The sequence below is a fragment of the Opisthocomus hoazin genome, chromosome 8, assembly GCF_030867145.1.
Source record: "Opisthocomus hoazin isolate bOpiHoa1 chromosome 8, bOpiHoa1.hap1, whole genome shotgun sequence".
NCBI classification, from domain to species: Eukaryota; Metazoa; Chordata; class Aves; order Opisthocomiformes; family Opisthocomidae; genus Opisthocomus; species Opisthocomus hoazin.
In genome coordinates this window covers 33,615,911-33,731,935 of record NC_134421.1, presented here as the reverse complement: position 1 = coordinate 33,731,935, position 116,025 = coordinate 33,615,911, and the positions used below count along the sequence as shown (strand labels likewise).

The window sequence follows — 116,025 nt, the reverse complement described above, 5'->3', positions numbered from 1 at the left end:
TCCCTGAGAGAAGCAGTCTTGATGGGTGTAGAGCCGTTGCTAACAGAGGCTGCTGTGTGTCTTTACCGCACCGTCTGACTTGGCTGGGCACATCCTTTCCCAGGTAATGGTCCTCTCATTTCAAGCTGTCCAGCCCCCACAGGTTGCCTTGGTCCACCTGAATGTGGGAGGAAGCGGGGGAAAAAAGTGATAGCTTGTAACTGCTACTGCTACATCCCCCGTTAATGAACTTACTGACTTTTCTAGCTGATGCCAATATCTGTGTTAGCATGAGTGAGTGGAGGACTTTACTGTAAATTTTAACACAGTCTTACATTTTGATTCAGCTCTTCAATTTAGCTTTATATTGACATTGTGGACTCACAACTTTAACACCACATTAGTGGTCGGCTCCAAAAGCTCATTTATTACAGAAGGGCCGTGAAAGCCGTCACAGTACTGTCTTTGGCTCAGCAAGCACTAATTAGAGAGGTCTGCAAAAAATCCTTTTTTTCAAGAAGTTAGAAGCTTCCTTCTGCTTTCAGGGCAGAGGATAAAGCAGGGGACTTGGTAGGAAGAAAACAGCAGCAAATGCTTTTCCCAGTCTTTGACAAAAGTGTCAGCTAAGGCTGAGGACTGAGAAAACATTGGTTAATGACAGTCACACTCCTTTGCTTCTGGGTGACGTTGACACAGCTGTGACAGTGCTGCTGTGCAAGAAATGCCTGCCAGAGCTTTGGGAGGGACTGCTGATCTCCTGGCCTCCTCCCGGGGAGCAGCAGCGACCAGTGGAGGTTGGGTGGGGTTGCTTCCTCATGGCAAATCACCCTCCAGCACAGGGCTCTTTCATGCAGCCTCCCTCCAACTTGCCTAGCAATAAATCCCCATTGCTGCATGCTGCTCAGAGCTGCTGAGCTTTCAACAAGGTTGGGACAGATATGCTGTCTTGGGCCAGTAGGCATTAGCTGGGCAAGGCAGCCTTGGGCAATGTGACAGGAACAGGGACACAGGTTTCCTGGAGCATTATCTGCCTGGAGTAATCAAAGAACGAGCCTGGACTAGTTCCCAGAGATTCAACAGAAAGTTTTTTTAAAAAATAATTCCAACGATTTCTTCCAAGCCAGTACAGTGAAGACTACTCCATCAAACACTGAGCTTGGGAACAGACTGAGAAGAACAGAGACCTGCAGTCTGTGACCTATTAGGACCCGGAACTCATCTCTCATATTTTCTCATAACCCTCTCTTTCTGTCGAATTTGTTGAATGAGCAAATCTATGCTACGAAGAGCCACTTGGGCAATCTGAGTGATCTCCTAGCACTTTAATATATTATTTAGCGAAGAAGTATGTTGAGACAGAATGCCAACAGATTAACTGGCTAATAGGCAGCTGATGCATACAACATAATAGAGGAAATAAATAGATATTTTTGAAGGAAAAAAAAATCTGTAAGAATTTGTCTTTGTATTGCCTCCCCTCTGCTATGTGACTGCATCTACCATAAGATGTATGGATAATTATAACCATTTATTAGATTTTTAAACATAATTGAGTCCACTGCAGCAAACGAAGTTTTATAGCAAATTCTTAAAATCTTGTAGTAATGAGCGAAGACCTGCAAATTGTTGCTAGAATTCCAATGCTCTTTGCACTATCAACCACTAACTTTTTCACCTTTGTATTTTAGAAATGATTTTGCAGATCTTGGAGACCATTTAAAATCTACCTGGAGTCATTATGGACTGTTAATCCAAATGAGGATCTTTTCAAGACATGATAAGTAAGTAATACTTTGTTAAGGTATTCACACCTTTGCTATAACCTGCAATTATCTTTAAGAGGTGTCATTTTGCAGCTAGCACGCAGAAATTCTGTTTGTATACACTGTGTTCCTGAAAGGTTACCAAACAAGGACGGATTTGCAAAGTAGGTAAAATGGAATTTCACATTTGCAGGGAAGAGTTTAATTTCATAGCTTCTTGTAGTTTTTCTGACTTTCCTGGTGGACATCCTTAGCAAATGTTGTTGCATCATCATGAAACAGGAGCAAAAGAGGTTCTTTGGTTTTACAGGTCTATATGGTAGACAAGAATTTGAGAGGTCTCATCTACAAAATAAGTTTTCAGAAGTTACTCTGTATATGCAGCTCTACTAATGACCACTGCTACTGGTGTATTTTGCATTCATGTTCTCTTGATGTGCTTTGGACACATACAAATCACACAGAGACAAAAACATTTTAGCGCTGTGTAAGTAGACAGTTTCCGCTAATATCATCCACGGGTGTTTAACAAGAGAGTGCAGTGCAACAGATGGTAGACATCCATCAAATACAAGTTACTTCATTTATTTGTGCTTCCTGCTGATGTTTCCTCTTGATTTTTGTACCCATTTACACTGAAAGAATTCTGGAGGAGACACTAATTCATATTGTGTGCTAGTGAAGCTTCAAGCAAACATTTCAATATCTGTAATAACAACACATAATGACGATATCCAAAGAAATGCCATAATAACTAGGCTAAAATGTGGTCTGAACAACATGAAACAATTTTCTTATTAAAAAGAAGTGAATAATTAAAGTGTTTGGAAGAGGGCAGTATTAAAGAAGCTGCTGTCAGATTTTCTCAGATGAGAATATATTGAGTTTCATTTTGTTTTTCTACTTACTGTCACTTGCTGCTGGAATTTGTGTCTTCAACAAATGAGTAAATTAACATAAAATGTCCTCTGCCCATAGAACGAACATGTAGAGAGCTGCTGTGATATCTTACAGTCTCTTTCATGAGAGAAATTGCAATAATTAAAAGTTAATCTAGTGGGCGAGATACCACTGCACTTAGCATCACTCAGTGTGGTTTGTGAAAATATACTTTAAAGGAGGCTCTTTTATCTCTGGAAGTCACATGGTAGAATACTTCAGAGGATTAAAAATGAATTTGTCTGCGGGATAAAGCCTGCTGCCCTGATAGATTAATTCTCTAAGTACTGTAAAACCGTACTCAGAAACTCTTTGTTTTGCAACTTCCTTGTAATGAAATAAACAACATTTTTTATGCTGCAGTGCTGAGCTTGGTATTAGAGATATTGTTATTACCATGACTGTTATCAGCCTCAACAAAGCAACCAGGAATAAAGTTCTCAGGAACTGGGCTCAAAAGCCAACACCTGGATTGACTGGGACAGCCTTCTCTTGACTCAAGACACATCTCTCAAAAGTACTACTTATATTGTTCATCTGAAACAGGCTGGGTGGATTAGTTAGTATATGCTAACGTAGCTCCAGCTTAAGTGAAAGCTAAATGGTCCAAAGGGCAATTACAGAAGGAGAGGTGCTTGATTTTGCTCTGAGAATTGGCTCTTCTGAAGTCAGTGTCATCCTACTTCACAAGATGACCAGGGTTTCAAAGCTTCTTGCACAATGTCAAGCATTCGATACTAGATAATTTCCTTGCTTGCCTAAAAATGCAGCTGATGGCACAGCCATTTGTACATGCAGGATGCTGCAAAAATGTAATTTATTTTACTTTTTAATGAAGAAGTTATGTATCATCATGAAGAATTTTGTATCATTGTGGACTTTGAAGAATATTGATGGTTGATAAGTGGGCTGTGCTTTATAACATATATTAATGTCTCCTGCACTTCTTGGAGAGTTAGATTTGAGAAAGAGGGATCTTTTCCCACACTGGAATATTTCTTTATAGGAATACCAACAGTGTTTATTTGTATTAGAGTTAATAATGCATCTTTGTATGACATGTGTTTGCGCTCTCCATCAAGATTTTTGAGGTTATCACTGGAAGTCTCACAAACTCATATTCTTTATGCCTTAAGGGGCTGGGTTTTCAGTGGGCATTGGTACATCTTTGAGAGTAGCAAATGGTAACTATTGTTCCCTGCATGGAAATATAATAATAATAACCATGCTACATAACAATGGACAATACACATAACATTACAACTGAACCATTCTGTTTCTCCCATTTAATAATTATGCAGACAGCATTGCTTATTCTTTGAAGAAATTCTCTGCATGAATGTAATTTGATTAGTGTATATTAAAAATCACCTGTAAGAATGAAGATCCAGATTAGTTCATGATTTGAAGGGAATAACACTGTGCAGTAGTGACTGATGGGAAGCTGTGATCCAGTTGACCACATACGACACTGTCAGAGGCATCATTAAACCAGGCTGCAACCAACTGATGGGCAAAACTATACCCTTCATTATTTGTATTCAAATTAAAGGGGGCCTCAAACCAAGATGCATAGACATGTTACCACCAAATGCAACTGGGACTGTAAGGATGGAGGATTTTCTTGAGTTATGTCCTGAGCAGAGAGATTTGTGGGAGTATCTGCTCGCACGAGAGAGAAAGGGAAACATGAGACAGCAGAGATTCAAAGCACAAGCTGGAGACTAAGAACAGACAGAAAAGCATTTGCAGGGAAAACTGTTTAGAAAAGGCAAGTTCTTTTGAGTTAGGTATTGTCTGGAAGGGACTTGGAAGTGTTGCTGGTGCATTTGTGAGAACGGGTTTATTGGCATTTGTGCATAAAAAAAGATTACATCAGGATAGCTGATCACCATCAATTTCTTTTGCAAAGGGAACAACTCACAGGAGTTCCTTTTCTTATTTGGCTGGCTTTACTTCAAAAAAAAGTAGTAATACTTACTGCTATTAAAAGTGGTATTTGATAAACACATGAAAAGGATGAAACTGAGGACTTTATGCCGTGACCCACGTGTTCCTGCCAGTCCTGTATTAAGCTAGCTCTGGCTTTCCTCCCTTGCATACTTGAATGCTAAATGTTTCCCTCAGAGCTTTATTTGTTTGCGCTGCAGATATTGATTAAGAAGTGGAACAAAAAGAGCATAAAAAGAGAAAGTAGCATACAGTAAGAAGAATAGTGAGTTTGCTGAACCAGCAGAGAAAAAAACCCCAACCTTTCCTTTTTCTGTGGATAACAAGCCCAACCCTTTCCACCTGAACGCAACAAACCCTCTCATTCTCTGCTTCCTGCAACTTTTCACTTAAAAAATGCCTTAGCAGCCTGGGTAGCTGATGCAAAACATGCACTATGCTGTGTTTGTTTACCTTGGCTCTAAATCGAGAGTCTCGCTGCTCCCCCAGACACGAGATCTAGCCTGTGAGCCGAGAGTGGCTGAAACAAACCCTGCGCTTGTTGTGTGGCTGCTGAGCCAGCACACGGCCCAGAACACACATGGGCATCGACAGGTGCGAGTCACGGAATTCATCCTTCATGCTCCTCCAGGTAAATCCATGCTTTGGCTATTTCAGTGCGGCGAGGGAAAACTTTTCCTGCCATGATGAGTGCGGGCACATTTCCCATCAAGGTAACACAGATTTAAATGCTAATGGAGACAAGACTGCTGGCAGGCCTGGCACTTCTGAGGTCGCTTTGTGAGATGTAACTGAGTAATCCCTCTCTTTCGTGGAACTGCTCTGGTTTCAATACTACTTCAGCACTTTTTAGCATCTGCGCAACTGAGTAAAAGATTCAGATTACTGTTCAGAAATGCCTCTCTGCTGCGCTGAACTTGCAGAGCGTTGCCACCATAAGTGTGCCAGCTCAGGAGACAAGGAGAAGAAAAGGCCACTCTAAACTGGGAGGCATTAATGTTGGACAGAAGATGAATAAAACAGTATTTCTATTACAAGGGAAATGGTTGGTACTTGCAAAAATTTTTCCATAGGACCCATTTCACCTCACAGAGCAGAATGTAGCAATAACTGGCAGCCTTGATTGAAGTATGGCTTTGAATCTATGTGTCATTGAGGAAAAATAAAGAAAAATCAGTCCATTAAAGCCACATCTTCCATTTTTATAGCAACTTCAGTCTGAAAGAATGAAAACCTTAGAAAAACTCATTATTTAGGCTTTATCACCTCACTACATGTTACGGGAAAGGAGGAAGTCTCATTAATTTCAGTTTAGATATGGATAAATTAAGGCACAGGGAAGCGGAATTGCTAATTAAGGTCCAAAAGCAGAATGGTGAACAAAACATAGGATTCCTGAATCCTCACCCTTTGCCTTTCATTGTTTTCATTCAGAGTATTTGGTGGAGTTATTTTTGGAGTCTCATCAGGTAAAAGGATTCTTGAGCTTTACCTATAGATTTGGCAGGGCTACAAAGTTTGTTTGGATTTTGGGGGGTTAATTTTCAGGTGAAAATGTATTTTGTATTTTTATTTTCTGATTTCTGAGTTCAGGTTTGGCATTTCTGCTGTCTTCCAACTAGGGATGAACATGTTGTACTATTTTTAATCGCACTCTGGATCCGTCCCTGGCTTGCTTCTAAAGATAAACAAAACCACATGTCAGTCCTTACGTAAGTTGGTAAGGCTATTTCAGTTTTTTTGTTTCTTCCACTTAGTGTTAAGTTGCATTTATAAGCACCTTCAAAAAACCTAAAAGCATTATTTATTTTACACACAATAGCAGAATCTGCCTGGTTTGGCAGCTTGTCTGCAGAATCAGTCTTATGGTCAAAGTGGACAATTGTGCACTTACCTGTCATTTAATAGTTGCTTTGTACCCTTAAAAATGAGAACTGATATTCATTTGTGCCTTTCCTAGTTAGGCTGGGTTTTGTGTAGTAATAGAAAGTTATAACAGGGTTTTTTTTTAATGCAGCTAAGAATTTGCGTTCTTGTTACATTATGTCAATGAGCTCTGCAGGTTGTGTATAGATACATGCTATGTATAACAGGAATTTATTCTCCAAATTTGTATTTTTCGGTATTCAAGCCTTGACTTTTAATTAAGGAATACAGGGCTTCAATGAGCATTCACCTTTTGGATGTAATTTTAAGCTCTTCTTTCTCACGCTGATTTACGCACTGACAAGTCTAACAAAAGAGAGGACTGGGAAGTGGTTTGAGGTTTTGATGCTGCAACAGATTTGTTGCGTGATTTGAGCACACCATTTGAGTCATTCCAAGACAAACTGGAAAGAAGCAATATATGTGATATAGATAGACTTTGGCAAGACTTTTGAAATTCCCTCCTATGACATCTCATAAAAAAAGGGAGGGATGCACTGTCTAGCATAAACTACTGCAAAGACAACACAAGACTGATATGAAAATCATGCTCAAATCATGGTTTTGGACGGTTAATTGTTAAAGTAAAGCATCTGTCTCAGAGGATAGTTCTGGTTCTGATAATGTGCAACACTTCAGTTAATGACTTGGCTGATGGAATAGGGAGTGCACTTACCAAATTTGAGAGATATGAAGGGCCATAAACATTTTTCAATAAGAATCAATGGACATCGAAGAAAGTTCACAAGTGAAGTCATACACAAGTCGGAGTAAGACTGGTTAAGCAGCATTCTGCTGCCATAAGAAAAAAAAGCAAGGGATTTTTGCTGCGATTTATAAGCAGGTGTGTGATATGCTGTTCAGACCTCAGCTGGAGTGCTGTATTTAGACTTGAGCATTGTTCTTTTACAATGATGAGGACCCACAGGAAGAAGCCCAGAGACAATAATAAAAACAACTGTAGGTCTGAAAACCGTCACATGTGATGAAAGATTAAAATAACAGTGTTTAGTCTTTGAGAAAAGTGAGGGGATGGATGATGCCGTCAAATACCCTGAAGATTGTTGCTTCCTGCATCCACTGAGATAAGCTCATTACCTCTTGTCCTACACTGCAGCAAAAGAGATTAGGTGAGACTCTGGAAAACATTTCTAACTCCAAGGATAGTTCAGCACCGGAATGCACTGCCTAGGGAGGCTGTCCTGTCTTCCACCACTGGAAGTTCTGAGAAAGAGCTTCAGGAGTCGTTAACATCAGTGCTGCCTATTTGCTATTCTGTTGGGTTTTTTAATGGGTAGATTTGAAGAAAAAACATTTACCTCACTGGTTTTAATGTTATATCAGTCAAATTAGGGAAAGCAGCAAAAAAATAAGAGCTGTAGTTTTAGGACTCCCACAAGCTGGATGCTTATTTATGCCAATGTACCAATTAGATTTGCTTTCCAAATGCTTAGCTAAACGTTGAAGAAATACGCCAGACTGGGGAATTCTTGTCTATACTACGATTCCAAAAACCGCTAGCACTGGTTCAGCTGAGCAAGTAGTAGCCTTTTTGTACACAGGGGAACACTTTCTTTCTTTTCACTGTGCTATGGGGTTGCAATGCATGTGTGACTTCCATTAATAGATTCATCCTTTGGTTTGCTTGAGTTTATTGTTTCATAACATCTTCACTGAAAGGGAGGTAGTAATTACAGTTTATTCAAAATTAAAAAAAAACACAATAAAACAGAAAGTAAAAAGTACTAGAGGCAAGTAGAAATAAGATTTCAAAGTTTATCTGCTTTATTTATCTGTGAAATTGTTGAGACATCCTCCCCCCACATACACTCAAACATCTTCCATTAAGAGAACAACCACCTCATTCTTTTATTCCTCCCAATCTGTAGGAGGAAAAATTTGATTACCTGGCATATGTGTTTGTATGCATAGATGAGAAACTTTAATTAAAGTCAGATCAAAGAAAATTATTGCACTTGGTTTCTTTAAACTCCTGCAGCCATTCTTGCCTTCAACAGAGAAGCCTGCCATGGTCTGGGGCTACCTTCTGCAAAACACCCTTGCCTCTCGTGCTTCTTTATTCCTGGAACAGATTTCTTAGGTCCAGTGGATTGTACAATTAGTGAAGGAAACAGCCGCCTTTGAAGACACAGTCTCTCAGACGGGTGGTTCAAATGCAATAGAAGACCTGGACAGACAGAGCTGTAGTTCAGGGGCACTCTGTGCAGTGAGGGAACTGTTTGCAGTGAGGTTTACCACATTTTGCACCAGTATGACTGGAGAGAAGCTACGCAAGTGAGACTGTCAGTTGTTAGTACATAGACTGCTGTGGCCAAGTCTGTGCCAAGATACCTATCCAGCTTTCTATCTAGCTGGAGAACAGGAATTTCTGATTTGGGGCATTTAACCACACCAAGGAGTTCAAAAGGAACAGATGAACTGATTTAACAAGCCGAGTGAATAGACCTGATGGGAGCTGCAAATACTAGTGTTCATTACAAACAACGCAGTTTCAGCAAAGTCACTTCTCCAGATTTTGTGCATTGTGCAGTTTTGTTGAATGGTCCTGTCAGATTACATCTATGTAATCAGAGACGGCACCCATGGCAAATGTTATTCCACCAAAGCCGCAAACTGTACATCACTTTCCACTGGCAACAGTGACTTTGCTCATTTAGAACACTAGCGATGCATGGTTTTGTTTCTACAAGGACTTCTAGTTTTCCTGATTGTCGGGGACCTAAGGGCACTAAACTAAAACTGATGAATTATTCTGATCAGCCTCATCTGGGGCTCCTGCTCAGCCATCTTCTTCCCATAGTGGGCAGGGACTCCAGGACTCCATTTAAGCTCAGGCCTAGGCCACCAGGATTTGCCTGTGCTTTGTCTCAGGTGAGCCTGTCTTGGTTGCTCCCTCCTTTGATGAGCTTCAGACCTATGTTATAGGTGTAGGTCTACATATAGGTCTCCAGCTCTGCCTATTGCACTTCCTGACAAGACTTCCTGGGTGGATCCTGGACTTGATTTGATGTCTCACCTTGTGTGATGGTCACTAGGTATATGACAAAGCCTGTTGCTATTACCATCCCACCCCTGCTCTTGACTGTGCCCTCATTGGTGGGGTTACCCTTGGCTCCCAGCACATGATGCCTGGAGGATTAGTCCTGCTCTGACACTGATGTGCAGCTCAGGAAGGAACAAGGGGTTGGATAAAAGTACTCTCTTAAAATAGATTTTTTTTTTTTTTAAAAAAAGCTTATTTCTCTTATTTATGTCCTTGGATTTAATCCACATTGTTCCAACTTTTAATTTTTACCATGGTAAATCATATTTTCTGCGGTTTGTTGCTGCCTGACTTTTTAAAGTGTTACATACAGCAAAATACAGGAGTACTTTGACAAAATAAATCTGTTGGTGATTAATTTTAGCACAGTCAAATGTCTTTGGAACTGTATTGCTTTTATTTCTTGAAATGCAAGATGTCTAATCTGGTTAAGAGAGCAGATTGTCATGCCAAGTACAATCACTGTGCAGGATTAAGAACTATAGGATTACAGATCCTAATTATAGACTCTTGTCAGTTTACTACATCTTAATATGTTGTTTTCAACTTCTGATTCCACTTGTCGCGTCTCTTTTGCAATCAGGATTTTAATGAACTTTCTGATGCGTCTTCTAATTTAGCAAACCTGTATTCTGATAGCACTGACTAGGTTCTATTACATGTCAATATCAGCAAATTATATCGTTTTAAAAGTTGGAGCTCTTCAAGCTGAAGAGCTCAACTGCTCTGAAGCCTTTCACAACAAACTTCCAGTTTTACTGCTATTTGAATATTCTACTTTTTGCACTGCTTTGTTTCTTGGTTTTCAGATTGCTTCCATAAAAGCTGTAGACGATGATTTTCTGTAGTCGTTTCGCTGCTTGAGCTCCCTTGTAGTCAGTGTAGAATTACATATGGAAAAGGAATTTAGCAGATATTACTATTTATAGGTAATGTATTTCCATTATGATGAATGGCATTGATACCTTTGTCTTGTGACATCCTTTTTGTCATATTATTTTTGCCCTCAGTGAACTTCTTGCTTGGTGGATGCTGCTGTGAATGTGCCACAGAGAACATTATTTGTCTATGGCTATGTCCTGCAGGGCTGGCCAAGCAGGATTCTTTCACATTCAGTGGAAAGCTGTCAAGATAATTAACGTTTCAATTATTGACTGGAATGTGTCCTAGATCCCTTAACTGACAAATGGGATAAGATCTTGTTTACATCAGTTTTTTGCTAAAGTTCTTCACCATTGCAGCACATGGTTCAGTTCAGCTGCACTAACAGCAAGGAAAGTACATTGTCCAGCCAATACTGCTGTCATTTGGAGCACTTTTTTTTTTTGCACTGTAATCAGACTAGTGGTAAAATGGAGTCTTGTTTATAGCAGCGTTCCAACATTTTACCTACTGCTTTTAAAGACAAAACAGTACAGACCAAGACTTCAAAGGAAAAAAAAGTGAAGGCTGCCTGTTCACCTCTGAAAAGCTGGAAAATTGCCCCAGCTCCTGTGCTTGTGTCAGGGTAGCAGTAATGACAGCTTAAGGACATAGGCAAGCCAAGATGAGAGGCAGTGGCAGTATCTCTTTATCGGACAAACTAGCAGAGCTGGAACAACGCATCTTTTTAGCAGATGAGCCCTATTTTAGCTCTGTATGTGGCCTTATTTCACAAGTCTCGCGCATATAAATTACAGTTCAGTCTTTAATTATTACATATGTCAGGCAGGCCTGACACCTGATTCGGGGCAGTACATGCCCTGTGAGTGAAAATCACTGCATAATCATCTGGTGTAAGCCTAATTTTCTCATTTTTAACGGTGTACCCCCGTGCCTTTGTTACTGTACACCATTAAATATAGAATTATTAACTTCCTCGTATTTTTCACGGTAACTAAACAGTCAGACTTTAACACCCCTGTCCTCAGGTGCTCTTGAACAGGAGCAACGTTTTAACCCTCTCTTCCAGGCGATGAGCAGAGGTGCAGCAACGTTGGCTGACCTCTCCTGATGCCATGAGCGTTCACAGCCTCCCTCCTCGTGGCAAGGTGGAGCCTGCCAGCACTCCTGCGTCGGCCGTGAGCCTCCGGCACCTTCCCAGGCCCTCGGGAAAGGATCTGACAGTGTCCCGTGGTCAGCGGGCTCACCATAGGCCACCCTGGCCCTGTGCATGGTGGAGGGATGGAGGTTGCCCCTGACCCCCGTGTCCTGGCCTTGCAATGTGTCCGCCTCCTCTCGCCAGACCTTCTGGCCCCTGAAACCCGCCTGTCCGTCGACGGCGTGGCTGACTACCAGGAGCGTGAGGGAACAGCCCCCCCGATTCCCTCCCTCAGAAGTATTCTGGGTCACTGCCGGGTGCTTCGAGGGCAGCGGTGCAGCCCAGGCAGCACCGCTGACGGGGTGGCTCCGGCTGGCCTGGTGCGCTGTCTCCAGGCGGGGGACCCGGGCCCCTGCCCCGGGGAAGCTGCGGTGCGCGGCGGGGCCCTCCCGGCGCCCCTCGCCCACCCCGCACCCTCCGCCTCAGGGCGGTTACCCCCACCCCCGCTAGGGGGCGGCGGGGGTCGCGCACACCTGCCCCCCGCCCCCCACCCCGCGGGCGGTGCGTCCGCGCGGCGCATGCGCGGCGGCTGCCCCAGCGCCCCGCCCCCCCAGGTTGGCTGAGGGGACGCGGCGCACGGACGTTCTCGCTGGGCTCGGCAGGTGCGTGGCGGCGGGCGGGAGCGGGGCGGGCGGGCCGCGGCTCCTCGGTAGCGTCGCCGCTCCCGGGGAGCCTGTGCCCAGGCGGGCGGAGCCGGCGCCGTCTGGGAGGGCTGCCCCGCGCCGGACCCGCCGCCTCGGCTGCGGGGGCTGGGTTGGGGGTCCGTGTGTGTCGCGTCCCCCCCGCCCCTCGGAAGAGCGCGGGGGCAGGTGGCGGCGCGGGCTGTGCCGTCCGCGGTGGGAAGGCGCCGCTGGCCCGGGCGCCCCCGGCTCTGTCGGGGCTTGCGTGGGTGCGGAGGGAGCAGCCGGCGGCGGGGATGCGCTTGGCCCCGAATCTGGCCGCCGTCCGAGCCAGAACTGGGCGAAAGTAGTTCTCGGGGGTCACCCCGGAGAGCCGGCGGCGGACAAAGAGCCGCCCTCGCCTTCCCGGAGCCGGCGGCTTGGGGCGGCCGTCCGCTCCTCCGGGCTGCCTGCGCGGGGCGGCCCTTGCGAGGCGCCGTGGGGCCGGCGGGGAAGGGCGTCTGGGCAGGGGTGGCTGAGGCGAGGAGAGGCTGAGCTGGTGCTGAAGCTGTCTCCTCTGCTCGCAGACCTCTCGGCCGGCGGGGCGGGGCAGGGCCGGGCCGGGCCGGGCCGCTCGGTGGGTTCGCAGGCTTCGCCCCCTTGCTCGTAGGCCCGGGGCTGGGGTGCCGAGGGGCGCTCGGAGCGGCGCGGCTGGAGGCCGGAGGGGAGTGCTGCCTTGTGGGGCTGTGGAGCTGCGCTCGCCCGAGGCATTTCTGGTTGCCTGAAGGTCTTGGTGCGATATTCGGGTTAATACCCGGTCGCCCATAAGTAGTCCTGTAAGCTGTAGTAGTTCAGTAGCAGGGATTTCGGTTAACCTTCGTTTCGTAGCGCAGTTGCGTTAGAGAGTAAGGCGCAGAAAGGAAATTCTGGTTAGAAGTTGATTGCGGGTGTTGAGCTGTGCAGAAATTTGTGCTGCCGAAGCGCTGATGGCCCGCTGGTTGCCTGAGAGAGTCTCTGGGCGCGGGGAGCAGGGGAATACCGGGTGGGCAAAGCCTGGGTGGTACCCTCGGTGCTCATCTCGCAGGCAAAAAGCGACAGTGTTTTCATCGGTTTGAGAGTGGTGTCTGTTTTGCTTGCAGATGTCATTCTGAGCTCTATATTGCTTGATTTGTTTGCCGTGTTCGTTTGTAAGCGTGTTCTTAGGAAGTCTCAAAAACAGTGATCTGGATAGCTGAAATAATTAATCTTCCACAGACTTGCTGTAACTGTGGAATTATCACCTACTCTGCTGAAGCAGATGTAAGGTTATTCAGTCTAGAAGCATGTATTGGCAGCTACCATCTGTTCAAATATTTGTATTCCTCAGTAAAATATAGAGCAGAACCTGAGGTCTTGTTGCTTTAATATTTTTATTGTTGTTTTCATTATAGTTCTGTTTAATGAGTTCTGGGGTGGGCTAAAGTCAGGCCTTCTGTATTTGTGTCTTGGCAGTCGTTCTTCTAGTGTGCTTGGTTAACGTTACCTCGTGAGCAAAGAAGGATAAATAATTTACCATTCTCATTATGCTTTTAATAAATAACAAATGCAGTGCACCTCACAGCTGTGACTGAAATATCCATCTTGTTACACTATATGTAAAAGGAATTTTTTTCTGTAGGAAAACAGTCACAATAAGCCTTTTGATTATAGACTGCAGCTATCTTCATAGCTTTTATTGACTTGGTTTCAAATTCACGTAAAATGCCAAATGAACTGGTCTCTTCCACTTACGTTTATGGATTTTCCCAGAAAAGAAATGTGTACTTTGTATTTTTATTTTTAAGACCCTTTTTAATATGGCATTTTAAATCTCCTCTTACTGTACCTTGACTAAGACTTGTATTAGACATTTTAATTATGCTGACTAATACTGTAATGATTTTTTTCAGAAATTAAGAAAATATTTCCTTAAATGAATTTGCAAGTACATTTAGAAAGCTTTACATATGAAAATTGTGATCATTTTTACATAAGTTTACTAGTGGTATATTTTCACTGTTAACTGAAAATGAGAGATTCTTTAGGTCCAAGTCTTTGCAAGAATGACACTGTAGTCACAGTCACTGTGATCAGGCTTAAACCTGAGATGGGGTTGTGAAGTTGTTTGCAAGATAAGGTAGAACAGTGCTCTGTCTTAAAAAGAACAGCGTCTGCAAAGAGAATCGTATTTTCAGTTAAATTAACTTGGTTTAGAGAGTCTTTGTGAACCAAACACGGCTCTCTGAATGTTTGTTTACAATAAAAGTTTGCGGTATTCTACCTTGCAATGCACTGCTTTTTCTCTCTAGTAAGAGGTGTACTATCTAACAGACTCTAAACTGTGTTTATTTATAGGTTTCACAAGCATTCATGCATATAGGTCATTAAATCTTGTGTGCCGTTGGTTTCTGTAAGAGAGACACTTACTGTCTGCACCGATATTATTCTAGTTGAAGATATCCCTATAATAAAGTTTTGAAAAGATTTTTTTTTTTTTTTAATCATTGGTTCGGCAGAACAAAAATTCTTTTAACTTTATAAAATCTTGCTATCTAATAGACTACAAGTTTCTTTTAAAACAGTGTGAGGTAATGTTTTGGATGCCTAACACGAGGCTAAAGAATAGAAAAAGACCCATATCATGGCATTGTATGACCACACTGGTGCGAATGTAGTAGAAAAATAGGTGCATGTTGGACCAGGTGTGGTTTTGCTAGCTCTTAAATTCTGTAGACTTGCATAACTTAGAATTTACCTTCTGTTTACCATCTTGCCTAATTTACCATCAGTTGGTAAATACGTAGTGCAAGGTCACTCAAATAAAAGTAGAATAAAGCGTGGAGTAGTTCAATGCTTTCTTTTCTCTTGTATCTTACTGCCTAATGAAAAATATATTGTTGCATATTTGGGCTTCTGAAGTAGAAATTTCTGTCATAATTGCAAAATTGTAAAGGGAGTTGTTTTTTTGCAAACCGTAAGGGAATTCCTGTGCCAAAGCTTGAATTGTTTGTGCAATGAACTGGCATCGATAACAGTGTTTAAACTTGCTTGAATTCTGTGGCTAACCTTAAATATGAAACTGTTTAGGGAAAAAAAAAATCCGCCAAACTTCTTTCTCCAGTGCCAATATCTGATGAATATCTCATGCTGGATAGATGTAATTGAATTAGTTTTGAACTTTAAATTAATGTCCACATACATCTTACAACAATTTTACTTCTTAAACCGCCTGCTTGCATCTGATAGGTATAGGTATGGAGTAGCAGTACTTAATTGAACTGCTTCTTTAAAAGGTATTTATTAGCTCTCTACTCTAATTCCCTACTGAGTTCTTTAGAGCTTAAAACATATTACATTCCAGACTGTATAATGCTAAAGATTTCAAAACTTTTTTTAAATATACTGAGAAGAGTGCAAGCACAGTGGTGGGCTAATGTCAGTCCTTTTGAGGAACTGCTACAAAAAATCCACTTTCCTATCCCTTCCTAAATTAACTGAAGCAGATGTTGGAGTCTAATAATGTCCTTGAGACTCTATTATATTTTGAAAGGCCTACTGCATGAAGAATAAAACAATATAGCTGATAGGTACCTTTTTTGGTAAATGCTAACTAGAATTTAATTTTCATCAAAATGTACAGAAAGAGTAACAACTTTTTCCATATGTCATTTTTTTTTCTTACTTGAGCAGGTAACCATTCTGTTGTGATAGTCCTCTTTATTAGTAAAGCTAAAAATGAGATTTTTGCTGCTTTAAATGTTTAGTGCTGGCGTTGCTTTTAAATGGGCTATAACAACTCAGAGATTGTTCAAAGTTGTCATCTTCAACCTGTCGTGTATTTAAAAGCAGTCTGTGAAAGACAAACTCCAGGGTTTGTAGTAGGCAGTTTTCAATAATACTTTTTTTTTCCCCAAAAAAAAGAAAACAAGCCACAATAAATTAATGCTTTTCAGGGAGCTTTTTAGTATTTAGTTATTGACTGCTTTGATTCAGACAAGTAGCTGAACCCCACTTAGAGTAATAACAGGAATGTTAGAGTAAGTATTTGGATTTGACTGCTATTGAAAACGTTCATGGTTCCTGGTTCCTGTTAGAAGCTATAGAAACGTGTTAAACTAGCTGTTGTTAAACTGATTTCTCTGTAGTACGTTTTCACTGAATATTAGATTAAATAACAGATTTGAGCATAGTTTCATTGTGAAATTTTGTGGGTAGTCAGCAATGCAAGTGTGGCAGTGGAGAGGTAATAAAAAGCTGCACTATTTTGACAGCTTCAACCAAATTTGCTTTATTTCCAGATGAAAGCAAATTATTTTGTTTTTTCATCCTGATTTATTACAATAGTTGAATTTTGTGCATCATCCAAATTACATACTATCAACTAAGACAAAAATAATAATGTATTTGGTGGGCTCTAATGCTATTCCAAGCTTTCACCATGTATTAATGTGGTAGAAGAAGTATTAAGAAAATTCATGATTTTGTTTAGTAAGTGTGCTGCTCTGAAATGTCAGAATATCAGCTTTTGTTCACAGTAGCAGAATTACTACTAAAGAGTGCTGCGTCAACACTGTGGTTTTTTACACACTGTCAGCTTGGCTCGTAGTAAAGCTCTCCGCTTACCGTGCGCTTCACGTTCCTTCACAGCAAAGCTGTTCATTGATGCCTCAGTCAATAACATGAAACATACTGCCCCCCCCCAAGCCTTAACCAGGCCTGTAATCTTTAATGACACTGAAATTTAGTGTGGGGTTTTTCCCTCCCTTTGTTTACCATTACTTTGAAGAGCTCTTTCCCAAAAGAGAGCTTTTATTTTTAGGACCGCCTAGATTTTTGTATGTACGTTTGGTTTCATGAATGCATAGTGTGTGTTCAGCTGACGTCTTGGTAATAACATGATGGCGTTGGTGAGTCTTGAAATAGAGATACTTGATATGGGCTTCTTTGTCTTGTATGGGGGGTGTACCCAGCTTCTGCCTGCTCAGTACTAAGTGAGAAGTAATGCTAGGAAGGAAAAAAGTTGTGAATGGAAAGTTTTCTGCACAGATGGTGTGCTTACGAGTGCCCATTTGACAGGCTGTGGGAAAAGTTTGGCTGAGGTACTTTAATTTCAGCTCTTCCAGGAATAATTTGTGTAACTTTTTTACTTGCTCTATCAGAAAGAGCTCGTTTTTTGATAACTAAGAAGTTACGCGTGGATTAATTTACTCGTAAATCTCTCCTGTCTGTTTAGGCTGAGATTGATACTTAATGTATAAGCAGAGTGATAGTCTTGTAAATAGAATTCCATCATCTTTTTGTTTTTGTTTTTTTTTAAACTACTAAAAACACTGCAGAATATAGGCAGATTAGGTGGAAAAGTTGTGGGAAATGAGTTAAGTAGAACATTACTCATAGGAGTAGGAGCATGTAGGTAGGATACATTTATTTATTCCCCCCCCCCAACATACTAATTTGCTTATCGTAGTTTGATGTGATGGTCTGGAGGAGGAGCTAGAAATGCATTTGAACTTTTGGAATGTAATAAGCAAGCTTCTAATAATTTTTCTCTGTGTGAGCCAGATGACTTTCTGCACTTTGTAACATAGCTGAATTTGCATGAATTATCATAGAGATAGGGAATGGTGCGTCTTTGAGCCTGTCATTTATGTACTTAAAGTATTTGCTCTTTGGGCTTAGATAGACCTAAGGTTTCTACAAAAATAGTAAAATGCATTAACAGCTGACAAAGATGTTTTTCCTGAGCCTTTTTTCTTAGAAATGGCTAAATAGTATTTTTTAAAATTCAGTTTTGGGGGAAAAAAACTTTTGTAGGAAGCTTCAGCCCAATGGGGTGTGTAACTGAAAACAACCAGTGGTACTGGTGATGTGAAATACTGTTGAACATCAAGTCAGATTGTGAGTTTTCAGTGGAACTAGGAACATGTCTTTCAAACTTGAAATGGAACTTAATCAGCAGAGGGGAAGATGTGGCGGAAGAGTTGTTCCCATTTTACTCCAAGTTATGTTCTCAGTCTTTGCTTCCGTTGGGTGGCTTTTGGTGCACTTCTAGGTGCTGCAGACATAGAACAGGCAAGGCATCTAGGCGGCCTTTGTACATTCGTGTTCAGAAACCTGCATCTTCTGTTAATTGTGAAGTCTTGAGTCTAAAGAGTCAGGAATATGAAGAGACATCTTGGTGGTGTTGCCAGTATAGTAGTATTTGGTACGGCTTACTTGATGGTCAAGAAAGAGGGGGGTGGTGGGAACAATGAGAGCGAATGTGTTTATGTAGATGTGAGCCTGACTTTGAGACTGATGAACTGGTTATTTTTCAACTGGGCTGATGAACTTTAAAGTAGTGTTTCTGCAATTTAATTTTTTCAATATGGCAGTATTTTAGCTTATTAACTGTGATACAGTGACATGTAATAGTTGCAGTGTAGAGTTGAAAACATTTTTTAAATTTAATCTTGAAGAAATGTCCTGTAGCTCTGGCAGTCCCTCCATTTTAATGTGTTGACTCAACAGGCTTTATCGTTACGTAGAGCATGTAATTAGAATGCTTATAATAGTTAATAGGGAAAAAAGAATATTTTTCAAACTTACTTAAACTATCTCTGTGTTACGGTAGAAAAGCTCCAAAACACAAAACTGTGGCAGCATTTTTCTGTGTAAATCGTATTTGTGCAACTGCTGCTGCTAGTTCAAATGAAAGCAAATTTCTGCACAAAGCAGGAAGAAACCCAAAACATCCCTTTTTATCCATGTAAGGTCATTTTTGTCCCTTAGGTCTGGGTGGTTTCTTAGAAGGGGGTGATTTTTTTGTGTGAACAATTAACAGTAACAGAGAAAAATTAGGAATGTAGTTTTGCTGTCTGAACAAATGAATTTCTTCCACATGTACCAGATGATGTGCTAAAGCAACTTGTTTAACACGGATGTATACACACTCAGTACAATACCTGAGATGCAAATCAGTTTTGAACAGTGTTCTTTAAGATGACCAAAAAGTGTTGATATAACTAAAACATTACTGCCTGTGCTGTTTTGGGGATTCCATTCTTCGTATTTTCCATGTGTTTTGTGAAGTAGCCAATGAGCTGGTGGGGTAGCTTTGTATGTTAGGGAGTGTTTCGATTGTATAGAGCTCAGTGATTGTGATGTGCTTATGGGTGAAGATGAAGGGGAAGGCCAACAAGGCTGATACCGTGCTGGGAGTCTGTTATAGACCACCCAACCAGGATGAAGAGGTAGATAAGACATTCTGCAAGCGGCTGGCAGAAGTCTCACAATTGCTAGTTGTTGTTCTCGTATGGGACTTCAACTTACCAGATGTCTTCTGGAAATACAACACAGCAGAGAGGAAACAGTCTAGGAGGTTCCTGGAGTGCATGGAAGGTAACTTGCTGACACAGCTGGTAAGTGAGCATACCAGGGGAGGTGCCTCGTTTGACTGTTTACTAACAGAAGGACTGGTGGGAAATCTGGTGGTCGGAGGCAGTCTTGGGCTTAGCGACTGTGAAATGATAGAGTTCTTGATTCTTGGTGAAGTAAGGAGGTGAGTCAGCAAAACGACTGCCACTGATGGATGGACTTGATGTTCTTAGAGGTCTTTTCCAACCTTAATGATTGTATGATTCTATGACTTCTGGAGGGCAGACTTTGGCCTGTTTGGGACACTGGTTGGGAGAGAGTCCTGAAGGACAGAGGGGTCCAGGAAGGCTGGACATTCTTCAAGAAGGAAGTCTGAAAGGCACAGGAGCAGGCTGTCCCCATGTGCTGCAAGACAAACCGGCGGGGAGGACAGCCGGCCTGGCTGAATAGGGAGCTTTTGCTGTGAGTTGGGGGAAAAAAAGGGAGAGTTTAGCATTTTTGGAAGAAGGGGCAGGCAACTCAGGAAGAATACAGCGATGTTGTTAGGTCATGCAGAGAGAAAATGAGAAAGGCAAAAGCCCAGCTAGAACTCAATCTGGCCGCGGTTGTAAGGGATAAACAAAAATTTTACAAAATAAATTTGGAATTTACAAGTACATTAACAACAGAGAGAGCCAAGGAGAATCTCCATCCTTTATTCTTTATTGGATGTGGGTGGTAACATTGCCACCAAGGATGAGGCAAAGGCTGAGATACTTAATTAATGCCTTGTTTGCCTCAGTCTTTAATAGTCAGACCAGTTATTCCCAGGATATTCAGCCCTCTGAGCTGGAAGACAGGGATAGAGAGCAGAATAAACCCCCCATAATCCAGGAGGAAGCAGTTAACAACCTGCCATGCCACCTGGACACTCACAGGTCTATGGGGCCAGATGGGGTCCACCTGAGAGTACTGAGGGAGCTGGCCAAGCCATTCCCTATCATTTATCAGCAGTCCTGGTTAACAGAGGAGGTCCCAGATGGATGGAGGCTTGCCAACATGCGCCCATCTACAGGAAGGGCTGGAAGGAGGATCCTGGAAACTACAGGCCTGGAAACTGTCAGCCTGGCCTTGGTACCGGGGAAGATTATGGAGCGGTTCATCTTAAGTGTGCTCACCAGGCATGTGCAGGACAACCAGGGGATCAGGCCCAGCCAGCATGGGTTCGTGAAAGGTGGGTTGTGCTTAACCAATCTGATCTCTTTCTATGACCAGGTAACCCACCTAGTGGACGAGGGAAAGGCTGTGGATGTTGTCTGCTTGGGCTTTGGTAAGGCCTTTGACACTGTTTCCCACAGCATCCTTCTGGAGAAACTAGCTGCTCATGGTTTGGCTGGGTGTCTGCTTCACTGGCTAAAAAGCTGGCTGAATGGCCAAGCCCAGAGAGTGGTGGTGAATGGAGTTAAATCCAGCTGGTGGCCGGTCATGAGTGGTGTCCCCCAGGGCTCAGTTTTGGGTCCGGTCTTGTTTAACGTCTTTATCAGTGATCTGGATGAGGGGATTGAGTGCTCCTGCAGTAAGTTTGCAGATGACACCAAGCTGGGTGGGAGTGTCGATCTGCTGGAGGGTAGGAAGGCTCTGCAGAGGGATCTGGACAGACTGGATCGATGGGCTGAGGCCAGTTGTATGAGGTTCAACAAGGCCAAATGCTGGGTCCTGCACTTTGGTCACAACAACCCCACGCAACGCTACAGGCTTGAGGAGGAGTGGCTGGAAAGCTGCCTGCGGAAAAGGACTTTGGGGTGCTGGTCGACAGCCAGCTGAACATGAGCCAGCAGTGCGCCCAGGTGGCCAAGAAGGCCAGTGGCATCCTGGCTTCTATCAGGAATAGTGTGGCCAGCAGGAGTAGGGAGGCAATCATGCCCCTGTACTCGGCACTGGTGAGGCCACACCTCAAATTATATGTTCAGTTTTGGGCCTCTCACTACAAGAAGGACATTGAGTTGCTGGAGCGTGTCCGGAGAAGGGCAATGAGGCTGGTGAAGGATCTAGAGAACAAGTCTTACGAGGAGTGGCTGAGGGAGCTGGGCCTGTTTAGTCTGGAGAAGAGGAGGCTGAGGGGAGACCTTATTGCTGTCTACAGCTATGTGAAAGGAGGTTGTGGTGAGGTGGGCGTTTGTCTCCTCTCCCAAGTAACTACCAATAGGACAAGAGGCAGTGGCTTCAAGTTGCATCAGGGGAGGTTTAGATTGGATATTAGGAAAAAATTCTTTACTGAAAGAGTTCTAAAGCATTGGAACAGGCTGCCCAGGGAAGTGGTGGAGTCATCATCCCTGGAGGTGTTAAAAAAACGTGTAGATGTGGCACTTCAGGACATGGTTTAGCAGGCATGGTGGTGTTGGGTTGAAGGTTGGACTTGATGATGTTAGGGGTCTTTTCCAACCTAATGATTCTATGATTCTAACAGGACGTACATGTAAGTAGATGGCATCATCTCTTCATGGTTATGACCGTCATCTTTCTAGATCTTTCTCTGCCTTGTCTTTTCTGTTGTAAGATCCAAGCAGATTTCTCTGTAAAATGCAATGTATTATTTCATTTAGATGCTACAGTTCTTTTTTTGCACATTAAGTACCTTTGTGAAGCCTTAATCTTCTGTCTTCTTTATTTGTATAACATGGAAAATGTTTTTTGCAGTGAATAATCTCTGCTGAGCAATTCCTTCACAAATTTCTCCATACTGCTTCCAATTTGGAGTTTTGAATAATGCAAAAATTTTTGTGATCTCTGATCATAAACTGCTGGAAAATAGGAGCTTTCTACTGGGGCTTGTAAAATTTGTGTGTTGTACTTGGTTTCTGTTGATCTTATGAAAAACATGGAATTAAAAAAAACCCAAAATATTTCAATTAAATGTCAATTCATAGTACACTTTTATCTGTAATACCTTTTTTGTATGGTACTTATTCACAATTGTCATCATCACTTAATCATGTGATGTATTAAATACACAGGATACTTCATGAGAAGTCTTATGGGCTGGTTCTATCATTTGGTGAACTGTTGCAAGATAAGATGTATAATTTAACCAAAACTGCTGTGGGCTGTAATTTATTTAAAGGTTCACTGATTTGACTGTCTAGGTTATTTGCTTCGTTGAGATTAAAAGTGGAAGCTTTAAGTTTTAAAAAACTTTTTTTTTTTTCTCTTACTGCTTTCCAGGTTGTGCCTGCTTTCATGAATGTAAAATATTTGTGTTTTGATACAAAACAGCTCTAGGCTATATTCAAGATGACTTTGTTTTATGATATAGAGCATGTTCTTGATTTCATCACCCCATTTAGGTGTGGAATCTACTATTAGGTCTTCTGGACTTAGCAGTCCAGTATGTGCAAAATCCATTTTTGGTGGTTGATGTTGATACTTTTGCAAGATTAGTCAACAGTTTCCGTTATATCATGAAGTATTCTGAACGTATTTTTCTGGGCGGTTTTGTAATTCTGGTAGTTGTCAGATATAATTAAATATTTCCTGTTTCCATTCTGATAATGTGATTATTTAATTCAGGGTTTCATATGATGAGGCTTTTATTATGGCCAGTGACCCCTTGGAAGGCTTTCATGAAGTGAATCTCGCTTCGCCTACTACACCAGATCTTCTCGGAGTAAATGAGCCCGGGACTCAGGAACAAACTACCTCGCCCAGTGTCATCTACCGGCCACATCCTTCTGTTGTGTCCTCCGCACCAGTCCAACCCAATGCATTAAATGTTTCTGACCTTCCCACGCAACCTGTTTATTCGTCTCCCAGACAACTGAATTGTGGAGAAGTATCAGGTGTCAGGTAAGTTCTGTGTGTCCTTTTATTTAAATTGCTGATGTTTGTTGCGTATGAACTGCTTGTTTTGCTAAAGATATAATTTTAATATTACTTTCAATGTTGTAATATTGAATTGTGTCCATAATGGTACATTCAGCATCACTACTGCCATTTCTAAAATATGTCTTCTTCATGTATTGCATAAATAAAAATATATCACTCTCTTTACAGCATCAATGTTACCGACGCAGTACTTTGTTCTACCTCCGGACCCCAGAGTGGGTCATTCAATCACAATAATTCCAGAAAGGAGAGCAATAACGCAGAGAGAGAGTTTTTGCAGGGTGCCACAGTAGCAGATGTTGCCGAAGGAAATGAAGATATTTTTGGGTTGAGTACAGACAGTTTATCTCACTTACGGAGCCCATCTGTACTGGAAGTAAGAGAAAAGGGCTATGAAAGATTGAAAGAAGAACTTGCAAAAGCTCAGAGGGTAAGGCTTTTTGTTTTGTCTCCTCCCTCTTTTTCTCTCTTCAGAGTGGTTCTAGTATTGCAGAATGATAGATGGGCTAGAAGGTGCAGTCTGAGTCTGCGCATTTCTTACAGAATTATTAAGATGTAATTATTTTGTGTAAAGTTATTCTGAATGTGTGCAGTGCTAATGTCTTAGAATTATTCCTTGATAGTGTTTTTTTCTAGTGCTGCCACTACTTAACCATGGAAAGCTTTTGCTGCAATATCTGGTTAAATGTGCTTTTTCTTTGAAATGTAGACCATTCCTTCATTCTGATATTTGAGAATAAGAGTGATTTTCTGTCATTCCATTGTTACTGTAGAAGTATTTATAGATGCTGATTATATACCTCTTGAGTCTTCTTTCTCCTAGAGTATAAAAGTATAGCATGTGTCATGGAATTCAGAAATGCTTTGGAAGAGGATACTTGTGATGTTTCATAGGGGAATGCCTGCATAGGAAAGAAGTAATAAAGATGTCAGTGGTGTTCTTTAAAATACTGTTACACCACACTTCAAATTGAATATGGATACATTTGAGGACACTGTGGCTCAATTCATTAATATTTGTAAAGCGCTTTGTCTTGTTTGGATGGACGGTGCTATATAAATGCAAAGCCATTAGTTACCATTCTAACATCGCTCTGTGCCTAAACTTTCGAGTAGATCTTGTGCTATTTGTATCTGTGCCCTTTCATCTTCTCTACATGATTCCATTCTTGTTTAGGTTTAAGCTCATCTTATCTGTGTTTGAACTTGTTTTCCTCTGTTTGTTACCTCATCTTGTGGAATGTAGACCTCATTTCTGTCGTAGTTGCATTTGCCCTTGTTAATGTGAATCTTAAATATGGATTCTGACATCACTTCTGTTGATTGTTTTATTGCCAAATAGTTGTTTCCTTTGCTAATGTGTGTGCTTGCTTAGCATTTGACCACTGAAAGGAAATGTTAACCTGAGCTAAGCTTGAGGACGTTGCATGTGAATATATAATCCTAGCAGTTAAACTTGGAACCTTAGAAAGTAAGAACAAATCAAAGTTTAAATTTTAGAAAAGCTCTTGCAGTTCCTGACAGTATACAGTAAAGGTAATGTACTTGAAAACCACAACTCAGATCTGCTACTGTTACCTTGGAATTATCTGAAAAATCTTACTCCACTGTACCACTTTATCTCTTAAAGATTGAAATGTTTCCGGTTTCACTCTGAAATTTGTTAAGGTTTTTGAGGAAATGACATTAAGGCTGCTAGGATGCACTAACTGCATGTTACGTATTTTCAAACCCTTGCATCTTCTTAAGAAAAGCGATTCAGCACTAGTTTGAGACTGTCGATGTCAAAGTTCTTGCTAATTTTCAACCCATCAGGTTGATTCTTACCAGTGTTACGCTGGATGGATAGCTTTCTTTGCTTGTCTTGATCTTACACTGTTTCAGAGTTGCTCAGTAACGCAGGAGTCTTTACAGACTGTACAACGATAAACCCTGTTCCTTCCGTAATACCTAGTTTCTCCCACTTCTTGTATGAGGACTAAGATTTTTCTGTCCCTAATTCATCTCTGATTGCTTTCATTCAGCAATCATGGCTGTTCACATAGGGCTGCGCCCGCTCTGCGATATTCAGTATGTCATGCAGTCTCTAAACTTTTATTTCCAAGTATATTCACACTTGTCAATGAGTACTCGGTTTAAAAATCTGTAGGGATACAGTTAATAGGTAGTGCCTGTGTATAGCTACTTGTTTTTTGCATGATGGTTTTAAATTCTCTGTAAGTCTCTGTGTTGTTCAATAGGGGCAGTGAGAAAAATGAGAATTACAATTTGTACTTGAATTTTGAGAGCTCTTTGAGCCTGGAAACCTTAAACTACAGACTTTCCAGGAGCGAACTACAGACTTTCCAGGAGCAAAATACAAATTTGCTATCTTGCTTTTTTCATTTGTTCCAAATTTCTTATGCAAACTGTATGCTGTTGTAATATGCCTTAAAGATTGATTTGAATTTGTTGCAGTTGTGATCAGAAAGGGAAATAGGAATTTTAAAGCTTAGGGATCCACTAAGTTTTTCTCACATTTCTGTGTGGACTGCAACGTTTTTCTTGATATGCTGTCATTTTTTTATATTAGAGAATATATGTATGGCATGTAATTGTTAGAAATGTAAGTATGGTTCTTGAAAAAATTATTCAGGAGTAGAATTTTTTTTTTCCCCCCTCTTTGTGTATGCCTTGTATTTCTTAAGACTGAAACCAGGACGACTACAGACTTCTCAAAATGAACAGCACTGCTGGCAAAATTAAAAAAAAAAAAAAAAAACAACCCACACCAAAAAAACAAACAAACTTTCAAAAGTTTTTTTTTTCTTGACAAGAGGAAATATACTTTCTACTTCAGTCTGATTGCAGTACCAAATCACATCATAAGATTGGGAGAAGGGTTGGGTCAGAGGTAACAGCAGGCCAGCAATCTGTACAAATGGAGCATATAAGATTGAACGCACTTTTGCCTTAAAATGCCCCCTTAATTGAAATGACATAGATTTTTCACTCTTTGAGACTGTGCAGGTAATTTTTGCTTATATTTTCACTGAAGACTTAATTTCTGGCTATATTGTGTAAAGTGGAGCTGAAGGGCCCTTGCTTTTGATGATCTGAACCTTGCTCCTTGTTTTGCTACCCTTTTAAACCAGCATCAAGAAAACTGAGCAGATGTTAGAAGGCTTGGTCATTCAATGCCTGGGGCCTTATCTCCTCGTGTCTCTCTGCATTTGCATTTTTTCTGCCATGTTTGGATTGAGCTGTGTCACTGAGGTTACTGAAGATAGATCAACCACATGTAGACAGCGTCTGAGAGAACAGTGGTTGTTTTTTGATGTATGGTATTTCTTGATGTGCACGTTTAGTGGGGTCCTTGCAAAGGAATACCTTTTGATTGCTTTTCATCTTAAGTGACTAGCATGTTGCATGTATTTTGGGTAGCTCACTTGTAGTTTCTGAGCTGTGGCAGTTCATGGTCATGTTTTGCTTGAATTTTTGTGTGATTTGGCCCTGAAGTTATTTCCTCATCAAGTCAGACTGTCAATATAATGATGTCATCTATGACTGCAAAGGGAAGCTTAGGTTTCTGTGTTGATATGTTTTCTCTTGGAGTCTTGAAATTCTCAGCTGGCACTGATGGTTAGCCCCCTCCTCTGATGACGAAAGAACAGTCTGCTGGAGATGTTGGTTGCACATACAATACTTGGTTTGAGAATGAATGCCATGCTTCCCATGGTCTTTAGAGGAAGATCTGTAGGCTTCTTGGTAACAAATAAAACGATGTTTATCTTTTTGAAATAGAAATCTGTATTGCTGGTATTTCCCTAGTAGAATGGAATTAAGAGGTTTTTTCCACACTGATACAGTGATTCTTGTGAAAGAGGTGACAGTATAGAATATGGTATTGTAAATTTCAACGTAGTTTAACAACCTGATCCTCAAATATGCATTTTTCTCTCAAAGGCTTCAATTTCTATATGCATTCTTTATCTCGGAAACAAACTATTACAATTTGACCTCATGTCTTCAGATCTTGTGTGTTGATACAGGATTTGAAGTAGATTCTTCCTCTTCCCCCCAATTCTGCCTGTATTGTCGAAGAATCCAATGTAACAGAGGCTGTTGCCATTATTATAGTGTTTCTGCACAGGCTAACACTGATGGTTAAATCTCTTTATTTTTCCACAGTAAAACATGACATTTTAAAACTCTGCATGGATTAATGAATAAATAGATTTGCAATAACTATCCAGGAATTCCGTTAGTACTATACAGTACATGGAGCATTTTTAAATTTGTGTTGTCATTTGCTTAGAAGTTAACAAACTGAGTTAAAAAATGAGGATGCTCCAGAATAATATACTATCCCAGAACTCCACTGAAGAGTATGCCTTCAAAACAAAATTGCAGTTGAACTGTAAGGCCACTGGCTAGTGTTTGTTAAAGATGAGTTGGTTCTCTGGAGGTGTTTTAGCAGTTCATTGGTGTCTTTGAGTGATGAAAGTTTTCAATTTCCACACTTCTGACTGATGCTGTTGTAGTGTATCGTAGGCGCAGAAATTTTCTCAGGCAAGTAGAAAACTACATGCAAGCAAAACAGAAGCATCTTCACCCACACCAGAAGATAATTCAATAGTCTGTGAAATGCTCTTATCTCTGACAAGATAGTCTGGACCTTCTCTTACATTAAATACCTTTGTAAAATGTGTTTGCAATGGACTAATTTTTATGTAGCTTGCTTAACTCAGGCGTTAAGTGAAGATCAGTCAAATAGAAATGCATTCTAATACAAATACAGACTTTCTTGGCAACTTCAGAATTCAGCAGTATCCCACAGTTCTGATTTTAGGCGCAATCTGTAGAAAGCCTTTGTTCTTTCCTTGATCTTCCGCATCTAGTTTGACTTGGTTAAATTGCTGAACTAGATGCAGGATAATTTTTCTTTCTAGAATTTAAAGTATGAGTGGTTTTGAAGCAGTAATTTGCATTCGTTATCTCACTGGTTCTTTATAAAGACCCACCTTGTAGTCTATTTGTGAAGATTAAAGTGAAATAAGCAATAAATTACAGTTTGATATAGGATTCTTTTTTTCTTTTAACTTCAGGGCTTTTTTCCATGCAAGTTAAATTTTTTTTTTATTACCTACTTCGGTAACTATGTGTGGTGTGCTTTATAATAGCGTATCTTCTTGATGTAGTTACTTTTTCAGGACAGTAATATGGGAAGGACTGCAGCATGGATGGTTAGTCTAGCACATGCAATTGTCTTTTCTGCCTCTCTGTGGTGTATTCCTGGGAAGTCTCCAGTGATGCCTTTAAGACACGGGCATTAGTAATGTTTCTAATAACTGCTAAGCTTTTTGCTTTGGGCACTCTTTATTTTTGCCCTGCTTGAAAGACGTGAGCTATTAAACTTGCCTGGCAAAATAATGTGTTACATTATGCTCCTTCTGAATCATGCCATGGAGCCTTGCCACAGTGTTTGACAAATCTAGCTAAGCAGCCATGCGTAGTAGACTGCCTGGTGCTGTCTCCTTTTTGTTTTCATTAAGTAGCTTTACTTATCTGCCTAAATTTTAATGTAACCCCCCCATATCTTTCCAGTTGCAGGCAAAACTGTAACCGTCAGAATAGTGTATTCATAGTAGTAGCCCAAAAGTGAACTTGGGGTTGTTCTGCTGTCATTGTCAGTTTGATAACTCTTGACCTGAATATTAGTATAATCTCCTTTTAAGATGTATTGATGTACATAAGGCATTTTCTTTACAAAGCAGTGAAGTAACCAAAGGGTGTGTATTGATGTATTCTTTGCATTTATAGGAACACATGAAACTTGAGCTTTAAGCATTATTCATCAGATTCTTTCATTTCCATATTAAGAACCATACTCTATATGGGAAATACTTTAAACCAACACAAAACTAAGTAATTCAATTTTGTTTCACGTTTCTTTTTTCAACCTCTTCTTTTTTCCAGTTTTTTTTTATTCTTTGGCTTTTTGTATTCCTTTTTCATTCTTTTCCCTTCATCTGTAGCTATTTTTCTGCTCCCCCCCCAGAGAGAAGTAACTGTGTGCAGCATAGTAGTTAGTAAGTAAGAGTTAAGTACTATTTAAGAAATACCATGTTTGGAAAAAACCCTTACATTTAAGTGTTACCTTTCAGAATAGTTAAAAGATTGCATATGGAAAGCAAAAAATTAAAATACCAAACAAACCAGACCAAAAATCAATGAAAATGTCCGAAGTTAAAACCAAATAAAAGAAGGGAGAAATAATGCCTTTGATACGAAATGATCTAATCTAGAACACGCCTTAAATGCTTGCTGAATTCAGGAGCTGAAGTCAAACAGGACCCTTCATCTTAGAGGAAAATCTATTGCCAATTTCACTGCAGAAATTGAAAGCAAGACCTAATAACAGCATGCTACAAGGCAAGACGTAGTTTCCCACATCATTGTGTGCAGTGTTACTCAGTCATGAAGACTTTGGGAGAAACACTAACCGCCTCCCAGAGACACAAGGGAAGAGGCCCACACGTTTGGGCCTATTTATGACTCTAGTGACTGGCCTCCCAGAGTTTCTGAAGGCAGCTGTTTTCTGTACTGATTTCTGGAGGTTTTGAAAGCAAGTAATTGCTAGATTGTATTTGGAGTCTTTAGCATGTCAGTGACAGGCTTGGGTCACACATTTCAGGAGCAATGGTAGCATAATAGCTTGCTTGGCAGGTGGAAAAGGAGGAAGAACTAGATGGGGATAGGAGGGGAGTTATGGCCAAAAGAAACGTTTGAAAGGTCAGAATGGGCTGTCTGCTGTGTTTCTTTCCATCCTTCTGTTTCTTGCAAGAGATTCCAGGGTTTAGTGGTTGGGGAAGGGGATAGGAACTCTTCTTTCAAATTTGTGCTTTCCTGCATATTACCCCTCTTTTTCCTCATTCTTGGGACCGTACAGATGAGGTTAGGCATGTGTAACCCTTATACTGCCAAATCTGTGTTAAAATCTTACTGTGAAAGTGGCGTGGTCAGGACTTCTTCACTCAAATTTTAGTGGTGTAGACAAACAACATTTTGAATTTCATTAAGTTGCTTTAATTTGGTTTGCATATTTGCATAAACAAAAGCAAGGATATAATTACAGTATGATTTTGGAATTGTTTGAGTTGTAAGGAGACATGGAGGAGACAATATTTATAGTAAAATATGTTTTAATATTCTTTTAGAATTGAGGATTATCTTGTGACAAAGCTGCTTTTTTTTTTTTTTGTTTAAAAATGATTACTTTCTTTAAGTGTCTGTTAAGGAATGGGTAAACAGAACTGGTATTCTGTCTGTCCCAGTAATTAATTTGATCTGTATTTTAAGTGACTATAGTCTTCTGTACTTCCAGGAAAAAAACTTTTTTTACTTCAGAGTATTTTGGAAATGCTGAAGTCTAGCTTAGAGATACTTCAGATTGGCGTGGTGTATTTCTGTATAGCAGGATCAAATAGCTATGTATGTACAGCATTAATTTTAATTGCTTCTAGTGTTAAGATTAATATTTTGAAAGGCTTTATTTAGCAAAGGTTTTATGTTCCTCTGATTTTTATTTTTTTTCCTTTTCTCCCTCCTCTCTGTGGTATTAGCTTTAAAAGGCCAAATTACTACTCTTAAGTCAGAATAAATAACTTTCAATTTTCCATAGGAGCTGAAGTTAAAAGATGAAGAATGTGAAAGGCTTTCTAAAGTGCGAGATCAACTTGGACAGGAATTGGAAGAACTTACAGCTAGTCTGTTTGAGGTTTGTTGGAGTCTTCGATGTGATATACTTAAAGGAAGCTGAGCCAGATGTTTAATGTAGAATCAGTATATCGTATGCTGAATTTTTCTGCAATAAGCTTATAAATGGATTTGTGTCCTGAAGACCGGGGTATGTTGAAGTAGAGGCTTAAGAGCAAGCAGTAGTCTTTTTGCTTAGATGAAAGAGACCTTGTAGAGCTTGTCAGTCTTCCTAGACACAAAATGGAGAAAATAAGAAAAATATGTCAGAAAGCTTAAAACTATTTAGGCTTATTTTTTGGCTTAACTATTTTAAGACAGCTTCTCTGTCTGACGACAAGGCTATCTAGATAAGAGCTAAATTCGGAGTTGCCATGGTGACTAAATAAAAAGATAACATAGTTCCAGATCAATGGAGATAACAAGTACATAACTTAACCATGCTTTCAGCTTTTGAATTTTGGGTCTGGCAGCATACTGCTCCCACAAACCTGAAAAGAAACATTAATACTGAGTGATGCACTGGGGTGGAACCTGGTTAACCAAGTGAGAAGCCTGAACTTTTAAGTGGGACCTTTTCATTCAAGAAAAAGGCAGTAGTGCCAGCAAAGACTGTGTGCTTGTATTACATAGAAAAAAATCGTAAATCCATACTTGAAGCAGGATCGGTTCTCATTTTTTCATACGAATGCCTAGAGGTTACATTGTGATACGCATAACTTTCAGAATAAATTTCATAATCCAGAGATGACTTATATGTTTACCATGTCGTAAGTGTTGGTGTTCAGCATATGTGAAAAGATACAACATCGGTATGTTTTTAGAAGCAGCATTTGAACCTGTGATGTTGTATTGGTATAAAAGTGCTATTAAGAGCTTGAAAATACCAACATTCAAAAATCAAATTACAAACTACTGTGTAGGTTGGTTGGCAGCATGTTTTATTTCATCATCCTGGTAGGGCAAAGTTACTTAATATTTTTCAGTTCCTGTGTGTAGAGAATAAATGGGAAAGGTGCTGCTTAGCGTAAATACTTGGGTATGTTGGGGGGAGGAAAATGCGGGACAGGTATTTTAACTGTAGAGCAATAAAAATTTTCAGTGAAATTTTATATTAATGACACTTTATAACATAGAACAATGTTGTCAGTATGTTAAAGCTATGTTTGAAATATAGCATATTAGTAGTAATTGTTTGAGTTTTAGTTATTGTGAACGCCGAACTGTTGTGGGCATGTCACTTGAATTTTCTTTTGTGATGTGATTTCACTAAGAGGCCCTAGTAAAACACAGTGCTGAGGTTTCTTGTGCTGGGATCTACAGCCCTTGAATTCACGTTCTATTCTGTATCCACTGATTTCGGTGACCTTATAAGGGGATATGCTGGAGCTTATATTAATGCATCCCAGTGGAGGATCGAGACTTGTTTTGCACAGCTGGGTGTATATATTACATTATTGCAGTGTAATAGCACTGTAACATGCTTTGCTTTCAAAGGTGCATCACTAAGCAGAAACTGCATGGTCAGTGTTAAATGTATTGTACACATTGTATAAATGTGTATGTTCCCATTCCTGCATGTGTCTGTTATTCCTTAAGAGAATTTTACAAACCCATGTTATACAGCTGTGTTGTATGCCAGTGGGAGCCAGACCTTTTGGTTTTATGATGTATGAACTTTTTTTGTTTAATTTATATAGCGTCCAGATACGTGCTAGGCGCTTTACAGATATGAGAAGGATCTTCTTCCAAGTAATTTAGTTGGTGGCCCTGATCTTTCAGTCTTTGTTGCCTTCAGTAAGTACCAAGTAAGAAAGTAATTTGATCACAGATACAAATTGTTGGATCAGAGCCTAAACAAATACATTATGCAGACAAAAGGCTTAGAGGTATGAGGTAAAAGGATGTTTAAAAGTTCCCTGTCCTTTTACACTTTCTTCTTTATTGGCTCAGACTTGTTTTTTTACTTGAATTGGTTTTTAGTGCATGTTCTATTCTACTTAAGCAGTGTTTATTAATCCACAAACTTCTAAGCTGTTGCTTTGTCTGTTTTATTGATGGTAAGAATTTAGACTTCATAGTTGTTTGACCGGTTCCTTCATGCAGAAATTTACAGTTGACTATAACTGGTTATTCTGGCTAGAAGAAGGGAGAAGTTCTTTTGAATGTCCTACTGTGCTCACATTGCTTTTGTTGCTGCTGGTTGAGTCATTCTCTTGGGGGTCAAGGAGCTTGACTTGTCAGCCACCGAAGTGTGACGAGCCTGGCGTCCATGGCAGGTATTGTTGCTGCTGGTGGGGAGTGAGTGGAGTTGCTGAATTCCTGAATCTGGGCTCAGGACCAAGAAGAAACTTGGTGGGCCAGTGATGAATCCAAATGATAGATTTGTAGGTATTTTTTGGTATGTAACCATTTAAATTTCAGATTGTTGCTCAACTTACTATTCACAAGTAGTTTCCGTGAAGCAAAAGTATGTCTTTAGTTGTTTATGTTTTGTTTTTTTAACTGGATCTTGTAAATTTGTGTGAAGTATTTACACTAGCTAAACACTTTTTTCTAGGAAGCACACAAAATGGTTAAAGAAGCTAATGTCAAACAAGCCGCAGCAGAAAAACAGTTAAAAGAAGCACAGGGAAAGGTGAGTTTTTTCCAACTTGCTTGCTTTGTCTTTCCACCTGATTATAAATCTAAAATGTGAATCATAAACATGTAAATAGAGCATTACCTGTATGCATTGTTAAAATATATACTAAGTTTTGTGTTGCCTTGACATATTCTTAGCTAACACCTGTGGGCACAGAGCTGGTGTTTCAGCATCGTATCAGATAGCATAGGAAGCCAGTGTTGCTACAGTGTGCAGTTGCATAGGCATCTGTATGTTAGTACTGTTGGAAGATGAAGTCTTGATTTGAACCAAGATAACTGGAAATTTTGCTAATTAATGTAACATCTTTGTATGCTAACATGATATTTTTTTTGTTCATTACTTTATCCCTCCCCAGATTGATGTCCTCCAGGCTGAAGTAGCAGCATTGAAAACATTAGTACTGTCTACTTCACCAACATCTCCAACTAAGGAGTTTCAGTCTACTGGAAAAGCTCCTTTTAAGAAAGGCCATGCAAGAAACAAGAGTACAAGCAGTGCTATGGGCGGCAGTCATCAGGACCTTACCATGATGCAGCCAATTGTAAAAGACTGTAAAGAGGTAACAGTACAAGGATTGTGCTCTCTGCTGATAAGCTGGCTTTATTGTTTTGTTTACTCACAGTAGATCTAGTATATATTAAATATTCATGTAATACTGACTATTTTAGAGATATTTTTCATTACTGAAAGAAAATTTTTCTTACGCACTGATAGGTGGTGATTTTTTGTTTACCTTGAAGTCATTAAGGGAAGATGAGATGAAATTTGAAATATTGGAATTAATACTTTAAAGATGGGAATTATAAGAAAAAAAAAGAAGAAAAATACAGTATAGCTGAATGATAAGTCCTGGGAGAAATCTAGTTTGCCTCAGTTTCTTGCGGGCAGAAAATGGTGAATGTGGAGGACACTGGAGAAGGTCCAGTCTGCCTGACATTTTTCGTTAGTTCAGTCTCCATTCTGTTGGCTGCATAAGGAGACACTTTGAGGCTGATCGAGGCTGCTCAAAACGGGTGACTGTTTCTTGCAGTGACAGCCAAGGGAATCGGTACAAAACATACAGGTTTTCCACCCAGTAGGACTTGAGTCTTTCTGTTTATTATTGGTCTAAGGTAAATGTTTTTGCATTTCTGGGAGCTGGGTCTGAAACCCTAGTTCTCCCCTCTTCTTGCTGAATGGTCTTACCACTGAGTTAGGTTACCCTTTGCATGTCGTTCTTCTGATTTTGAGTGACTTGGCTTCAGAAGAGGAGCTGAGAGTACCCTTGCTCAGGCGTGGTATGTAGTGGCCTTATGGTGTGGCAAATGTAGCTTTGCATGCTTATGGAGAGTCTACCACTCAGAGATGTGTGTTTCAAGACATTGGATGGAGCTGGGCGTAAATACACATCAGCTCTCGGGTTTCTTTGTGGAATGTAGACAGAGTTACAGTGGCTGCCTGTCTGCCTACCCTAAATGGCAGTGGAGCTGGAAAGCTGCCAACATCCCAGAGAAATCCTTCCTAGCATGTGGGAGTAACCTCTAGGGTAAGTAGACGTGTCTAATTAATTTAGGTATTAAAAGGATTTAGGCAAGCTGAATAGCTGCCTGGATCTTAGGCAGTCAGGTAGCATCCTCTCGGCGTACATGCTGATAAACGCATCAGTGTTGTTCAAAGAGCTGAAATGTTTCTCTGATGTTGTATTTTACTGTAAAATGAAAGCATTAAAAATTTAACTAGAATTATTATTATAACTGGCTGTATACTTAATTGCAGGTAATCGAAAATTTGGTCTAATGAAAGTGCAAGTAAGGGCAGGGAGGAGATACGCATGTAGCACAGTGTAGATTGGAGAGGAAGAGCATCAAGCTATATTCACTGATCAGTTTTGTCAAGACAGCTTCTTTATAAGTTGCAGGTTTGAATGAAATTGAGTTAAATCTAGAAAATAACCAAATTAATATGAAATGCATCGTAATTTTTAGAATAATACAGTACAAATCTAGAATGACTTTTTTCTGCTGATATCTCTTAATTGTATTCATTTTGAAGGCAGACCTGATATAGGTTTTAAGGTGTGGGAAATGTTCCTTTAGGGAGCAAGTTACACCTATTGAATTTTGTTTGTACAGTGAGATTGGTGGCTTAGCAACCAGAACATTTATGGACTAGCTTAATTTAGATGGTGGTTCCTGATTGTACCTGACCGTAAGGCAAGTAGCTCTAATGGAAAATAAATTTGTCAGTCTAATTCTTGTAGGTTTTTTTTCAAGAAAACAAAGGTCCTTTTAATCAATGATTTAAAAAAGTATTTTAATCATGGATTAAAAGTCAGTTATTTTAATTTTTAGCATACATTATTTTCCCTCTTTCACTATCTCATCTATATTATTTGGTTTTGATATTACAAAATTTAAAAATCACATCTTTGTTTATCTTTTGGCATATATCCCTTTCTATAGCTTTAACTTTGGGTTTAAGAAGTGTATGTCTGCTGTAGTATAAGAATGGGATTCAGCAGCCAGTTGGAGGGGAAGGGTGCCGAATTCTGTGTCAGCAGAATGTCAGACACGGTCTGAGGATGGTGTTGCAGCTCAGGAGCAAGATGGTGTTTCATATCCCATTGGGGACTGGCATTAGTCTTTGATGTTGGATTAAGAGTATGTGTCGGAAGCACTCATCCCCGCTCTGCTTGGTTCATGTCTTGGAGCAGAATTGGTGCCTGTGAACATGATCTGTCTCAAATAACCCTAAACCAGATGTCCTCTGGAAATACATCAGTGTGCTCCAGCTGTTGGTGGGTAGCCAGCCCATGGGACAGGCTGTCGCATCACGCAAGTGTGGATTTTAACAGCAGCCTAGTACCAGTCTCCTCAATGCCAGACTGGGTGTGTGCCTGCCTGCTGCTGAACTGATCTCAACATGGAGATGACAAACCAAGGTGTTTTCAAAGCAGAGAAGACCGTATCATCCTAACACAGAGTGCTTACTGCTAGCATGATGTAGTGGGTTGTTTTAGTATTTCTCCATTGACGAGAGGAGCTGTGGGAGAGCAGATTCATAAATCACACCCCATGAATGTCCTTGCCTCCCTGTTGTAGCATGGTGTAGGAGAGAGTTTGCGCATAAAGATGAAAAATGAAGAATAGAAGTACAGTTTTAATTGGCTTGTGTATTGAATTCCTGTTTTCCTGTGTTAGTATAAGATGTCTAGGATGGCAGTTGTTTTCGTTAGTTTTCTCAGCTTTTCTGTAACTTGAAGAAATGGAGATAGACTAAAATACTGTAATGAAGATGCGCCAAGAAGATAATTATTTTTTCGCTTTTTTCCTGTTGAACAGTCATTTAAGTTTTTCAAAGATATCGTGGAAACTTAGGAAATGGGAGAGGGATAATTAGCTTGTTCCTGGTGTTGTGGTGACCAGTGAATGCATCACTTCTGTGTCTTGAAAATGATACGTCTTGATTTGCTTGTATTTACAGTCTTAGGAAAGTGGATTTAAGAAGGTGTTCGTAGCTGGGGCATGGTAGTTTTCTTTCACAGTGCAATGGAAAGCATTTAGTTTTAATGCTTATTATTTATGTGTGGCTATTTGCAAATGATAGACACTAGTGTCGTAACTGCAGCACTAAAACATGTGAATCTTTATATGTGTTCTAGGCTGACCTATCTTTGTACAATGAATTCAGATCTTGGAAGGATGAGCCTACTATGGACAGAACATGTCCTTTCTTGGACAAAATTTATCGGGAAGATATTTTTCCATGTTTAACCTTCTCAAAAAGTGAGGTAATGGAAATAGTCTAAATGTGGTCACTGATGCTTTCCCCTTAAATATGTTACATGAAGCGAATAGACTGTATTAAAAATGTTTTCATATGAAGTTTAACAATTTTTGTTTCATTCTAGTGTGACAGTTTATAGTGAAGTGCTGAAGTTTAGTCTGGAGTTTTGAAATGATGATTTTTTTTTTTCACTTTCATTTATGCTGTTCTAGATAGGGCCTTTTTAGGTCTACTCCTTCAGATGTCACTCGTCTGGCAGAGTCTGATATTAGTAAGAATGGGTGGTGGGTTTTCTCCTGATAGTTCAAAGATCTGGTTTTGTAGAAGTAGTGTGCTGTCACTGTCTCTTGTTGATACAGGGGGCAGTAGAGACCAATATATTTAATTTTATGGGCCAGTTTTCTCTCATATCAATCGGAGCAGGCTGCAAGCACATCCAGGTGTTTTCTTGAAGAGAGGGCTGACTTACAAGAATTAGACTTTGGGATTTGATATGATTTAACAGAGGCAGTTTGGGAATGTGGTTTTAGGTTAAATGAGTTATGAGACTTGTTTTTCCTTGCTTTATTCCCACGCACTCTTCCATACAAAGGAAAGACTGGAGTTTTACCCATCCTGGGAATAATGTGGAACCAAGTCCAGCTGCAGCTACTTCACTCTAGTTTTTGTTCTTAAGCAGCATTTACAGGCTACAGTTGTGGTATCCGTCTATAGGGAAAAAAGAATTGTATTGTTAGGTCTTTATTAAAATAAGAATAACAAATTTTAAAGCCCTCAGGCTTGACCCCTCCCCCCCAATTAAACACCTCACATGGAAAATTATGTATTTTCTTCATAATATTTATCTGTTGTTTTCATGTGATGTTATGTTTGTTTTCCCATGCTTTTCATCTGCTGTTACTTGCTGGCCATAAGCATGCATGATCTTTTAGTTAATTGTATACCGGTTCATTATGGTTGGGGTACAGCGTCATATGAACCTCTCCCACTAAAAAGTTTATGTGGTTACTGTGGCAATTAAATTGCTTCTGCAGTATGTGCAAGTAGGCCATCCTATTGTCTTTCCCAGTAACTCCGTTATGTGTTTTTCTGCTTCGGTGAGGATGTAATTACTGTAGATCTGTATTTCCTCTGAAGGAAAGAATGAGGTTTCTAGCACTTGTCAGTTTTATCAGTTATGGTTTCCAGAGGCTGTGCATAGTGGCCAACTTCTGTTTTCATTTGAATATTGATAAATGAATGTGCAGTTAAGCCAAACAATAAATTACACATGCATTCTGTTTTTGAATAATTGAAAATGCAGTTATCTGGTTGAAATACTACATTAACTGTCAGTAGCCTCCTGTGTATATGTGTAGTGTTTTGCTTTGGGGAGATGGCAGAGAAAGGGTATTTCGTATAAGCTTCTTTAATAGTAACATTCTGGTTTTAAAATACTCAAAGTACAATAGAAAAATATCTTTATTACTCAGTAGGAAGGCACCTTGGCACAGAATTATTTCGCTAATAACATAAATTGCACCTTTTGTTAAATCAGGTAATGGCTATTACTTGTCAGTACTTAAACAGTAGTCTTGGACAAGTGTTGAGTCCAGTCAAGCAAAATGAGTATATTCCAAGTGTCTTATGACTGTGTGTTTATAAAGACTTAACATTAAAAGCCTTAGCAGAGTTGCACTTTATTTCGTGAAGATGATACAACTTTCAAAACACTAGTCTAGTTAAAGTAACTGGCTTTTCTATATATTATGTTGGCTTTTCTATATATCGTTCAGTCTTACTTGTTTGAACACCTTTTTTAAAGCTATCTTTGGCTGAAAAAACAGTGACGTTAATATTTACTTGTTTTTTTCAAGATAAGGAGGCATGCTGCATCATTTTGTGTTTGCATAGAACACAAGAAAATTGGAGCAATTTTTTTGAATAAATGAAGTTTGTGTTGTATCCAGTCTCTGACGAGCACTGCATGTACAAATGCACATGCTGTTTGGGCTTTTGAGGAATGACTGAAAATACAGTTAGCATTTTAAACGTGCTTGACTACATTCCTGGCTGTAAAGGCAGTTATCTTTCCTTAGGGAGGGCAGGGTTATTTGGGGGGCAGAATTTAAACAGGAGTGTGGAAATTGGACCTCTTGCTCACAGTGAAAGCAAAAACTCATTTGTAATAGAATGTCTGAGTTGATTTTTTTTTTTTTTTCGGTGTTCGTAACTTTACAGAAGAGGAAATATGTCACTGCTTTGAAGGAATGGATAATGCAGAGCTGTTTTTAACCGCTTTCTAAATTTCTCTTGCAGTTGGCCTCAGCTGTTCTGGAAGCTGTTGAAAACAACACTCTGAGCATTGAACCTGTTGGCTTGCAACCTGTTCGATTTGTGAAAGCTTCTGCAGTTGAATGTGGGGGACCAAAGTATGTTAAGCTAACACACAGAGGGGGAATCTTGACTCATTTGAGATAACTCTTGGATTGAGAAAGCTGCTATCAACTGATCACCTCAGTCAAAACTGTGTATCTTAAACTTTACTTCCTAAAATCTAAGACTTCAAGATTGCTGTTACAAATTTTTATGGGGAAAGTAAGCAACTAATAACTTAAACTTTAAAAAACAAATAACATAGAACAAATCTTTCAGACAAATTCCCTTTTGTGAGAGCTGTTTACTTCACTTACAATAGGTTGACTGCAAAAGTAACATTCATTCTTTGGAGAAGATAATCCTGATACTTAGAACAGATACTTTTGAACTAGGGGCTGTCACCTGGAAAGTAGCATGGAAGAAATAGGTATTGAAGTAGTACAGGCTTAATGTCGGACACCTGGAGTATATGTAGCATAAGGTAGCTGAAGGATCTGAGAAGAGATATATAGAGTAAATCCTCTGAATTTGAGCAGGAGAAATGTAATGAAGCAGGAATGAAGGTGAAGGTGAGTTTGAACCTAAAGCGGGAAGTATACTTGAATGACAGGAAGGTTATTTTAGAAATTTTTGAATGGTCCTGGAGGAATCTGAAGGAAGACTTGTTGTCAGGTACTGATATAGACATTAAAGTTAGGTGGGAGGAACTTGCCTGAGGCACTGGGGCTTTGATGGCTGTGGAGGAGAAGGGAGGGATTTGTAGTGTGCTTTAGTGTATGTTAGGGTTAAGCAAGCAAGGTCGGTGTTAATCTGGAGCCTTCCAAATCTTGAGAGCGCCTTTTCTGTTGGAGATCTTTTGGACGAGTTGACAGTTCTCTCTGTAGTACTTGTTTTGACAGAGCTCAATTTTCTGATAGAAAACTTGCATCAAAATGTTTTCATCTGGCTCGTAAGATTTTTTTTTTTCTTTCTCATCACTGTTGATTTTTTAGTTCTTGTTTTTCCTCTGTTTCTGAGTGAAAGAGAAAATTCATTTAACATATTTCAGAGTTTTTTCCTTTCTCTTTAAAGAATCTACATAAAATGAAAATTGTGGTTTATGATTTAGTATTTGATCCTTTGTAGCCTACAAAATTCAGACATTCGTATATTCTTCAGCTTACTCCTGTCACCAGAAAACACGCTCTTTGAGCTGTAACAGCCCTGTATCAGAAGGGCCCACCGCCAATAATGGAGCTATTCAAGGGGTGAGGATTCCAAGTCCAAGATACACCATTGTGAGCTGCATTCCACGAATGCAACAGAGAATCTGGACAGCTAGAAGCTACTGAAACAAGTCACGTGTTATTAAAGAGCAATTGGCAAATTGATTTAAAGTTATTGTGGTTTAAGCAACTTCCCTGTGTCTTGACATGATGAAATATTTACTCAAAAATGGGAGACTCAGTTACATCATTCAGAAGTTTCATGAGATTTTTAACCTGTTCACTCCAGTGCAAGATAAATTTTTATTTAGAACCTATGTAGTCCTTAAATAGTTGGCTAGGTATAGATTAATGTTCGGAGATGACTATGCGCAAATTGTAATTTAGTTACTTTAGATGTATCAGAGGGCCAGGCCTACTCCTTTTTCCTTTCTCCCGCTGTCATATAGCAACAAGAACTTTTGTGCTATTGCTTGTAGATAAGTAATAGGTAAGGAATATGCAGTATTGAAGTGTAACTTTACAGCAAATGTGCTTTGCCTTATATACAGTTACTGGCACTGAATAGGAACAGGTGTTCCAGTTTTCACTGAATCAGAGCAGCAGTTTCCCATTTTTTACTTTTATATAGTGCAAAGCATTTTTTATTGAAACCATGTTCTTAAATAGGTAACAAAATATAGACAAAATGTAAATAATAACAAAAACTAGAATAATGTTCTTAAAGGAATTATGTTATTGTACGGTTGCCTGGGGGATGGGGGAACAGATGCATAAAATAGGAGGTAATAGCTAACAGCAAAGTAAGGAGCAGAGGGCGGAGAGCTGTGATAATAATGAAGAAAGGTTCTTTATATACAGAAGTTACTGAATGGTGCCTGTGATGGTGTGTAGTAAGTGCTGCCTTAACAAAAGCCAGCTGGGTTTCCCCACAGGATTTGGGTAATTGTCCCCACAGGGAACAAAGTGCTAAGCTGCATGTGTGCCGTACAGCGCAGAAGGAGTCGTTAGTAGTAACTGTCATGCCAGCATTTAACCTGGTGTGATGGAAGATAACATATAGAAGGTAATTCTATAGCCAGAAGAAAAAAGGGCTTTATTTTCCTAGCATTGAAAGTCTGTCTTCTCACAGAAGCTTGACTGAAATTGCAATCAGCTTGCTTCAGCTACTGTAGGATTTCTTGGATCAATGGCCTGCTCTCAGTCCTCATAAATTGCTATGGAAAATCATATACACTCTTCAGTTTTCTCCTGTCTTACGTGGTTCTGTGGACCAGCTGCAGGCTATTTAAAAGGGCCTCTGAGCCACTGTTTAGATCCACAGAAGCTTAGTAATTTTTGTTTCACTTTTGAAAGGCTGCTTGTTGTTAGACTTCCTAATTTGGTGAGGTAGAAATGGAAGAGAGAAGAGCCAGCAGCTTTTAAAATCAATGAAACAGTGGATGCCATGACAACCCAGTTCATCTGAGATGCTGCAATGTAGAAGTTCCAAATAAATTCCCATTTTATTTACATTTCTGAAGATTGTGTTAATAGCAGTTTCTGCAAGACATTCAAACCTTCTAAAGAACATTGGAGGAAATTTTTTTAAATTATTTGCCTTTTCTTGATATGTTTTTCAGGAAGAATTTGTGGTGACTACTGACTTTTCCTTGTTCCTGAATACGACATAACTTAGAATAATCCAGAAGTAGTAAATTCGATTATTTTACCATCACTTTTTATAATGGTAATGGAAAGAATTATTGCCAGACAGCCTATTTTCCTTTGCCTGAAATTATTTTATATTCTGAATATAAAATATTATTTCAGTTTGGGCACAAAAGATGGTCTTGGAACACATCTGAGAGAGGCTTCGGAGAATTAACTGCTACTCTGTAAGGCTGAGGTTTTTTATAATGAAATGCAACATCAAGCAGAGTTTTTTAAAAATCTGTTTAATTGTTGGAATGAAGTGATAATTTAAACATTGTTTATTTCACATATGAAGAATTAATTAAAGAAATCTCACTGTTCCAGAGTTGGCAAGCCAGCTTGAATTAGTGAATATAGAAGTACGTGACTAGATCTGAAGAAGGTTTTAAAAATTGGAAATGCATCACAGTGCACTGGTATTGAAACAAAATGAGTCCACGTGGAACTAAAATGATTGACAACATAATGCAATAATTACAACTTGTAAAATGAAGGCAAAGACTTCGGTATAGGTGCCAATATGAAGCAATTAAATTAACACTTTAGGCACACGCAGATGTTTAGACATCAATGTCAGATTTGTTTATTAAATCATCCAAACTTTGTATTTTGTAGGAAATGTGCTCTCAGTGGACAAAGTAAGTCATGCAAGCATAGAATCAAATTAGGAGATTCAAGCAGTTACTACTACATTTCTCCTTTCTGTCGTTACAGGGTAAGTAGATGTCCTGTGACTTTATTGTGAGTAGTAGTTACTTAGTTATTTTTCCATACCATTATACAAAATGATATTAACCAGCGTTATTTTTATATGGGTTTAGATCACTTCTGTGTGTAACTTCTTTACATATATTCGATACATCCAGCAAGGACTGTTGAAGCAGCAAGATGGTGAGTAGGAAATAGTATTTGGCATACATTAAAAGAAGTTTACATAGTGCATGTGCCTAAAACTTGCTATCTGTGCACAATAGCAGTGACCTGACATTACAGGAAAGCTATCTGTTGGTAGTCATTGTTGTAATTACAAGAATTTGGCTGTATCCCACCCACCAATAAAAGTTTTTTTGAAGACAACAGATTAAAAAGCAGTGATTTTTTTTTTTTAGTCCATCTGAAAACGCCTTATGTTACGAAAAATTCTGTAATGAGAGGAGTTAGTCACTGTTTTTCTACACACTTCTTTTGCAGAATATGGAGATATTTTAGACCAAAAATCTTCAGTTTGGTTTGATCTGGGCCTTTTTGTCTTCCTTCACTTGATATTCGGTGCATCTTCTCATTTTGTGCATTGGGAATTCGGACAGCCCTTCTTGTCAGACTACCTTTTTTCTTGTGAGATTATCTTTGAGGGAGAATTGGCAAGGATGACAGTATTTTGGGTTAAATTGTAAAAAATAAACAGGAAACCATACTGTAATTGGTCATCTGAGTTTAGATGAGAAATGAGGTCTTGGTTGTTGCTGTGGCATGGCAATCTCTTGATTAGGCGACAGGTTATAAAAGTATCTGACATTGTAAGGCTTGGTTACCCCCCGCCCCCCACCCCAAAAGGGAAATGTGTTTTTTACTGCCACTGCTTCAGGCTGGGGTCGTGTCCATCCCTGTCCCCCCCCCCTCAGTTACCCAGTCGCTTTCTTCCTGTTAGAATAATAGCATAATAGCATATCCAACAACTGCCTGTTTAAACTCTGTTTGTGCAGTAATTCGGCAATTTGCTGAACTGCGCTATTCAGTTTCAATATGTCCGTGTAAAAGATGATGGTTATGCAAATGTGTGCACTGTACACCTAGTTACTTAATTCTGGAATTTAAAAATGAACTGCATATTGTAGTTATTTGTCTTCATTTGTAAGACTGTTTCACCTGTTTGTTACTATAAGAGAAAAGTATGATGATTTGATGGTGTTTAAACTGTACACATTTAATGTAATTGTATCTCCTGTCCAGGTTAAAGAATACTGCCCAACAGCATTCAGTCCAAGGGTTTTTTTGAAACAGACCATAGCACTTAGGCTCCTGGATTTGCTAAGCACAGATAGTGGACAAAGTGCCATTGGCCTGGTGTCAGTAGTTAACTTAAAATTGCTTTCACTTTTAGATTTTTGTTTTCTTTTAGCTCAGTTACGTTTTTGAAAGTAGAGTAAAACATCATTGTAATGTTTATGGATGTCTGTGCTTTTCATTCTTTGAGTCTGTGTGGATTGGCTTCATCCAGAATTTGGCTAGAATTAGCCCCGCTTTGATCTACCTCACCTATGGTCATTTCCTTTGATATTTCCCGATTTCAAAGGCTCAGTGTTTTAGCTGCACCCAAATCTTCTGTTTCTAACCTGAAGTATTCCTGAGGTGATAGAGCAACTGTTCCTTACAAAAAAAAAAAAAAAAAGCTGTTAACTGTCCTTGTCAAATGGAATTGTTTTCGTGGAATTCACCAGAAATTCACCTGTTTCATACACTAAATTATGTTTAATAAAATGTTCAGATGGTGGTAAGTTTTACAGATGGACTAGGGTTGCAGAAGACCTTGAAAATGTGTTAAGTTTTAATTTGGTTTGTAGTTAAAAGGCTTTTATTTGACCAAAAGTACCTCTATAGTTTCAAATAATAATTGTTTACTTTGCTATTGAGATAAAGAAATTAAGTTAATATTTTAGTCTATCAAATAATAAAATGTTTTCAGCATTATCAGAATTACTGATTCTTCACAAGAAGTTTGGAAAAAACTGGAGTTTGGTGTTTCAGCTGAGTTGTCATCTTTACTATTAAAAACATAAAATTTACATTTGTAGCTTTATGTAAATATTTCAGCAATACCTTTAGAAGTACATAGGCAATCATGATAATTGTCTGCATAATGTGTTGAATGTATTTCTGCTCAGGCACCGTATAATTTTTCAGACAGAGGTCACTTTTACAAGAGTGTTTTTTCAAATACGCTTGGGGAGACCTTGTACTTGTTGCTCAGGTTAATAATCTTTGTAGTCATTCTACATCATGATCTTGACTGCATGGAAATTATTTTTGTCTTGGATAATTATACACTCAAATTTGATTTGTATTGCTGTGGTGTCTAGAAGCTTGAAGGTATGCACTATGCTCATCAAGTTTAGCAAAATACAGATAAAATGAAAAAATGTCTTTTTTCCTCCCCAATTTATTGCTGTTGGCAGATTACTGATAGAAAAAAAGAGGAAAGAAGAAAGATTACAAACGGAAACATTACAACAAAATTACGGATTCTGTGATAAAACAATTCTTACCTAACAAGCTCTGCAATTCTCACAGATAGTCCTTATGCACATAAATTCTGGTTTTACTAGATGTTTGTTACTTCTGAAGTTCCCCTAGACAGTGAGACAGCCTGTATACATCAGTTGAAATAAAATATCAATTCAGTATGTTTAATGATATGTCTGTCTTTTTTAGTGGATCAGATGTTCTGGGAAGTTATGCAGCTGAGGAGAGAGATGTCACTAGCAAAACTTGGCTATTACAAGGAAGAGCTCTAAATCTTTTTACTCTTGCGCATGCATGAACTTCATTGAATATACATAACTAAAATTGCTGAATCTTTTTTTTGTCACTTGATATTTCCACAAGGTGGGTCCAAGATCTTTCTCCTTTTGCAGATTGCACTAAGAAGTACTGTGATTGTTTTAAACTGACTTACGTTGTATATGCGTCCATATAATACTTAGTTGAACAAATGTGATAAGCACTTGCAGGTGTATTAGTTATTGTAATTTACATTTAAAAACAAAACTTCTGATTAAAGTGTTAGTCTGAAGCAGTGTCTGTCTTCTGTTCTTTTTGATACAAAACAGTGTGAACATCCCTGATAAGTCATTCCAAAATGTAAAACTGAGATGATTTGTTGACGAGGGAATACAATGCCTGACCCTTTCTTCATTGTAGTGTTTAGATATGTGCATGTATGCCAATACAGTTAACAGACGACTGGGAGAAACTAGGATTCTTTGAAGTGCTGCTTTCCTATATTTTTTTATTTTTAAAACAGTGTAAGAAGAGAAACGTGTATAGTGAGGAGTCAACAGCATAATGAATCTGGGTATCTTCTCTTTAAAGTAGGGTGCTGTTCACACATCAAGGAACAATAAAATTACCTTGATCACTCTGGTTCGAAATCTGTCCTGACCCCTGTCTGACTGCTAAAAACTTTGTCTTCACCTCTAATTCTCTTTCATTAGATTTTTTTCATTCCTTTAAGTAATTTTTTTTCCTCCTGCTATTTTGTGGATTTCCAGCTTCCAGTGTTCTATACATCAATCTCCCACAGCTGTCCTTGAAACTGAAAAATACCCATTATATGATTTCTTTAACATGCTGCTGATAATTTCCATATAATGTTATCAGTTTATTCACACACATAATTTGTGACAAAGAGAACCCAAAGAAGGATCATGGCTTCTTAAGGAAGATGCTTTTTCTGTTGTAGTGCTGCTTTGGCACTTCAGGTGGCCATTTTTCCCTGGGCCTAGTCGAAGCTGAAAGCAGACAGTTGATGAGGTTACGGTGACTGTAGCTGTGGGTATGCACTAGACGTGTTATGTAAAAGCCCTTTTGGAAAAACACTAGGTCTGGATCATGACATTTATCCATCACAGGTAAGATTAAAGCCTGGGCAGGTAAACCAACAACCATTAGAACTAAAGGCAAGTTTATATAGTTGGTTCTTTAGCAAGAAGCATCTCGGCGGATACGGATTTCTTTTCTCTGATGTCAAACGCAACCAACACTATTCATCACTGTCCTACTGGAATGTTCTTTGTTTTTACAAAAGTAAATAGAACGAGCAGTGACATTTAATACCATATTTGTGTTGCTTGCACATGTATGTGCCTGAAAATACTTTACAAGTGTTGGCTTTGAGCAGATATTTGTGTTATGATTAAAAAAATTAATTGAACCAAAATATTTTATTAGTAATGGAGTATGTCCAGCCTGGCCTAGGTACTCTTTAAATAATTTTATCAATCTCCTATCACTGGATACTACTTCCTGTTGTAGAAACCTGGGAGAATTCTATCTTAAATTGTTAAAGGGTTGTTTATTCTTTCAGTAATACTAAGGAAGTCTGGTTTTACTCACTCTGAGAAAACAAACTGTATCTGTTGGTATTATGTTTTATGTTAGGCTCATAAATGCTTCCTAAATGATTGTTAATCCATAGTTTACATAATGAGATCAGACTGTTCCAAGGATTAGCTAACAGTAGGTAAACGATAGCTGGTGGCTGCTGCTATTCCGACTTAATAATCCTTTACGAGTGTTGCTCATTCAAGCAGAGATAAGGGTCCTTGCTATACATAGTAATGTCAAGACATAAATGGTATCCGAAGTTTATTTTTCTGAGGTTATTTTTGTTGTACGAGGGACTACAAAGATGTACCCAGTGTGTCTCAGTGGTAATGACTTTGGCTTGATTACGTCAATATCTTGTAAATATTGATCAGCTTGCTTCTGTCTTCAAGTCCCTTCCCCAAAATTCTTTTCTGTATTTTTTGTATTGGCTGCCTATCATGAGAAACCTCTCACTGTGAGTGCCTAGGGCTTGTGAAAACTGCACAACGGTTACTTGTCTGGTGACTATAACTACTTCAGAAAGTGGCCTTATTCCAGGCTCCTTGACTTCATTGAAGCTTTTCTTCATAACCACGTGCCTCTTACAGATGCCTCCCCAGAACAGCTGAATATTTTTCTCCTGTTCGCTTAGGGGTGATGGAACAGGGGCAATTTGCAGTGTACAAAGATCAGTTTAAAGAAATTGAAACAGGGTTTGCTAGTAGCCTTAAAAGACCTTTGTTCAATGTTCAGCTTTCTCGTATGTTTTTTAATGTTACCATAGACAAGCAGGTTAATCTGTAATTAATTTTTGTTAATAATAATAATGTAGAATTTCTGCTTCCTTACAATCAAACTGCTGTGAGATACAATTTTTTTTTTTTGTAGAGCAGTTGGGTAGCCTGACGCTCAGCTGCTTAAATAGGACAGTACAAGCAGTGAAACTGGTGATGGCTTTACTCTTGCATTTTTGATTACTGTTGCTTTCACCAGTAGTGTTAATTACATCACCTGTGGGAAAGTACAGAGACAAGAGAAGTAGTTTTTATTGCTGCATTTTTTGCGCATGTGTAATTATGGTTAGTACTGGGACCAAAGGTCCTTGAAAGAAGAACATTAGACATACTGAACGGAAGAACGCACATCACCTTTATCTTGCCTCAAAGAAGTATAGCCCTGGCTCTAAGTTACGGAGGAATGAAATCAGCTGGGACAAAGTCACTGAGATTTCTGACAAAAACATGATGTGTTCCTTGGCACATTCGTAATCATCTGAAAGAGACGTGGTGCGTTTTTCTCAGTGGTGCTCTTCAAGCAACAGGAAAGCAAAACACTTCTACTGGCTTTTCATGGATGTCGTGGGAGAAAATGAAGCCTTGCAGCAGTTCTTCGAAGGTAAGAGTCTAGTTTTAAGAGAGAATCGTAACAATTTTTGGTGGCAACAAAAAATACGGTAATTGTGTGGGGTTAATTGGAGAAGAAAGGAGGAAGAAAACAAGCCCAGAAATCCAAAGCTCTGTTTGCACAAAGCTGTTGTGTAAGGTGATAGCAGAATGAAAGAGCACAGTGGTACAGATGCCCTGCCGTGCCTTTCTCTTTGTACTTCGTCCAGAAGGCTGACGGGAAGGGGGCCAGCAGGGCCTGCGGCGCTGCTGGGGTGACTGCCAGGAAGAAAAACCGGGAAGTGGCTGGAGGGCTCCCGGCGATTTATCGCTTCTGAAAGCTTAGCGATTTTCATGAGGTTATAGAGCTCCCTCCGTGCTCTGTCGTGTCATGTCAGAGTTTTCTTTCCCCTAACGCCGTTTTTCTGAAACGGCCTGATTACAGTTGGTAAAATGGTAATTGTGGCATTATCCTCGGAATCCTTCCGAGAAGTTAAGCTCAGATTTGGTTTTATGTCTTTTGGCTGGGATCTGTTCTGCCCTTTTTCCAAAGACGTTTTACATTCAAGCAGGTCCAGTTACTCTTCTGCCTTTCTCTTATCACACAATATACTTTCTAATAGATTCCATAATAAAACTGCATTTCTTAGGCCCTGCCAATAGTGTGATTGAAAATGACTGTTCAAAGGCTTCCGCATTTTTTTACTAAATATTCTCTTTCCCTTCCCCCAGTTTACAGTTTGGTTTTTTTTTTTTTATATTAACCTTTGTATTCCAAGTTGCTCTTTCTGTATTTGTTTTCCTGCTATTACCTGTGCAGGTATTCATGTGATACTGATCTCAGAGTGACTTGCAATACTACCTTTTCTGTTTTGGATAAAGTGGACAATTTAATTTCCTATGTGCTAAATAAGTGGTGGTGTGGGGTTCCACCCCCCTCGCCCCTGCCCCTGGCACTCTGTTGGCTTTGGTGAGAGGTGGCAACTCTTGAGTTTTAATTTCAAACTAGGAAATTAAAGATTCTCCAGCATTGATCAAGAGAATGTATTTAAGCCAAGAAATTTAAATTGGTGAACCACAATCTAAGGCTAAACTTTTTGTTTGTAGATGTTAGGGAATTGATACCATGTTTCTTAAGTTCATTTTAAGTCATGGAGATCAAAAGCTAACAAACTTTCTTGGCTTTGCTTTCAGTGACATAATATTTGTTTTTATCAAGCTGTCCAAGTACTGCATTGCATCGCTGTTAAATACTTAAAATAGTGTTGTACATGAATTACATAAAAAAAAGCCTCAATCAGAATATTTTTTAGGAACTGACTTGGAAAACAGGACTTCCTAGGGAGTCGCTTTTGTGACAACGATACTTTGATGGTAGAAGGTATCTCAGAGATTTTACCTGTATGAGCTCTTTAACTAGAATTGCTAATTATTGTTAGGAAAAGCAGGAAAGCGGAAGGCAAGCTTCCAGCTCTTCAGGGAGTTAGTCAACAGGAACCCCTGGGAAACTGCCCTCGGGGACAAGGGCTCTTGAACCATAGCTGTAAGAAATCAGAAAAGGAGGGAAGAGACCGGCATGGCCGAGTCGAGACCTGCTGGTCAAACTACAGGGCAAGAAAGAACTGCACAGGCAGCAGAAGCAGGGACAGGTATCCTGGGAAGAGTGTGGGGGCAGGTGGGGGTCAGAAAGGCCAAGGCATGGCTGGAGCTGAATTTGGCAAGGGATGCTAATAAGAAGGGCTTCTACAGGTGTGTCAGCCAGAAAAGGAAGGTCAAAGAAAGCATACCCCCCCCTCCCGTGAGCAAGACTGGCAAACTGGTAGCAACAGACAAGGAGAAGGCTGAGGTACTCAGCAACCTTTTTGCGTCAGTCTTTACTGGCAGCCTGTCTTCTCACACCTCTTGAGTTGATGGACTGCAAGATGGGGACCAGAGGGGTAAAGCTCCTCCTGCTGTAAGGGAAGATGAGGTTCGTGACCACCTGAGGAACCTGAACATACAGAAGTCTGTGGGACCTGATGAGATGCATTCCAGCATCCTGAGGGAATTGGCTGATGTCATTGCCAAGCCACTCTCCATGATGTTTGAAAGGTCATGGCAGTCAGGCGAAGTCCCCGGTGACTGGAAGAAGGGAAGCATCACAATTGTTGTTAAAAAGGGTAGAAAGGAGGACCCTGGGAACTACTGACCTGTCTGCCTCACCTCTGTGCCTGGGAAGACAGTGGAACAGATCCTCCTAGAAGCTGTGCTAAGGCACATGGAGGACAGGGAGCTGATTCGAGACAGCCAGCATGGCTTCACCCAGGGTGAGTCCTGCCTCACCAACCTATTGGCCTTCTATGGTGGTGTGACTGCATCAGTGGACAAGGAAAGAGCTACGGATGGAATTCTGTAAGGCCTTTGACAGAGTTCCCCATAGCATCCTTCTCTCTAGATCGGAAAGATACGGATTTGATGGTGGACTGTTCAGTGCATGAAGAATTGGTGGGATGGTTGCATCCAGAGGGTTATGGTCAACGGCTTGATGTCCAGATGGAGACTGGTGACAAGTGGTATCCCTCAGAGGTCCAGTACTGTTTAATATCTTTGTCAATGACACATACAGTGGTATCAGGTGCACCCTCAGCAAGTTTGCAGATGACACCAAGGTGAGTGATGCAGTTGACACACCAGAAGGACAGGATGCTGTCCAGAGGGACCTGGACAAGCTCGAGAAGTGGGCCTGTGTGAACCTCATGAGGTTCAACAAGCCAAGTGCAGGGTCCTGCAGCTGGTTTGGGACAGCCCCTGCTACCAATACAAGCTGGAGGATGAAGGGACTGAGAGCAGCCCTGCTGAGAAGGACTTGGGGGATGGATGAAAAGCTGGACATGAGCCACCAGTGTGCACTCGCAGCCCAAAATGCCAGCCGTATCCTGGGCTGCATCAAGAGAAGCGTGGCCAGCAGGTCAAGGGAGGCGATTCTGCCCCTCTACTCTGCTCTGGTGAGACCCCACCTGGAGTGCTGCATCCAGCTCTGGGGCCCTCAGCACGAGAGAGACATGGAACTGTTGGAGCGGGTCCAGAGGGCTGGAGCATCTCTCCTATGAGGAAAGGCTGAGAGAGTTGGGCTTGTTCAGCCTGGAGGGGAGAAGGCTGCGGGGAGGCCTTATTGCAGCCTTTCAGTACTTAAAGGGGGCTTATAGGAAAGATGGGGACAAACTTTTTAGCAGGGCCTGTTGTGATAGGGCAAGGGGTGATGGCTTTAAACTAAAAGACAGTAGACTTAGACTAGATGCAAGGAAGAAATTTTTTATGATGACGGTGGTGAAACACTGGAATAGGTTGCCCAGAGAGGTGGTAGATGTCCCACCCCTGGAAACATTCAAGGTCAGGCTGGATGGGGCTCTGAGAAACCTGATCCAGTTGAAGATGTCCCTGCTCACTGCGGGGGGGTTGGACTAGATGACAGACCTCTAAAGGTCCCTTCCAAACCAAACTATTCTATGATTCTGGAATTATTAGTTCTTCGGAACATAGTTTGGTGGAATATCTGTCTGGGCCAGTGTGAGGGGGAGAAGCTCTGTCGATTCCATTAAATTACAGGAAAAATTAAACGTCTTCAGAGGTCACATTCCTTCGTTAATGCTGTGTAGTGCTAGAATGCGACAAAGCTCTGCTAACGCCATGCAGCATGGGGGGATGCTGTCAGATGGCTGAGTTTCATTATCTGGAGACTGAGATATGTGTCAAGGCTGCAAGAGGTAATCATTAGGTCATTCAGCATGCAGTAGCTAGGATCCTCTTGCTGTTAAGCCATAGGTGAATCTGAAAAGGGAGCAAGCTGATTTAAAGCAGGGTTTGCACTCTTTTGAAGCAGGGGTTAGCTCCAGAGTGTAAGGCCAGCTTTAACTAATGGCCTCTCTCTGGCTTAGCACTACAGCTTGTGGGCTGGCTTTATAATGCCACCTCATGAGGCAAGAGCAATGAACTGCTTGTGCAAACTTGGTGGCCTCCGAGATTAGTCATATCAGTGCTAGAACATTGTCTTTCAAGGCTACAAAAAAAGCTGAGTCCTGCAGTATCAAGAATGCTGCCACCGAGGAAGTCTCTCTGCTTCGTCAGTGGTTCATTTTCTCTTCCAAATGCATCAGCTGGCAGCAAAGAACATTTATAGATCAGTTTTGTAAGATTATTTGAAATTCATGAGCAAAACTGATCTCATTTTCCCCGTTGCGTTAGGTCATTGAAGTGCGTATTTGTTCTGAATTTGTAATATTGGGAGGGGACAGTCTGAAAAAGGATTTTTTTCAGGAAAATGGGATGATGTTTGTTTTCCTGCTGATCACTTCTTTCAATAGTTAATAGACCTCTTAGATTAGCTATGACTGACTGGGATTTGACCTTAGCTTTTCCTCATTCGAGTAAATGACTTTTCTCGTGTGGCTGTTCTGGCAAGTTCTTGTCTTTTTTTTCTGCCTCGTTTCTCTCCCACACTAGAGATTTCATCTTTGATGCAAGTTTTTCCTATGATTTCTGTTGAAATTAGTATTTTTCAATTAAAACATTTATGTTTTAGAATCAAGAACTTCCTATTTGTCAAGGGAAGGTCAGAGCTCCAGATTAGGTCTTGTGCCTGCCTGCATGTAGTAGAGCAGTCCGCTCTTGCTGACATTACCAATAGGTTGAGGAACGGAATGAAGGCTGATGTAGTTACACTGTTAAATTCAGTTTTCTCTCTCTCTCTTTTTTTTTTTTTTTTAAATTGTTGTTGGAAGGTACATTGAGGTATCTGAAATGTGTGTGTTTGGTCTCAGTGCTCCCTGTGATCTAAAGAAGTCTCTCAGTGGAGTAACCACCTCTCTGTATACTCATGGTCCTGCATCGGTAACACTGAATATAGTTTTGGGCTCTTAGTAAATAAATTAAGCCACATAATAAACATGCCATTAAACACAAAACGCTTAAAACCCAAAGGTGTGTCATACCATTTTAAGGATGAGAGAATGAAACAAGAATAAAAGATGAAATGAAGGATTTAAAATATTAACGATAAGATTCGTTTCTCTGGAAAATGTTACTTTGCGGAAAAAAAATTCTATCCTGACATAAGCTCTCACTGCTGACTCATGGTCAACTTGTCGCCCACCAGCCCTCCCAGGTCCCTCTCCACTGAGCTGCTCTCCAGCAGGTCTGCCCCGAGCCTGTACTAGTGCATGGGGTTGTTTCTCCCTCAGTATTAAGGAGCACTGACCGTGTTCTGTGTGCCATTTTCACATGTCCAACTGTTATTCAAGGATTGTTCCCTGTATAGAGTAGCTGATGTTTTAACACAGATTTTAGTACAAATAGGTTTACTTGGCTGTGAACCTCTTGGCATCCTCTTTACATGTCAGGAAATGATCAGTTTAATACTGATTTTTAGTCAATACAAAAAGTTAGAGTATTTTATTGGTTGTGGACTGAATTTGTATTTGCAGAAAGAACATGCTAATAGCCTGGTGATTTGGGTACTCCTTTGGAAAGTGATGGCTATGGTCCAAGCCGAATTCACAGCTGTGTGTGACTTTCTCTGAAATAGCTACTCTGTTAAAAACAAAAAACTTACTGCGAGGAGTCTCTGGTTCTCTGTCCCTCATCCTTCACTCAGCATTTAGATACTACTGAAAAGGAGGCAGCTGATTGAAATGGTCGTACGTAAGGCACTACATGGAAGTGCTGGGAGAATTGAGACAGATAATTCAGGGATTGAGACTGGTGACTGCAGAAGTGTGAAGTGAAGCTCAGGAGCCAGGTGACTAGAGCCACGTGACTGGAGCAAAGGAGGGGATGTCTGCCAAAGAGAGAGAGATGAAGCAAGCAACGGCCAGATGAGGAGGCTGGAGTTCGGACTACTCCTCGGGGGCCTGGGGCTGGGAATAGTGACAGGCTAGGTGAGGATGGACAGGGAAGCAGGAGACAGTGGTAGAACTGACAGGTTTTAGACTTCAGATTGAAGGAGACAACAACAGTATATCGAGTTTGTGGAGAAATGGGGAAAAATATAGTTGTATGCTGCCTGTGACTGCAGTCTCTGTTCTGAGAGCAGCTGTGTATGAAACTGCAGTCCCTGTCTTGGCCTTTCGTCTTCATCAGATCCTTGGGTAGCTGGCAGTCCTCTGTGCGGTGACAAGTCAAATGTGTCACCTGGCGCAGGCTCTTCCCAGAGATGTCCGGGCTCACTGCAGCATGGAGTGTGGACAGGGAGCAGAGATCCCTGAGCGCAAGCTGATAAAGGCTGCTGACTCCGCATGTCCCCCGGCAGCTCTCAGCCTGGCACATGGTTCTGTGCAGGAAGCTGAGTGTTCATAGGGGCCTCTCAGCAGGCCTTGCCCACCTACGTACACTCTTCCGTGCTCCTGCAGCTGCCAAACCTCCAGGTGAGCGAGGGGCTTGTGTACTGCCAGGGAGCAACAAGAACAGTGAGCAAATACCAATGTGATTTGTCATCCCAAAGCCCGTATCTCCTAAGTACTTACTGTGATCAAATGCCTGTGAAATGGAGGCCGCTATTTTAAAGAAATTTGCATATGATCCAGCAGCTCCTCCTCTGCTGAAACAGACGCCAGTACAAGCACATGATGCCACAAACTAGGAAAGTACATTCAGAAAGGAAGAAATTGGTTACTGAAGTTCTACAGGGCGGCCAAATGGCTGGCCAAATGCTTGTGCGCCTGTATTGTGAGGCTTTCGTCCGTGGTGGCCTATCTCCTTCCTGGTCTGCTTCCTTCCTCTTCCAGCACAGAAGTACTTACTCCTTCTTTCTCCTCCTACCCACTTAACTGTTCATGCAAAGTGGAGAGATGAAGAGGGGATGATAACACATTGCTGTTGTCATCACTTAGCAGCAGAGCCAATCTCTGGACTGTGGGATGCCTGTGTGAAAGGCCCTGACCTTGTTTGACTCATAGCTGTACTTCAGAAGAGCTTGTTTCTTGGTGAAAATAAGGCATTCTGGGTTTTGAGGTACAGGAAAAACACTTCAGCCTCTAGCTTCACGTCAATAACAAGATATCGTTCTGCTTGAGGGCCAGGCAATGTGAACAGGAGGAAGATGTTGGTACAAGAAGAAGGTGATCGAATCATTTTCCTGTGGACTACATTAGCAAAAAGAGAAGTGTTTGAGATTTGCGGGGGGGATACCCTAATTTGAGACATGAAGAACGGTAAGATGAGAATCCAACAAGTTTGAGGAAGGCTGCTGAAGAAAGCCAGGCTCTTTTGTACTGTCAAGCTGGTTTTGCAAAGTGCCATGCTGCCACTTCAAGACTTTCTGTGTTACAGTTTTGCTGAGGCAAGTAACTATGCTGCACCTACTGAATCTGTTCTCCTCGGATGTGCGGAGGACGGGTTTGTATGCAGCGCCAGTATGTTGGGATACAAGGGTCTACCAGTAGCACACCTGCGTGTTGCTGTGTCACAGTGAAAGGCAGCCAAAATGAAGTCTGCAGCAGTGATAAGCAAATGATGCCCAGATTAATCTGTGAACCCAAAGTAATTTAGGAGATGTTTATTAGCAATAAATTGGCTTGTTCAGCCTGAAAAAGAGAAGGCTGCGAGGGGACCTAATATATACTTACAAATACCTGAAGGGTGGGCGTCAGGAGGATGGGGCCAGACTCTTTTCAGTAGTGCCCAGTGACAGGACAAGGGGCAATGGGCACAAACTGAAGCACAGGAAGTTCCGTCTGAACATGAGGAAGAACTTCTCACTCTGAGGGTGACGGAGCCCTGGAACAGGCTGCCCAGGGAGGTTGTGGAGTCTCCTTCTCTGGAGATATTCAAGACCCGTCTGGACAAGGTCCTCTACAGCCTACTGTAGGTGACCCTGCTTTGGCAGGGGAGTTGGACTAGATGACCCACAGAGGTCCCTTCCACCCCCTACCATTCTGTGATTCTGTAATGTGAATTGACGTATTAGGACAGAGGGAATTCCTGTGCAAGGTGGTTGATGTGGGTTTTTAGATGCTGCTTGCATTTAAGTAATGTCTAAACACTGGATCAAGAAGCAACCATTTCAGACAGACATCAGGAAAAAAACTGGAAGAAATCTGACGATACGACTTCTAACTACGTGCACGTCTGATGCTAGCACAGTACGCAGGCAGTACAAGCACCGAAGGCAGTTACTGCTCCTGCGCTCGATGACAGCGATTAACCTTTTGCGTTCTCCCACCCTGCTGCAGAGCCGAGGGGCAATGGCCAGTGTCGGCCCCTCGGGGCTGAGCCATGCAGTGCCAGCTCTGTCGGACTTTGTGAGGCTGTGGGACAGAGCCACGCGCTGCAGAGCGCAGTAACTTCAATGTCCTTATCTCATTTGCTTTCTGACTGGCCACTCCTGTGTTTATGGGAGGCTGGCTGGAGAGGCTGGGAGCCTATAAAGCAGTTCTGTCTGTTATTTTTTAGAGAGTTCCGGCTGACTTTCTGCAGAAGTTGTCATGAATTCCGGAGACTTTATAATCATAAAATCTGTTTATAGCCTTCAGTTACCAAGCAACAAAGGACAAAGTACTGAACCTTTCTATTCATTAATATATTTTACATGTTAGTGGGCTGGTTTTTCAGGGGAGACAAAATGAGGCCACCAATCAAACATTTCTAAAGCTTTATTTTTGCTTTCTTTAAGCTCAGGATGGTGGATTTTTAAACTGTTTCAGAAAGCACTTGCAGTACTAATGCAGAAGGTGGATTCGTGTGTGACAATGTCTGAGCTTTGACCCAATCACGTGTTTTGAACCCAGTATAAAAGAGTATGAAGTTACCTTCAAAAACCCCCTTTTCCAGTTGCAGGCTGGGGCCCTTCATCTTCTCGCTGTGATAATCCAGTGAAGCCTTAACGCCATGCATGAACTGGTGTTTGCCTGGCGCTGCTGTGCCCGTTTCATCTCCCCCTGCACGTCCGCTTTGACTCTGCATTTCCCATCGTCCTGTCCCCCGGAGTGACCAAAGCCAGACGCGTAACCCACCCGTTACACAGGAGACAGGACGGGTTTGGTTTTCCTTTGTGCAGGAGAGCGGGCAGTGTTACTCAGTCTGAAGCAATGATGAGCCCCTCGGAATTCCACTCTCTTAATTTCTTTTTGATATTTTTAATATTAGGGCAAGATGTCCATGGAGCCCTGGAGAACCCCATGGTGGATACAAGCATGCTGGAAGAATTCATCAGCAGTGATGCAGAGTTTGGAACTTTGTAAGTATCACAGCACCATGCAGTTCCTCTCCTTAGCAACATCTCTTAAATTGTTTGCATTAGTGCCATGATAAAACCTGAATGCGACAGTCAGACCTGGATCTGAGCTTCAAGAGGAGTGCGGCTCTCTTGATATTGTTACTTACTTGAAGCTGTATAAGACGACTTGGAAAAATGGATTATAGACAGTAATGGAAATATGTTGTTCAACAGGATGAATGATAATGAAGTCTGGGATAGTTCACAACTGCTATGCTAATTGTGGCATTAAATGTAAAGCTGTTATTTTAACATTCCTGTAAGTGCTAGTTTAGTGTTTATGTACAGAATAATTGATATAAATGAGACTACAATAAATTGAGAGAATAATGTAAGCCTCCCAGTTTGAGGGAAGCAGGGCTACTTTTTTCATCCTAATGCTTCATTCAGAACAGAGAAACCATCCGTTCATCTCTTCTGAGACTAACTTTACGAGATGCAAAGGAGACATAATGCAAAGGGCCGTGGTCAAGGGTGGAAAGTTATGCAGCACAGATCTGTCACAGACTTCAAACCTAAATTTTTCATCAGATGACTGTTGTTCAATGCACAATATTATTAAAGGGCTGACGCACTTGCCAAGAAGCAGAGCAAGAGGGGATGTTTTAAAAATAATCAAACACGGGATTTTTCATTCTGGACACACTCAGCAGCACATATATTTACTTACAGTGGGCTAAACAGGCTTCTACCTGCTCTAAATCATGAATAATGAAATGATTATCTCTCTGCCTGTGCTATGAAAGTAAAGAAGAATAAAGAGGTTGTTGTATGTAAATACACATAACCGTTTATAGTGACTAAACATGTATTAGGTTAAACAGATTATTGAACTCCTGTATGACATCTTTAAAATGTTGTTCTTTTGCTTTTGTACAGAAACGATAGCAGAAATACAAGTGTGTGTGTGTGTATATATATATGCTACTATGTAGCTTATGTACGTTGGCTATTATAGTTGCGGTGCTACTAACTATTTACATGCAAGAAAATAATCTGTAAAGCTACTATGGGTTTGGAGGCTCAACAGGATTTTACACTAATATTAGTCAGACTTCATTAATTATGGCATTAAAAAGAACATTTATCAAATCATTAGATCTCAAAAAGTTAAATTGTGAAGTATTCGTCTGTATTGCTGACTATTTGTACATAAACAGAATAGAATCTTACAGAGGAACTTGCCAAAACGTGTTGAAGGAGAAAAATGTTAAAAGTCTCCATATATACATAAAATGCAGATCAGCATAATGTCATGTGCAGTACTGAGTGCAGACTGCAATGAAAAGGGTGCTGTTACCACCCAGGTCTTGGGTGCGTCTGGAAGTGTCAGTTAAAGATTGCTGTGCATCAGACAGGCCATCGACGTTGCATTTATTCTCCTCTTGCACCACATTTGAAGCATGATGTGATGGGCCTGGAGAGCGAGGGGCTGCTGAGGCAGGACAGAGCTGGCTGGGACCGACTGCGGGTAGGTCATGGCTGCTGCCCTGCAGCACAGCATGTCAGCACCGTCGCCCAGACCCTGCCCGGCGCACCCTGACCAGTTATTCTTTAGTCAGGCTTTAGCAATATGTCGAGATTCTCCCCGGTGGTACACTCACGTGCTGTCAATAATCGGTCAGCAATGGTGTTTGGGTTAACATATGACTGAATGGCTTGTCTTCTGTGATGAATGAGGGGATTGTTTTGTTTGTTTGTTTTGTTTTTGAAGCTTTTTTTTGAGGAGCCTGCTGGGATGAACCTGTTAGTACTCTTTATTCTCAATTCTTTTGTGATTTATGCACAGAAGATATGAATTGGTGGTCCCCCACTATGTTCTTCCAAATGGAACTGGAAGATTGTGTAGGACTTTAAAGAAGGAAGGTAGCTTGTCACCTGTGGAAACCACATGTGAAGTTTCTGAATGTTTTTGGTGGGCTCATAAAAGCTTTTGTTTCAAACTGGGCAAATACACTTCCCACCTGCGCGGCAGCTCCCGTGTCCCTCCACACTTGGGCTGCCTGTCGTGGTGAGCAAGGTGCCAGAATGGGACCTGCTAGCGTCAGATGGAGACTGAGAGTGCTTTGGCCAAGCTAAGGTCTTAAGAAATCGGCTAGTGGATGAAGACGCTTCAGATCTTTAACCTGTAGTCCAGAGAGAATGAGTTTAAAGCCCTTGTGAGCTCCGTGTACTCAGAGTCACTGGTGTGTCCGGAGGTAAATGAAGAACAGCTCGTGGGACAGAAGGAGGATTGAAGTCAGCGAGTCTGGAAAGGAGCTTGGGTAAGAGATGGTAGAGATGGGTCGTCCTTGCATGGGAGAGAGGTGGAGGGCCATAGGAGATGGTCTGATGAAGTTTAGGTGACATTGTTCCTGTGAGAAGGGGCAGCAACAATGGTGAGCAGTGCTTCCTGAAGACCCTTCCCAGTAGCCTGGTGGTCCCCCTCCAGCTGCTTTCAGCAATGCGTTGTGGTTGTCCTCCATGTCTTCTCCCAGTCAAAATTAAAATCTCTTTTCATCCCTAGGCAAAGCCAGTTGCCAGACTCCCCACCGGACTCTGGATCAGAACGGTGTTCTCCACCACAGCTCCAGAGTAGGTCACATGAATTTATCCTCTCCCAAGCTCATAGGAAGGTCTTCAGCTCTCCTTCCTTCTCCTTACTTTCTTGTCTGTTTATTTTTTACAGCCCCATGGTATGACACTACGTGGCCCAGTGGGCTGCAGCCTCCACTCCCATGCCCATCTGCTGTGGCAGCCAGCAAGCTTCCCTGCAGGTTCATGGAGTCTTACTCTGACCCCAATGCCAGTGGACATCTCTGCAGCATCCCCCAAGGCTGCTGCCTGAAGACTGAAAATGCTGTGACTCCTTGGAATAATTCTACATCCTCCAGCTGTTTGGGTTTTAATTATTCTTACCTGCAGCCAAATGTATCTCAGATTTCTGGGTAAATGATAAAGCTTTTATGTAAAGGATGAGACAGAGAAAAAAACCCAGCAGAGCTGGCAGAAGACGTGGTTTAAGATTGGTGTAAAATCTCCTGGAGTGTAAGGCTTTCCACAGGATGGCAGTGTTTAGACGTTTTTGAGACATTTGTGGTTGAGGGCTCTTTCAAGATCTTGATTGGAATTCACATTGGAAGTAGGAATGGATTTCAGTTTTTAAAACGTTAGGAAGCTAAAGAGGGATCAACAGGTGCTTCATAACTGGATACTAAAAATATGCAGGTGTTTTGCAATATCTATTGCAGGGATTTGTCGACAAGAATCTTGTAAGTGTTCTGGCAAGTGGCATGAGAAAAAAAAATTGCTGTATTTATGTGAGCAAGTGAAATGGTATTCATATACCATCTGCCATATTCACTCACCAGTGTGTTGTGGATGCTTAAGTATTTAGAATACACTGGGTAGTGCAAGCATCCAACCATCATACCTGGAAAGAATGAACTGACTGGTACATGCCAGAGAGAAACCTCCCTGGTTATGGGGAGAGAAATGTGAATTCATCAGTGTTAGTCCTGGGTTTCCAGATGCTCTGTCCCTGCCTTCTCTTCTGTACAGAGCTCCATTGCGTGTTACGTGTGATGTGAGGGAAGGAAGCTGCGCCTGGGTTTCTCAGTGAAACTATTTGTGTTCTGTATTTGTTTGTTTTCTAGTAGAAGGTGCCAGATAGTCAAAACCATCTTATTTTTGGAGGGAATACTTTAGTTACTGGAACTTCAGATACAAAATAGTCCTTACGAAATGTGGAGCTTCTGAACAAACTCAGAGAAAGAACAACAGTGTGGTGGGCAGGCTTTTCTTCTGCTTGCGGAGAAACGTTAGTTTGAGTACCTGCTGGGCCTGATTGAGACCTGGGGTTTGGCTTGTTTTTTCCCCCTTCCAGGAGGAGCGACCATCTGTCAGGATATTCTAGCTTACATTTTAAAATATCAGAACTTTGGAATGAGTTTTTTTCCCTTTGCACAAAGGAGCATTTTTTGAAAACTCGCTTTCTGGGAAAGGGGAAAACTGTTACCTACCAGTTGCCCCTTGAGATCTCTTCATGAATGCATTCGTTTAACTGCTACTCGTGTTTTCTATGTAGGAAGGAAAGTGAGTTCACGCTTGGTGGAATACAATTATTTAAGATAAAGCTGGGATTTTAATGCAGATGTCAGGAGATGATAAAACCATGCCACGTATGCACTGTGTAAATTTTTGAAAAGAGATCAACTTCTTTATTCACATGAAATAAAAAAATAAACTAATTTATGTTTTGGAAGGAAAAATTGCATAATTCAGTTTTAAAAAGCCAACAGCAATCTCCTCCCCCTGGCAAATCAGAATTTGGGTGACAGTACAGTTAGAATGAGATACCTGGGTGTTCTCTTGTTATGATTCTGTAATATCTCTATTTATACTTATAAATGAGTAATGCAACATGTATTTTTAAAAAAGTATTTCTGCAGCATCAGGCAAAAAAAGGAAGCTCTCACAATTACTGGGAGATGCCGCTGATTCTCCAGTCAGGTCTCAGGACGCCAGAGAAGGTAAGCAACTGTGCAAAGATGAAATTTAATGTTTCATACCATAGACAAATAAACATTTTAAGAGGACAGCTCCTGCTGGCTTTGAAATGGTAGCGGTATTAACAGCCTGTACTCTGCTATCAGGTTGGGAGGAATTTACCTTTTCAGTGTTTTGAAAACCAGGGCCCATTTATGTTTGGTGCACAGAGAAGAAGCGTTAGAGGCTCGTGTTTCCTAAGGACTCTCTGGACAAAATATTCTGCCCTTCGCCATGTGTGAGCCTGCAGTACACAGATGATACCATACTCTGCTGACTTTGCTTGGCGCTAAAGTGACCGGGCAGAGAAACCATCTTGGGTCAGCTTAACAGGGAATTAATGTGGTGGATGAGCAAACAGATTGCAGTTTCCCCTTATCTCAACTCCGTATTTTTTCTACAAAGTGTATGCATGCACAAACTTGGTAAAACCTTTGTGTTCTTCTCCACCCCTTCCCCAAATTAATTTGGTTCTTTGTTTTATCAAGATAAAAGTGCTTAGCTTATACCAATTGATACAAAAAAAAAGCTTATCAGGCATGTACAGGAATGGATCAGCTTCTGTGAAGAGTGAGGCTCTCTGTGAATAAACAGTTCGTAATGAACAAATGTTTATCTGAGGAATTTCGCCCTTGTCTCTTAGTGGAAAAGCCGAGAGTTGCTTGGTATTTCTTCAGAGTAAGTTATTTTTCACCATTAAATCAATCTTTTAGAACACTTTTAATGAGTAGCATCTGGATTTAGTAGGTTACTTTTCCTCTGGTATCTTTTATTTAATCAGTATTGCTTGATTGTGGCTACTCCTGTAAGTCTACCACTGCTGGAGAGAGAAGATGAGCAGATGCTTCTGTATCTAAAATTACTGTTGCTGTTTTCAGTACTTAAAGACACAGTTTTGAAATATGCTTTCCTTGGGAGTCACTGTTTATAAAATTGCACTCATACACAAGCTATAGGAAAAATAATACAGCCATTGGTAAAAATGGCATGGAGATCATGTAGAAATGAGGTGTGAATTTCTTTACTGTGGGTTGTTTTTTTTTTTATATTTTCACTCTGCTGTATATCAGAAGTGGTGAATCGCAAATGAAGCTTAAGCCTGAAATAATTCTGTAGGCTCTACCTTACTGTGCTGCGACTGGCTGCGGATGGATCTTAGCTTACATGCTCAATGATATATTTTCTCCTGTCCTTACTGCGCTCCATTTATCTGTCTGTGTTATCATATTCTCCTCCGTCTTCATAAAATGTGTAATATCTCAGAGAATTATGGTTGACCCTGTCTGTCTCAGAATGCTACAATATATAGTCAGAAAGCATTAACCAATCAACCAGATGCAGCAGTGGATGTGCTTGCTGTAGGAGAACACTGCCTCGTGCTCTGGGACAAAGTGCCTGTTGCAGTGAGTTGAAGTATATTCTGTTTCAGCATGTAGTAGAAAGAATGGGAAACATATGTAATTCTTTAGCTGAATTGCTTCTTGCAGTGTTGTAGATTTACACTAAAATGCTTAGCTCCTCCACTCCCCCACCCAGCCCTGGGAAAAGTATCCATCCTTTTGGAGGGAATAAAAATAGGAAGTGCTACTTGTGTAATATTTTGCAAATCAGGAAAGCTGAAAAACTTATTTTGTAGGGCAGTGGAATGTAACACAATCCTCTGGAATAACTGTAAAGGACAATCAGATTTAAATATACATGCAATATTTTTCTGCTTTATATGTATATATATGTAAACATATTTATAAAAATTTTTATGCAGGTTTTTTGGCTAGTCACAAAAGTAATAACTGAATTGTCACTGTCTCTCTACAGCAACTGGTAAGGACTGTGCTGCTGAAGTGCAAGAATATGACAGTGATGGACAGAATGCAGCTTTGGAAAAATGCTGTCAAGCCCTAACATGGCAACCATATCAAACTTCTCAGTGGAACAGCTTATTTAACTCTAATTATGAAAAACTGTAAGCACTGAAGTTTGCACTGGGAAAAGGGGGTTTCTTGTTTTTTTTTTTCCCTGGTATTGTAGTTTTGTAGGAATAAATGATACATTTGGCATCCCTTGTTCTTACTGAAGATAAGGAGGTACAGCAGACATGATGGAAGATGAACCTGCAGATGCATCAGATAAGCAGAACTTTAGACACTGGTTGAAATTTATGACAGGTTTTCTGATTTCCGTACAGGCATTTAGGGGCAAAAGAAAAATGGGTTTAACTTAAAATACCTGTTAGTTATTGTTTATTTTGTGAAGCATGTTGGGGCAAGTAATTACTGAGTATATGGCACCTTTCCCTCTAATGGCGTAACGCATTAAAGAAAAATGGAAATAGAAAATGCCTGTATTACTTCTGGGCTCATATAACCTAAGTCTTAATAACTAGAGACGTACATGTATGGTGCACAACCGTTTAGTCAAAGATGTAGAGTTTTCCTATATAAATCAGAACTGTAAATAATTTTTTATTGGCCACATGATCTGGGGAAGGTCATCCCAAGTTTTCTCCATTCTAGTATTTAGTGAGTGATCTCTTTTAACAAAAACCCTTCTACAGCAACTGGTCAGTTTGTCAGGATTGGTGCAAACAATTTATTACTGTCTTGAAAGGACTTAAATAGCATAGTAAATTTTAATGTTCCTCTAGCCCAGCCTGCTAAAAGCACTCATGGGAGTTTGGACTGTGTCAGTGTCATTGCTGGATGCTGATGTTCCCTGTTTGTGCATAGCATGATAGGGCAGTACACAACTTACCATGTCCCACACAACCCTTCACCTAAGGTATTGACATGACAGGAGAGCAGACAGCTCAGTGTCCGCACCTTTCTAGTCCTTGGGAGCTGGATGGGCCAAGAATCCTTCAGCTGTGTTTGTGATGTGAATCATCACTCTACACGGAAGTGGCTTCCAAATCTTGTTACGCTTTCAGTCAATGACTGCATTAGAGCTGTGAGTTGATGGTGGGAGATTGGTCTCCTGCCACTACCCAATTACTTGTTGGTTCCTGTACACTTAAAATTGAAGTTCCAGACTCACATTTCTTGGTGGCTTGTGTCAACAAATTCAATGTGATGCTGAGCATTAAAGCATCCAAATGTATGTACTGTTACCATTACTGTGGAAGGGGATTGAGATACTACTTGCAGAGGAAGTCAGTGTTACTTTTAAGTGAGGGCAATGGCAGTGCCTTTGTTCCGAGACGCACTGTAATGACAGCATGGTGCACAGATTTTCTGAGTAGCAATCCTGTATTCTACTAGCCTCAGAAGAGTCATGTGCTTATCACTGCTTAGTGTAGATGGATTTGCCCTGTACCTCGAAATAGCTGTGCCCACTCTAGGGACATTTCTCAGGTTAATTATTATTTTCCATTTTATTCATCCAGTATTTTAACCTTTTTTATTATTTCATTTTCACAAAATGCTGTTAGCTGAGCTAGATTCATTAGAAAAAGTTACTCTACCATTAATTATGCCCTGCATTGTCTCTACTTGGCGTTTTCTCAGCCCCTTGCCCCATTAATATTGTGGTTGGCAGGACTCAGTTCCAAATCTGTTGTCTGAAGATTCAAATTCTGAATAGAAAGAGGAATTTCAAGTGTATTTCTAGTACTCCAGTATCCCTATGTGATAAGGATATCCCTTGCTACCTAGAAGTTCTTCCAAGTTTTACTGTACTACTTGGTAAGACTGATCATTCTTTGTGCCATCAGATAAAAATAGGAGTTTGCTCTTAATTACTGTAAATGGCGTACTTAGAAAATGATGCACATGAAATTCCTCTTTGAGAGTCATTATTCCAAACAATTCAGCTTGGAGAAATGGAAATTTCTACTTTGCTTCTTAATCTGCTTGCCTGTATGTAAGCAAATACTCTAAAATTGCTTTAAGAATATCAGCTAATGAACCTGCCTCACAAATCTGAAAAACGACTCCTTTCCCTACTATAAGATACACACATCTCCTACATAAATGAAAAGAATTACCAGCTGTAGGAAGAAACTGAAAAAGTGTTGCTTCTTTAATAATGATGGTTTGAGAAGGTAGACACTTCGTTATAATTTTAAATATGAATTAACATATGATTTAGTAGTCATAAAGTAGTCTTCTCTTTATTCCCTGTCCCAGATAATCGGTGGTTGATTGAAAGGGGCCTTTTGTTCATAATCTATGAAAAGATAAGGAAGTCTGTACATTTCTTGCAAAGTCTGTAAATCTTGGTATTTCCAACTAGTAATGCTCAAATGAACGCATGAGTTTTGAAAAGCCATCTTCGATAATTGTGTTAATGAGAGGCTCTCAGTAGCATCAAACGAGATCATCATTATCAAACTTTGATTAGCAAGAAAAGCCCATGCCCATATAAGAGAGCCTTGCTATGTAGTCCTATTATTTCAGAATTACCCATCACTTAAATCAGAGGACTGGAAACGTTGTTGGGATGGTGAGTTTACTGGCTCTTTGAGAAAGATCTTTTGATACCTTTGCTTGTTCATGGTGAATCATAAGGACAAAATACTCTTTCTCTTTGGGTGACAAATTAGCCCTTTGAATAAATAGAATAGGGTTTCCTTAGTTCGGGTAGGATGGACAACATTATAAAAGAGAGTTTTATAGTCATCTGGCCACAGGGTCAGTATCGATAGCTTTTCTGTTAGCTTGAGTAAAGCCTTATTTGAGTCATAGCAGTTTCTGCAGAAGCACTTTGTGTGGGAATTTGGGAACAAAATAGGGAGTCTTACTGGCTCATTAGCATGTTGTTGTCTGCAGCACTCGTTCAGCTCTGTCATTTATAGCAGTGTTATAATGAATGCTTGAATACACGAAAAGGTTTGGTTGTGCGTTTAGGTGAACAGAGTTCCTTTATACCAGATTTGTACGAGAGGATTGTGTAAGCTTCTCTGCCTCTGGTTTCCAAACATTTCATGTGTCACACTAGAATTACAGTACACTTTATATGCATTTTCATTTCTGTATATCTAAGAGGCTAAGAAGAAAATACGGGTAGAACTGGTAAAGATATATTTTGGTTCCCATTTTGTCAGTAAAAATCAGATGGATTTTCAGATGACATAAAAAATAGGAACTCAAGATGTCATTCAAGTATTTTTTTAATATATTTATCAATGTATTAAAGTTGCTATTGTTTCTTCTTGTTTTTGTAGACCTGCTGTAGGATATCACATTGTCACAGATAAAGGATTTAATTTTTCAGCAACAGATGATGCCTTTGTGTGCCAGAAGAAGAATCATTTCCAAATCACAGTCCATATTAGAATCACTGGACACCCAAAATACATCAAAACTCAGCTGGGGGGGAAACCAATAGAAAAGTTTTGCTTGAAAGTTTTTGGAATAAAGGCGAGTATTTCTCCTTTTTGTGATTATTACTTTTAATAAGTTAGTGTGTGATTATCCACAAAATAAGGTAAATAATTGAAATGAGCTCTTTTCTTAGTCATTTTTAGCCAAGAACTGAGAAAAGAGAACTTTTAAAATTTACTAGTGACTTCTGTGTGGAACTATGTTGCAAAAAAAAGTTTTATGGATGCGTGTGCAGATATGTGCTGAAAGACATCATGTTTACCTGTTTGCTGTGGTTTCACTGACTTCCCTCTCTTTGGCTGAAATTTTGTTCCCTCTGTGGGCAGTGCAGGGGCATCAGCTGGTGTGTAGGTGGGCAGTCTATCCAATGATCAAAAAAGATGTGTTGAAAACAATTCACAAAGCAAAGAAAAAGAAGCAAATCTGTTTTTCCTGAATAGTTCACAGGTAGAAAACCAACAAAATTTCCTGATATGTTCTTGCCACTCTTTCCATTTCCATTTTAAGAATCAAATTCTTCCCAGCCAATATGGGTCCACATGCTTGCGTATACAGAAGTAGTAAAAATTTTTAATCCTTCTGAAAGATTTAACCAGTTCTTTTATTTACTACGAACGTTCAGTGATTTAAAAAATACATGTAGCTATCTTACAAGGCAGTTACTACCAGCTTTGCTTAATGCATTCTAATGCAGAAATTAGTGAATATTACTGTACTCTGTTCCCATCTGAAGCAAAGTGCTGTTTGGTACCATGCCAGAAGGGTGCAGAAATTTGCATTAAAATAACTTACGCAACTAGCTTACATAGGTTCAGTTCTCCTGTTAAATATCTACATTTATGCTTTGGGATAGAATGAACCAATAACAGTCTAGATTCAGAAAACAATTTTTATTTTTTGCAAATTAATCCATGACTTTTCTATTTTTGTCAGTTGATCAGGATTCAATTCCTGTGTTACCTTCTATGTAGTTCCATGAGAAATGAGAGAGATTTTACTGTTTCAGACAGAATTTTCCTTTAATTTCTATTTCAAATTTTATGTTTGAAAATCTAATAATCTTGTAATTTTTGAAAATTCTTTTTTTTTTTAATAGGTGGAAGCTCCAAATCAAATAATTGCTATTGAACAGTCCCAGTCAGATCGAAGCAAAAAAACTTTCTATCCTGTTCCGTAAGAATTTTGAGAAATTTGTTCCATTTTATTTCAATATGTGATTGGTCTGAAATGTGAAGTAGCTGTTTCTTGGAAACTTACAGTAGGTCTAAGCCAGTTTTCTGATCTTTATCCAAATTCCATTCTGGGTGCACACATGGAATCACAGCAGTAATATATACCTGGTCTGCCTTCATTCAGGAAAATTTTCAGCAGCTTTACAAATGTGTTAAGTATGCCTATCCAAAATATTTATCTTCAGCTAGGAACACTGTCGTATGGTGTTTAAAGCTGTATGGCAGATGCATTTCCCATCTTAAAAAATGTCGGTGGTGTTCCTGTTCTACATGGGCATGAGATGTATTTGCAGTGCTCATAAGGGGGAGCACCTCTGCTATAAACATAGACGTGCAGCTGCTCCCTGGAACCCACTGCCATTCTTCTGCATCCTAACACACTGGCAGAATCATTGTTTGTTCTTCTGTCATGTGCCTTCTGTTGGAGCTGTTCTGTTCTCTATAAATAATTAAATAAGCCTTGAAACAGAAAAAGAGAAGACAGCTAACATTTGACAGGCCAGTGCTGGGATAAAGGCTGCAATATATAATCTGCAGAAATGAACTTTGAGCTTGGGAGAAGAGCTCAGTTTTCATTTAATTACTTCTATCATGGCATTTTCCTTCATTTTGCATATAGAAGAATAGATTTGGGGTGTAGATTGTTTCATGGATGATGACGGTGTAGTTTTCATTTGTACCAAAGGAGAGCACAGTGGGTGGACTGTTGTTTTCTCCATGCAAGCTCTTTATTCATATTATTTGTCACTTACAGGAACAGTGCCACTAGGTTTTTGAGACATAGGTGTATCTTTTATACTTCCAGACATACAGATTAGTTGCAGGTGAAAAAAAAAAGGACCAGCAGTAAAATGTATTGATTTTAATGTGGAAATTCAGATCCAATAATAAGCAATGTTACCCTTGGCAAGCAACAAATACCCATCATATGGAACACATACGGTTTTGTTATGTTCGAGATTGTGTACAAACAGACCAAGAAACACAAGACTCCTATTGATAAGAACAGTTTCCCAGTGCTGGTGCTTTATTCTGATTGTTTATCTCCTTGACATAGTCACTGTGTTTTTCATGCACTTTTATAGACCAGGTTACTGCATTTTTGCTGGGGTTTTTCTGTTTTTCCATTTGTCAGTTTTTCTCAAAAGTGTTTTGATGAGTTTGAGGAAATCTGGTTTGAGCCAGGTAGATCTCCAAATGCTTATTTCCCTGGTCTTGTTTCCTTTTCTGTTTCAGAGTTGATCTGCCAGGGGACCAGATAACTAAAGTAACACTGGGAAGGCTGCATTTCAGTGAAACAACAGCAAATAATATGAGAAAAAAGGGGAAGCCTAATCCTGACCAGAGGTATTGCTGTAGCTAGTTGGCCTGTGTGCGTGAAGTAGAAAAGAGAAGGTCTACTTCAGAGTGGAGCTGATCTGTATGAAAAATCTCAGCGTTGCTACATCCTGTGACTTTTTTCTAAGTTCAAATTCTGTGATACTTGATATCTGCTTAAAGGCCTCTCTTCTAGAGTCACAGAATGATGTGAGAATAAAACAAAATACATCATCCTCATGTCTAGAGATTGTTTCAGGAAATAGTAGCCAGAATGTTGGCTCTTGAAATCAAGAAGCCAAAAAAACAAATAATGATCATTTTCTTCTGGGGAAGGACAGGTCTTCATCTCTGGGTCTTCATTACTTAAATTTGTCAAAATTACTGTAATCTTTGTTGATTCTCAGTGATTGTGGGGTTTGAAAGAGCATATTACATGGTAGCGAAGGAAATACTTTTTCTTTCATGTTATAACATAAGTATACTGTTTAAATGTGCTGGCTATCTTTTTATGTATCAGTAATAGCAGTTGCCTTTAAAACATTTTATTTTTTTTCTGTGGGAAGACATTGTTTCAATTATTGTCTTGATTAAATCAATTTCAAATTAGATACTTCATGCTGGTAGTTGGACTGTATGCTGTCTCTCAGGACCAATTCTACCTACTGTCTGCAAATGTCTCTGAAAAGATCATTGTGAGGGTAGGTGGAAATTTATATTGCTTTCATGTGAAATATTTTTACTGTTTTGGTATTCACAGGAGGCTGGGGCGGGGTGGGTGGTGATGCTTGAGCATAAAAATTACCATTGAATCAAAAAGCTTGAGGAAACAAAATGAAAGCTGTATATTGTATGAGTATGTTGTTACCTTTTAATAATTGGGATTTTAAAATGTTAAAAATAGAGCTATAGAAGACTTTAAAAAGAGCTTAAACAAAGCTTGTTGTGAATTCCAATACAAAATATGTTGATTTTTCCAGATTGTTTTTTCTTTGAGTTGAAACAATTTCCTACAGTTGCCAAGAATTTGGTAAATGCTTTCATTAGCCAGATGCTTCATTTTCAAAGGAGGATGAGAATGAAAAAAAATGTAAGGGAAGAAGGTCAAGCAGCTCTAGGAAGATTAAGACCTATAGCTGGCCCTTTCCAGTGTGTTTCCAGAGTGTTCCAGCTCTTAATTTGGTGGTTGTAATATAGGTTTCAAGATAGAAAAAGGAAGAATTGGTCTCTCTTCCTCATGACTGTTACTTTTCAATCCCCTGATCCACATAGTTTTGCTTTTAGTAAAAGCGGCAAAGCTGTGCAAATGCACTGCGAGAGAAAGCAACTCATGTTCTGGCCCTTTATACACTCCAACATAACAAAACTACCAGGTGAGCAGTGGTTATCAGGCATATTGGAGCATGCTCTAATTGTGACAATCACTGGTAAGTGCCCACCACCATGCCTTGTAGACGGCAAAGCCTTGTGAAAACCTGGCTTCTTTAAATGAGCGCGAACTTTTTACAGTGTTCATGCTTTTGTTCAGACTCAAACTTAAAGCCTGAATTCGAAGTTTTAAAAAAAATGAAGAAAATTAATTATTGAAACCAAATGCCTTTTCCAGTTGTACACACTCTGGGGTTTTTTTGGTGTTTTTGAAATATCCTGTTTCCTTTACAGGAAATTTCTAATATGAGTTAATTTTAAACATTGCAGAGGATTTTAGAGAATTTATGAATATGTTTATTTTGTGATCCCTCAGTGAAAATGACATCTGGTTAACTAAACAGTAGTAATTTGCTTTTCCAGATGGTCACCTCTTCAGGAACTGCTAATTTTAGATTTCATAGGTCTCTGGAACCTAGCAAACAGGTTTTGAATGTAATTTAAACTTCAGTATCTCAGTTGCTGAGGAACAGCAAAATTCATTTGGTAGCTGTGACTTGCAGAAATTACTGTTAGAAAATGAATTTGTTCCTGCCCATTTAATTGACTGTTGTATTCTACCACTCCAAAACCACAAATAAATTAAAAAAATTTTATTATTCCATTTTATTTTTCGGGCATATTAGTAAGACTTAAGCTCCTCAGAATGTCAAAGGACTTTTGATTTAGTGACTTAATTTTTTTGTGTGTGTTTTGTTGTGGAAATGCCCCCAAAGAGACAAGTATTTCCTGGGCCGTAGTTGGACATTGCATGTTGAGGCAGCACTGAATGAACAATGCTTGACTCATTTCTGCTTCTATTGGGCTTTTTCTCCTGTTCCCACACTCCTCCTCAGCCATGCTTGTGCCACTGTTTTTCCGGGGCTCTGCAATGAACAGGAATGGGGACTGATCTGTCTTAAAAAATAATTCTAATTTTTGTGGTTGGTTAATTTTAAGTCAGTCTGGTTCCTCCATCATCATCGATATCAGTGTATCAGCAGAACTGAGGGCTGGCTTGTGGAAATGGGTGATGGGGTGATGTGGGCTGCCTATACTGGTTCTGCTGCCAAAAGAAGTGTACATCAAGCTGTGGCCCTGGGGCATAGTTTGGATGCCTTTCCTCCCCCTGCATCACAGTTCTCCATTCCTTCAGTTGTGCTGAGGTGGTTGTCTGACATTGCTGCAAAACGACTGCAAGAAATAGAATGGGCCTGAAAAGTAAACCTCAGCCCTACAAAACCTAACCTCCTCCATGGTCACGGCTCCCAAGGAGACGTTTTGATGATTGGGAAAAAAGGGAGGGTGTGTATGGGCAGTCTCACTACGCCTTCCTGCCTCCTCTCCTCCTTGTTTTAATGATTTTGTTGTGGAGCAAGGCTCCACTCTACTAGGTATTGTGTAAACAGAGAATAAAATGAGTCCTTTCCACAAAAGGTTTACAACTAAATTTGTAATTTACCATTTAGGTAATGCAGTTGGGCTTCTTTTTTCCACTTACTTGTTTTAAATAGTTATTTCTAGAAACCTGCAATACATGCCATTTATGGTTTGGAGCATCTACTTCAGAAGAACAGGACCTGTGAATGCAAGCCAAGATCACGTCTGATCTGTTCAGCACAGGCTTTCAATACATGCTGGAAACATTGGTGAAACAGCATGTAAAAGCAAAAACTAGTATTGACAAAGCATGTAAAAAATAATTTTTGAACCACATATATTTAATCTCTGCCTTGTTTCTTCTTTTCTGATTTCCAGCCTCATCTAAAATTTGCTGGTAAATAAATGGTTATGTGGCATAATGTCAAAGTTAAAATTTGGAGAGCTTTAGACATTAATAATTTAACTTAAGGTGATAATAAAATAGAATTCAAGGGAAAAAGCAATGAGGCCGGTGCTGTATGAGTAGAAGCACTTACTTAGAAGTGACTGCACTCTAGTTTTTTTCTGTTGGTGTGTTAGAAAAGCTCTTGAATACAATTTAAATATTAAAGATTTGACTTTTCATTTTTCCTGAGTTCCTAGTGGAAGAAGCAATAGTACATCTATGCTATACTATATCTTTAAACATAATTTTTTCTTCCAGGCATCTAACCCAGGGCAGTTTGAGAATGACAGTGATGTACTGTGGCAGCGAGGACATGTTCCAGAGACGATAGTCTATCATGGTCGAGTAGGAATTAACACAGATGCACCAGACGAAGCACTGGTTGTCTGCGGAAATGCAAAAGTTATGGGCAGAGTCATGCACCCATCTGACAGCCGAACAAAACAGAATATCCGGGAGGTGAGGGCTGTGAAGGATGGAGGGCATTTATGTTTGCACCACAGCACATGTGGGGATCATTGTTCTGACATGCGATGCAGCTTCTTGATGCTGGGTGTGCTGAAATGCTGGCCTGAAGAAATCGGGTGTACCACTGTGCTCTGTAGAGCCATTGCCTATGGGCCTTGGAAGCGGCTGACCAGAGAAGCTGGGGATATCTGTGTCAATGGGAGTTGTCAGACTGAAGGGGAGCAGGCAATACAAATACAAATAGCACTCTGCTAATGGGGAATGGGAAGATTGTCCGTATTTTTCGGTGTGAAGATTGGCCAAGTGGCCGTGTCAGGCTTGTTCTGTCTCAGTGGTGTCCTAGATGCCATGACCATTAGTGTTTCAATATATGAATCTTGGTATCTGTCCAACTAGGTTGATACAAATGAGCAGTTGAGAAGAATAACACAAATGAGGCTGGTGGAGTATGACTACAAGCCTGAATTTGCATCTGTTATGGGAATAAAAAATACCCATGAAACAGGTATTCAGTCAGCTCTGTTCCCATTTTTCATTAACTTCCACTGTTGTTCATTGTGCCATAGTGCCTTTTAACGCCTTGCTATTTCACCCTCATTTCTCAGGATACTACAATTGCACTCTTTGCTATGTTTCTCTTGTGATACAAAAATGCCAGAATTACGTATTTCTGGTAACTTTCCAACTTCTGGTTCAATTTTTAAAGATAGGAGGTTATTTTTCCAGAGTTTTAGTGAGAATGAAGTATGTAATCACAAACAATTCTGTTCTTACTGCAGAGAAATGGGAGTTCTAAAGGTTTCTGTTTTCTGTGGAATGGCAGGGGTGTGAACTCCTGGATTTTCCTACCTCAGAGAAATTCTAGGTCATGTTTGCCCCTACCTGCAGTTTTTTTAGGATGGACAACTCAAAGCATACAACTATGGTCAATGGTATGCCAGTGTGTTTCCTGACTTTAGTTTCTGTCTTCTTGTGAACAGGAATAATAGCCCAGGAGGTGAAGGAGCTTTTACCTCAAGCTGTGAGAGAAGTTGGAGATGTTGCTTGTAATGATGGAGAAAAAATAGAAAACTTCCTCATGGTTGACAAGGTATGGTCTTGAGAAAGTGGAGGCATGTATTTAGACTGTTCCTTTCGTGGATGGAGCTATAAACACACACTGTGCTGTAGTCAAAGCTGTAGGCCTGCACATGTGTTTACAAAAATAGTGTTTGGCAAATCATTGAGAAACACGGAACCACCAGGTGTTAGTAAATGGCGGAATCTTTTAATGGAAAAAATTATTTCCATTGAAATCTCATTATAATAATAAATAAACATGAAATAAAAGAGAAAACGAAAGAAACCTAACTTTGCTGAATAAAGGTGCATAATGACTTCATAGCATAGGTCCAACAAGTGGGACTCCAAAACTTTTCTTTTGTATTGAAGTATTGAAGTTAATTCAGTGTTCCAGGAGTGAATTAAGCAATGATGGCATTCTATTTGTTAAATAAAAACTTCCTTACTCTAACCCTGGTGTAATCACTTCATACCAAACACAAATGCTAGCTCTGCGTGCTCTGTGAGAAGGTTCTTTTTGGCCACCTGAAATCCTTATTATAGCGTCAAAATCGCATACTATAAAATGTCTATAGCACACAAAGTAATTACTGTGCTCATGGGTTGGAAACAATGCCTTACTCTATTGTCCTGTGCTCTTTTCCCCTACTTTTCCTGTAGAAATAGGACTGCAAGGGGCTGTTGGTCACAGAGGCCAGTCACACATGACTGCAGACAGCACTTGTGCAGAACGTTGCTCAGAGCGGCCCCTTTGTAGTGTGCTGGTTCACTGCAGGTCAAGGGCCACTTCCCAGCTTTTTCCTGCTTACAGCTGATAATGGCAGGAGGGAGGATTTACAGATTGGTAACCCTGTCTCGTCTGGGTGATGTCATGCACATGATCCTTTGTTCATTATAATCATGCAGTCTTTCATTATTCTGTAGAAAACACGAGTGTACACCACCAAACTTGAGAAAATATCTTTAAAAAATATTGCATTTCACTTGTCTTCTTTTGATAGGCTACAAACAAGCTAAATTCTTAGGTTAAATCTGCTAGGCTGTATTCCATATAAAGGAAGCTTGAATTAGACACCTTGAATAAAGCTGTGGAAACAGCACTTTGTAGAGATACTGTTGGGAAGGAGACTTTTACAGAATTTGCTGTATTTGGTCAGGGTTCCAGCCTGCAGCTGATTTCTAGATGCTCAGAGAAGAGCAGTGGTATTAGATAGTGACACTAGGTTCATTTTACCCGTTAGTCCTTCCTCTTATATTGTGTGGCAGCTGCAGCATCATTTGCATTTTTGAACCCCCCACAAAACTGCTTTGGAGTAGTTGGGTTTTTTCTTGAAAAACTTCTAGGTTGGACAATTGAGCTTTTGATTTAGTGGAAAAAATGCTACAAAATGTATCTGATGGAAATACCTCTTTGCTGAAATGCCACACAGAATACTGTCTGTAACAGTGCCTCACAGCACTGCTGTCTGAGCCCAATTTATTCACTTTCTCCTCCACAGCTTGGGTCTCTAGACAGCACTTGCCAGGATGTGCTCCAGGGATGTGACCTAGCAAATGGAGAAAGCCTGCTGCACCCTACGGGGTGATGTGGATATGTGGCCCAGGCAGAAATGAGTTGTTAGAGCAGTGGCTTATTTGCTGTTTACCTCTTTAATGACTGCTTGGCTAGGTCTGAGATCACTTCGCAAACACTTTGACATTGTTTTAATTTGGTTAGGTAAATTACTGCAGTGCAACCTATGCTTTCTCCTAACACCTGTGGCAGAGCATGTGAATGTCAATTCTGTGACCCTTGGGGAGGCAGGGGCAGGAGACAGCTATGTCTCGTGGTTTAAGATGTATATTGAATTCAGAGCTTTGGGACATCTGATCTGCCAGGTGGATTATCTGCTCTAAACATCTGGAGCTCCCAGAGCACCTCGAGTAGTAAGTGGACAGTGCTTCATATCTTTGCTTACAGTTAGGTGGGTGAGGAGGCCTGGAACTTTGTTATTTCACATTCCAAGTTTGGTTCGAGATAACCAGGATATTGGCTGGTTTGGTTGTGTCTCTCTGTCAGTTACCTGTTTGGCATTGTCGAACTCTGTAAAATTAATTGATTGCGCTACACATTTGAACCAAGCTCCGCTACGTTCTAGAGAAATGTCTGAACTGTGTGGAAGCTTGCTGTTTTGGGACAAGAATCCTTCCTGTCTTCTCAGCCTTATGGTGCTGAGTACTTTGTCATCAGTGAGGCAGTAAAAACTCTCATCAGTCCTTTTTTCCCAAAGAAAGTCTTCCTTTGTTTTGCCAGATGAGCTATTTTCTCAGCTAGTTGAAGACACCTAGAAGAGGTTCATGCATGATTTGAAGAGAATGGAAAGGGCAGCTGCTGCATATCATTGATATGAGAAAAAGTGACCATATAAATGATTTCACAGTTCTAGGCTCAGGAGGTTATTTTGAAGTCACTTTTTAGTTAAACAGGCTGTTGGTCTTCTGGCAGTAGAGAAGTTTGCAACTTACCATCGATACCTGTGCTCTGGTTCTGTTTATACAAAATACTGTCTGCTTTTGTGGAATGCAGTCACCTTTAAGAGAAAAGTGTGCATGGTATTTACAACGTGAAGGGCAAAACTCTGCTTTTGCCTTACTTCTGCATGACTTGACTAGACTGGAACACTTAGCAAAGTTAACTGCAGTAATAGCTTCATCCAAGGTTTAATGGCATCAGTCTGGTTATATATTAATATGAGAAAGCTGTTCTTTCAAACACAGCAAAGAAAATATGCTATTAGCATGCTTCTGCAGTGGATCGGTAACCATTTTGGCTCAGAAATAGACAAAATACTTATTACCTGGATGGTTGTACTGAGTGCTTCTGCAGCAGCAGATTGATACCTAGATGATAAGCAGGGGGTAGAAGTATAAGAATAGAAGGCTTTTCCTGGGAAAAATATTCCGAAGGAGTAAATGGAGGGTGTCTGAACTGTGGTAGCTGCAGAGCTGCTCATGGTATTAGAACTTACAGGACTCCTGTAAGAGGCTTGAGAGATTGAAAGGGAGAATAAAATATCATGCCATCACAGCTTTACCTCTGGTTTGGATCTTTCCCTGTCTCACTGATTCCTGTGTGATTCACATAGTGTGTACAGCATGGATAGCAACTCTGGCTTGTCTGAGTCAGGTTAGTTGACCCTGTAGGTAGATGGTTGGATGTACGTCAGCTGCAGCACTACAAATCAAATATGTGACAAATGTGACAGTGTTAAGGTTTAAAATTCAACACAGTATGAAGGTAAAATATAGTTTAAATTCTTGGCCTACAAAGCCCTTTAGCTTCTTCAATTTTCCTGCAAGTCCTCATCTTCAATTTACTGCGAATTGAACATAAGCAATTTTTACAATCTAGCAAAAGGGTTTTATAGTCATAAGTGCATTCCATTTACAGTGAGGTAACCTGTGTTTGCATTTTAAATATTCAATGTATCCTTACATGGGTGAATTCTGTGCTCATTACTGCTTGTTACATGTAATCGATGAATATACTGTATCTATTTTTCCATTGCATTGGTTCTCAGGATCAGATCTTTATGGAGAATGTTGGTGCTGTAAAGCAGCTTTGTAAACTAACCAACAATCTTGAAGTCAGAATAGAAGAATTGGAGCAGTGGAATAGAAAACTGGCCAGGTTGAAACGGATGAGCAGCTTAAAGTCAACAGTCAGTGGAGAGAGCAAAGTCAGGTACCTCTGTCTGGAATGTTCTCTGATAGTTGTCACAGAAATTGATAAAGTGGTCTCTGTGGTAGAAGTGAAAGCTCATTTTGCTTGACAGTGGAGGACAGCTCGTTTCCAGCAATTAAGTTGTACAAAAAATGCAAATTTCTCGTATATTTTAACTCACTGACAAAATTAATATTTGAAATAGCTGTTAAACTGCAGTCATTTTTGCAATTGCTTCAGTTGCATAAAGCAAGGGTAGATTATGTCCAGTTGTCCAAGTGCTGGAGCTTGGAAATTGCTGCTAAGAGAAATCTGCAGAGCTTCTTCTGCAAGAAAGAATCTTCATTATTGCTTCAGTGAAACTGATGAGCGTTTCCTATTTCTAAACCTTTTCCCCAAGTTTTCTTTGAAATCAAATGTAGCAGCTAATAGCATTCACCTGAATGAGTTAACTGAAGGTCTTTGTTCTTGAAAATGAATATAAGGACACTTCTGCTGTTCTCTTTTTAAATGTTAAAATTGCAAAAACAAGTGACATTAATACCTTTTTGAAAATGTCTCTTTTTCCTTTATTAGTTGCTGAAGTATTTGAATGTTAAAGAGATCTTGTCTCTTACAGCAGGTATAGTCGAGCTACTAGTCTTTTGCCATCAAAAAAATCAGTCCCGCTAAAATCCAGCAAGGTGAGTAAAATCAAATATATGAAATATGCCTATGAGAGAGTTTTTGTGAGCACTGCAGTAGTGGTGAAAGCTTTCGTGTTTCTAAACATAGAATCAAATTCCTTGGCCAGAATTAATTAGTGTCATGCTAGAATCTTAAAAACTAACTGCACTGAGATGGAAAATACATGTGAGACACTTCCAATTCTTGCCTATACATTGTGTTTGTCAGAGTAGATCCATGCTGTGTAATGGTGTGAAGGATGAGACATCAACAGGAGAGAATTGTTGAGCCTGTAGGTGTGCTCCCACAGTGCAGTACAGCCTTACACAGAAAGGCTGTTTTGGTTTGAAAGTCTGCACAGTGATAATTCTTCCTCAGCTTTCTTCTTTGGATGAGTTTTTCTCTGTGGTTTGCTGTTAGCATCTCCTCTTTTGTACTGGATAATGCTGTCTTTCGGGTGGTTAAGACCTGGTTAGGATGTCGTTGCTATTGCTGAATGACTTCCTCTTGCCCATATCCTGGTACAGAAGGAGTAGACCCCTTTACACAGGGATTGAATGAGTTAGGGAATATATGTTGACCTTTTTCAAGATGGTCTTCCTAGGCTGCTAGATCCTGTTCTTTGAGAGGAACCAGCGCTCCTTTCCATAGCTTGTTTTTGCCAGTGCCAAAAAGCAAGAGAAAGTAATAGGTTAAATGTTCTTTATTGCATCATGACAATCAAATGCTCCATCATCTAAAATCATCCTACTTGTTTGGAAAGTGCCTTTCTTCTGTATTTACACCAGCCCTTCTTTAACATGATCTGAGTGTATACTGAAAGCTGCTTATCTGTTAGTTCTGGCCACTGCTTACTGAGTTCTTAATCTGATATTAATAAATACTTCAAGAGTATGAAAAATGGCAGGAAGAAAAGAGAAGGGGCTGTTACTTTTACTCATCGTTTTTCCCTGTGTACTGTTTGTGTCCCCAGACTATGAACAGTGTGCAGTGCACTCACAGTTTTAGGGAGCCTTTCACTACTGAAGTTCTTCTCTTAGATGTTGACCCCTATATAAGGATGACTTTTATGGTTCCTCTGAAAGAGACAAGGTTAACTTAAAGTTAGTATTTCTTAATCTACTAGCAGTAGCTTAGTTACGTGCCACTTAAATTAACCAAACTTTTTTTTTTTCCTTTCCTAGGTTTGTTTGTCAAAGAGGAATGAGTTTTGCTCCACGAACATTTTCCGGGTGACTATAATAGCTTTGATTGCTATTATGGCACTATGGTAACAATTAATTATCAACAAGTTGACTTGTTTCTCCCTTCCCCTTTCTACTTATCAGAAAGATAATTGCAGTTTTTTTCTTCTTGTCTCCCTTCCTACTCAAAGAACACAATGTATTAAAATTAACAGTGAATGTGCCTGGTAATATTGTAAAGTTGAAATCATGTTAGAAAAGTGAGATACTCATGTTGTGCATACACAAATAATCTCTATCCATGTCATAATGTATGGTGCAACTTGAATGTATCTCACTGGCTTGTGCTACAGGTCCAAAGCCAGACTCATGAGACTCTGCATGTTTCATGCAATCAGTTGGTGCCGAAGTACAATTTCTGATGTATGGAGTGATTCTCTTGTGTGAAATGAAGCAGGACTTTTTCCCAATGTGGTGGTCAGTCCTGTGACTCTGAAAGTTTAACTTGTGGCATTGAACTTTTAAGATTGTCATTTTCTGCTTCCAGTCCAAAAACCTGTGGCCTACAATCTCTCTGTGAATTGACTGCTTTGAACTGGTGTTGTGATTCTATTTACAATGGAAAACTGACCATATTTTATGTTGAATTTAGTTGTATACAAGCATCTGACCTAAAACCCATTCAATTCAGTCGAAATTTTTCCCCCTAAAGGGGAAGTGATCGGATAGTTGACTCTTACATTACTACATTTTGACAAGGTGCTATCAAGTTATTATTTGTATTATGTAAGAGATGGATGTAAATCTACAGAATAATTCTCTTTCTACAGTGCTTTGACAATATCGACCCTATATTTACTCAGCATTCATGACAGACATTTTGAAAAACATCCGACTTATAGGCAAGTAGTTAAATTAGTTTTAGTGAATTAGAATGAGTAATAGATTGTGGACCAGTCTCTTTTGGTCCACGACTCTGATGTCCATTTCTTAATGAAATGTTTTTCTTCATCAACAGTACATCAAGTTCTGTCGTACTCTCTCCCTCTACCACTACAGCAGGTACTGTGTCTCTGCTGGTCTGCATACACATAACAGGCTTTCAATTTCTGTGCTATTATAAAATGCCTGTAGACACACAGCACTAGTGAGAATTATGTCTTTTTTTTACCCCTTTAGCATTGCAAGGGGAAAGCACAATTTCTCAGAGCACGCCATCCATCAGCAGGATCCCTGAAGTGAATTTCTGTGACATTTTGACTTGTGACAAGGTCTATTGTTGTCCAATTAATCAACAAAATGTCAGATCTCTAAGTTACAAGAAAACCAATGCACAGGAGAAACGTAAGTTGAAACACTAATTTCTATTATTTACCATTTGAGTAAAGACTATATGAAGAGTGTGGAGGAAGGTGCAAGAATCTTTAAAGGTAGTTAGCTTCCCACAAAAGTACCTAGTCCAGAGGATTTTAAAAATCCTCGTGTAACTAATCATCACTGCAGTCAACACGTTTTTGAAAAATCTGGCCTGGTTACCTTTAAGAGTTCTGGGTCCTAAGATGTTTTGTCAGGTGTCACTGTCCTTCCTGACCATTCCTGGTAAATGATTTAATGTGAACCAAAAACTCACTAATCCCTTTAATTAACCTTTGGCTACAGCTGGCCAGGAGTTGGCTGTGAGTAGTGAATTAACAGATATAAAAAAACCCAAAACAGTTAATGGTGTCACAGTGTGGTGATACTACATCTTTGCTGTGGGCAGAGACAGAAATTCAACTGCCAGAAAACATAAAACTTAGAATAAAAACTCTGCTCATTCAGGTGGTGTTTTTGAGTAGAGAAATGTTATCTGAAGGCAGAGCTCTATGAAATAAATCACTTTTACTGGGATGAATTCTCTTTCAGATATTGTCTGCCAGATGTTGCGTGTGTAATATATGAGTAGGTATATTGTTTACAACTTTTATAATATTTGTAAGAAAGAGTTTATACATAAAGGTATGCACAAGTTGTTGGAATCTGTATTCCTCTTTCCCAGCCTTTAACAATGTCTGGAAGCAAGTGTTAGTATTACTAAACCCAGCATTCATACACTTCCTTTCTTGGACTCGGGAACAATTCTTGCACCAGCCACCGCTGATGAGTTGAGGTAAAATCAGGGGCGGTTGCAGTTTGGCCTCTGAAGTACAGATGTCTGCCAGGGCAGGCGCTGCCAATTGCTGTGACACTCTTGCCACATGAACCGTTTCAGTGGGATTCACCCGCTGGCCCTGCTTTATACGGCGAAGTGCTGTTGTCTGCAGACAAGCTGCACGTAAGTGGTCCTTGTGATTCTTGTGATTAGTGCTGCAGTAAGCCCTGTGGCAGATACAGCTCAATACAGTGCCTTCAAGAGGTTGTAACTAAGTGATTTGTATCACTTTGAAGGCTGAAAGAGTGTTGATTAATTAAAAAGACATTAATCTCATATACAAATGAGGCAACTGTAGACAGATGAAAATGAAATATGAAAACCTTCTATCCCCAGCTGGATGCTTTTTATATTAGGTGGAAAGAGAAGATTAGGATAAACACAAAGCATTACCTTCTCAAGGTCTTATGCTCCAAATAGCATTAAGTGTGGATCCAAGAGTGAAAAATCAGCACAGTACGCAAGGTACTGAAAGATTTCAGATCTGCACAAGTTTAATGAAGCTGAATGTATCCCCAGATGGAAGGTAACAATGTCAATATGAAATCCAAATGGAAGCAAAACCAGCAAGCTGCTTAATGTAGCTGTAGCCAAGATAAATGAAAAGGAGAATGTTTTCAGAACAAAAAGCTAGGAGTTAAATATGGAGAATAATCAAGATAAACAGTGGATATTTTAGAATCAGCTGATTAGTCTGATTCATGAAATGATAAAACTATGAAATTACAGTTGAATTAAGTGCTAATTTAGCAGTTCATGTTTAACAGATCTTTTAATCTTCCACCACAAAATACCTGAATTCTGTGGGTGCAGGCTACTACTGAGTGCATCCTTCGTAGTTCCTAATCCCTTGCATCTCAGATTTGTTGAGGAGAAGGCTTTTAAGAGTGTTCAAGTAGAAACAAAAGCATTGACAAGCAAGACAAAATTTATTAAACAAAAATTCAGCACATCTTTATGTAGTCTAGCTTAATGTGGCCTTTTTTCCTCATACTTCATTTGTCTTAAGGACTGGTTTATCTGAAGGATTTAGGCTTTTGAACGCCCATTGATTTCAGTGGAACTGAAGAGCGTGAGTACTCTTCATCATCTGGGCCTTTTCTGCTTTCTGCTTCCATGACATTAGTGCTCATTGCTCGCCCCTTCGTGTTAAGTGTTGACGGTAACCAAGGGCTGTCCTTACTTTCTCTTAGTGTGTTGTTTCTCCTTGGTGTCTCTCCCCCCCCAAGAAAAGCTCAGTGAGGGCTTCTGTTGGATTTTGGTCAACTTCATGCATTTGCATTTATTGCCTTTAGATGCTAGTTAACAGATTCATAGCAAGGTACCACCACCACAAGAAATCATCTGGAGTTTTTTTCCATATTGCTTACAGAACATTACAACTCACAGAATCACAGAATGGTAGGGGTTGGAAGGGACCTCTGTGGGTCATCTAGTCCAACCCTCCTGCCGAAGCAGGGTCGCCTACAGCAGGCTGCACAGGACCTTGTCCAGGCAGGTTTCAAATATCTCCAGAGAAGGAGACTCCACAACCTCCCTGGGCAGCCTGTTCCAGTGCTCCGTCACCCTCAGAGGGAAGAAGTTCTTCCTCATGTTCAGATGGAACTTCCTCTGCTTCAGTTTGTGCCTCTTGCCCCTTGTCCTGTCTCTGGGCACTACTGAAAAGAGTCTGGCCCCATCCTCTTGACACCCACCCTGGAGATATTTATAAACATTTATTAGGTCCCTTCTCAGCCTTCTCTTCTTCAGGCTGAGCAAGCCCAGCTCCCTCAGCCTCTCCTTGTAGGAGAGATGCTCCAGTCTCCTCACCATCCTTGTAGCCCTCTGCTGGACTCTCTCCAGTAGCTCTTCATATTTCTTGAACTGGGGAGCCCAGAACTGGACAGAGTACTCCAGATGAGGCCTCACTAGGGCAGTGTAGAGGGGAAGGAGAACCTCCCTCGACCTGCTGGCCACAGTCCTCCTAATGCACCCCAGGATCCCATTGGCCTTCTTGGCAGCCAGGGCACACTGCTGGCTCATGGTTAACCTGTCGTCCACCAGCACACCCAGATCCCTCTCCACAGAGCTGCTCTCCAGCAGGTCCACCCCAAGCCTGTACTGATGCATGGGTTGTTCCTCCCCAGGTGCAGGACCCTGCACTTGCCCTTGTTAACTCATGTGAATTAAAACCGGAAAGTGCTGAGAAAAAAAAAGGATACCACATTTATTGGATGAGATTATCTGATTCTTATCTGAAGATAATGGTTGTCCCTATTACATTCTGGTCATGCTTGTGCTTTTATATTTGTAATAGAACTGGATCTTCACACCCCATGTGGGCCTTTGAGAAAGCCCTCAGAGTTACTATATGTGACAGAGTCGAAATTTACCACAGTTTACTGGAGGCTGCTATGGTGTTTTTTGTTGGTTCCCAGTGTTCTCAGTTTGCAGCTTGAGGTCCAAATAAAAATAACATCAGGATCTGGTTTTCTATATTCCATTTGGATTACATCAGCTTTAAGGACAATGAAACAGTAATTTTATGATGAATGAGAAACCAACTACAAGTAAATTTCTATATATATATAAACTGACTCAGTTTAAATAGTTGAAATCTTAGTGAAGTAAATATGTCTTCATCCTAGTTTTTATACAAAACGCTGATACCCACATAATATTTTCTTCCATCATCTGTGAAAGAATCACAGTATTAAATGTTTAGCAATTCAGAGTATTTAATAAATATTTGGGCCAACACTTGCACGGATGAAGTATTTTTTCTACAGGGAGAACATCTTTGTTTCAGTGAGCAATAGTTTACCTTTACCAGGGGATACAGGTTTTCCTGCAGAATAGTTCTCTGTTAATAAAAATACAAAATGGCAGGGAACACTTAATGCACTGCTAACACATCTAGACTGTTAAGAGAAAACAGAAAAATGTGAAAGGAAGACATCACAACTAGTTTGTAAATTAAAAGGAATAATGAGAGAATGAATAGGCTTTTTTTAGATCTGCCTCAAGACCTATTGTACATGTATAACACTGCATGTGTTCAGTAGCCATTTTTCTAAGTGTGTGGAACAGTATAAACCAGTGGGACAGCAGATGACTACTAAATGCAACAGTTACCATCTAAGTTGGCAGAACAGGTAGATCTGTATGATAGCAGGTAAACAGAAAATGGATTCAAGGAATAACTGGGAGCAGTATCACAGATTCATAACAAACCACAAAAAATATGTAAATCCCAGAGATGATTTTGTATAACATTGCTTCTGGGCCCTCAGATTCCAGTTGTTGATGTTTATCCATGCTCTTGGTCACCTACTAGCATGAGAAAAGTCTGGATTTTCTTGTTTCCCAATACTGAAATGAAAACCAAAATCTGGAATGAATAAGAGAACAGTAAGGTCAATCCAGCTGTCTTATTTCAATCTCAGTGAAATAATGCATTGTGTTCCTTCCTTTTTAAAAATAAATTTTAATATAATGAAACAGTGACTTCTGTTCTAAACAGCCATTCTGAAACCAGAACGTTTCCTTTGGAAAACGTGGGAATGGAGCATTTTGGTATTCTAGAAACACATGATTCTGTTTTTTTTCACATATGAAATTGTATTTGATGAAGCATGTAGTTTAGGCAAGGTCAACACTTCTGAGTGCCAGTTTATTGGTAACATGTCTCTGGACAGATTCTTGGCTGGCAATTAGTGTAAAAGCACGGGAATAGCTTTAACCCATTTCCCATGGGCTTGAAGGGCCTTTTGCCTTCCCCAGTTTGTACTATGTGATGCTTATTCAAAAGACCTTTGAAGTTCACTGTTCTAGAGAAGTGCTGAAAAAATTAATAGAATTAAAACAAAAATCATCAGCTTTTATTTTCCAGCCTAGTTCAATGTTTGAAAATACAGAGGTGACATCAATGAAGATGGTGATCATGTTGTTAGAGCTGTGTATTTAATTTAGTGACTCATCCTGCTCTCTCTGTAGTGCTGTGTCTCACTTGGGTCAGTCCACAGTGTCTTACATCTCACATTCAAAAAGCTAAGCTATTGCCCTGGCCTATGTTTGCATGGCAGATGCCTGTTCTTACTAATGCCATTTTCTCGCTGGTAAGAAAAATGTGGCTTTATGATCAGATTTGTACTGAAGTGCCTGACTGGATGTTGACTTTCGCTCTGGCTCTCGATTACAACAATTGGCGATATTCTGTATGGGGGATGAAATCTTTTCTATTAGACTATTTTTTGAAATGTTTTAGATATCCAGTAGAATTTCAAAAGCTTGTTTCTTGTTATCTACAAGCTTCTTTTCACTGTATATATCTTCTTCTGAATAGAGGTGTTTTGTATTTTGAAGGTTTCTCTTGTAGCTATGCATGCCTTTATCCAAGAGATAATTAAAAAAATATCGTCTGGTGTTGTATTTCTATTTTGCTATGCAAGGCTAACTTGGGGACATTTGTGTGTACATCCTTTCACAGGAAGCAAAAGTGACATGTTACTCGAACAAGATCCAGTCAAAGAATCTAAAGGAAGACCTGATCTTGGAAATGACTGTAAGTCCCGTAATTTTTGAAAAAAATGTTGAACTATATACTTGTAGAACTTTGAAGAGCTACTTTTAGGCTTGGAATTCTGCTGCTGGAATTTCAAGAAGTTTCATTTATAACTGATCATTACAGAGAATTAGCACAGGAATCTATCAAATACCTATGATTCACTATAATTTCCTTGTAATTCAAATTTATTATTACATCTTCATTAGATTTTTATAGGCATTCTGGCTGCCCTCTCTAGAGAGTTCTTAGACTTCGCTTCAGATGCAATAAAATGATAAGTGACACTTTCCTTGAGAAGGGCTAAAATTTCGTAAGGTGCTCAACACTGCTAACCCTTATACAGCAAAATGCTTAAGGATATGGGTATATGTATGTAATGTACAGGCTTGGAGAAAAGTGGCTGGAAAGCTGCCCGGCAGAAAAGGACCTTGGGGTGCTGGTCAACAGCCAGCTGAACGTGAGCCAGCAGTGTGCCCAGGTGGCCAAGAAGGCCAATGGCATCCTGGCTTGTATCAGGAATAGTGTGGCCAGCAGGAGTAGGGAGGTGATTGTACCTCTGTACTAGGCACTGGTGAGGTCATAGCTCAGCTACTGTGTTCAGTTCTGGGCCCCTCAGTACAAGCAGGACATTGAGGTGCTGGAGCATGTCCAGAGAAGGGCAACAAGGCAGGTGAAGGGTCCAGAGAACAAGTCCTACGAGGAGCAGCTGAGGGAGCTGGGGTTGTTTAGCCTGGAGAAGAGAAGGCTGAAGGGAGACCTTATCGCTCTCTACAACTACCTGAAGGGAAGTTGTAGTGGGGTGGATTTTGGTCTCTTCTCCCAAGTAACTAGCGATAGGCCGAGGGGAAATGGCCTCAAGTTGCATCAGGGGAGGTTTAGATTGGATATTAGGAAAAATTTCTTTACTGAAAGAGTGGTCAGGCATTGGAACAGGCTGCCCAGGGAAGTGGTGATGGAGCAGCTTATCCTGGAGGCCATCATCAAGCAAGTGGAAGAAAAGAAGGTTATCAGGAGTAGTCAGCATGGATTCACCAAGGGGAAATCATGCCTGACCAATCTGATAGCTTTCTATGATGGCATGACTGGCTGGGTAGACGAAGGGAGAGCCGTGGATGTTGTGTACCTGCACTTCAGCAAGGCTTTCGACACAGTCTCCCATGATATCCTCCTAGGGAAGCTGAGGAAGTGTGGGCTGGATGAGTGGTTGGTGAAGTGGATAGAGAACTGGCTGAATGGCAGAACTCAGAGGGTCGTCATCAGCAGCGCTGAGTCTAGTTGGAGGCTGGTAACTAGTGGTGTCCCCCAGGGGTCAGTACTGGGCCCAGTCTTGTTTAACTTCTTCATCAACGACCTGGATGAAGAGTTGGAATGTACCCTCAGCAAGTTTGCTGATGACACCAAACTGGGAGGTGTGGTAGACACACCGGAAGGCTGTGCTGCCATTCAGCGTGACCTGGATAGGCTGGAAAGTTGGGCAGAGAGGAACCTGATGAGGTTCAACAAAGGCAAATGCAGGGTCCTGCACCTGGGGAGGAACAACCCCATGCACCAGTACAGGCTTGAGGTGGACCTGCTGGAGAGCAGCTCTGCAGAGATGGACCTGGGTGTCCTGGTGGACGACAGGTTAACCATGAGCCAGCAGTGTGCCCTGGCTGCCAAGAAAGCCAATGGAATCCTGGGGTGCATCAAGAAGAGTGTGGCCAGCAGGACGAGGGAGGTTCTCCTTCCCTTCTACACTGCCCTGGTGAGGCCTCATCTGGAGTACTCTGTCCAGTTCTGGGCTCCCCAGTTCAAGAAAGATGAAGAGCTACTGGAGAGAGTCCAGCGGAGGGCTACAAGGATGATGAGGGGACTGGAACATCTCCCTTACGAGAAGAGGTTGAGGGAGCTGGGCTTGTTCAGCCTGAAGAAGAGAAGGCTGAGAGGGGACCTAATAAATGTTTATAAATATCTCCAGGGTGGGTGTCAGGAGGATGGGGCCAAGCTCTTTTCAGTGGTGCCCAGTGACAGGACAAGGGGCAATGGGCACAAACTGAAGCAGAGGAAGTTCCGTCTGAACATGAGGAAGAACTTCTTTGCTTTGAGGGTGACAGAGCCCTGGAACAGGTTGCCCAGAGGGGTTGTGGAGTCTCCTTCTCTGGAGATATTCCAAACCCGCCTGGATGCGATGCTGTGCGGCCTGCTGTAGGCGACCCTGCTTCGGCAGGGGGATTGGACTAGATGATCTCCAGAGGTCCCTTCCAGCTGTCACTGTGATTCTGTGTGATTCTGTGATATGAGTGTAGTGTTTGTGTGGAGAAAATCCATAATACAGTGCAAAGGAAGTGTCTGAGGTTTGGCCCAGTTGACCTAATGGATTAAAACCGTCAGCTGCTGAAAGGGGCCATTTCTGCCTTAGGATCCTGACACTGCCTGCATCAGTGGAGATGAAGTTCTTTGACACAAGACTTCTGGCTTGATTTCAGGCTCCCCTTTTAGTGACTGTGCACTGCTGTCAGAGCCAATCTGGGCTGAAAATATTGATTCTTTTCTGTGAAGATGAGTATCTGCTGATTACATATGTTGTAACAGCATGCTCTGGCATTCATTCAGGATGAGCAGGATTATGCCTAGTCTTTTCTGTTTATGTGGATGCTGTTTTAAGGGTGGTTTTTTTTAAAATAAATATTCGATTAAAGATTAGGCAATATTTTGATGATAAAACATCTGCACACAGGCATGCACTTACGGCGCTGGGTAGCAACCTGCTTTGTGAGGAATAGAACACAGGTTCTGCTTCTTGCCTGGGTATGCCCCAGTGGGAAAAATCTGGGAAAAATCATTCCCCTTCTGATTTTTTTTAACATGACTACACACCTAGAAAAGGACCTCTGTGGCATTGCTATGATACATGTTGTAATGAGATGGTGTGTCATGGAGAAATGTTCTTCTGTGCTAGTTCTTTGGAATGAACGTGCCCAATTTCCCCCTGTCCCTTCAGCATATGTGTGGATATTTGCATGCTGAAAGTTAAATGTATACTACCACACAGATGTTTTATAGTCAGAGCAAGAGGTCAGTCTGTAATCACGAAGTTTCTCTGCAAAGTAGGGAACTGTTGCTGTAGAACGGAGGAACAGAAACACAAAACCAGTGTTCACAGTGCGATCTGAAGAGCAGGCTTGGGCCTGCTGAATCAGGTCCTCTTTGAGCTTTCTGCATTGCATTGCAAGACTTCAGATATCGGCAGCTGGATGCTGTAGGCAACAGCTGGAGTCTGGCTGTCTGGCTGATGGCTCACACACCCCCTCCACACCTGGGCCTTCCCCAAACCTTTGGCAGTATGAGCCTAGGTCCACTGAGGGGGATTAAACCTGTTTTGCCCCTTCTGTTTGAGGGCCCTGCGCAGTTCAGGCTGAAGTGGTCTGGTTTAGGGCTCTGAGAATGCTGCAGGTCCTAACTATGGACCTGCACTGACTGGGTGCTGTAGACGTATCAGAAGAAATAAGCCTTTCAGGATGCAGCTGAGTGCAGTGATTCCTAGGCTAGCTGTGAGAGCAGGAGCTGTGCTGCTGTGTTAGCACACTGGTTCTTGCCTGGAACTCTCCACAGGGTTAATCTGCCTCAGGGGAGGGCCACGCCATTGTGGCTACACTCTTTGTCGTATATGTAGACTATTACAAAACTCTTCAGTTCTTGCAAGTTCAAGGCAACATTGTGTGAAGAAGCTATAATATCCATTAGAGTTAGGTAGTTTTTAGACACAGAAGATTAGAAGCAAGTTTCATTGCATTCCAAATTATTTCTCTCAGTAAAGATAGTGTTTTTCAGATTAATGGTTACTTGCATGAGTATGGCTTTTAGTACATTAAAATGAACATTGACACATTTGTATTCTACTTGAACTGCCATCAAAATAGCCTTCAATGTCTGCCCAAAAGAAAATGTTACAATATTAGGTGCCCAGGATATTTGTCCTTGTACATCGAACAAGGATCTTCTCTCCCCTGCAGTGGCAGAATGAAGGTAATCAACCAGAGGCTTTTTACTGAGCACTAATTTAGACCTGCAGCAGCTCCTGTAGTGGCAAGCAAGGGAGCAGATGCCACTGTATTAACTGCAATTTTATTATGCTCTTATCTAAGATTTCTGAAACAATGAAGAATAAAACATTATTCTTTATATTTTTAGGGATTGATACAACAGTCAGTTCCATACAGATTTTGGAAACTCAGCAAGGAATTGACAAGCGCTATTGTAAAATTCAGCAGTGCAAGTAGGTAAATTGTTTTATTATGCTTTGTTATGGTGGAATAAAATACCATTAATGTGGCATGGCTACTTCACTGGCTCCTTCTCACAGTTCTTTCCTCTAGCATGCAGGAGTCTTTTTCTACCTTTTCATGTTTTTTTGCTTTCTAAATTTAAATGCAATTTCTATGTTTTTGCAAAGATACCGTCCATCTCGAAATCCTGTGTGTATTAATGCCACCTTTTTCAGGTCCGGAAATTACAGCTACATTATTCCTGTTAACAAATACACACCTACGGATGCAGAAATTTCACTGGAAATAAAGTAAGTACAATTAAAGATCATACATATGTGATAGGACAGTGTTTCATTTTTTGGATAGTAATTCTTGCCTGATTTCTATTGTGATTCAAATTTGTCCCTATTGAGAGGAGTGGGACAAATCTATGCATAACTAAGTTCTTAGTGTAGACCTTTGGGTAGATCCTTTGCCATAGCGTAGGCCCAATACTTCTCTCAGCACAATGACAATTTCACCCATTGATGCAGATATTAAAATACAGTAGTCTTAAACTCCAGTCTAATAGTCATTTGAGCAGGCATGTATGCACATATTAGCAAGATTTTGGCCTTTGGCCTAGGCATTTGATGGGGTTTTTTTTAGTGTAGAGAAATATTATTAGGAACATACATAAATAACTCCAGAGAACACCTTTTTTTGGCCAGTTATGCCTGTTATGCAGCAGACTTCTTCATCTCAGCATGTATTTTCTCCTCAAATAAAAACCTAGCTCCATTGTGTTCTCTCAGAAGTAACAAGTCCTTTCTTTCGGGGCTCTTGTCTGAGAAAGGCCAACAATAGCCAGAACAGCTGTCAAACACTGCTTGACGACATTTCATGATGCCAGTGTCTCCAAGAAAGGGCTCTGTGAAGTTATGCATGCTCTGTAGGTCCAGTCTTTTGATATTGAATGTTTTCCTTGTAAACATCTGCCCTTTTCAGATAAGAGGAAACAGAACAGTACTCCTGAAGTTGTTTTCTACAGCCACTGAAAATTTGTCTGTTAAGTGTATGCCATTATAATCTAACAATACAGCCCTCCCATGTAGGAATTAATACATCATAGTCGAGAGTTTCACTGAAGCAGTTACTGAATTTATTTTGGATATTGGTTTGTGGTTTGGGGGAAGGAAGGTTTTCAACATATATCTTTTCTGTATCTTTTCACTGAACAAAGGCACAAAATTAAAAAACTCAAACCTCTTAGCATTACAGAATGATTTGGGTTGGAAGTGACCTTAAAGATCATCTAGTTTCAGCCCTGTGTCCAAATACTGTAAGATACTGTAAATACTTCAAAAATTTGGAAACCCTTGATGCCTGCTGAATAAAATCAAATGAAACCAATACACACTACTAACAGCCTGTCTAGGACAGAGAAAATGCCATATATTAATTGTGTGCTTTAAAATTGATCTACCTTGTTAATGTTGTGAAAGCTCATTTTATTGGGTGGTGCTTCCTTGTTCCCCACAACATAAACTGTAAATATTCATGTCACTTTTTCCCCTGCCTTCTGCTTTCATTTTTTCTGGTAGCCATTGCCATATCTGAGTTCCTTTGGATCTCAAGGGCATTTTTGTTTGCTTATACTCTTCTCAGAAAAGCCATCTGGTAAACTAGGAAGTGCTGGAAAGTCTCTCTAGGGATAGTTTGGAGAAGATATGACCACAAGGTCCTTGCTGTTGGGTTGTGAATGAAATTCTGTTTACCATTGCTTTCCCAGACAAAGTCTGGAATATTTTTACTTCTTTTTAATGATGTATTTGTATGTGTACACTGGCAAATAGGAGTTGCTAAAACAGGGAGGTCCCTGTTTTAAGGCATATTATGGGTTTGTCTTCCATAAAATTGATGTTGTGCTTAGATGCCCAGGTACTCTCTGCCACAGGTATATTATACCTATGTAAGCCATGCAACTCAAGCATGTCATGACTATTAATTTGTATAAAAAGTCATATACAATAGCTTGTGGTATGAATATGCTTAAAGTTTGAGGAAGTTTAGTGTATGTTTCTAGATTTATCTTAACAGCTGAAAGATCACTCAGATATCCAAATGCAAAACATCCTCCATTCGTGAGAGGGACTGGGACCAGATTAAATGTTGGTAGGTAGCTTAGGTTTATCTCCTTCACATAAATCAGTGAAGTAAGCTCCTCTGCTTTATTTCTTCACAAGTCAATTATTTGGATTTTCCCCCTTGTATGTATATTGTATTTTTATATATGATTCTTCTATTAAAGAGCAATGGGATAGATCCTTATTTCTCTCTGTTTCTTGAAGCACCACAGAACCGTTAATTGTATTTCTCTGCAAAGTCACATTTGGAAATTATTGCTCCTATTATTCTTCAAGTCAAAACAGCAGGACGGATTTCCTAGAAACTACACAGGTAAGATTTTTGCAGAACTCTGGCTTGTGCGGATCATTTTTATAGAATTAATGGCTGCAGAATTCAGATCTTGATTAAGGTAGTAGAAATCCAAATGGTACTTTGAGTCTGCTAGTCATAGCTGCCTTCAGCATGCCCATAAAGAGATGTAACCTTTTTGCAGAGGTCGGTTTTCTGCTGACTTTTATAAAAATCTATCTAGTGACTCTCTGCAAGGACAGTTTTGAGTCTGCTTCAGCCTAACTCACCACTATAACTCATTATATCTCCAGAGAAACTTAGGAGATGGGAGTACTTATCACCCAGGGCCTTAGGAGACAGAGGCCTCCAAGCTCTCATCTACTCTACTGTTTCTGTTACTGTCTTCTGGGTAATGAATTCCAGTTTTTAAATGTTGAATTCACTGGAAACAATGGTAGTATTCCCCCTTACTCTGTGTGAACAGGAGTTTACCAATAAATCTCTCCAGGGAAAATTCTTCATTGTAGAAGCAGGATTTGTTTACATGTTGTTCTCTAGATTGGCTCAATGGGAATAAAAGCTGTTAAAACATGTTAGCTTTTCCTAGTAAAAAAATACTTAGACACTAGATCTTGCAAACTTTCATTATCTCCAGTAAATTGATGAAGGCCTTAAACTCCCTTCAAATTCTCTGAAATATAAGACTCTTTCAAGGCCTCGACTTGTCCACATTGCTTGGAAATATTTATTCTGGCTAAAACAGTAAGACAGGTAGAAGCAAGGATGGTAGCATTTCTGAGCACATTGTAGGAGAAACCTCCGTGAAGCTCGAAGTAATTTCAGAGTCTTCTTTAGACTCCTGATCTATGGTGCCATATGTGATACGTTCTTAATTGATTTTAAATTACTTTTTTTGGTACTTTGTCAAATCAGAACAGCTGGGATAACCCCACCCTTACGCTGACTTTCTGATCAACTTTTCAAATGTCATTGCAAAAAGTTACAGGCTTCTCTGCAACCGCTGCAAAGCCATCAGAAAGCCAACATTTTCCAAGTTTTGACCTCTCTATTGTAATTCCAACAAAACTGAAATTGTCAGACCCAGAGAGTTTTGCAATGCAGAAGTATCCTTGAAGCTTACTGCCAAAACTGGTCAAAGAGATTTCCTGTGTCAATCTGAAATCCGCTTCAAACGACTAAAGCTAACTAGCCTGCAGCAGCAGTGAGCATTCAGGTTTGATGTGACTCAGAATAGAAATGCTGCCTAGTTGAAGAATTTTTTTTCAAGAGGATTTTCCTGGGGACTAGAAGGCTTATTCCCCACCAAAGGGCAGGACAGCAATTGTTTGGACTCAGCAGTCTCACATAAGTTGTATCCTGTGAACATATCTCCAACAGAGAGAAAGTGTGAGAAAGTGAAGGGAGGAGGGAAAGATGAAGGAGTTAAGACAGTAGAAAGTGATGAAATAAAAGTTACCATGGATCATTAGGTCAAACAGAGGTGAGGACTGAATTTTATTTTATTCAGTGTAGCATAAACATTTCCAATACAAAATATAGTATTTCCTTTGTACGTGGCAAGACACTGCAATCAAAAATAGCATGAGATCTTGCCTGCATCTGTTTTTGAAATGCTGAGTGAAGATGCTACTCATATCTTTAGAATATATAAAGGAACTTTCACTGCCTTCTGAGGACTACTAAAGTTGCTATTTCAAAATTGGCAGAATTGCTATTTGCTACTATTACACCTTAAAGCTCTCGGGCCACCTGGCACATCAGGAACTATGCCTATTTATTGTGGCATTTGCTTGGAGAACCAGAGAGGGAGAGTTCAGTTATTCAGAGCCAGCTGAGTGTCACTGGGAGCCAGATGTCTGTCAGCTCCTGTGCAGAGCTGACCAGAGCAAACCCACATTTGCAGGGTTTAAATCAGCACTTGGTCTTTATTCTGACTATAGCTATCAAGTTTTGTTACCATAATTACTTTGCACTGCATTTGTCAATGAAATGTTTCTGGAACCTATCCTTCTCTCCAATTTAGTGTGAAATAATGATATCTAATATCTCTCTCATTTATCATCTAGGGACGCCAGCATATTTGGGCTCTCCCTGTAACTAAATTGTATGACAGCGCATACCATTTCCGTGTAGCTGCACCGGTAAGCCTTTTCAAATGGCAACACAGCAAAAGACAAATAGCATTGGTACTGAGAGAAGATCCTATATCAACCTCCTTTATTTTTCTTCTGCAGGGTTTTGCAAGCTGCTTGACAGATCCTTATTTTGCTGGAATTTTTTTTACTGATTACTACTTCTATTTTTATCGGCAGTGTAACTAAAATGTTGCTGATCATTCTGATCTTTGAGGAAAAGACAATGAAGCTCTCGATGTGGAAAAGAGACTTGTGAATGGCCCTGTATATTTTTTTAAACCTCTTGCTGAATTATGTGGCACTTTCTTGTTTCTTTCACTTTTAAATTAAAAAAAAAAAAAAAAATGGAGAGAAATAAAGTGTTGGACAACAACTGTAGCTTTGCGTTTCCAGGAACTGTTTCTAAAAGGACACGAAGCAATGGAGTATATGATGTGTAAATAAATAATTCCATTGATCATAGTGAAGTTATATGATATTGTACATATAGCAGACAAGCACAAATGGGTAGGAGCTCTGCTGAGCTGGGATACGCTCCAGTCCTCAGAAGATGGTAAGATAATAAAATGCTATTTGCAGTCAGGAGACCTGTTTCTGTCCTACAGGCATATGCCTTGTAGTATCTGCTGCCCTTTGTTTATATATAAATCTTTTTTTTTTTTTTTTTTGCTAACCAAACAAAAACCAAACAAAACCTTGAGAGAGAAGTGTAGCACTGTGCAAATGCCGTCTAAAGGAAGCTCTGTAAGTTAGAGAACAACAGGTCAATTCTGCATTCTGTGTATGTATTTCCATTTCAGAAAGCAGTACCATCATTACCGTTACAATTGTGTGATTTAACGACACTGCTACTGTTTGAATGAGATATGTTTCAGCTGCCTTTTTTTTTAAACTGTACAGCAGGAATGAATTATTTACTCCTAAATTCAGGTTGTTGTTTTTCTTGGTGTTTGTGGTTTGTGCTAGGGTGATGAAAGAATAGAAATATTTGAGAAGAATGTCTTGCCTGCATGGCTGTCTAAGATGGATGTGGATACATACTTGCATGGAAGAAATCCTTCTGTTTATATTTAGGAAATACATTTTTAAGGTAAAGCTATTTGAATGAAATTACACATTAGTTGCTCAGACAGAAGGAAAACAGATGTAAAAATCAAGTACAGTATAAATAGTGTTGTGGGGTATGTTTAGAACAATCATTCGTTTTGTGTAGAGAATAGAAAGTAAATATAATGGAGAAACTGTGGGCTGGTAAAGATTTATGACGTCAAAGTTACGTTTGAACAACCTTACGCTGAACAAAATTCTTTATTTAGCAGTAAAAGGGAAACATTAGGAAAAAAAAATAATCTCTAAAAAAGAGCTGACTACATTCTTTGTAAACACCAGTGTGTCTTAATTGTATATTTATTGCCTGATGATGTGATGGGAGAGTTTAATATGTTTCTGTGCTTTTGTTTGGAATTTCTTTTGTTACTGTTTTGGGATTTCCTTTAAGGATGACCTTCTCACTGCTTTTTTTAGATGTATGTGCTTCAGCTGGGGTTAACTGCAATGTCTGTGGGGTTTTTTGCGTTAAATGACTCACTACTTAGACCTTAAACATATAAGAGTTTAGTTTGGGTTTTTTTTCCTGGGAAGTATTTATGGTGTAGACCACACGTTCTGTAGTATCCCTGAGACTAGCTGGACTTGGAACTTTGGATCCAAAAGCATCAGAAGTTTGTGCCTTCAGGTTTTTATGGTCCGTACTTGAGGGTTATGCCTAAGAAGTGCCATCTGGTCACAGACGATAATGCATGTTCATTTGGAACAAAAATTCTACATTTCTAGACCCACCTGGTTTTCATCACACTGTTGTGGGTTGAAATACTCTTCTCAGTGGCACAGAGCACTGCAGTAGGAAGATATAAGCTCCTAGTGTTTTCTGTCATCAAAAAAAATTCTTGAGTAGCGTCTGGAGTGAGATGCATATGGGATAACAACTATTTCATTTATGAAAAAGCGTGTGGTGATTTTATTTCAAATTACTTTGCCAGTTCAAGAATTTTCAACTAGTTCTTTACTCCTGTCATGTTTTTAGTAGAGGTACTCTTGAAGATTTTATTCAGGTTTAAGATGACAAGTTGCTGTATGAAGGCTGTGTTCTAGCATGTCTGAGGTAGTGAAAATCCACCTTGGCAAAAGCTAGGGAGGACCTGGCAGAAATGAAACACTTGGCATTGAAAAAACTGTGATAAATAGTCTTCAAGCTCCTGAGAAAATTCTGTGAATGACAGTGAGCTGAGAGACCTTTTAAAATGAGATGGCATTAATAGCAGTGTTTTGATCATTTTAAATGGGGATCAGACGACTTCGTCCCTTTGTGATGCTAATTACATTGGGGTTACCATTGAACAACTTAGTGGATCAAGGGAGAAAATACTAGTAGTGCAACAGAACCCTGAGCATCCCTGAATGTGCCCTCTTCTTCCATCTAGAAGTTTAGTCTAGTTAAAAGCGCACAACTTTGCTATTTGCCTGGGATGTCACATACACCAGGTCCAAACGTGCAAGAGAACTTACCTGATGTAATGATTCAGCATATACTGGCGTTATGGCTCTTTTGTCTGAGAGTCAGCCAGGTGCTTGGTTACCTGGAAATCCCAGAAAATGTTTTAATTCTCCTTCCGCCTGAATATTGTTTTCAGAATACACTGAATTGCCAGGCACGTGCTGGCTGGCTGTCCAGTGCATGTACTGTAGGTTCAGCAAGCCCAGGGAGTGTCAGCCTGTACTTGTTTTGGCTGGGATAGAGTTAATTTTCTTCCTTGTAGCTGGTATGGGGCTGTGTTTTGGATTTGTGCTGGAAACAGAGTTGGTAACACAGGGATGTTCCAGTTACTGCTGAAGGGTGCTTGCATAGCATCAAGGCCTTTGCTGCTCCTCCCACCACTCTGCCAGTGAGCAGGCTGGGGGTGCACAAGAAGCTGGGAGGGGACACAGCCGGGACAGCTGACCCCAGCTGACCAAGGGGATGTCCCATGCCGTATGGCATCATGCTCCAGCAATAAAGACTGGGGTGAAAAGGAGGAAGGAGAGGGGACATCTGAAGTGATGGCATTTGTCTTCCCAAGTAACCATTGTGCGTGGATGGAACCCTGCTTTGCTGAAGATGGGACGTAGTGGATGAATTGCTTGTTCTGCTTTGCTTGCATGTGCGGCTTTTTCTTTACTTATTAAACTGTCCTTATCCGCACCCACAAGTTTTCTTACTTTTGATTCTCTTCCCCCATCCCACTGCAGAAGAATGAGTGAGTGGCTGGGTGGTGTTTCGCTGCCTGCCAGGGTTAAACCATGACACGTCCCCGCCAGATGCACAGCGGGTGACGTACATGCCCAGATTTCCATTTTGGTGTGGAAATATGGAAGCTCTAGGAACGATTCTCACTCCCATACTTGCTGAGCCTTCACATTCCTGTGTTTGGGGAGGTGGGACTCATCTTGACACCACTGGACTAGTGACATTCTCTACCTTGTGCAGTTCCTCTCACTTGTGCTATGCTGAACTAGGACTGCCACAGAACAATACCGTGGGGAAGACATGGCCAGCAGCATTTTCGATCTTGAACAACTAAGGGGAGTACGGATTGATTTTTCCAAATGAAAAACATGGTTCTAAAAAGTTCAAGTGTCTCAGCTGCTGTTTTGCCATTTCTGTGTGCTCAGTGGTAACATTGCAATAATTTTTAATAGTGATTGTTACAATGTAATTTGAAAAAAATAAGTGATACGTAAAAATGAATTATTATTGTGTTATGTACATTGCGCTCAGAACAGGAAAACCTCTTCCCTTACCTCTTTTTAACGCAATGTGGATGAATTGTGGAGGCCCCCCGACATCCATCACTGGGATATTTTCCCCTCATTTGAAAGGGAGCTGAGGCAAAGCGAACTTCCAGTGTGGGCGACAGACACAGCTGTAAATTGCAGGAGGCGAAGCTAGAGCTGGAATAGGGCAATCTGCTACAATCTGCTCTGGGTTTCAAACCAGCTGTTCATACAAGAACGTGATATGGCAATTCACATTTTTACTTGACTGTGACACGAATTACCCAGCCTTGCTTTAGGTAAGTTTGATCTGGCAGTGGCAGTGGCGTTTTAAGTGAGGACCCGAGATCACCTGAAAGCCCAGCGCGCTAAGTGGAGAGGCTGCGGCGGGAAAATCCTGTGTGGCCACCCCAATGGAAACCAAGTACGAGGTGGAAGCGCGGAACGAGCTGTTCTGGGGTGTGAGTCCGCAGCTGGAATAGCCAAAAGCCTCCAGGCACAGCCCCAGCCGGAGCTGGAGCTGGCTGTGAGCAAAGGGGCGATTTGCTTTCTGGCTGCAGCGCAGTTCAAACGACTCGTTAGCTCAGAAGCAGCCCGGCGGGTAGCAAGGAGGCTGTTTGTGCTGACGCGGTGAGATGATGTGAGCCTACCATGAGAAGCTGGCAATCCCGAAGCCGAGTCTGGATCCCTGCACAGCACAGGTCTGAAGGGAGGCCTGGAGGTCAGCTTGTGATCAAGTCCTGATTATCTGCATTTTTCTAGGATCATAGCTTGCTTTCTAGAGTCAGCAAAATACTTGCATTAAGAATTGTTAACAGGTTAGATTCTACTCACGGGGTGAGAATTTGCTCACTCGGGAGTCACTGACTTCTTAAATTACAAATCCATTGCAGAGAACTGGAGACAACCCAGCTGCAAAACGAAAACCTGATTTACATGAGGTTTACTTTTTCTGTTGATCTGAGTGCTAGGGTATGTTTAAAATAAATTAGTTCTTTCTAGATATAGAAACTGGTTTCAAAATACACAGAAAATTAATCATAATTTATAAAATGGTTGCAATGCTTTACAACTTTTATATGATATTTTGCTTTCTATGAAGACACGGCTTTTATATATCACATTATAGTACAGTTAAAAGCATTAAGCACAACTGATGGAAACTCATTATAGGAATAATTTACTGATCTTACCTTCATCTCGGAAGAATTCTACTTCAGGCCCTAGCTAAACTGTGCTACAGAGGAACAATTTCCTGCGGACTTGTGCCCTGCGTCGCCAACAGTCTGCCACCGCAAAAATCCCAGCCGCTCTGCTGGCTTCCGTGGACCGCTCTTCCTCGTGATGTTTGCTTCCTGCCACGTTCTCTACCTGCTGGATGAGGCTGCAGGCAGGAGCAGCTCCGATTTGAGCTGTCTCACACTGACAGGGAAAGCTAGCTGCTCTCCAACACGGGGAATTCCTACCTGTCTTTGGAAATGGTAAATTGTTCCTGTCTGTTTCTTTGTGTGGGCACCAGGTTGGGTGGTCTTCTCTTCTTGGCTTCAGATTTTCTTGAATCTTGTAGAAACATAATATGGCTGAGCCTCTATCGAATTTGATTGTAATTGTTCGACACCTTAAAAATTATTAATAATCAGAATAGGGAGGTTGATTATATCAGCTTGGAAAACTGATGTTCTGTTTAATGCCAGGATGTAGTGCATTCCAGACAAAAGAATCTTGAGTGATGGCTCTGGGGTTTCTTAGGGGAGATGGTGCTTTTTGAAACAGGATGTTTGGGAAGATTTAGTTTGTAGATCTAGAGCTTTGGACAACATCTTTGACTCCAGGAGGCTGGAATTCAGTCTCACTCCTCTCTAGACCTGGGGCCGCTGATGGAGCCCTCATGCCTCAACTGCTCACTAATAAAGCTTTGCTAAGAGTATTTTCCCTTTTTGAAGGGCAAGAGGAACTGGAAGTGGGGTGATGTAAGGGTAAGTGTATTAAGCACACTGAGCTGCTCATACGTGTCAGGATTATGTATGTTTGGGACTAATCAGACAGACGCTGTTTTAGTAATAAAATGTGCTCAGCACTTTTGAAAAATCAGGCCCAGTGAGGAGTGTATAAGTTTAATTTTAGTTTTTCAGTTTGAATGCTTTGATCTTGGCATCTTAACTCAATATCCTCATTAGGATATAGAAATGTTTCTCTGCAAAACGCGTGAACTTTTTTTTCCTGGACAATGGTGGTCAAGTAATTAGAAGAAACAGTTTTCACTGTTACATTTCCACACCCCCTCCCTTGCTCTTATGCATATGTAGTATTTGTTAAAGTTTTCTAATATGTGGCTGTGTGTTTGTTCACTATGGAATGAGTAATTTTAATGAACATCTGCAAACCACAGAATAATACCTGGAGTGGCAGCTGCTGGCTATGTCCCACAGTCTCAAAGCCATTTGGCTGAAAGAACAGTGCTTTCTATGGAAAGGCCAAGGCATAAACATGTCCCTGTCCTAGATTATATCTATTTTGTCTGCTGACTCGCTGCCCCTCCTGCTACCGCCCGAGGTTTGGGGCATGCCGAGGGGTGGCCACGTCCCGGCGGCAGGCACTGGCAGCCTGGATGATGCTGTCCATGGCAGCACCTAGAGGGGTCGGGCTTGGGTACCTGCCCAGCCCAGCCTCAGTGGTCCCCAGTGAGACTCAGGACTTTCTGAGCACAACCAGAGTGGCAGTGAGGTTGGAGACACATTAAGGCACTTTAGCTGGTCCTAGTGTGTCTTGTCCAGCTCCAGTGTAGGTTAAGAAAGAAAAATTCATGCACTTGCAGCACTTTGGGTACTGGCATCCTCATAAGTGTAGTCTCCTCCTTCAGCTTTCCCAAATTGCATGTTTTCTGTCAAAATAGCACATGAATGAACATTTTCAGCACGAGCCCAAGCACTACATTAAAAATAGCAGGTCTCGCGCAGGCAGTCCTGACCCATTTTTAACCCTGGTTGCTATGGCACTGTGTGTGCTGGGCAGCTGGTGGGGTAGGGCGATGGGGCGATGGCACACAGGCCTTTTGTTGCTCCTTGGCCTGGGTCCAGCCAGCTTGTCTCCCCCATTCTCCCTCCACCCCGCAGCAGCTGGCAGCAGCCAGCATCTGCCAGCCGGGACCAGCAGCGTGGCTGCATCCTCTGCTGACTCTCCGGGTCAGTATTCCGGAGGAGCCACCAACTCCCAGGCACCCAGAGCTGTTCCCCTGCAGACCACGGCTCCCATCCTTTGGCTGTGTGCCCCTGCATTGGAAAAGCCTTCATCTTCCTGCTCCTGGGCTTCAAGCAGGCTCCCTCTCCACATCCCTCACTAGCTGCTTTCCAGCTGTCCTGTCCCCTGCTTTACCTCCTTCCAAAAAAAGGAACTCGTTACCATACTTTTGAAGGATGAGATTTAAAATAGGTCAGCTTCTTAGTAATGGGTAGAAAGTGGTTTTTATTAACAGGATTTAAAACAAAACTCATTATAGATGGATTTTTTAATTTCTAGTTGATGTTAAATATATTGCAATTGCCTACACAAAGTAATATAAGCACAGGATTTGCAAATTTGAGTTTAATGTTAATTTAGCTGATAGATATACTCTGCGGGGCAATCAGTGCTTTGCATTTTTCATTCAATCTTGATATTACACTTTCCCTTCCACAACATAATCTGAACCACAGACCAGCTGGCTGCGTTGATTAAAATCCTCTTTCTGCTTTTTATTAATCTTCATGGTTTTGCCCTAGAATTATGTCATGGTCTATCAGGGAGGTCATGGTCTATCAGGGAGGAAATCTGCTGGGCCAGAATGCAGTATTTACAAATCAAGCTTTCTGCCTAAAGCATATTGCTGATTCCTAAAATAAGCTGGGTCCTGAACACTTTGTTATATCCACAGAGCCTTACACGAGTTTGGAACAAAGCTTTTCAGATTAAATTACTTACAAATAATTCATTATGCATTTGGCTGACATTTCCTCAATGAAAACCTAGATTAAGAGGATGTCATTAGGGGATAGGGGCAACAGAGGACTTTTGTTGTCAGTAGGCCTAATCCTGGTAGAGTCGTGCCAGCTCTTCACGTGGACCCTCATTGCCTTCACCTTGATGGCAGAGGTAGAATGGATGGGGTCAGGGTATTGCTGCGAGAGGGAGCACTGGTCCAGGCGTCAGATGCACAGCAAAGGGACAGGAAACATTGTCAAACAGAAGGTGAGGGAGCAGCGGGAAGGATGCTCTGACTCCCAAAATTCGTCCGAAGGCTGCTGGGGCACAGCCTCAATCTTCCTTGCTCTGCAGAGCTCCTTGCACAAAGGCCATTTGTCCAGACTGGATGAGATTCACCCCAAACAAGCAATGTGCTCTGTGTGTTGTTGCTTTTTTTTTTTGTAAATAATTATTTGATCATGATGAATCTTTTTTTTAACTAATTTGACGTGATGATTAGGCAATCACTTTAGCATGTGTTTTTTCAATTATCTCTCATTCACAAAATGAGGCAGTAACTAAGCATAATCTATCTTTTCCTGATTTCTCACAAGGTTAATTAAGACTGCAGATATTCTTGCTGAGGGGTTTGGATATCTTTGGATCTAAGGATGGTTAACGTGGTTATATCCTGTAGCTATGCCGCCTGTACTTTGGCCAAGATGCTACTCTTAAGGATGGTACACAGTGAAAATGTTACGTAGGTCGAGAGATCTGCCTACAGGTCTTTGCTGCACTTTTCCCTCCCCGACTGTATATTGATGCTGGGAACGGTGTCAGTGCATACATTTGGGGCAGAGAGAGCACAACATGGTGATGGATGCTTATAAATCATGCATACTAATACCGCAGAATTTTGCTATGGGGAGTGAAGTTTGGTATTAGGCTTTGCTCTTTTGTTTCCATAATGGCACTTAACCACAAACACCCATTTTTGCTGTTGAGAATAAATTACCTTTCAAATTCTACACCATTGCTATCTGCTTTGAGCTTTAGCAAGGGGCTGTAAGATTTGCAGGTTGAAGAGTCAGGGCCCCAAAGTTTTCCAGAAGCTTTTCTCTCACTCTGAGGAACGATACGTCTCAGCTCAGCACATCTCTTACCATTGCAGGGTTATTCAGTCTACAGCAGAGTGGGAGAGAGATAGGCCATGAAGGCAGCATTAAAACCATGGCTTTCCATGACACCAGAAGAAGGAGATTTCCTATGAGCCAGCTCTGCTATGGCTTGAACTGTTGAACACAAGCTCTGACTATCTGGGAATTAGTCTTTTGTGAATGGAGTTGTTCTTTACCTTCTTGCGGGTGTCTTAAGCCTTTGTAGGGTGCCCTTTCCTCGAAGTCACGTTTCCCAGTTCCTAGACTGATTTGGGGTCTGTGGCAGCCTTATGATTTTGCATTTTTAATATTCAAAAAGCAATTACTTTTTCTTACTTTGGAGGGTTTTGGTTGTGAAAAAGTCAGTTCTGGCTTCTCCTCTTCCCAACTGAATGCTTTTTTCCAGGCATTGATAATAGTTTCTGAAGCTCTGATTTCTTCAGGCATAGAAAATTGCACTAGCAGCTTGTTGAAGTGACCTCATTGCTGATAGGGTGCTGGTGAGCATTGCTTGGCTGGCTACTGGGTTTCATGGGCACTACTCAAAAAACCAAACCCCAGATAGCTACTGGATGGGGCAGGTTAATTACCTTGTTTTTGTCCTTGTGACTGTGCAGTTCTTACTTTCACTGGAGTTCTGCCATCTCAGGCATTTTCTTTAGTACCGTGCACGGAGCAGCTGGGCTCTGGCCTCAGAAGTGACTGGTAGCGCCATTCAGTTGATGCTCTTCCCTTGTAGACTCCTGCATTCCCAATCTAGCCTCCCCCTATAGCATCATGGCTGAAGCAGCTCAAATTATCCTCTTGGCAGTGGTCTTATCACTTTCCTTTGTAATCTGCTTGCTTTAAGGATCTGTCAATTGCCTCGTCACTTGTCGGATATCATCCCAAATTCAAAATTCTTGCCCTTATCTTCCAGAAATATTCAGCAGCTTGGGATCTCTCTGCTGACTTTTGTGTTTCTCCATCGTTTTGGGCCATCACTTTTGTCCCTGTGCTTTCTCAGGTAAATGCCTCTTCCAGGTCACTATTTCCTACAAATACTAACCTAATCAGCCATGGCACCAAATATGTGTTTCGTGAGATTTCATACTGTAGTGTTGTTTCTTCAGTGGACTTCTGTGCTTGTGGATGGTCTTCCTGACTTCAGCTGGTGCTCCACGTAGCACTGGCGGTCATTCCTTGTGGACAAAGGAAGGAGGCCTCAGGGAGAGCAGACCTCTGGGTCCTTTGTCCACATGCGCTTCTCAGCATGGAGCACAAGCTGAATGCTTCACAAGCAGAAAATACAAAAATGAATGGAACTGCTTAACAAAAAAGATGCAAACTCTGTGTTTCTGGTTCACTTTACTGTCCCTTAAAGATTTGTTTTTCCATTAAGTTATGTGGTTAAATATATTTTTCAAGACAACAAAGAGTGACCTGAAGGATCTCACTCAATCTGTCTGTCTTGGCAAGGTTTAGTTTCCTTGCTTCTGTTCAGGCAGCTACCGAGAACCATACCCTCTGTGTTTATGTATTTAAACTGAATTAGGTATCATGGTTACACAAATCAAAACAAAAACGCTCTGTGTATACAAGAAGCAGCTGATGTTCTGTTTCTGGAGTAAAATATATGTAGAGAATTTCTTTTTCAATGCAGAAAGAAGAAAAAATCCAAACCTGTCAAAGTCAAGTGTATTAAAGGAGATGGTTGCAAGAACAAGACCCATATGCTGTACATAATATATGACTTTTTTCCACTTTTATGTCTGCCCTCCAAAAGATGAAAAATTACAAGGGTTGAAACTGAAAGCATCATTAAATGTTAATCTGTGGGGGCTTCCTTAGTGCTGGCGAGGTCAGGAGCTGCCGCAGAACTCAGTGACAGATGGAGCGTCCTCTGTGAAATCATTCTGCGTTGCCAAACGCCGCCGGTAGACGAGCTGTCTGTCACCGTGCGCGTGTTCCGGCCGTGAGCTCCCTGCCCAGTAAAATGCTAGCGTAGGCATGTCGTGCGGACACCGAGTCAGGAAGGATGGGCTTTAGGTTATGGCCAGTAATGAGCTTTCTGCGCCTCTGAGCGTATTGTAACCTGTAGGCAGGAAAATGCGGTTTTTGGAAATGGTTTGTCCTGGCGTAGCGCTGAGCTGGGGATCTCCGAATCTCTCTGAAGGGCACTGGCCCTGCTGAGCCTTGATCCTGTGCTTTTCATCGCCTTGTATGAAAAAGACTCAAGTCTTGGACACTTACCATCTTTGCAAAATTAAGTTGAAAGCTCCTGACTCACAGCCTTAAGGGCTTTTCCCATAAGCAAGTGAAGCTATACTGCAGCTGAGACAGAAGGATAGGTTTTGCTTGGTGTGTCGATCAGCGTGCTTGTCACCAGGCTCCCTACATTGCTGCGTTTTTGGCATCACCGCTTTGTAACTCTCCAGCTAATTTAGTGATGAAGCTGCTGACAGAAAAACAAACCAGTCGAGTTCCTTCCGAAAGCTTCAGCACAGCAAAAATGGGAATGGTCCCCGGATCAATGCCTGCCCCAGCTCCTGTTTGCCAAACAAGGTCCTTTAAGGGGGATGAGCTGAGGCTGGTTCCCAGGGCTGCCAGAACCAGGGTTGCAGACCACATGGCCTTAGAGCCTGTCTGCTCGCATTCAGGAGGGAGAGAACACGAGCACTAGTTCAAGGTGACCTATCCCGGTGACACTGCACACAGCTCGTCTGCAAGCCTCACCCTCTGCCTCGCGTAGAAGAGAGCTGTTCCCACCTCACTAGCAGAGGAAGCGAAGAAATCCTAAAGCTCTGATGTCCCGGCTCTTGTGTCCTAAAGCTGTGGTGAAGCAGCGGTGTCATCGCCTCGGCGCTCCCCGACGCATTTTGGTGATGACCTGCGTTACAAAGGTAGTTCAAGCAACTTGTGAGAGGCACTGTCACTGTTGATAAATTCTATGATGTCTAGGGTTTTGGCAAAATCCTTAGAAAACAGTGGAGCTTTGCTCAGTTGCTGCTGCTTATGAGTCCACTCATTTCGACTGTGTCTAACCTAGTGTGCACATTTTCCCAGCATTGCAAATTCTGGAAGCAATTTACTGGGCTTAATTGCCTTGTGAAGGTTAAGGACATTTGTGGAACCTGAAAATGAAGCTTTGAAACTTGAATGTTTGATCAAGAATTGAATTTTGTATTCAGGCTCTTGCCTCAGCTGAACTGCACAGCACCAAACCTGAAACAAATGGGCTGCACACCTTCACCTATACATCACAGCAGAGAGGAGAGCATCGTAATCCTTGCTTAACAGAAAGAAATCATACTGCCAACACAGGCTGTAGCTATTTCTAGCTTTTGAGGCAATTGCAAGCTTGCACTCACAGTGTTTGTAGAGAGGTAAATACGCAGAATAGGAAGGTGGCTCAGCCCTGAACAGAATAATGTCCAGGGCAAACGAGTACTGGTGGTGGTGTACCTTAAAATACCAATACATCACTGGCAGTTTGACTGACAGGCAGCTCCAATGTCTATGAAGTGGACACAAGGTGATAAACTGTCAAGCTGACCTAGAGATAGCAGAGGCCGAGACTGCTGTACTTGAAGGTACCAAAAAGGGCCCTAGCAGAGCAAGGAGGAGAAACTGCATCTTCCAAATCGCAGAACAGCCTCCAAACCAACAGCTCGCCTTTGCTCTCTCACGTATGTCTCCTGACCCCTCTTCACAAGGTCTGCTCTGTGCCTGCCTTTCAGTGAGTGGCAAAGAGCCGGCTCATGTGAGCTCGCAAGGAGCTTTGTAGTCCGATAATGTTTCTCAAAATGGCAGGCATCACGCTGATGGTGTGACAGATAGTGTCACATTGAGTGAAATCTCACTGACTGTGGAATTAAATTTATGTTTCTCCAAAAAGGCTAGTGCAAAACCATGCTTATCTCAGAAGAAGTGAAGTTCTCCCTTGGCTGTGTGGAGTTGTTGGCTCATCTTCTGGGGAGAGAGGAAAAGTGGCCACTATTGCATGGGGTATCTGGGAGCACAAGCTCTACCCAGGATGGGAAGAGGTCGCTTTCCTCATGATTCATCCTGTACTTACAGCGTTTCTGTGGATTGTGGAGTTATAAAGTCCTGGCACCTGTGTGTATTGTCTTTGATTCCTCTTCCTAAAGGTTTTATTCAGACTTGTGTCAGTTTTCTTCTCCAGCTATATGCCTAGCTGGATTTTGATAATGCCTCCAGAGGCTCCTGTGCAGTTCTCTCTTCAATTACTGCCTCCCATCCGGGAAGATTTTACATTTCAAAACATGCTGAAAAGCATATTTCCCAAATTTACTTGAACAGTCCTAACAGAGCTTTGTCCCTGGGCTCTGGAGACTTGCAGGACACAGGGTCAGTGCATTGCACTGCTTCAGCATAGCCGTGTCAGATTTTGTTTTTAAAATGTCTCATTCAACACATTCTGGGATATTAATCCTTTCTCTTCAATAGATAAACCCATGGTTTTGGCAACAAATGCAGGAAAATAGCCAGTACAGAGCAAGAACTGTGTGAATTTGATTCTGTTGAATGCTGCATCATGCTAAGCTGCTCTGGTCCAGATGGGGCTCCAGATGGGGGTCAGACATCCACCTTTTTGTGTCTCTGAAGCAAATGTTCCCCTCTTTCCATGCTTCCATTTGCAGGGAGCGCACTGCATGTCTGAACAGGGAGATGGACATTTGTGTAACGGACCTGGTACGATGTGTTGCAAACAAGACGTGCTGTACTTCATCCTGGAGGCCTTGCTTTTCTCTTTTCATCTTGAATTGTTTCAGTGAACCTAACTAAGCCACCCAAACAGAAAGCCTGTGGCTCTTCTACGTGTGAGAAATACGCAGTAGCCATTGCGAGCGGGTGATGCGGTTCCTGGAGCTCTGCAGTGGGCAACCCGAAACTGAGGTGCTGCCATTCAACTGTGTCCATTTGTGGCCGGGCAAAGGAGAATTTGCAGCATTTAGTTGGCTTCCTCCAGTGCTTGGTGCTGCAGTGTAAGCCAGTGTCATACGAGTGAGGGCTCATCTTTGTGGTGCTTTTCAGGGAGCAGTGGGCAAGCCAGCTGCAAGCCCACCCCAAAAAGTAAGCGAGGCCTCCACAGGTATTGCTGATGAGCCCTGCAGAAGCATGACTAGAGAGCCCTCACAGCTTTCAGAACCTCTCCCGGCATTTTCCATCAGGTAAAGAGGAACAGCCCTCGACTCCTCAAGAGACGTCTTCTGACATTTGCCGCAGGGTAATGGTGGTTCTCATCACAGTCTGCATAATTGCTGATATTTGTCCTGACTATGAATGTTACTTTCAGGAGTCTGGGCAGGAGAGTTTATGTCAGCTGAGGTATTGAATGGATATGTATTTTGCTATTTGCTGGGTGATCCGGATTAAACATCAGCTCCCACATTGCTGAGTGGTTCGCTGGAGGCTGTTCTTCTCACCTGCCTTCCCTGTGTCTGAGCCCTGGCTGCTGGTTGCAGCTGCAGGATGGAGAGCCAGAGGGTGCAGCAAGGTTCCTTCTGTGGGCCCGAAGGCCACCGGGTGCCACCTCAATCCTCCATGAGCAAACCCATTCCCTGTACTGACCACTATCCTTGCCTGTGATGAGCAGCAACTCTTCTTTGGTTTTCTTATCGTTTGGTGCTTTTTCCTGCAGAACAAGAATTGGTATTGTGTTATTTTGTCCTATTATTATTTTTTTTTCTTAGTGAGTTCCTCTAAAAATCCTTACTTAAGCAAAAAAAATTTGAAATGTAAACTTCAGACATTTTTAACATGCGTATGTATGTTTGGCAGGATTCAAGTCCAGAAAGAGGGAAGAGAGAAGATGGATGAGGATGCAACTGAAGGAATTGCTCGGTGAAGGAGCCTCTTTAACCTCTGCAGCTGCTTTGTGCTCGCTGTTTTTACTTTTGTTTGGATTATACTGTCAAAGTAACTGAAATAACCACAGTACAGATAATCAGACTTAAACGATATTACACGATTAAGGATTTGCCTGCTTGAGGAGAAAATAGTGGAGCTTAGTTACCTTAGGCACGAGCTAGATGGTGCTGCAGCATACGAGTAAGGTGGTGCTCACCAACAGCTGTGTGACATTGTGACAAAAGTGATGCTTTTTAACTTCTGGTTTTGCCTGTTACTTATGTTCTGACTGTGTAAAAGTAGTTTCTACCTCCCTGTTCCTCTCAAAATGCCTTGTCAAATATATTAACTTACGGAAACCTCTCTTTGATATTCTGATATTGAACTGGTTAATACAGATGACCCTGCTCCATGACTTTGAAGTAAGGTCAGTTTTGTCTCTCTCCTTCACTTCTCTGTTTGCATTACACCGGGAGAGCAGTCAGGCATTCCCCAATGCCAAGAGGCAGTGCCACTCAGCGTGGAGCTTACACAGAGAGATGTGCATCGATGGACTAAGTGTTCAAAAGCATTTGTGGGACCAAAGGGCATAATTGCCATTGAAAACCAGTGAGAGCTGTACTTTGAAGTTTTCTATGCTGCAGAACTTCACCCAGCATGCTCGTGTCGATACTTTCCCCATTCAGACTCGTGAAAAAAACCCACCCTGGGTTGTGATTTAAATGATTAAATGATTTTTGGAAGTTTTGACTTGCTTAAAAGTGAATTAGTTTGACCCAAGGAATGAAAGAATGTCGCTCTTTCAGCTTTTACTCCAGACCATAAATGTAGTCAGAGGATACGATTCCTCTTTGGCCTGACCAGCTGCAGATCCTGTGCTGCTGCTGAGCATTTTGATGGGTCCTTCAGGGCAATGCACCCTGCTTGACAGAGCCCACAGTGCTGTTGGATAGAAGCATGCATTTGCTTCAGAGCAGCGAGGAAGGGGAAAAGGTACTGTGCAAGTTGAACAATCCTTTTTTGTTTTTCATTTTTATACTTACAGATTTTGAAATGCAAGATCTTTACACTTATAAAAGCATGGCCTACAAAGACTTTAAGGTGCATCGAACTTCATCCAGATAAGAAGCTGAACTGCAGGCAAAGAGACTGTTCACTTAGGTTAAAATCCCACGTGCTTTACCCTGCACACTTGGCACCTTTGTTTGAACTCGTACGACTTTGTCAGCACATGGCAGATACAGTAAAGTCCCTCCACTGAAATGTGACGTGATGGATGATGGGTCAGGAGCCGTATCTTCTGGTTCTTCCCCTGACTTGCTGTATGATCTTCTTCAGGACTTAGTTGCTGCTTTCATTTCACTTACAAAATGACACAAAGGTGTTTTCCTAGCTGCATAAAGCACCTTGCTCTTTAGAAGTGAATAGCGCCGTGACTCGTACGTATTACTGAGTATAGCAAAGGGAGTAAAACTGGAAAAGCTGAATATATTCAATGTGTTTAAATGTGCCTGGAGGTTAATAATTTCCTTGGCAGAGCGCCCTAGATTTCTGGCTGATGGGCCTGTTCAGTGAGCTCCTGCTGCGTCTGACATACTGGCCTGCTGCTGTTCAGACACAGTTGTACATCTGGTGATGCGAGCTGTGCTGCTCCATCTGTCACACCCCTTTGGTGAGCGTGTCGGAACCAGGATGATGTCAAAATACTCAGCCGAAGATCTGTGATTTTGTTCAAGGCTTGAGGACGTGCTGGAAGTGGTCCTTTTTGCAGTGTGCAATGTGACCGACGGGCATGGCAGAAAACTGCTGCCACAAGAGGAAGAAACAGTGCTTGCACAGCACCGGTGCTGCTCTGCGAGGTGCACACATGGGAGTATCGATCAGTGAAACAGCTACAGCGCCTTGGTCTGGAGCTGCCCTCAGGCTGGTGTGGCTGTTCTGGCCCTGGAGCTGCATATCTGCAGCACCGGGCTTGGGATTGCCGGGGGGCCATGGCTCCCCCGGGGGTCTGTCGCATTAATTTGGCAGAAGATAGACCCCCTTGCTTTCTAACGCTCTTCACCGAAGTGAGAGGCTGGGTGCGGCTAGGTTTAAATTCTGAGTGATGTCCAATTTGCCACTACCAGTCCAGTCACGTTTAATATGTATATTAAACTACCACGATTCTGGATACACTAATAGCGGTCTGCACCTTCAGTCCAGTTGCGCTTATGAACTGGCACGGCTGCATTGGGTCGCGTTCAGTGAGAAACTGTGACAACTGGCTACTGAAACAGTTATTTGTGCAACAGGTATATGGGTTTTTTGAGTTGCCCGTGATAGTGACTGTCTGCAAGAAAGCATCTGCAAATATAAAGCGCGTGAAAAGGTTATAAATAATACAGCCTGGCTATAAACATTAGGGAGTAACTATTCCCGAGAAAAGCGCTTAGTTTAAGTCTCACCCAAGGCGTCCCAAGAGGGGGAGAAGCGAGGCTCAGCCCGTTGGCCAATCCCAGCTGTTGGAGGCAGTCTGAGGTGGAGTTTCCCTTGACTTGCTCACGTTGTTATCTTCTTTTTCTCTGAAGATCCACAGTGTTATCTTCTCCGAAAATCCCCCATTTCCCTGGCTATTTTTATATCCTTTCTACCTTTAAGGTGGAGTTTGAGTGACTGTAGTCATACATACCTTTTATCATGATTGGTGTAAAATTCTCTTGCTTCACGTTTAAAGGTGTAGTTTACGAAAAATCGAGAGCGCAGGCTTGAAGAGGGGTGGTCACACCTCGGAGGCGGGTAGCCTTCGGGATGGAGGTGTGTTTTGGTATTAAAATGATATTAAAATGAGCAATGTTCACGAGAGGATAGCACTTTGTCAAGGTCTCGAAAACCTGTTGGCTCAGGGGACCAGATGAGCTGCTTATCAGTTCTAGAGAACCATTTCTTCCCGCTTTATCATCACGGAGCAGGGCCACGGAGTCTCCACTCCGCTCCACCCTCTATGGTACATTGCAGGGAGTTGCTGTGTGAGTGGATTCCTCGCATGCCTGCTGCAGCTGTGTCCCATCCTCAGAGCTCCTTTTGATTTCATGCTTTTCCTCAATGGGTGAACACCGCTACATTTTTCATATAAACCTTAATTTTTAGATGTAAAACCTTAATTTTACTAATAATTCCACAGAGTCCCAGCAGGGGCACGTGCCCAGTTCTCGGAGCTGTGTTGAGCTTGGTCACTGTGAACGTGGGCAAGGTGAGGCTTGGAGGCCGGAGCAGGTATCATCTGTGTTTTCCAGCTGTACCAACTGATCTAACAGGTGTGGGTTTGGACCCAGAAGCCTTTTTTCTGGCCTGAAGCAGTAGGAGGCAGTTTTGCTCTTAAGCAACCCAGCTCTGTGCAACTTCACTTGCACCAGCTGGTGGAATATTTATAGCTTTTTTCTATGAGGTCTCCCCAGTTTCTTGGTCCCCTCCTGCTTATGCCCATGTGCAGTGTCTTGTAAAATTTCTCCATTTCTTTGCTGCATGCATTTATTTGACTGCCATGATAGTTTCAGTCTGTTTTTAAGGTCTTAGGAGAACTAAAAGACTTTATGGCTTTGTTTCTTGTTTGTTTGGTTTATTTATACTAATTTAATGAGTTTTGTCACAGGCTTGCTAGGAAGTTCCTTTTCGAGCAACAGTGGACAGAGCCTATGGAAAGGTCCTGCTGAAATACCGAGTCAGTGGATGTTTTCTCCCTGTTTGCTTGAGTTCGGAAGGCACACACAGCTCAGCAGGGAGTCTGTCTGCCTTCTAAGACCACTGGAGTTTTTTATGTTGAACCAGCTGCCATTACAATCAGCTGGGGACAGCGGCTTGGTGGAGGAAGACTTTCATATCCTTCTTTCTAGTCCTTATTATTTTATTTGTTGTTCTGTGAAGGATGTGCTGTGGGGTCCTGACTGGGAGTTCTCATTAATGAAGAACTGAGATCTCTGAACACCTCAAGCTGCTGCCTACAGCTTTCTTCGTGCCCTCTCCCGAGACCAAAAAGAAACACCGAACTCCCAGACTTCTGGGGAACACTTTATTTCCCTTGATTCGCTCTACCAGCTGGCTTGCCCTTAAAATTTGCCTGCAGGGAAGTACTAGAGGCTTGCTTGTGAATAAAAAAAGAATATGGCTTAAGGCGTTGTGAGACATTTGTCGCCAGCCTGAAGACCACCAAATCTCATTGTGCTGTTACTGAAGAAAACCAATTTTTTAGAGGAGTTACTCTGACTAGCTCTAATTTCCTGGACACAAGGGCCCTTCCAGGGTTCCCAAGAACCCTCTTCCTTAACTCAATAATGAAAATTTTCTGCAATCAATTTCCCCACCCATAACCAGGTATTAGT

At 41.0% G+C, this 116,025-nt stretch overlaps 2 protein-coding genes across 3 annotated transcripts; both read left to right on the top strand.

The window, feature by feature from the left end:
- The first annotated feature begins 12,222 nt into the window (after positions 1-12,222).
- Positions 12,223-46,736, top strand: RAB3IP (RAB3A interacting protein). 2 transcript variants are annotated; one of them, XM_075428499.1, is made up of 11 exons: positions 12,223-12,303; positions 23,221-23,496; positions 23,704-23,965; positions 31,199-31,294; positions 33,833-33,910; positions 34,275-34,478; positions 37,560-37,688; positions 39,983-40,095; positions 43,558-43,657; positions 43,764-43,833; positions 46,372-46,736. In XM_075428499.1, exons 2-11 carry the CDS (start codon positions 23,246-23,248, stop codon positions 46,452-46,454), a joined length of 1,386 nt encoding a protein of 461 aa, XP_075284614.1. In that variant the 5' UTR covers positions 12,223-12,303; positions 23,221-23,245; the 3' UTR covers positions 46,455-46,736. The 2 variants fall into 2 exon arrangements, with proteins under 2 accessions (XP_075284614.1, XP_075284615.1); XM_075428500.1 differs by lacking the exon at positions 31,199-31,294.
- Positions 46,737-49,358: 2,622 nt separating this feature from the next.
- Positions 49,359-97,191, top strand: MYRFL (myelin regulatory factor like). Its single transcript, XM_075428616.1, has 25 exons — positions 49,359-49,422; positions 58,527-58,617; positions 61,163-61,230; positions 61,325-61,583; positions 63,076-63,167; positions 64,999-65,146; positions 68,345-68,540; positions 69,601-69,677; positions 70,973-71,083; positions 71,664-71,754; positions 74,547-74,747; positions 75,153-75,261; positions 75,737-75,846; positions 79,379-79,542; positions 80,141-80,204; positions 81,372-81,457; positions 82,202-82,273; positions 82,390-82,433; positions 82,551-82,719; positions 88,035-88,105; positions 92,279-92,363; positions 92,589-92,663; positions 94,686-94,794; positions 96,843-96,917; positions 97,011-97,191. The coding sequence occupies exons 1-25, from the start codon at positions 49,377-49,379 to the stop codon at positions 97,095-97,097; spliced, it is 2,700 nt and encodes an 899-aa protein (XP_075284731.1). The 5' UTR covers positions 49,359-49,376; the 3' UTR covers positions 97,098-97,191.
- The last annotated feature ends 18,834 nt before the right edge of the window (positions 97,192-116,025 follow it).

Bases quoted from the DNA above. Each gene is read 5' to 3' on its own strand.
- RAB3IP (XM_075428499.1), top strand. From the start codon at position 23,246: ATGGCCAGTGACCCCTTGGAAGGCTTTCATGAAGTGAATCTCGCTTCG. The intron at 37,689-39,982 runs GTAATGGAAATA...TTTCTCTTGCAG, and splicing joins TAACCTTCTCAAAAAGTGAG to TTGGCCTCAGCTGTTCTGGA. The intron at 40,096-43,557 runs GTATGTTAAGCT...TGTATTTTGTAG, and splicing joins GTTGAATGTGGGGGACCAAA to GAAATGTGCTCTCAGTGGAC.
- MYRFL (XM_075428616.1), top strand. From the start codon at position 49,377: ATGGATGTCGTGGGAGAAAATGAAGCCTTGCAGCAGTTCTTCGAAG. The intron at 63,168-64,998 runs GTAAGCAACTGT...GTCTCTCTACAG, and splicing joins GTCTCAGGACGCCAGAGAAG to CAACTGGTAAGGACTGTGCT. The intron at 75,847-79,378 runs GTATGGTCTTGA...ATTGGTTCTCAG, and splicing joins ACTTCCTCATGGTTGACAAG to GATCAGATCTTTATGGAGAA.